At 36.9% G+C, this 123,496-nt stretch overlaps 5 protein-coding genes and 5 non-coding genes across 10 annotated transcripts; 3 read left to right on the top strand and 7 right to left on the bottom strand.

Moving 5' to 3' along the window:
- Positions 1–5,960: 5,960 nt before the first annotated feature.
- On the bottom strand, positions 5,961–25,328 carry rinl (Ras and Rab interactor-like). Its single transcript, XM_059331794.1, has 10 exons — positions 24,737–25,328; positions 18,813–18,924; positions 18,178–18,250; positions 15,230–15,318; positions 15,037–15,119; positions 12,254–12,485; positions 10,827–11,534; positions 8,729–9,049; positions 8,008–8,139; positions 5,961–6,590 (listed from the first exon to the last, which is right to left on the bottom strand). Exons 1-10 carry the CDS (start codon positions 24,971–24,973, stop codon positions 6,148–6,150), a joined length of 2,430 nt encoding a protein of 809 aa, XP_059187777.1. The 5' UTR covers positions 24,974–25,328; the 3' UTR covers positions 5,961–6,147.
- Positions 25,329–35,410: 10,082 nt separating this feature from the next.
- On the bottom strand, positions 35,411–56,170 carry sirt2 (sirtuin 2 (silent mating type information regulation 2, homolog) 2 (S. cerevisiae)). Its single transcript, XM_059331782.1, has 16 exons — positions 56,015–56,170; positions 55,800–55,849; positions 54,727–54,775; positions 52,706–52,816; positions 52,533–52,574; positions 52,303–52,409; positions 49,870–49,926; positions 48,544–48,612; positions 47,655–47,784; positions 45,761–45,820; positions 45,551–45,606; positions 45,394–45,470; positions 42,517–42,568; positions 42,364–42,431; positions 38,903–38,969; positions 35,411–36,640 (listed from the first exon to the last, which is right to left on the bottom strand). Exons 1-16 carry the CDS (start codon positions 56,028–56,030, stop codon positions 36,500–36,502), a joined length of 1,152 nt encoding a protein of 383 aa, XP_059187765.1. The 5' UTR covers positions 56,031–56,170; the 3' UTR covers positions 35,411–36,499.
- Positions 56,171–59,315: 3,145 nt separating this feature from the next.
- On the bottom strand, positions 59,316–68,094 carry dmac2 (distal membrane arm assembly component 2). The gene is made up of 6 exons (XM_059331793.1): positions 67,990–68,094; positions 66,532–66,725; positions 64,643–64,723; positions 61,212–61,351; positions 59,747–59,909; positions 59,316–59,662 (listed from the first exon to the last, which is right to left on the bottom strand). Exons 1-6 carry the CDS (start codon positions 68,005–68,007, stop codon positions 59,485–59,487), a joined length of 774 nt encoding a protein of 257 aa, XP_059187776.1. The 5' UTR covers positions 68,008–68,094; the 3' UTR covers positions 59,316–59,484.
- A 2,827-nt stretch (positions 68,095–70,921) lies between these two features.
- LOC131970395 (uncharacterized) lies at positions 70,922–77,063 on the bottom strand. Its single transcript, XM_059331780.1, has 4 exons — positions 77,033–77,063; positions 76,776–76,831; positions 75,583–75,631; positions 70,922–73,737 (listed from the first exon to the last, which is right to left on the bottom strand). The coding sequence occupies exons 3-4, from the start codon at positions 75,588–75,590 to the stop codon at positions 72,114–72,116; spliced, it is 1,632 nt and encodes a 543-aa protein (XP_059187763.1). The 5' UTR covers positions 75,591–75,631; positions 76,776–76,831; positions 77,033–77,063; the 3' UTR covers positions 70,922–72,113.
- A 4,117-nt stretch (positions 77,064–81,180) lies between these two features.
- On the bottom strand, positions 81,181–121,620 carry zgc:85932 (uncharacterized protein LOC405875 homolog). The gene is made up of 20 exons (XM_059331779.1): positions 121,096–121,620; positions 116,043–116,112; positions 114,039–114,157; positions 113,244–113,377; positions 111,123–111,294; positions 110,854–110,925; positions 109,986–110,077; positions 108,820–108,894; positions 106,295–106,446; positions 102,447–102,595; positions 101,990–102,195; positions 99,911–99,953; positions 96,326–96,400; positions 95,204–95,264; positions 91,464–91,528; positions 87,954–88,022; positions 87,033–87,111; positions 85,494–85,610; positions 83,817–83,875; positions 81,181–81,919 (listed from the first exon to the last, which is right to left on the bottom strand). The coding sequence occupies exons 1-20, from the start codon at positions 121,339–121,341 to the stop codon at positions 81,893–81,895; spliced, it is 2,082 nt and encodes a 693-aa protein (XP_059187762.1). The 5' UTR covers positions 121,342–121,620; the 3' UTR covers positions 81,181–81,892.
- trnak-uuu (transfer RNA lysine (anticodon UUU)) lies at positions 83,661–83,733 on the bottom strand. The gene has a single exon. It is a non-coding gene; the product is annotated as a tRNA-Lys (tRNA).
- Positions 89,067–89,139, top strand: trnak-uuu (transfer RNA lysine (anticodon UUU)). Its single transcript has one exon. It is a non-coding gene; the product is annotated as a tRNA-Lys (tRNA).
- On the top strand, positions 90,584–90,656 carry trnak-uuu (transfer RNA lysine (anticodon UUU)). The gene has a single exon. It is a non-coding gene; the product is annotated as a tRNA-Lys (tRNA).
- Positions 97,036–97,108, top strand: trnak-uuu (transfer RNA lysine (anticodon UUU)). Its single transcript has one exon. It is a non-coding gene; the product is annotated as a tRNA-Lys (tRNA).
- Positions 98,903–98,975, bottom strand: trnak-uuu (transfer RNA lysine (anticodon UUU)). The gene has a single exon. It is a non-coding gene; the product is annotated as a tRNA-Lys (tRNA).
- Positions 121,621–123,496: the final 1,876 nt, after the last annotated feature.

A 123,496-nucleotide genomic window follows, 5' to 3' on the forward strand; every position in this document is an offset into this window, starting at 1 on the left:
CCCCCCCTCCCACAGACACATTTATGTTAAAATGGAATCGTACATATTTATGCACACACATATTCATGCGCTGACACGTGTGCATTTTCACATCACACATGTGTATTCATTTTGTTTCAGCAGCCCAAATGGTCAAATTCAAACCAGTCTTGAGATGATGGAGGCATTATACGGAGAAAAGCAATACACTGAGTGCAATATGTCTGATCCAGCTGCTGCAATGGAGCTCATTTTAAACAGCACAAATGTTTCAACTTGAAATCCAAAAATCGTCTGGTTCATGAAGTTGTAAGACCATATTCTCTTCTTACCACAAACACTGAAACATAATTTCTCATTGACTTTAAGCTTCGTTTTGTTTTGGGTTTTTTTACCAGAAACATTTCATAACCTAGGATCCATTCAAGGACTGTCGGAAAGTGTTATGAATATTGGAAAACAAAATTATGTCTCTACATGCTATACATATTGAACTATTTGCATTTTTAGAACCTCACCCTCTCCTCTCTGCTCTGTGTAAACAGCCTCTCCTGTCCTCTCCTCTATCCTCACAATTTTAACTGTTTACAAAACAGTTAATGAATGCCCATAAGGAGTGAAGCAATACACTGAGTGCAATATGTCTGATCCAGCTGCTGCAATGGAGCTCATTTTAAACAGCACAAATGTTTCAACTTATGTGAATTTTATGAAATACAAACTTCAATCATTTTCTCAAAATTCAGCCCAAACGTTCAGCCTCTGATTTGTGAAGTTGTAAGGCCACATTATTCTCTTCTTATTACCACAAACACTGAAAAAAAACATTTCCTCATTGACTTCTATACAGCTGGACTTCTTTTTGCAATCAGTTTCTCCTTGCTGGCCATTAGAAAATATCCTTTCATACAGTTCCAGCATTATTTCCTTATTGACACATTTTTGCTTCACACATGTGCATTCATTTTTGGTGCAACAGCCCAAATGGTCAAATTCAAACCAGTCTTGAAACGATGGAGATATTATACGGAGTGATTGCGATATTTATGATCCGACATGGTCTCACAGAAATCCGTGAAATAGCCACGGATTCACTCAAATTTCCGTGAAACTGACACAGATTTCGCTACAATGCAAGTTAATATTTTTTCCTATTGGTTTGCTCCAAGTCACGTGACTTTTAAGGTTCTGGAGGTCAGAACAAAAAACATGGCGGACAGTTCTCTCATTTTTAGTGAAAAAATCACTGACTTGACACTTGAAACTGACACATGACTTAGTTTCTGCATAAAAATGGATTTTGATCACATTTCTAGCGAGAAATATATGTTTTATTTTCTAAATATTCACTCAGTGAATGTACATAAACACTTTGTATGTTGGAATAGCCACGGGATATGACTGTCATTAATTTGCATTGTAGCGAAATCCGTGTCAGTTTCACAGAAATTTGAGTGATTCCGTGGCTATTCCACGGATTTTGAGTTAAGCAAATCTGTGGCTATTTCACGGATTCCTGTGAGACCAGGTATTTATCATCCTGCACAGGGCCAGCTGCTGCAATTTATCTTATTTTAAACGACACAAAATGTTTCAACTTAAGTGACTTTTATGAAATGCAAAAATTCACTTTTCTCAAAATTCAGCCCAAACGTTCAGCCTCTTTGTGATTTGTGAAGTTGTACGTCCACATTATTCTCTTCTTACCACAAACACTAAAACACAACACACATAAATACATTCGAGCACGTTCTCCGCCTCTGTTCTCTCCTCTCTGCTCCTCATTTGTCAATATAAAGGCAGATTTTATGCATTGTAATTCCCACTGCCTAATGGAGTCTGTGCTGGTGAGAGGAAAGGCTGGCAATCCATCTAAACCAATAATAAGCCGAGGCTCTGACTGTGAATGATACTGTGAGAGAGAGGGCTCTACACTGATGTATGAATAAAGTATGTGTTGTTGATTCTTCTGCTGAGATCCCTGCCGGGGTTGTGTCACTGCAGGATTATACTTTATCATTGTTTTTTCCAAATCACCAAAGAGAAAAACCCTCTGATACCTCGAGCCGTTTCAGGGCATTTTTTGCTCTTTTTTTTACATTTTACTCACCGTGGCCTTGTATTTCACTGCAATATATAATATATATATATATATCCTGCAGCTCCATGGAATCAGCACAACAATGGCTAGAAGGGTGAACAACTCAAATGTGTGTTTTATGCAGTGACATGCATGACGTACATCACAATAAATTAAAAATGCAAGTTAAATTTCTCTGATAATTATTCTTTTTATTTGGACTAAATAAAAAATAAATAAATAAATGGAATTCATATATGTGTTTCCACCACGTTTCCAAGTGTCTCTCCTGTCCTCTCCTCTCTGCTCTGTGTAAACAGATTTTCAGTGAATATTTGTCACGTGACCATTCGTCTCAGCAGAATCAATCATGGCTTCACAGTGTCACAAAGAGTAGAATTTAATGTTTCTAACAGGATCTAGTAATTCCAAACCGTTCACTTTCAGCAAAGTTTTAAATGAGACATGTGGAATAAAGTGATTAAAATGTTCTTTTTTCTAATGGATGTTTTCGTTACCAATGATCCATTCAATGACTGTCGGGAAGTTCAAATTCTGGTGAGTTGTCATTTGTTTGGACTTGGAAAAGTGTTGTTTTTATCTATAAATTTCATTTTTATTCTATTTATAATACAAAATAATAAATCAGAGAAATCCAATTTGCTTTTTTCCCCCGTTTTTTGACAACATTTTAAATGAGACATGTAGAATAAAGGGATTTTGGCGTAATGTCACAATTTAAACTTTGTTTTGGTTACTTTTTTTTAAATTTCACCAATAATGCCTGTTTTTACAGTTTATTTCTACCATTAACTGTGTATTTCTGGCTTAATTAAATCCTACATTTCAATCCCAGTGGGGCTCAGAGGGTCATCCTTAAATTAGGATGAGATGTTTCAAATCCTCTCAACTGCTTGTTTGACTCCTGTCGGTGTTCAACTGTTGTCCATCAATTTCAACTCCAGCCTTTTCAGCTTTTACAGAGCTACATCTTCAACTGCTACTGCAGCTATTATTATACTTCGTTTGTGGGTGCATCATTCATTGCACCTTATTTGTTTCATAGCACCAACATTTTTATACTGTATATTCATATTTATTCTGCACTGGAATTCTATTCTACTCCTTAATACATACTCCTTCTTTAGACACTTTATTTTTTATTGTATTTTTATTGTATTTTTGTATTTTATTGCCTGAAGTATGCCTAGGTTGTTCTTTTTATTTTTATTTAATTGTGTTGTCATTGTCTCTGTGTGTAATGCTGCTGCTACACTGTAATTTTTAAATAAAGTCTATCTATCTATCTATCTATCTATCTATCTATCTATCTATCTATCTATCTATCTATCTATCTATCTATCTATGTGTAAGAAGGGAATCTCACTTATTTTTCAATGTTTTTGAAAACTGCATGAATGAATCCAGATTTTATTTCATTTTTCTGCTTAAAGATCAAACCTGCAAATATTCTGTAAACTGTAAGTAAAAAAATACAAAGAAATGAAGAGCGGTTCAGCTCACAGGAGGTGTAATGCTGCCCTCTAATGGTCCAAAGGAGACAGACAAAGACACAAATTCATGTTTGGAAGTTTCCTGAGAGGCACAAAGAGGCAGTGGTGGAAAGTAACTAAGTACATTTACTCAAGTACTGTACTTAAGTAAAATTTTAAGGTCCTTGTACTTTACTTGAGTATTTCCATTTTATGTAACTTTATATTTCTACTCCACTACATTTTAAGGCAAATATTATACTTTTTAATCCACTACATTTAGCTGACAGCTTTAGTTACTTTTCAGGTCGAAAATGAACATTAAAAAAACATGATAAATTTAAAGTGATTAGACTGTTTATTTATATTAAATCTCATACCAGTGTATTAAGTTGTTAAAATGAGCCCTACCTTGAAAAAATTAAAATGCTGTTTACATAAATGCATCAATACAAATAATCGAATAATATCTTTCATATACACTCCCGGTCAAAAGTTTTAGAACACCCCATTTTTTCCAGTTTTTTATTGAAATTCAAGCAGTTCAAGTCAAATGAACAGCCTGAAAGGGTCCAAAGGTAAGTGGTGAACTGCCAGAGGTAAATAAAAAAAGGTAAGCTTAACCAAAACTGAAAAATAATGTACATTTCAGAATTATACAAGTAGGCCTTTTTCAGGGAACAAGAAATGGGTTAACAACTTAACTCTATGGAGTCTTGGGCTATTTTGTCCATTTTTGAATTCTTTTCATGTCTTTGTAAGTCATTTTGTGTCTTTTTTTAGTCATTTTGTGTCTTTTTTGGTCATTTTGTGTCTTTTTTAAGTCATTTTGTGTATTTTTTTGGTCATTTTGTATCTTTTTTTAGTCCTTTAGTCCAACATAAAATGTGATTTTGAATCTTTTTTTACTCCCAAGACACTATCATGCTCAATAAAGAATTTTAAATGTTGCAAATGTGCATTAATTTCAGAGTACACTGAGACATTAAACTGCATCATTTTCAATTCAATTCTGGAAAAGTTGGTGTGTTCTAAAACTTTTGATCAGTAGTGTATATAAAACACTGTGTGGGTCCATTCTGCATAACAACTACTTTTTCTTTTGATACTTTAAGTACATTTGATGACATTTTGATGTGGATACTTTTGTACTTTTACTTCAGTAAGTTTTGAATGCAGGACTTTTACTTGTAGTGGAGTAATTTCACAGTGTGGTATTAGTACTTTTACTTTAGTAAGAGATCTGAATACTTCTTCCACCACTGCTGAGAGACTTAGTCTTCCTGAAAAACTAAATCATTACAGTGAATAAATAAAAGGCAAAATCTCAGTTTAACGGCAATATATTTAAGAAAGAGCTGCACCAAGTTAGCAAACAGTAACAGAAAGGCTTCTTAACCTAAAGAAAAGGTATTGATATTTAAAGCTTAAGGCACATAATTAATTAATTTCAGGCTCACAGCTACCGACTTACACATCCAGCAGACACGAAGCATCATGAGAATCGTTTGGAGTTTCTGACCATCTGATTAATGTCATTGCAGTGTTTTGGTTTCCATCAACTCCTGAGTAGAATATCTGCTTCTTGAGTTGCTTAACGTTAACCAGCTTGATGTTCACTTTTCCTGTTTGCCCCTTATAGTCTAGACGGAATTGTCCAAAAAGTGAAAGTGAGGAGCATTTATGGGTACAAGTCAGGAACCGGCCTACTTTACTTATTTCAAGGGTGCTGAATCCAAAAAAAAATGGTTCCCAAGCGAAATTTTGAGTTTTTGACCTTCTCATTTGCATATCAATATGGCGGCCAAATTGCCCATCTTGCTCAGTCGTTGGACCATTTCCCCTTAGTTTTTTTGTAAGTAGACAATCAAAGATGAGGAAATTAAGTTTCTAGATCTATAGTCTAGGGTCAGAGCAAGAATATAGTGGAGGCTCAGTGTCTTTTTTATGTATATTTATATATATGCAAAATACCAACTTTTAAGGGGAAATTAAGCATTATTTGTGTGTTTTTTTTAAGGCCGACATAAATATTCAATCAATATCACTTTTAAATGTTCCAGTTGGTATTTTGCATACACATATATACATAAAAAAGGCACTGAGCCTCCACTATATCCTTGCTCTGACCCTAGACTATAGATCCAGAAACTTAATTTCCTCATCTTTGATTGCCTACTTACAAAAAAACCAAGGGGGAAAATGGTCCAATCACTGTGCAAGATGGGCAATTGGCCATTTGATATACAAATTAGAAGGTCAAAAACTCAAAATTTTGCTTGGGAACCATTTTTTTTGGACTCAGCACCCTTGAGATATGTAAGGTAGGCCGGTTCCTGACTTGTACCCATAAATGCTCCTCACTTCTCATAGGAGGCCTTTTTTCTGAAATCGTCTAGACTATGAGGGGTAAAACATATAAGAGTGTGAAAAGTTTGAAAAAGTCAAACTATCTATGTGTATGTTTAGTGTAGGAGTCCTGCTTTCTTTGGCTTCTATAAATAAGGGAACAGGACAACATGCTGCTGGTTTATGTTGCAGCTTTTGGGACGGGTTGACCCGACTTAATCTTCTCAAAATGGTTAAAGAATTTTGTCATTCTTGCATCTCAGGTTTATTCCTCTTCTCTCCATGACTCCATTGGTCCTCTTCTTCAGAGTGTCCATCTTCCTGTTGGCTGCCTATGGCTTCTTCCTCATTACACTCAGTGGATATCTGTGATTGTCCGATGCTCGTCTCTGTCTCTGGAATTTCTCTTAGCTGCTGTGACTCTTTCTCATCATTAACAGAATCACATTCTTTCCCACTCTCCTCTTTTGTCTCAGTGTCTCTCTCAGAGTTTTTCACACCTTTGACCTGCCTGCGAATGGTCCGGCGGTTCTTGCTGCGCCGTGATTGGTTGCAGTGCAGGGTGCGCCTGCGATGCCATTGGTTCAGAGAGTGTTGGGCTTCAACACTCAGCTGCCGGGCGGCCAGCCGCGGCCTGAAGCTGCTGATGTAGTAAAGAGAGGCGTATAGAGTCGTAAGGTAGTAACCACCTGTTGTTATGAGGGATGCAGAAAGGGAGAAAGTCACTTATAACTGTAATTAAGAACCTGGTCTCACAGAAATCCGTGGAAAAGCCACGGATTCGCTCAAATTTCCGTGAAACTGACACAGATTTCGCTACAATGCAAGTTAATGACAGTCATATCCCGTGGCTATTCCATGGATATTTTTTGTTATTGGTTTGTTCCAAGTCATGTGACTTTCAAGGTCCCGGCGGTCAGAACAAAAAACATGGCGGACAGTTCTCTCATTTTTTGTGAAAAAATCAATATTTTGACTTAGTTTCTGCATAAAAATGGATTTTGATCACATTTCTAGCGAGAAATATATGTTTTATTTTCTAAATATTCACTCAGTGAATGTACATAATCACTTTGTGGTGAAGATCGCCAGAAAAATATGACTGTCATTAACTTGCATTGTAGCGAAATCCGTGTCAGTTTCACAGAAATTTGAGTGATTCCGTGGCTATTCCACGGATTTTGAGTTAAGCGAAATCCGTGGCTATTTCATGGATTTCTGTGAGACCATGTTGGTAATTAAACAATATATAAAACTCTATAATCGCAGTTGGGAGTCAAATCCACATCTGCATTTGGAGACAAGAATTATAACTTGACCATACATTGTCCAATCTGCCTCAAACTTGTCATGCATGATGATGGTTCATCATTTACCAGTTCTACATGACAATGTTTAATAAATTCCCGCCCTTTTCGGTTAGCCACGCCCCCTTTCATAACTACTGAACTGTTTGTCCTAGAAACTTGTATAAGGTGTCAGATTACTCGGCATAGAGTCCCTGTTTTACTGGTGATTGATTACCCCGCCCCTTTTTATTAGCCACGCCCCCTTTTACTAACTAATGAACCGTTTGTCCTAGAAACTTGTATAAGGTGTCAGATTACAGAGAACCATCAATGAGTTTAGTCCTAAATTCTACATACAGTAATGGAAAAAAATCATTAAACCACCCTTTTCTTCAGTTTCTTGTTCAATTTAATGCCTGGTACAACTAAAGGTGCATTTGTTTGGACAAATATAATGATAACAACAAAAATAGCTCATTAGGGTTTAATTTAAGAGCTGATATCTAGACATTTTCCATGGTTTTCTTCATAATGATTTTGATTGTTATCAAGAAAACCATGGAAAATGTCCGTTTTTTAGTAACATACTTGAAATCCTGCTTTTACAACTGAAGAATACTAATTGCGTTGGGCCTACATCAATGACAAATGAACATTAAAATGTAAAGAAATAACTGTTTCATTTCTTTTCATTTTGTTTTCACATGCACAGGGAGCCACTGCAGATGGCCTGATAGCCTCAGGCTGCCTCCCCTGATCTAGGAAACAATGTTTGTGAGGTGCAACATGTTTCATGGAGAAATGTGTGTGTGCTTACCCTCTCCCTGTAGCTGTGTGGGGTCCAGCAGCTCCATCATGTAGTCTGTGTCCAGGTGTAAGGTGACCACGTCACTCCGGAGCAGCACCCACGTCAGACAGGGCAGGAAGTCATCTGCCCCAAACACTGTGCCTGCAGAAGAGCAGAATGTTAATCTAAAGGGCAATTAACCAACATGGTCTCACAGAAATCCGTGGAATAGCCACGGATTTCGCTAAACTCAAAATCCGTGGAATAGCCTCGGAATCGCTCAAATTTCCGTGAAACTGACACGGATTTCGCTACAATGCAAGTTAATGCCAGTCATATCCCGTGGCTATTCCAACATACACAGTGATTATGTACATTCACTGAGTGAAGATTTAGAAAATAAAACATATATTTCTCGCTAGAAATTTGATCAAAATCCATTTTTATGCAGAAACTAAGTCAAAATATTGATTTTTCACTAAAAATGAGAGAACTGGCCGCCATGTTTTTTGTTCTGACCGCCGGGACCTTGAAAGTCACGTGACTTGGAACAAACCAATAGGAACAAATATCAATGGGATGGCCACGGGATAGCGAAATCCGTGTCAGTTTCACAGAAATTTGAGCGATTCCGTGGCTATTCCACGGATTTTGAGTTAAGCGAAATCCATGGCTATTTCACGGATTTCTGTGAGACCAGGTTCCAATTAACAGACAAACAGGGTGCCAAGAAAGAAATCAAACATCTGGCTACCTGAGCTGGCGTTAGCACTCATGCTGTGATAGATGCTCTTGCAGACTTTGAGGAGGATCTGGACCTTCTTGTTTGGGGAGTAGGCCTCGTGCATGCTAGTCCACCTCTGCTGGATCCGTTCCATGGCGACAGAGTCAGGAACTCCGACTCCAGAAGACCCCCCCAGCTCCTCCACCTCGTTCTTCTCCAGCACACGCAGGTTGCTCTGCAGACGCTCGAAGGTGCCGTCGTTGGTCCGGGCGACTTGAATGCAGGAGTAGAGGTGACAGGAGACGGGCTTCAGCGCCACCTTGTGGAGGGAAAGCTCTACCAGGGAGTCTGCAGGAGAAATTAAAGCAACATCAACAACTAAATAACTTCTAAAGAAATTTTGAGTGTGCTTGACTCTGGCCCGTGACTCTCACCTAGTCATTATTGACACTACCGAGTGGTTTACAGCAGCTATTCTCAACCTTGGGGTCCCGACCCCAATTGGGGTCTCGAGATGATTTCTGGGGGTCGCCAAATCATTTTGGAAGTCAGCGTGTGTTAAAGTGTTCATGTGTTTTAGTCTTTTTGGTCACTTAATGTCTTATTTTTGGTCATTTTGTGTCTTTTTTTGATCATTTTGTGTCTTTTTTTGATCATTTTGTGGTCAATTTGTGTCTTCTTTGGTCATTTTGTGTCTTTTTTTAGTCATTTTGTTTCTTTTTTGGGTCATTTTGTGTCTTTTTTGGTCATTTTGTGTCTTTTTTTGATCATTTTGTGGTCAATTTGTGTCTTCTTTGGTCATTTTGTGTCTTTTTTTAGTCTTTTTGTTTCTTTTTTGGGTAATTTTGTGTCTTTTTTGGTCAATTTGTGTCTTTTTTGGTCATTTTGTTTACTTTTTTTGGTCATTTTGTTTCTTTTTTGGGTGATCTGAACTGTGCGTGTGAGATTGTGTTCAGTGAGCGGGGGTCACGGACAACATGCATGTTAAATTGGGGGTCGCGACTCAAAAAGGTTGAGAACTACTGGTTTACAGAATATTATCTCTACTGTTGCTGACGTATGTGACAGATCAAACTTTCAACATGTCTGTCTGTCTTCCCTCTCTGTGTGTGTGTCTGTTCAATCTGTGTGTGTGTGTGTGTGTGTGTGTGTGTGTGTGTGTGTGTGTGTGTGTGTGTGTGTCAGAAGAAACTGGTACCTCTGCTTTCCTCCAGAAATGTTCCCGCCTTTTTAACATGGCGGTCTATGAGGCTGTGGGTGCGTGTTGGTGGCGCATCTGTGCGTCCTACGCCCAAACTATAACTCTGACAGCTTCAGCAGACGAATGTGAGAGAGAAGATGAATTTTCCTACGTTTCTATGTATAAGTTATTTATGTAGAGTGGCATCTGCGGCCTAAAGCGCTGTTTCCATATTTATTTTTTGACAAATTTTTCTCTCCCTGTGCACTCTAACGATGATGTCATCCACTGTAGTCTCTCCATAAGGTAACTTTGGGGGGATTTTTTGCCGTGTTTTTGCGGAATATTTTGAAAACCGTTTGCTGAAACCCTTAGTTACGTTAGTTATGGCCGAGCCGGTCGATTTGATTCCTTTTTAGTGTACAGTACAGGCCAAAAGTTTGGACACACCTTCTCATTCAATGCGTTTCCTTTATTTTCATGACTATGACATTGTAAATTCATCAAAACTATTAATGAACACATGTGGAATTATGTACTTAACAAAAAAGTGTGAAATAACTGAAAACATGTCTTATATTCTAGTAAGCAAAGGGTGGTTACTTTGAGGAATCTAAAATACAAGACATGTTTTCAGTTATTTCACACTTTTTTTGTTAAGTACATAATTCCATATGTGTTCGTTCATAGTTTTGATGCCTTCAGTGAGAATCTACAATGTAAATAGTCATGAAAATAAAGAAAAACACATTGAATGAGAAGGTGTGTCCAAACTTTTGGCCTGTACTGTATGTGCGACCAAAACCGACCAAAAAAGAAAAGAAACGGAAGTATAAAATCTAAGAATAAACCGGGTGAATAGTATAAAGTGTGCTCTTTCAAGCACACTCAATGATGAGATGAGATGCAAGATAAAATATGTAAACACTTTGTCAGCTCACTCACCGATCTCCGAGTCATTTAAATCAGTGATGCTGTCCAACAAAGCCTGGATTTCTGGATAGTCCAACAGTGTCTCCCTCAGTGATGTCAGTGATGACCTCACTTCCTGTAGGAACTCCGACCCTGTGACCCAGCTGGGATCGGACCCTTTCTTCAGCGTCATCTCCACAAATCCTTTCACAGCCTCTGCGAACGCCGCCCCTTTCCGTTCGCTCAGCTCCTGCACGCGGTTGGTCAATCTCTTCTTCTGACTCACCAGCCCGCCGAGAGCCTGGCCCACCGCCGACAGACGATGGATGACCTTGTCGGCCAATCGTTGAGCGGGCTGGCAGTGCGAGGAGAGGTTAAACATCTGGGACTCCTGCTCCTCCTCTATGCTGCTGATTGACAGCGAGTCCAGCTCCAGCGACGGGAGGTTGAGCAGAGAAGAAGGCCTGGGCGGCGGCAGCCAGACGCCGTCTTCGATCCACGACACCCGGTGAGGAGACGAGGGCACCGGGCTGCCGTGGGGCTGCAGCTCGAACGAGGATCTATTCGAACCTCCAGAGGTGGAGGAAGAGGAGTGAGGAAGGCTGTCCATGCTGTCTCTCTGAGGGGCGGGGGAGACATAATCTCTGCTGGGCCTCCGGAGAACGACTCCTGCTGGAGCAGCTGGGGTCGACGGGGTCGGGGGGCAATGTGATAAATCAGCTGACTGGGCTCGGATTAGACCTGTACGAGGAAAAAATGGATTATGAACAACAAGTTTGATACTGCCTCTTCACCCTCCTGCCCTCAGGAAGACGATACAGGACACTGCACACATGCACGCACTACAAGACTGCAAAACAGTTTCTACCATAGAGATGTGACATTATTAAACTCCACTCCCACTCTACTGCCACACTGATACTCCCCATCTCATCTCATACACACATGATTGCACTATTGCACTTAAGGACTTGGACTTTTTAAAACATTGTCACTTAGATATATATTTTATTTATACATATATTGCTGACAGCATTGATAATGTTGATAATGTTGTGTTTTTGTTTTAAGTATTTTTCTATATTGATATTTTGTACTGTGCAACTGGAGGAGGACTGCTCCAAACAAAATTTCGTTGTCTTGTAAAATGACAATAAAGTCGTTTGGAAGAAACCTGCCAACTCGATTATCTCGAACGTTAATGATCAATTAATCGCTGCATGCATACATGGGCAAAATAAAAGATATATATATATATATACAGTACTATGCAAAAGCCTGTTATGTGACGGATGCTTTTATTTTGAAAGGATGAAAAGAGACTTGATCCTGTTGATCGTAAAACTAACTCAGGTGAGATTATACTGTAAAGATAACGTCAAGGAGTTCACTGCACTTGGATATCTCAAAACCTAGAAAAGTTCAATCAAAACTTGCATGGTAACTGACAAAGTCCTCACCAGGGCTCTCCGTACTGGCATCAGAGGGTTCCTGGTCCAATGAGATGGCTCGTTTGCTTTGTAGCCCCGCCCCCGCCCACGTCCTGGTGGTGCTGAGGCGTCGATCTCGCCTGTAATTTGACGGCACCGTGGCGCCCTGCACAGCAGTCGGCCTGTGGGTCAACCATTCGTCGCCATGGTCACGCAGGTAGAGAGGGTTGATGATGCAGAGGGCGCCGTTGGTGGACGTCAGCTGCAGGAACACACAGTAAAGAAATAAGACATAAAACAACTCTTTCTACATTTGTATGTATTTCACTGCAAGTCCTGCAGCTCTATAGAATCAGCACAATTATGGCTAGAAGTGGTTTTGTGATTGCAAAAAAGCTTGCACCGTCTCCATTCATTGCGCTGTTTGGTGTAACCCAGATAGACTCTCATCTGGGGATGTGGGAAAAAATAATGGTGGCTTTCTGCTCTATCCTAGCTAGGAGACTGATATTATTGAAATGGAAAGACCCAACACCTCCAACATACAGTCATTGGATTAGGGAAATCATGTACCATATCAAGTTGGAGAAGATCAGATACACAATTAGGGGGTCTACTAGAAAATGTTAAAACATTTGGCAGCCTTTCTTAATATTTGTTGAAGATATGGAGGCAGACAATATAATACTGTAAACCTCTGCTGTTGGCCTCAGTCATCATTATAATTAAATTTATGTATTTGTTGTTATGTTTTTGTTTCTTTGTTTTCTTTTTTTCCTTTCTGATTTTTGCTAATCTGGCTATGTGAATTCTGTATTTTGAACTATGTATTTCACACTGTGAACTCTTAAGTCTGGTACTTGGGGGGGGGGGGGTTACTGAGGTTTTTTTTTTCCTTTCTCCCTGTGTGTTCTGTTGGACCTATGTTAAATTGTAAACTATAATCTATAAAACAAAATAAAAACACCTTGATCAAAAAAAAGAAGTGGTTTTGTGCAAAAAGAAGAAAAAAAATGCTCTGACATGTGTCATGAATACTGGGGGGGGGGGGCTCTCCTCTCTTGTCCTCTCCCCTCTGCTCTGTGTAAACAGCCTGCAGTTCTGTTTGATTTTCAGTGAATATTTGTCACAAGTGAATCAATCATGGCTTCACAGTGTCACTGATGAGCAGAAGTAAAGTTTTTAACAGGATCCACTTATTACAAATGGTTTATTTTTGTTGAAGTTTTAAATGAGACATGTAGAATAAAGTGATTTAAAAGAAATTTGACAGAGCTTCGTTTTTGGTCATTTTTTCTAATGGAAAATTTCATAACCTCTGTTAAAGGACTGTCGGACAGTTCAAATCTCAACAATAATGCCTGTTTTACATTTTTTTTCTATGATAAATGGTAATTTTTAGCGACATTTTTTTAAAGAAAACATACATTCAGTCCCACCTATTTTAAAGCAGAATTAATTTATATTTTTGGCCACTTGGGGGCAGCGGAACGAGCTGTCATCACAACAGTTATATGTTCTGACCTTTGAAAGTTAATACCGCTTGTCTATTTATGTATCCAATAGACATTAACATCAAGTCGTGTTTCCGACCACTTAGTGAAATTAAGTTCAGTTCTCCTTTTAGCTCTGCTTTCAACAGAAACAGCAAGTTGCCAGTTAGCTAGAATCTCTGTGGGTTTGTCAGTACGTGCAAACACAAGAAAATTAGGAAGCTGTCACTATGAGGGGCCGTATGGGCCATAATTCATTTTTCCCTCTCACATTCACAATTTCACCTCTCAAATTCACAATTATACCTCTCACATTCACAATTTTACCTCTCAAATTCACAATTTTACCTCTCACATTCACAATTTTACCTCTCACATTCACAATTTTACCTCTCACATTGACAATTTTACCTCTCAAATTCACATTTTTCCCTCTCACATTCACAATTAAACCTCTCACATTCACAATTTTACCTCTCACATTCACAATTTTACCTCTCACATTCACAATTTTACCTCTCAAATTCACAATTTCACCTCTCACATTCACAATTTCACCTCTCAAATTCACAATTTTACCTCTCAAATTCACAATTTTACCTTTCACATTAACAGTTTTACCTCTCACATTCACCATTTTACCTCTCAAATTCACAATTTTACCTCTCACATTCACAATTTTACCTCTCAAATTCACAATCTCAGCTCTCACATTCACAATTTACCTCTCACATTCACAATTTTACCTCTCACATTCACAATTTTACCTCTGAAATTCACAATTTTACCTCTCAAATTCACAATTTCACCTCTCAAATTCACAATTTTACCTCTCACATTCACAATTTCACCTCTCAAATTCACAATTTTACCTCTGAAATTCACAATTTTACCTCTCAAATTCACAATTTCACCTCTCAAATTCACAATTTTACCTCTCACATTCACAATTTCACCTCTCAAATTCACAATTTCACCTCTCACATTCACAATTTTACCTCTCACATTCACAATTTTACCTCGCACATTCACAATTTCACCTCTCAAATTCACAATTTTACCTCTGAAATTCACAATTTCACCTCTCAAATTCACAATTTTACCTCTCAAATTCACAATTTTACCTCTCACATTCACAATTTTATCTCGCACATTCACAATTTTACCTCTCACATTCACAATTTTACCTCTCACATTCACAATTTTACTTCTCACATTCACAATTTTACCTCTCACATTCACAATTATACCTCTCACATTCACAATTTTACCTCTCACATTCACAGTTTTCCTTCTCACATTCACCAAAAATATGAATACCTGTATGGAGCACATCACGTTGCTGGGCTCTGTCTGGGTCATCTCAGCAGTCTGTTGATCCGTCGGTGTGGAGAGCCAAGTTTCTGCATTAGAGAAGTGTTTTAGTACATCAGACAGTTCTTTAAAACATATTTCTGGTTCTGTATTTCTGACGTAGCTTCTGGGAGAGGATATGAGACAGAAAATAACTCACCAGGTTCAAGTTGAGAAAGACGATCTTTGGTCTTCTCAGTTACACTGTAGATCCAGCAAGGAATGGACAGACAGACAGCCAAGACATCCCTGCAACACAGAAAGGTATGACAGAAATTAAAAACATTTGTTAAACAAATGGAGCCAAGAGGACCACAGCTCTTTCAGTGTCCTAGCATCTGTTTTTAAGGTGTATCAACTGAATTTAAAGGGGACCTAAAAAAAATAAATTACTTAAAAAAGACACAAAATGACCAATAAAAGACACAAAATGACTAAAAAAAGACACAAAATGGCCAAAAAAGACTCAAAATGACTGAAAAAAACACAAATGGACCAAAAAATACACAGAATTACTTAAAAAAGAGACAAAATGACCAATAAAAGACACAAAATGACCAATAAAAGACACAAAATGACCAATAAAAGACACAAAATGACCAAAAAAATACACAGAATTACTAGAAATTTACACAGAATTACCAAATAAGACACAAAATGACACAAAAAAGACACAAAATTATTTTAAAAAAAAGGCAAATTACCAAAAAAGTAATTAAAGGGACCTTCCACACACAACACGGTAAAGTGCCATTCATACAAAACTCACATTAAACTTTCATATCAAGGTGAGGGCCACAAAATATCATCACGAGGGCCACAATTGGCCCGCGGGCCGCGAGTTTGACACCCATGCTTTAGATGATGTACACCACTTCTATGTGTCATCTACTGTTGACCTGCTATCTCCCCCTAAAAATCTGATACATCCAATTCTCAATAAAATCCCCATCATTGCAGCCTGGGAATGACAGCAATAACGGCACTGTAGCTGTGATTTCTACCAATAAATAAAGTGACAATGTGACATCACAACCTTACAGACTTCCTGACGGCTCACTTAAAGGCACAGTGTCCTCTGTCATGTGCTTGCTCATTAGAATAAACTGCCCGCAACAGAGCCATCCACCCACCAACAGCTGAGAACTATTTCTGCAAAGGTGCGTCACTTTTTTCTTGCAAACCTGTCAGAACAGACTGGGCTTTTTCGTGAGGGGGGCTTGAAGAGAAAGTCGCTAAAACAGTGTGTTTCAGTTAGCTGAACAGTGTCCTTCTCCCACTTAGAGCTAGTTTCTTCACTTTTCAGTTAGCTGCGTGCATATTGTAAATAGTAGGCGTGTTTCCACTGAGTACTTTTTGAGTAATTGTTGTAAAGCGGCTGAGTGTTTTGGCTCCGCCCACTAGTTAGTTCCCCTCGGCCTCTGTTCCCATACAGGTACTTTTGTAGCAGCTAACCAACGAGTTCCAATGTGACCACAGACCGACGCGGGAAGCATAGTTGGCAACTTAGCGACTTTATATTTAGAGAGTATTCAGACCCCTCTAGCGACTTTTTTTCTCATAAATTTGCAACTTTTTTCTCCTAGATTTGCCACTTTTCTCAAAATACTACCCCCTTTGTATTTTTTTTTTTTCATACTTGGCACTAATACGCCGTCGTACCTTTGTGCAGAAAGCTAAAAATCTAGCGACTTTTTCTGGTGTTATTTGAGACTTTTGGAGATTCGTTCCTACTCTTCTTAACGAGTAGCAGGCGCCGTCCCAAAGCACTCACAAGCGGCCCAGTCCTCCTGCAGCAGTCTCTCCCAGCTGCAGTCAGAGCAGGAGATGTTAACCCCTCAGCGTCCAGTCTGGTTAGTCACTCTTTCTGAGCCACTAACCGGTGAAGTACCTAATGGAAACGCGCCTAATATTCGTAGTGTTAGATCGTTTTGTCTCACTGTCAGCTAGCAAGGAGTGAAAGCTTACAGAGGAAAAATAAAAACAAACCGATGAAAAGCTAGCTGACTGGCTAACTTCAGTAATTTAAGACACTGTAGGTGACTGTAAAAATCATCAAAAATGCTAAAAACACATTATATTAAACTAACGGTAAATACCATTTTTATAAAGCTAACTGTCTGCAAGTGGTCTATTTAGCTACTGTATCAGAAAAATTATGTGTTCATTGAGCATAAAAGCATGTAAAGATATTCTAGTAGAAACCCAAAATTCAAATATGTAACTGAAAGTGAACGTAATATATCCCCTTTAAAATATGAAAATCTAAAAGTAAGGATGTTTACATGGTTAACACTATTAAACACATACAGATAAAATTGCTAACACATGGTTAGCTCTGTGGTGATGATGTTTGTAGCAGTTTGTTTATAGCCTATAATGTTAGATGTTTATACTTCTGGCTATTGCATTTATGCTCCAAAAAAATCATGCCGTGTTGACAAAGCGTGTATGCATCATAAACCTTTGTTGGCTGAAGAGCTGTGTCCTTGAATTTCTCTGCAACATATAAAATCTATATACATCTATAAATCCTGCAGCTCTATGGAGTCAGCACAATCATTAATCTTGTTAATCTGCAACTTTTTTCTCGTAGATTTGCCACCTTAATCTAAAAAATGTGCAACTTTTTTTGTCCAAATGAAAGATGTCTGGCTCCTCCACGGCTGAAGTAGCCTGGGTTTACCCATACTGCCTCCAATCACAACAATGTTGGAGCCATATGTATAAATCAAATCAAATCAAATCAAATAGTCTTTATTGTCATTATATAGTTCACTATACAACGAAATTGAAAGTGCCACTGCATAAGGTGCATAGTTATGACAATCATAACACAAAACAACATGAGTAAAAACATTTAAAAAATACCGAGCTAAACAAGGACAAAAAACAAGAACAAGGACATGTGATGTAATAAATAAGTATAAAAATAAATAAATGGCTACTTAAAATGCTATAATTTATACATGAGGTAAATTGAGTGTTTTGCACATATCAATTGTATTGCACATGTCCGTAAGTAACTGATAATAAAAACTATTTGAGAAGTTCAACCCATATTCAATCACACACACCACAAATAAAAAGGACCAGGTGGGTTCTTACCTGGTCAGCGAGTAGAAGAGCACGAGCTGAGCTAGATCATTGAAAGACAGACGAGACTCTGACAGCTGGAAGACTGATGAGAGAAACAGAGAGTAGAGTTAACGTCAAGTTCTGTGAGAAAAAAAATACATTCCTGGAAACACACAGAAGCTAGAACCAGGAAGAATACGAGGGGACTTCTAGAGAAATGACCGTGGGAGGGCTTAATTATTGTCACAATAGCCGACCGGTTAGACACTTTGTGGTTTCAGCCTTCAGCCTGTATTTAGGTACATTTCATGCATCTGCAGAGTAGTAAACAAAGCACTAATTAGAGTTGATCTCTCTTGATTTTAAAAGGAGTTCACTGTTTAGGGAACCAGTTTGACAAGGTGTTTATCTGATTACCTGCTCTCACCTGTTACAGCTTTGTCAGGTTTGTACTGTTTGCACAGTAAAACTCAACAGCAGAAAAAGAAGTACACAACACATGACTTTCTGTTTATCAGTCTGATCCGCCAGTTTGCATCAGTCGTAATGACTCATTCAAATAACCACTAAAAGTGACACGCAGGGAACTAAATGACAGACAGACAACCACAGAGAGAGAGACAGAGAGGAAAAAGTCCAGGTGTGTGCATGCAGGTGGTTCATACCTGTGCCTGTGCTTTTGATAATATGATCAACAACTGTTTCATTCTCTGCTCCAGTGGACACACACAGCAGGCCGGGCTGAGACGTAGCAGAGTCCCGCACAACCAGGAAACTCTGGGGAGACACACACACACACACACACACACACACACACACACACACACACACACACACACAGACATAGAGAGTGACTCATTTCAGTATGTGAGGTATTACAGGAGCTTGTCGAGCAGGAAGACAGTTTCTTTTAAATGCTCAAGCTACGTGGCGGGGCGCTATGGCAACCAATAGCATGAAGAGAAACAATGAGTGATGACAGGCAGCTGGATCGAAAGAAAGTGTCCAACTTCTCAGCACTGAGTCAGTGTTTCTGTGACAGGACAGAATAGATTTGAATAGATTTGATCTTGAAACTAAGTCATGATGACAGATTGTAACCAAACTAACAGTCACATAAACAGCAAGTTTCCGAGGGTTAATAAGGGCTGATAAGAGCTGTTTGCCCACTCGTGAAGCTGATATGAATCAATGACGGATGGTAATACGATGAGTGTGGACCCACATGGACACAGGACTCGTGTTTTTTTGTAGTTGTCAAATATATTTAAGTTAGCATTTTTGCACTTTAATTACTTTTAAAAAAAAATTTTCAACTTTTTTCTCATAGATTTGCCACTTTTAATCTCATAAATCGGCGATTTTTGTGTTTTTGTGCAGAATAACACATGTATTTTTTTATATAAAGAACACTTTCCAAGCGCCCACAAGTGTCATGAATATTGGAAAAAATGTTTCTCCACATATTGAACTATTTGCATTTTTACAACCTCTCCTCAATCATCACAGTGAGTATTTTATTTGGTGCTCAGGGTTATAGGATTTAGATTGTGTCCATTATTGCACCTGGGTCCAATGGGAAAGGAAAGTTTAACCAACTGCTTGTAGCCATTTTGAAAAAATGGCTGCCACGGCAACCAGGGTCTGAGTTTGTGATGGCCCAATATCCAGTTTTGTTCCCAATATATTTATCAACACATCTGCCAAATTTGGTGCTTTTATCACAAAATTAACAATTGTTATGATATATTGAGCAATGTCTGAAGCTCTCTTGTGTCTAAAAAGAAAGTTGCTAACGCATGGTTAGCTCTGTGGTGATGATGTTTGTAGTAGTTTGTTTATACCCTATAATGTTAGATGTTTATACTTCTGGCTATTGCATTTATGCTCCAAAAATCATGCCGTGTTGACAACGCGTGTATGCATCATAAACCTTATGAGCTTATGGGAAGCAGGGCAATGCTAACTTCCAGGTTGGCAAACAAAAATACATCATCTCTGCAACACTCTGAATGCCAAACAGGCCGTCTTTTGCTCTTTTTACATTTTACTCACTGTGTCCTTGAATTTCTCTGCAACATATAAAATCTATATACATCTATAAATCCTGCAGCTCTATGGAGTCAGCACAATCATTAATCTCGTTAATCTGCAACTTCTTTCTCGTAGATTTGCCACCTTAATCTAAAAAATGTGCAACTTTTTTTGTCCAAATGAAAGATGTCTGGCTCCTCCACCGCTGAAGTAGCCTGGGTATACCCATACTGCCTTGCGCGCTCGAATTTAATTTCAAACCTCCAGGCAGTCTGGCAACCAGGGCCGTTTCTTAGCCCTGTTTTAGGATCCAATCACAGAACGGGGAGGGACGGTGAGATGATGATGCGTAATACTCGGCAGACGGAAGCTTGTAGTTTTGTAGTTTTCTTACGGATCCAACATGGCTGCAGCAGACTCCTGTTTCACCACGAAAGAGGATGTTTTAGCCTTGCTTTCGACAGGATTTGGGAAAAGTCTAATCTACTAATCTACCAACTAGCCCCGCTACTAGCCCCGCTACTAGCGCCGCTACCGTAACGCTGGTTATCTCAGTACGAGCCGGGGGACAGCGGAGCCGCCGAGAGACCTGCAGCAGCTTGTTTATTGCCCATAAAATCAGTGGATGTGTGGCTGAATGTGAACATGCTGCAGAAAAACGTTGCAAAAGCAGAATTGAGCATATTAGCCTCAAAGTAGAGATGGGCTAGTCTGGCTATGTAAACATCAATTTCTGTCGCTCTACATACATCATCTGGTATAACTGATCTGATTGGCTAAGAGCTACCTACAGACGCTTTTGATAGACATTCGTAGCGCCCAATAAACGGCTCTGGAGGATCGTTAACCACGCCTCCTCTACGGAGAAATGAACGGCTGGTTGTTAGCCAGGCTACCGCTGAAGGTCTCTGCATCTCAAACCAGACTCTTCTCCTCTGTAGAGCCCGGGTTTGTACGTCACTTTGGATAAAAGCGTCTGCTTTAATAACATTGTAGGATTGTAAATGGTTCAGTTTTGGTGACAATTAAATAACGTTAAATAACGTTTTTTTTAATAATGTAAAATAAAGTAATTTTGATAGAAATATCACAATCTTAAGCTTCAAGGACTGTCAGAAAGTTTGACAGTAATGCCTGTTTTTATTGTCTGACCTAACCACACCAAAACAGTCTGGATGAAGCAGCATATTTGAGTTATTTAACACTTAATAAGAGTTTTTGTTGCTGAAGAAAAAGTGAACTTATTGATTTAAATATCATTTTCTGTTGTGCTTAAGACATTAAACTTTGCTAAGTCATTCTGTTTAGACATGATAAGCTTATATTCACATTGCCTTTTTTTTTAGAAACAATGACTAAGACAGAATACGCAGATGGTTGAGACATAATTAACTTGGGTAAAATTAAACAAGTGCAATATCAAACATAGAACACCAACATCTCAGGGCTGTATTTACATCACCACAGCTGAACTGTGAGGTGTCTCAGCTCTCTCACACACAGGAAGTGGCTGTCATTCTCAGTGTGCATAGAAAAATTAGACAAGTTCACTGCAAGTCACCACACTTTGAGCACATACACACATACTGGCAGCAGGGCAGTAGAGATGTGATATGAGCAATTGATTCAGAACGGCAACATTGAGTCATTCATGCATCCGATTTACAGGAACACAAACTGGAAACCATTCAAGCAGAAGAGAAGAAGTGAGTGTTTTTTTTGTTCGGCTTTGAAAAAATCAGCCGGCTAAAAAAAACACGAGTTACATTGTTTCCTAAGAATATGAATATTCATAAAACTCTTAGCTTTCTGTGAGTTTCTGTAGTAAAAACGCCTTTTCTTTCCCCATGCCCACATACTCACATGTCAATGACTTCCAGTTAGAGTTTTTTTGCACTTCTGCGTAACTGTTTGCATGTTAAATATACATTTTCAGCCCACCGATTCACACTCTGACTATGCTGCAGATGTATCCATTTTGTAATGCTATTTCCCCGACAGGCACACGCTTCTATGCAACACAACTTCTGCAAAAAAAAAAAAAAAAAAAAGGGGGCTAAAAAGAAGTGTTGGTTGTGTTATCTGATTTCAAATAGAAAAGGGAACTACTTTCGTGTCATGATGTGCATGTCAGTGTTCAGACACACATCCCTACAATTTGTTTGCTTTCTTTGTTTGAGAACCAGTTTGGTGCTACGCAGTTCCATAAATGTTTCAGACATAAATTGTAACAGGGTCACAGTCTGGTTGAAGGGCATTGTGGGAAATGTGAGGTCGAAATATGAGGTGAGGTCAGTGAAAGCACCAGTGGTGGAAGAAGTATTCAGATCTCTTACTGCAGTAAAAGTACGAATACCACACTTTGAATTTAATCCACTACAAGTAAAAGTCCTGCATTCAAAACTTACTGAAGTAAAAGTACAAAAGACTTTTGAGAAGATATACACTTTATCTTACAATAGTAAATCACATTGTTAATATTTAATGGAAAGAGGTAAAAAGTATTTTAATCCAACTTTATGGGCGACCATGTATATTCAAAATATATTATTGGATTTTTATTATTATTATTATTATTATTATTAGTGCATTTATATAAACATAATTTAAATTTTCTTAAGGTAGGCCTCATTTTTTTCACAATGAAAAGTAACTAAAGCTGTCAGCTAAAGGTAGTGAAGTAAAAAGTACAAGATTTGCCTCAAAATGTAGAGAAGTAGAAGTATAAAGTTACATAAAATGGAAAGTACAAGTACCTTAAAATTGAATTTAAGTACAGTACTTCAGAAAATGTACTTGGTTATGTTCCACCACTGGAAAGCACCAATAAATAGTCAACCATATAATATTGAAGCTGGCATTAAGGTGAACGTTATTCAGATTTTTGATAGATAAATATAGATTGGGGATGGTTGCCAATATAATACTGTGTGCTTCTGGCAAAATTTTAAATCTGGGACTTGTATTGTGATAACCTATGATCTGTTAAAGGACTGTCGGAAAGTTCAAATCTTGACGATAATGCCTGTTTGACAGTTTTTTTCTATGATAAAGGGTGTACTTTTGGGCATAATTCATTCTTACATTTCACATTCACAATTTTACCTGTGATTTTGACAGAAATCTCACAATTTTAAGCTACATTTTGGTTACTTTTTCTTACAGCTTTTGTCACCTACACTGTAAAAAATGTCTGTAGATTTTACGGTGAAAAACTATTAAACCATGACAGTAAAAGGCCGTAAAATGATAAATGGGTTAATTCAGTTTTAGTAACAATTAAATACTGTAAATGTATATATCAGCCATTACAGTATTTTTACAGGTTTTAAATAAAAAAAACAACAACATTACTCTATTACTGTAAAATACATTGGCACCGTGTTTGTGACAAAAAGCATCACTGTAATTTTTGCATTTATTTTTTGTAAAAATACTTTTTCTCACTGTTAGATGCACTAAACACCATATCTCTAACAGAAATATACTGTAATATTTAATGGTAAAATCTTTAATTTATGCGGCATTTATGAAGTATTTTCTTGTCAATTATATGTCAAATATTTTGATGGAAAAACCTTTTATTTATACGGTAAAAAATGCAATCTTAAACGTGAAATCAACAGTGTCAATATCTTTTTACCGCAATATTAGAAAAAATGTGCACTGTATTTATTACGGTAAAGTTCTGGCAACCACAGCTGCCAGTTTTTTACCGTAAAAACAACGGGTTTTTTTTTTTACAGTGTATGATCCATTCAGGGACTGTCGGAAAGTTAAAATTTCACCTGTTTTTACAGTGTCTTTCCAAGATAAACAATGTGTATTTTTGGTGATCTTCACTGCAAAAAAGCCAACCTGTATTTTTTGGCCTAAAACAGTGATTTAAGTTGTTAAAACTTGGAAATATAAATTACTGACATTTAGGGCAATAATGTAAGTTAGCACAACAAAGGAAGCCAGTTGTCTGCTCAAAAACAAGTTGGTGAGTTGTTGTTACTTATATCTTTAAGTTGGGGTTCACAACAAGGGACAATAGTTCTGATAACTCTTATTTCTTTGTTGGGAAATGCGGGAAAGCGGTGAAATTCGGTCATTAGCGAAAGCTAGCAGCTAACTGATGCTAGTGGCTAACTGATGCTAGCAGCGCTGCTTGTTACAGCTACAAGAGTAGCCATTAGCGTATCAATGCTAACTCAAAATTGTGGTCGCAACATTAGCTGACATTTCATAGCGGTGTTACAATCGTGCAAATTCAGCACATTGCAGAAGTTAGCAGAAGTAAGGATTAAAAGTTATTACAATGTAAAATTATAAGTTAGTACAACTTACAGTTGAGTTGACAAAAATCTGAATTCAGAGTTGAGCAGACTCAAAAACAAAACTTAAAATATTTAGTTTAATTGTCCAACTTCAAATTTTATCGAAGTTTGTTGCCTTGAAATTTTGAGTTCACCCAACTTTTCTTTTTTTGCAGTGTTGGTGGGGTTCAGAAGGTCAATAAAGCTAAGACTAATTAATCGAGTGTATTGTAGTGAGGAGGAGGACAGCTCACCCCAGCAGGTGTTCCACAGAGAGCAGCATGGGCCCCCTCTCTATCCCAGGGGGCCCCGGGGCACCAGGCCTCCTGGCAGCCTCTCAGCTGCTCCAGCAGGGACAGCCTCCTCCTGCTGCTCCTCCATGGGATGGCTGTGGTCCCGTTCACTGGGCTGTGAGCCGCCCTGGACGCAAACATACAGACACGTTTATGTGCATGTACAACCGTCTGCACCCATGCACATAAACAACACATCAGTGTGAAAATCAGTCAAAAAATAGAAGACAGCTCAAAGATTTACCTTCTCATGGACAGTGGCGGTTCTACACAGGGGCCTACAAATTAATCTACTAGCCCTGTGTCAAATTAATATTTAAATGATCAATTTATATCGATGAAAGACGGAACAAATCTTACCTATTTTTTGTTCAAACAATATCTCATTGTGCACAAAAGGAACCAAGAATGTGTCCACTGTATAATAGTTTAATTGTGCAATAAAAGCTTGTATATATATAAAAAAAGATCATTCTCACTATACTGCACTTTCAAAATAAAAAAAAGTAGTTGTGCACAAAAATGAGAAATGTCATTGTCGTGCAAGAATAATTATTGTTGGTAAGTCTCATTGTTTCAGTCAGTGTATTTGAATCTTCCAAATATAATTAAATGAGTTTTTAAATGAGCTAAAATAAAGGTTTTGAATGCTTAAATATAATCTTTGCTGTTTTTTAATGGGCCCCTCTGATTAAACACTTGCCCCTGCTTGGCCCCCACAGTAAAACTGGTCTAGAACCGCCACTGCTCATGGAGGTTTAATTTTAGCAGTATACTACATACACTGATATTATATGAAACTAAAATATATAAGGAATCTATAAACCCCAAGCATGTTAGGAGTTGTCAAAAAAACGCTGCAAAGTCGGGCTATTTTGGTGATTTTCAAAGTGTTTCTGTGTTCCCACAAGTCTCCTCTTCACATACATGGCTACTTTATGCTGATAATATGCAGTTAAAACACATACAAAAAACACAGTTATTCTCATGTTGTACAAATTTGCCATTTCCACCTACTGTATTTGAATATTTTTGCATACTGAGTTCCCTAAACAGGCTTTGAATTACATAAACTGGGTATCAATGGAAAGCTGAGGCTCTTGTGGAATCAATGAGCCCACTTCTCTTCATGTAGGATGATGTTAGTCATCAGTAATATGATGTTAGTCTTCAGTAGTAGCTAGGTTATTGCAGTGAGGGCATTTCTTGAGTCTGGACCTCACAGTATAAAATGAGCAGCTGTGATCTCTAGGATAATAACATCCTCATGAAACTTTACACGCTTTCCTACGTATATTGACAGGGTCAATTGAGATTATTATTATTATTATTGAGAGGGTTTCTCAGCAGTTTGAAGAACAGATCAAATGATGACCAAAGTTTTTGAAGCATGAATTTTTTTATGTTGTTCCAAATGTCTTCTTATATTGACGTAATATTATTGAGGGTTGCAACAACTAATGAGACATAGTTGAACATGGAAATGGACTTCAGAAAGCCAGCACCACACCCTAATAGGTTTCAATACATAATTAATTTTTTTATGAAATATTTTTGACCAGAACAACTTGAGACACAGTGCTGAGCTGCAAATTAATCTTCAGGTTCACAGCTTTCACATGATGTCCACCACTTCTATGTGACCTGCTATCTCCCCCTAAACATCCACTGCCCACAACCAGCAATTCTCAAAAAACATGAATTCTTAATAATCAGATACACGAATAAGCTCAGTGTGGTATTATAATGGCTGATACTTACATGTGTAGGGCTGGAGGCTCGGTTATTGCATGCGTCCTCTCTCCTCTACGCGATTAACAAATTTCTCTGCATGTTGCAACCTTTTCTCAGTTGAACCCTTCCTTTCTGCAAGATGTTGCTTAAGAGCTCAAAATACTAACCGGGCTAGAATAGGAAGCGCACATCCTCCTGTTAAAGTTATGAGAAAAACTATTAACTGGTAACTGTCGTAGGGCTGCCACGTTTTTTGTCTCCTGAACACGCTGCTATTTAATGCACTTTCAATTTTCATGTGAAGCTATTCAAGTCATCACAGCTCCTTCTTCACCCTCCCCTCTCTCATGTGGTTAACCCAGCTCTATTCACAGTGTGAGAGGTGAAAAGGCACTGCATGTACTCTGAACAGCTACACAGGCCTGTTTTCACTGTGTGGAGTCTGCCAGTGACGACCGGTAGAGAACAGACTGGTTCTGCAAGTGCCTCACCTCAACACCAGATAATCTGTGTTTCTTTAAGTGTTACAGATTTTTATCTTGCAGCAGTGGAAGAAATGTTCACACAGATGCTTACACTCGGCTTTGAATCCCTCAGTTTTGGTTTTAAATATACAGAAAATATACACTGCAAAAAAGCCAACTTGTATTTTTTGGCCTAAAACAGTGATTTAAGTTGGTAAAACTTGGAAATATAAATTATTGACATTTAGGGCAATAATGTAAGTTAGCACAACAAAGGAAGCCAGTTGTCTGCTCAAAAACAAGTTGGTGAGTTGTTGTTACTTATATCTTTAAGTTGGGGTTCACAACAAGGGACAATAGTTCTGATAACTCTTATTTCTTTGTTGGGAAATAAGGTCATTAGCGAAAGCTAGCGGCTAACTGATGCTAGCGGCTAACTGGTGCTAACGCCGCTGCTTGTTACGGCTACAAGAGTAGCCATTAGCATGTCAATGCTAACTCAAAATTGTGGTCACAACATTATCTGACATTCATAGCGGCGTTACAATCGTGCCAGAGAAATTCAGAGTTGAGCAAACTCAAAAACAAAACTTAAAATATTTAGTTTAATTGTCCAACTTAAAATTTTATCGAAGTTTGTTGCCTTGAAATTTTGAGTTCACCCAACTTTTCTTTTTTTGCAGTGTACACTGCAAAAAAGCCAACTTGTATTTTTTGGCCTAAAACAGTGATTAAAGTTGGTAAAACTTGGAAATATAAATTATTGACATTTAGGGCAATAATGTAAGTTAGCACAACAAAGGAAGCCAGTTGTCTGCTCAAAAACAAGTTGGTGAGTTGTTGTTACTTATATCTTTAAGTTGGGGTTCACAACAAGGGACAATAGTTCTGATAACTCTTATTTCTTTGTTGTGAAATTTGGTCATTAGCGAAAGCTAGCGGCTAACTGATGCTAGCGGCTAACTGATGCTAGTGGCGCTGCTTGTTACAGCTACAAGAGTAGCCATTAGCGTATCAATGCTAACTCAAAATTGTGGCCACAACATTAGCTGACATTCATAGCTGCATTACAATCGTGCCAGAGAAATTCAGAGTTGAGCAAACTCAAAAACAAAACTTAAAATAATTAGTTTAATTGTCCAACTTAAAATTTTATCGACGTTGGTTGCCTTGAAATTTTGAGTTCACCCAACTTTTCTTTTTTTGCAGTGTAGTTGAGAGAGAGAGAAAGAGAAAGGAGGCTACAGGGGGTTTTATGTCTATTTTGCTTTACATGCAGGTTGCTTTGCTGACTGATAGAAACCGCACACAGAAGTGTTGTCGATCTGACATTTTTACAAGAAGACCACCCAAGTCTTTTTATAACATGCACCCATTTCACACCTTGTGTTTAAACCATTTCCTGCCAACACCATGATGTGAGCTATGGCATTGACCAACACAGCCAGCTGCAAAGAAACCGAAAGAGAGTCAGTGGTGTTCACCAGGTATCATCAGGTTTGTTAAAATGAATATAAAATGACATAAGCAGTCCTTGATCTGAGCTTTTTAACCCTCCTGTTACACTCATGGAGCTGATATCTAGCCATTTCCCACGGTTTTCTTGACAATAACCAAAATCATTATCAAGAAAACCATGGAAAATGTCTAGATATCAGCTCTTAAATTAAACTCTTATGAACTATTTTTGTTGTTATCATTATATTTGTCCAAACAAGTGTACATTTAGTTGTACCAGGCATTACATGAGCAAGAATGTAGAGAAAACAAAGGTGGTCTTATCATTTTTTCCATGACTGTATGTTGCGGGTCAACCGTGATACATTTCAAAGTTTAAAAATCTTAAAATAGTTAAAAGGTATTTTTTCATAAAAAGAAAAAAAATGTAAAATGTAAAATAAAAATTTAAAAAATCAATGTCATCTAAGCTTTTGTATTTTATACAAAAGTCTTTTCAATTTACACTAAAAAAAAGTTTTAATGTTTATTTTTTATGAAAAACGAGTGAATTATCCTGATTGAACCATGATCTGTCAGAGGTAAAGAACACCATTGCACTAATATTGATTAAAAAGGTTAGTCATGGAGTTATTTATTAAATATAAACAGTGTTTATTGGGGATTTTTTAGTTTCTGGATAATTAAACATGCCCCGAGTTATTGCTATTCCTGAAAAAAGAAAAATAACAGGAGGGTTAAATCTTTAATCCTAAATTTGGAAGACCATTTTTAAGTGTGGGATTGAAGACCATCACACTTCTAAAACTGTAGCTTTGAGCAATGCTAGCGGCAAATTTTGGCATTTTAATCCAAGTCCAACAAAAGGCTGAAAAAATACCAGAGTTGAATAATTTCCATCCCGACAGACAAAGGTGAACATTATCAGCTTTACGAATTTATTACAGGATTTTTTAATGGTTTCCATTATTTTGTACAGTTGGTAATGTAACTGTGTCCACCTCCTGTTTTTCTTTCTTTCACGATGGAACAATTTATGCTTTTTCAGATAACTCAAACAGTCTTGTACTGAATTACATCTCATTTTTAGCAGTTCTTGGCTTTTTATCATTCTTGTGTTTCTGAAAACCATCCATAAGGATAAATCAACTGAGGAGCAACCACAGACTGTAGAAAAGAAGTGGACGTAGTCTCCAAGCCTGAAAAGTAAAGTCAAACCTGCATTCTTTCTAACTGCCAGCAGGGGGCGACTCCACTAGTTGCAAAAAGAAGTCTGACTGTATAGAAGGATTTGCAAACCATTGCATTCTGTTATTTTTTTCAAACCACCCCAACTTTTTTGGAACCAGGGTTGCAGAACTTTGACCCTTTCACATCGTTTGTTTCAGTTCATGACAGTAAACTGAATCACTAACAATGTCTTCCGCATTCAGTCGTGATAAGACACTCTAAGGGCGCTTTCACAACCCAAAGTTTAGTCCATTTCAATCGAACTATGGTGCTAAATCCCTATTACGGATTGTTTCTTTGCTTGTGAGCACTCCAATTGAACTCTGGTGTGGACCAAACAACCGGTCCCAGACCACTTGCACAGACGGTCTCTTACTCAGGCAGCTTAGCCAAATAAAGGGGACACGTCGGACAAAAGCACCACATTTTTTCCACATGCTCTCTGTCACCATAGGTTTAAATTTTTGGTAGGAGCCACTTCATCAAGATTTCGGATCGGTGATGGCAGCCATATAAAATCTATGAGAACCAATATATCTTCCAAGCCACTTAGAAGGTCAATCTTGGTGTCAAAATATATATTTTCTGGGACAAGGAATCATTTAAAGCTATTGAGAATATCACTAGATGATTATTTGATCAAATAGATATGTTCATTTTCACCCAGACTGGTAAGCAACTCGCTTCAAGTGCTGCAGCGGGGAATCCTAACTTGAAAATGTTTGGAATCTATGTTCATGGGAGAGTGCGGATTTGCTGCCATGTACACTGCTAAATAAAATCAAGGTAATGCTTTCATCTCATGTCAGGTCTTGTATATACATTTTTTCCAACAGAATTTTTTTTGACACCAAGATTGACCTTCCAAGTGGCTTGGAAGATATATTGGTTCTCATAGACTTTACATGGCTGCCATCTCCGATCCGCAATCTTGATGAAGTGGCTCCTACCAAAAATTTAAACCTATGGTGATAGAGAGCATGTGGAAAAAATGTGGGACTTTTGTCCGGCGTGTCCCCTTTATTCTTAAATCTGGTGCTAAGCCGCCTGACTATCTAGTATGGTCCCAAACAGACCCTAGTGCTGTTTGAACATAATCTGACCAGAATCCGACGTAATTAAAGGAAATAAACCAAAACGCAGTGGATTGTGGCCGACCTGCACAGTGAGATGTACACAGATAATAGCATATAGAAGAAATGTGTGTCTTTCAGTTTCACTCTGTAGGCTACCACTGAGCTAAAGCTAATATGTCATTGTAGAATTATTAACATATTGTTCAAAATAGCAGATGGTGGTAGGACCATCAAGGCTCTCATCTGATTCTACAGCTGTCTGATGGCAGCACGTTGGAAATAATGGATCAACACATTATTGATGGCCGGGAGCCTCAACAGGAGCTCCTTCTGACCAGGCGGCAATCTCCATGTCTGAGCATGGAAGCCACCAGGAAGTGCATAAAACCTGCAATTCACCGAAAATTCCAGTAGGGGGTGCTAAGTTTGGCTGCATAAGAAATCTGCCCATTCATTTCAGTGCTAAATTTGAAAACTTCTGACTTGATTTATTACCTCAGAAAAATTTTTCAGGGACAACATTATGGTCTCAATCGCTAGTAAAAAATCTTCTTCAAGACAATTTGATGTCAATAGTTCTAATAATGGCCCCATTTAGAAGAAAATAGAAGATAAAGAATCATATGATTTGGGGCGTTTCTAGCTTTGATTGACAGGTCACTGACAGAACAAGCCGTTACCAGGAGAGAAGCAGAGCAATGCGTATCCATGGAAACGTGTCAATAAAGTTATATATAACGTTATATAGATAGAAAAGAGGACGTTTAGCGGTTTGGTCTCATAACTTTGACCCTTTTACTGTATTTTCACTTAATGACAGTTTATTTGAACGTTTTGTTCAGTAAATGTCTTGTTCAGTGTTTGGTTGGACTAACAGACACTCCAAGGAGTCGCTGCTCAGTTTTCTGAGGTAAGAAAGATACATTTTGTTTTTGTTTTTTTGCTAGCCAAAACTAACATCCCAGTTAATGCTCCAGCTAATGCTAACATGAATTAGCAGCAGCTTCTCTCAGTCAGGTTGAGGTGTAGAGAGGCTGTAGCCAGTGATCAGATCCCTCTCCTCCTCCACAGTCCAGATATGGTCTGCTCCGCGTATCGGAAACAAGATGGCGACGAGTATAACGCTGAACTTGAGGCTTCCAACGATTATTTTTATACAGTCTATGGTTCTGACCGTTTCTCTCCACAACAGTTTAGTGAACACCAGAGCAGATTGCGGCCGCTAGAATCAAATATACTCAGTTTGCGTTGGTTCCATGTTGCTTTGTTTGCATATTTCACCGCCAACTTTCCAACCAATAAGAAATAATAGTGTGAGTAGATTTCCAACCCTCCACCTTCGTACCAAGGTTATAATCTCACATAGAATCCTCCTCAACCGCCTAAACTCCATTGGTCTTACTCTCACCACTCTCTCCTGGTTCACCTCCTACCTCTCCGGTCGCACACAGATGGTACAGCTCAGGAATCACAAATCCCAACCCTCCCCAGTCACTTGTGGTGTACCACAGGGCTCTGTCCTTGGCCCCCTTCTTTTCATCATCTATCTACTCCCTCTCGGCAATATCTTCAGACATCACGGACTCAATTTTCATTGTTATGCAGACGACACCCAGCTATATCTCTCCTGCAATCCTGGCTCCACACTTCCTCCACCCCCCCTCCTTGACTGTCTGCAAGAAGTTAACACCTGGTTCTCCCACAACTTTCTTAAACTCAACGGAAATAAAACAGAACTCCTTTTGGTTGGCAGTAAATCCACATTATCCAAAACCAACAGTTTCTCACTGCATATTGATGATAGCACCCCGATCCATCCCTCCCCTCAGGTCAAAAGTCTGGGCGTCATCCTGGATAGCACCCTCTCCTTCACTGCCCATATCAATAACATCACCCGGTCTGCATACATTCATCTTCGCAACATCAATCGCCTTCGCCCATCTCTCTCCCATAATAGCACCTCCATACTGGTCAACGCCCTTGTCACATCCCGACTCGATTATTGTAATGCTCTTCTTCATGGTCTGCCACAAAAATCCCTCCATAAACTGCAATTAGTCCAAAACTCGGCCGCACGCATAATCTCCAGAAGTTCATCCACGCAGCACATCACTCCCGTCCTCAAACACCTTCATTGGCTCCCGATCCACCTCCCTATTGACTTCAAGATCCTGCTCCTCACATTCAAAGCCCTCCACAACCTTGCACCATCATACCTCACTGAGCTCCTCCAAACCTACACACCCTGCCGTACACTCAGGACCTCCTCTGCTTCACTCCTCTCCACCCCTTCCGCCCATTTAGCCACAATGGGACTACGATCTTTTAGCTGCTCCGCCCCCCGACTCTGGAACAAACTCCCTCAGTACATCCGCTCTCTAACAACACTGTCAACTTTCAAATCACATCTCAAAACACACCTGTTCAGACTAGCCTATCCCTAAAATATTCATCATTTTTAAATTACAATTTTTCTCTGTATTGTTTCAGTGTTGTTTATTGTTTATTATTACTGTCATTGTTGTCTTTATTGTTCTAATTTGTAATTGTTTCATTGTTGTTTATTATTACTGCCATTGCTGTTTTATTATTATTGTTTTGTTTTTAATTGTTTATTGTAAGGTGACCTTGAGAGTCCTGAAAGGCGCCTATAAATAAAATGCATTAATTAATTAATAATAGTTTTGGATTTTTCATTAGTTTTAGTTTTAATTTCGTTGTGAATTTTTGTTTTCAAATTCAGTTAGTTTTAGTTTTTAGTTTTAGTTTTTAGAGTGAGTTTTCTAGTTTTAGTTTAGTTTTTAGTTTTTGAAAATGCTTAGTTTTAGTTTAGTTTTTATTAGTTTTAGTGTTAGTGTTAGTTTTTTTTGTAATGGGCTATGTGTTGGGTGCGAGATTCAAAGAGGTCATAATAAATGTTTCCTTTATTTCCTTTGGTTTATCATCTCAGCCCCAATAAGGTTATTAACTCTTACAGTTCTGGGTGTTTTGTATTTTGGTTCTAGTGTAAACATCCCAGTCTCAGTAAACATATTCACCATGTGTTGCATGTTCAAATAAATACACTGAATTATGAATGAAAAAAGTTGACAAAAACGAAAACTAAGGACATTTTCACTATAATTTTAGTTAGTTTTAGTTCGTTTTGTAACCACAAAATACAGTTTTAGTTAGTTATCGTTTTTTTTAAAACTTATTTCAGTTAACGAAAATGTTTTTTCAATTCTAGTTTTCGTTAGTTTTCGTTAACTATAATAACCTTGCTTCGTACACGCTGCTCTTCAAATCTTTTTTTTTATTTGGTCGGCTTGCATTTTTGCACTGTGAAAGAAACCAGACTAAATACAAAACAAACCAAATGTATCAGTTTCACTCTGATTTGGACAAACCAAATAGACTTGGGTTGTGAAAGCGCCCTCAGGGGTCGGATGTTCTTTTTGTTTGGTAAGTTAAAGATTATTATTTACCAATTCAAAATAATATCACACTTAACATGATTTGTTTTGTGTCTCCAGTCACTTCTGGCTCCAAAACAACAAGACGGCGACAGCCAAAAGGCCAAACTTAAGGCCTTTAAAACATTTGGCCACAAACCAAATGGTGACATCATCATAGCCACATCCACTTCCTTTATACAGTCTATGAGACAAACCAGCCAGCTGACTGTAGCGAGAGAAAAGTCACTGTTGTATTGTATCATGTTTGATGCTCCGTAAGACTAAGAAAACACAACGTTTCTCATAAAATATCAGAGAATTGTATTAAAAGAAATTAAAGAAATCAAACCAAACAGAAGGTTAACACAAAAAATAATGTTAATTTAACCCTCAGGGCCGGTTCACTTTTTATGCACACTTGTCCTACTTAGCACATAAAATGTGCTCTTTAAAAGCAAGCTATAAAAAATATTACATTCTACTTTTATTATACTGATTTTTTTCACCTACATCTGACCTAATTATTGATATCAAACACTAATTGATATTTAAATATTTTAACCCTTTAAATGCCATTTTTTTGTCAAATTACCACCATGTATTTAGATGGGGGGAAAAAAACAGAAAATATGAATTATTTTCAATATACTACATGCAAAGTAAAAATAAATGTTGAATTATTGCAGCCTGGAACTTTTGTTGCATTATTATTTTTTTGTGCAGTGTCAAATACTCACTTTTCCTGCTTAGCACACAAAATGTGCCCTTTAAAAGCAAGCTATAAAAAAACATACATTATTATGTTCTACTTTCATTGTACTGATTTTTACTATCAAACACAAATTGAACATTTTGTTTTGAACATTTTAACCCTTTATATGCCAGGTTTCTGTCATGATGTCACCATTTTTATAGACCTGACTGCATCTATGATGTGATTCAAGATGACCCATGTTTTATTTATTTGAAGCAGTTCATGCTTGTGTGTATAAATCATGTTTGTCTCTATATGCTGAATATGGTTAAAATGAGGCAATCTGGTGGAAAGTAGTAAAATGATCAATTCCAAGGCCAAAGCCCAGATTGACACCAAGATTGAATAAAATGCATGTATTATGCTTTAACATAAGTGAGATCAAAAATTGCATTGTGAATGGGTTTCAATGGCTCAACCTTAAGAGTGTAACTATTGTTTGTACACAGTGTATTTTAGCCTTAACCCTTTGATGCACAACCTAATTTTATATTTTCATTTCTTACTTTTTGAATAAAAACCCTTTTTGTATCACTACGCTTCTATTGTACAACATGGGTCAAAAAATTCATTATGAGGTATTGTGTGTATAATTTTAAGGAAAAACAAATTTAATCAATTTTGGAATCAGGCTGAAACATAAAAAATGTGGAAAAAGTGAAGCGCTGTGAAAACCTACCAGATACACTGTTTGTGTGACAAAATGATACATAAACATGTTAAATATATTAAATATATGAGTGTGGAAAGTAACTATTTGAAACAAATTACTATTATTATAGTATTAGGTCATATCATTTTAAATCAAATTTGGATGAATGAGTCATTTTTGACCGTATGTTGTGCATCAAAGGGTTAATACAGGAGCTGAGCTGGAAATAACAAGATCAAATAAAAATACACAATGCATGTCGAAAATTACTGCCAAATGCATGACCACAGCCAAAACTATTAACAAATGAAGAATAAAAAGTGCGTAAAATGCGCTCAACCTGCCCTGAGGGTTAAAACATTTTAAAAGTCGCTCTTAATTAATGATCCTATTGTTATATTTACAATTATCTGAGCTCTTGCGATCTCAAACTGACATCAGATAATCAAAGTAAAGAGAGTTGTCGAGGATTTCCCAAAATCACTCCATCAGATGTGTTCACAGCTCGTTCTATAATGCAGTAAAGTCATGATCACACAGTCGAGGTTGAGGCGATATTAACCACCTTTTCTTGAATAAATCCACCATCTACTGCAGTAAAATCTGCCCATGCAGAGAGTTGACTGCCTCAGAAAGAAATATACAGAAGAGGCCGATGAGAGCTAATGCTAAAGAAAAATAGGAAATTAGATTAATGTCAGTAAAGTGCAAATGACTGATAAACAGAAGCATCAAACTCAGCGATGTCACACGTCCTGTGAGACAGAATTAAATGTCCGCAGATGGAAAATGAGACTCAAAGCTTCACTTCCAAACAAAAACCCTGATATCATCATCATCATCTCCCTCTGAGGGCCAACTCCCAGCTGTGACATCACTACAGTAGCTTTTCTTAGAATCAGAGCCCTTTTTTAACGTGTTACTCCTCCTTTTTGGGCTCCGGCGCCACTGAAGCGGAGCTGGTCTTGGCTGCAGCTCCTTTGCTCTCGCTGGCCTTCTCTTTCTGGTCCTGACTGTCGATCCTGGCGTGCTCCTTCTTCACCAAGTCTTCCAGCTCCGCCTGGAGAGAAGCGAAGGCACAGACGAGAGGATTGAACATGATGAATAATGCATGAAGGTGCAGAGCACAGTGTACAGAACAGAGACTGGAAGAAAACAATCGGAGAAAAACAGCACATGCTTTGCTGTTGGAGAAGTCCAAAGTGACCACAGCATCACACAGGAACATCAGAAAAGGTTTCAAAAGCTACTATCACCTTTTTTTGCTTTTGCTTCTACTGCATAAATATTCATAAGGTTCACTGGAGAGAAATGTCTAGATGACTGCATATTATCATTGGTGTTTAATGAACCTTAAAGATGTTATATGAAACAAGAGCCAGTTGTCTGCTCAAAAACAAGTTTGTGAGTTGTTGTTATTTATATCTTTAAGTTGGGGTTCACAACAAGGGACAATAGTTCTGATAACTCTTATTTCTTTGTTGTGAAATTAGGTCATTAGCGAAAGCTAGCGGCTAACTGATGCTAGCGGCTAACTGGTGCTAGCGGCGCTGCTTGTTACAGCTAAAAGAGTAGCCATTAGCATATCAATTCTAACTCAAAATTGTGGTCACAACATTAGCTGACATTCATAGCGGCGTTACAATCATGCCAGAGAAATTCAGAGTTGAGCAAACTCAAAAACAAAACTTAAAATATTTAGTTTAATTGTCCAACTTAAAGTTTTATCGAAGTTTGTTGCCTTGAAATTTTGAGTTCACCCAACTTTTCTTTTTTTGCAGAGCACAGTGTACAGAACAGAGACTGTGAGAAAACAATTGGAGAAAAACAGCACATGCTTTGCTGTTCGAGAAGTCCGAAGTGACCACAGCATCACACAGGAAAAGGTTTCAAAAGCTACTATCACCTTTTTTTGCTTTTGCTTCTACTGCATAAATATTCATAAGGTTCACTGGAGGGAAGTGTCTAGATGACTGCTACTGATATGGCTAATAACTAGATATCAAATACCCCAAAATCAGACAATGTAAATGCATATTATCATTGGTGTTTAATGAACCTTAAAGATGTTATATGAAACAAGAGCCAACAGGTTTTAAGCTTAGAATAAAATCCTACCAACACTGCTTATATAAGTTATTTGATTATCTTGTTTGTTAAAACAACATTTTGCGGTTCCGTGGTGCAGCACTTCAGCTGGTTACCTGGCAACCTCAAAGAAAAAGTCAGAAGAAGTGAGAGTAGGCCACGGTACTGCCCCTTTGGTGGTTTTATCTTCCTATTTTTGAACAGATTAATGCACGCCATTTTTTTCTCTTTTTACAGTTTCCTCACTGTGGCATTGTATTTCACAAAATATAAAATCTATAAGTCCTGCAGCTCTATGGAATCAGCACAATCATGGCTAGAAGTGGAAACAACTTTAAATGTCTTTTGTGCAGAATATATATATATATTGTATATACTGTAAATGTTATTACTATTATTATTATTATTATATTATATATAAAAATATATTTATACATTTTTAATATTTTATTTTATTTATATATATATATATATATATATATATATAGCTGTAAATGTTATTACTATTATTATTATTATATTATATATAAATATATTTATACATTTTTAATATTTTATTTTATTTATATATATATATATATAAATAAAATTAAAAAAATATATAAAAAAGACAAATATATTTATATAATAGTCCTCTCCTTTCTGCTCTGTGTAATATATATATAAATGTTATTACTATTATTATTATTATTATTATTATATTATATATAAATATATTTATACATTTTTTATATATTTTTTAATTTTATTTATATATATATATATATATATATATATATATATATATATATATATATATATATATTACGGTGGTTACGGTGACACACATAAAGTGTGTCACCGTAACCACTTCCTTCAGCCTACATTCATAAATGTACAAATCAAAAATGACATTCAGTCTGTGCTGAAGGATACAGTGAGAGCTTCAAGTAACAAATTAAATTAGAAGAAAACAATTAAATGAGATCGAGGAAAAAGGACACATAAAACCTAAAACAACAGACGGATAGCATTAAAATTGAAATGATTAAACTTTAATGAGGCACATTGTGTTTGAAGTGCAGCAGTGGTTACATTGGCCTAATTACATCCTGACTGAACAACAGTATTAATTGCACTACAGTCCAAAGCCATTCATCCTCAGAATCGTATGTGCTTGTTCTGTGCTAAATGGATTGTACTTAAACAATGAGTGCAGCCTCAAATGAACCAATGAGAGTATAGTGTCACATACCTTCCATCCCAACAGCTCAGCTAGAGCCAAGCAGCCGTCATCACAGGTGCTGATGTGAGCTACATCCCTGAGAGAAAGACAAGGTCACTGCATTAGAACCTGGAGTCACTGTCCCTAGTACAGATGCACATACCAAGGTTATAATAGTTTGGGATTTTTCATTAGTTTTAGTTTTAATTTCGTTGTGAATTTTTGTTTTCAAATTCAGTTAGTTTTAGTTAGTTTTTAGAGTGAGTTTTCTAGTTTTAGTTTAGTTTTTAGTTTTTGAAAATGCTTAGTTTTAGTTTAGTTTTTATTAGTTTTAGTGTTAGTTTTAGTTTTTTTGTAATGGGCTATGTGTTGGGTGCGAGATTCAAAGAGGTAATAATAAATTTTGCCTTTATTTCCTTTGGTTTATCATCTCAGCCCCAATAAGGTTATTAACTCTTACGGTGCGTTCAGACCGGACGCGTAGCGAATATTTCGCGCGACAAGATTACATACAAAGTCAATGCAAACACGCGAATAGACGCAAAGTTTTGCCGGCGGCGCGAATCGCGGGTTTCGCGCGACGCGAATGCCGCGATTGACGCGAATGTCGCGGCGCGAATGAAACAACGCGAATTCGCGTGAGTTCAATAAATTCAACTTTGGCGAAATATTCGCGTGACGCTGTGTCGGGACAGCCTATCAGCGTTGACATTCTGGACGACAGTGTCCGAGATACATACATGAGAGAGGAGAAAAGAGGCAGGAAGGAGGAGTGGGTCGGCAGGAGGGAAAAAGGTGGAAGTACTCTGCGGTCCTCTCTCCGTGCTGAGTGCGCCTCCGGATGATGTCACTCACCCAGACACGACGGCGTGTTTTCCGACGTATCTCGGACTTCCAGAGCAGGTACAGGGACGCTATGCTTGTCATGGTTGATGACAGAATGAAATGGAGGGAATTATTTGGCGCTTAATAGTCTCTTGGGCGAAAATTCGCTACGCGTCCGGTCTGAACACACGGTTACAGTTCTGGGTGTTTTGTATTTTGGTTCTAGTGTAAACATCCCAGTCTCAGTAAACATATTCACCATGTGTTGCATGTTCAAATAGAAACACTGAATTATGAATGAAAAAAGTTGACAAAAGTTACAAAAGTTTCCACAACGAAAACACGTGACAAATATTCACTGAAAATCTGTTTACACAGAGCAGAGAGGAGAGGACAGGAGAGGCTGTTTACACAGAGCAGAGAGGAGAGGACAGGAGAGGCTGTTTACACAGAGCAGAGAGGAGAGGACAGGAGAGGCTGTTTACACAGAGCAGAGAGGAGAGGACAGGAGAGGCTGTTTACACAGAGCAGAGAGGAGAGGACAGGAGAGGCTGTTTACACAGAGCAGAGAGGAGAGGACAGGAGAGGCTGTTTACACAGAGCAGAGAGGAGAGGACAGGAGAGGCTGTTTACACAGAGCAGAGAGGAGAGGACAGGAGAGGCTGTTTACACAGAGCTGAGAGGAGAGGACAGGAGAGGAGAGGCTGTTTACACAGAGCTGAGAGGAGAGGTTACAAAAATGTCAATAGTTCAATATGTAAAATATGTGGAGATTTTTTTCCCCCCAATATTTATGACACTTGTGGTCAGTTGGAAAAGTGTTGCATATATAAATTCCATTTCATTACAATATTTTAAAAATAATTTATCAGAGAAATGTGTGTGAACTGTGCTAAAAAGACATTGTGATCATTTTATAAAAGGTGCAGCTTCAGAGGTTTACTTTAAGTTACTTTTTTAATTATTTATGAAAGAAATGTATTTTCAGCCATGATTGTGCTGATTCCATGGAGCTGCAGGACTTCTATTACATTATATTACTATATTGCAGTGAAATACAAGGCCACAGTTAGTTAAATGTTCCGAAACTGAAGCTAGTTGGTGTTCAGAGGGTTAAAGAGATTTTGCTCACTTGCGCTGTCAGAGATGACTGGACAGTTTTCTACTGGTAACAGGAAAGGAAAGATCATCACGGATAATGCTTTGTCGCACTCTGGTGGTGCATATGTTAACTGCATGATATAGTTTATATATCATCAATCAAATAAAAATGAATGATTCAAAAATAACTTTAATTAGACACTGATTTAATCAATTGTCCTTTCAGTCGATAGACCTGTTCATACATGGTCCAGGACATTTAAAGAGTCAAAAGGTTTCGTTATATTTCAATGTTCATGATTTGTCATTGCCATACACACATACAGGAGCATCTCAATACATTATGATGGAAAAGTCCATTTCCAGTCGTTCAAGTCAAACAGCCCCAACCAAGTATTGAGTCATATAGATGGACATACTTTTCAGAGGCCAACATTTCCATATTAAACATACTTTTTAAAATTGGTCTTTTGTAATATTCAAATTTTTTGAGACACTGAATTTTAGGTCTTCATTCAATGTAAGCCATAATCATTATAATTAGAATAAATTCAATAAATGAAGACATGAAATGTTTCATTCTGTGTGTAATGGATCTATATAATGTGTTATTTCCACTTTTTGAATTGAATTACTGACATAAATAAACTTTTCCTCCCTTGAAACTGAAATGAAAACAGACCTTTTTTCTATGTATATTTGCACAGATTTATTGCATCAATACGAAGATGCAAAGGTACTCAGAAGACTGCTGTCTTACACATTAAACACTGGAGAAGAATATTTAAAATGATTCTACATTATATCAACCTATTCTAGAAACTGAGAAAATAAAGAGTAAATAAAAATAAAACAAATTGCTAAAAACAAAACAAAAAAACACCAGTATTGAATGTTCAATATCAGTCAATTGCTGATCATTTAAAGAAAAAAAATAATTAAATAAAATAAAAATTGGCCTTTTGTCATTTTGAGACACTGAATTTTAGGTCTTCATTCAATGTAAGCCATAATCATTATAATTAGAATAAATTAAATAAATGAAGACATGAAATGTTTCATTCTGGTTGTAATGGATCTATATAATGTGTTATTTAAACTTTTTGAATTGAATTACTGACATAAATAAACTTTTCTGTGATATTCTAATTTATTGAGTTGCACCTGTACACACCTAACAACAGTGCTACTTATTTTGAATTTGGGACACGGGGGTCTATGCAAGGATTCTTCTCCTTTGAAATCCTTAAGTTAGGACGGTTCTGTAATAGCTGAATTTTTTCTGAAATGCATAGTTTTCATCCTCAATGATTTCAGGGTTAGGCATTGTCCTTATTGGGGCCCCAGATTTTTTGGGGGGCGGCACAGTTGATCAAATCCTGAAACTTTAAATAATCATAGAAAATATCTTTTCTGCATTATTTGACTTAGACATTTGATACAATTCAGCTCACATTTGAGTTTGTGATATCAGATCTGTTTTTAGATTATACGTTGTAGCAAGAAGACAAAGGAAACATGGTTCAAACAGCAGTAGAGAAGAAGTAGCAGCATCTTTGTATCACCTGTATGCTTTGTCTGAGTCAAAGTCCATCCCTCCTCCGAAACCCAGCAACCCCAGCAGAGGATCAGCCTGCAGAGAAACATGGAAATAATGTTGTACAGATGCAATAAATCGGTTAAGACAGAAAAATATAGATCGCGGGGCGAAGGCTTACCTGCCCTGCCTTCTCCATGTTAATCAGCAGTCTGGGGCAACTTTTAGAAACTCTAAATTACAAAGAAACACAGGAGAGAAAATCAGAGCAGAGCAATCAACCGAGAGAGAGAGAGAGAGAGAGAGAGAGAGAGAGAGAGAGAGAGAGAGAGAGAAAAACAGCTGAAAGTGTCCCTTGAACAGAAAGCATTTTTGGCCAAACCGTAGTCCCTATCAGTGAACCAACTTCACTTTGAGCATCCTGAGTTCTTCCTGAACATCTACATACCATATTTTCCGCACTATAAGGCGCACCGGAGTATAAGCCGCAGCAGCTAAATTGAATGATGTGTACATATATAAGCCGCACTGGACTATAAGCCGCCGGTGTTTTAATGTTTAGTTACCATATGTAAGGGTTGGTGCACAGAGGGGATTGTGGGGAAAGAGATGGCTGCTTGAGGAAGCTTCGTTTACAGCCAGATTGACTGTCTTTAACTTAAAAGCTGCATCAAATGCATTTCTACGTTTGTTTTCCATAATGAGGGTTTGTGCATGAAAACTTCCTTTGCACAAACTATCTCGCTCTCGTAATGTCGGTCTGTCTCTCGTTCTGTCTCTCGGTTTCACTTTTACTTTTGCGCGCTACCTGTTTCACTCTTTTCCGGCGCCCTGCCAGATTGGCTCGGGGTCCTTCGTCTGCCGCTGATTACGTCACACAAAACGCTACGGCACGGCGACTCCGACAAACTAAGTAGCTTTCGACAGAAATACGCACAGACAAGTGAAAAATAGTTTAAAGTATCTGAAGGACCCCGAGCCGATCTGGTACGTACACCTGCCTCCAGCTTTTCCTGCTGGAGCCCGCCGCTCCTGGCGGACCGGTCATAGAGCCCATAGAGTTAAAGTTGGTGGACTGTAACCTGTAAAATCCATAGATTTAGGAGGTAACCTAGTGGCCGTTAGCTGTAAAAATCCATAGATTAGCCGCACCGTTATATAAGCCGAAGAATCGAAAAATGGGGAAAAAGGCGCGGCTTATAGTCCAAAAATTACGGTATGTGTTTTATGAAGAAAAAAATTTAAATTGTTTTTTTTAGAGCAATCAGAAGAAACTGGTACCTCTGCTTTCCTCCAGAAATGTTCCCTCCTTTTTAACATGGCGGTTTGAGGCTGTTGGTGCGTGTTGGTGGCGCATCTGTGCGTCCTGCGCCCAAACTATAACTCTGACAGCTTCAGCAGACGAATGTGAGCGAGAAGAAGAATTTTCCTACGTTTCTATGGATACATTATTTCTGTAGAGTGGCATCTGCGGCCTCGGGTGCAGTTTCCAAATTAATTTTTTGACAATTTTTTCTCTCCCTCTCCTCTCTAGCGGTGATGTCATCCAAAAAGTCATAGCACACTTGTCATGGCCGAGCCGGTTGATTTGATACCTTTTGAGTGAATGTGCAACCAAAACTCCAGGAGGAACAATCGACCGAAAATAACGGAAGAAACAGAAGAATAAGAAGAACCCCGGTGGATAGTATATAGTGTGCTCTTACAAGCACACTCAGTAACTCCCAAATTGTTGGTGAGTGGGCCCTTAGCTTCATGTTTCAGATTATTGCTGAGTCTTTCATAATGGTAATGGTAAATGGACCTGCACTTACAGTACAGGCCAAAAGTTTGGACACACCTTCTCATTCAATGCGTTTCCTTTATTTTCATGACTATTGACATTGCAAATTTAACAAAACTATTAATGAATACATGCGGAATTATGTACTTAACAAAAAAGTGTGAAATAACTGAAAACATGTCTTGTATTCTAGTAAGCAAAGGGTGGTTACTTTGAGGAATCTAAAATACAAGACATGTTTTCAGTTATTTTACATTTTTTTTGTCAAGTACATAATTCCATATGTGTTCATTCATAGTTTTGATGCCTTCAGTGAGAATCTACAATGTAAATAGTCATGAAAATAAAGAAAAACGTTTGAATGAGAAGGTGTGTGTCCAAACTTTTGGCCTGTACTGTATATAGCACTTCTCTAGTCGTTTTGTGACAACTTAAATCGATTTAAACTACAGAGTGCGCTCATTCACCCATTCACAAACACATTCATACTGGTGGCAGAGGCTACCCTAAACGGTGCCACCTGCCACCATTGGGAATTCATTCACACAATAATGAAAAATTTCGATTTTTGATTCCATATTCCTCAACATATCAATTACGACACTCATCTCAGTACTTCTTTTTCATTCCTACAGTGAATAAAACAATTGGTAAAAAAGCATTTAAGTTCAAAGCGCCATCGGAGGAATAATCTTCCTTTAAACATACGATCATTGACGTCTTTTCATAGTTTTAAATATGCCCTGTCTTCTTATTTTGAGTTAAACTGCACATGTTTCAGATAATATTATGTCATATTTATTTTTATTTTATTTTTTTTTTAAAATGCAATTTCAATTTACAATAATATTATGTTACTTCTTTCAGTTTTACTAGGCTAATGTTATGGCCAACTTGTGGCCATTGAGAGGTTGTGATTATTCTTGTGTTCATTCTTGTGTTCATTTTTTTGTTTGTTATGTTTGTGTTGATGCCTGTTGTCTTTGTTGTTGTATGTCTGTAAATTGTTGAGTGTTTTGTTTTGTAATGTACTTTAGGACCCCCTCGAAAACCAGAGGATTCCTCTCAAGGGGTTTATCCTACTCAATAACATTTCTGATGATGAATTTGGGGTTCAGTATCTTGCTCAAGGTTACTTCAACATGTATGCTGCTATGGTCCGGGATCGAACCCTCTACCAACTGAGCCACAGCAGGACATTCTCTGTGGCTGCTAGACTTCCTGACTCTTACTGCAGCAGCGTCCAGATTTTAGTAATGGGAAACTCTTCAGTACCTGCCGACCAGACCTGCAAACGGTTGGACCTGCAGAGACGTTCCCATGACGATGAGAAGATCACACCGAGGAAAGTCCTGACAGGCGGATAAAGACAAAGATGTTACATTACATTCTGTTGAAACATGCGTGCTTGCAAACACCAGCATGTGCTCACCGACTTCATAGAAGTGAAGAACCGGACGGGCAGATTCTCTCCAAAGAAGACGATATCTGGGTGAACATAAGCAAGGGAAGCAATGTTGTGAAGTAAGGAAGAGATAAAATGATGTGCAAAAAGGTCCGTAGGGCTTTTATGAAGAGGTTTGAAATAAAAATGACACCTAAATGACAACAAAAATGATCATTGAAAGAGAGATGCGCTGACCTGGCTTCACCAAACTGTTGCACTTGTCACATCGCGGAATGTCATCAGAAAAGATTTTAACTGCAAAGTGTTAGAGATGAATAAAATTAAGCAATTATTTGTATTATGACCATTAGTAAATGGTGCTTGACATGTATTTAACAGAGCATAAAACACAGATGGAATATAACAGAGCACACACACAGTTACCACTTTCTGCACATTTTTTTTTCTGCCACAGTGTTTACCCTTTGTCCGACAGTGTTTACTTGCTGTTTTGATCATTTTGCAAAGCTTGCAAACATTGTAATTATTTATCTATCTACCACATGATACCAGGAGATAATATTCTGAAGCTTCAATGTGTTTTTAAGATAGATAAATGTGAGTTTTACACATTTATTTTAATTAATGAATAGGTTGTAATCTTACTGTCAATACCCAAAACTTGTGAAATTGTGTTACAGGCCTTCTCGTTCGCTGTATTGTCCTTGTAAAAAGGATTGGTGATGTCACATAAGACATTCTACTTTTCCATTTCCGTAATGAATCTCTCGTCCTCCATCTCTCCTTGTGACCTTCTGGCCTGGTGCCACAGGTAGTGATGTAATGTTGATCAAGCGACGTGAAATACGACCCGAAGTCTGCTCATGGCGTTTCATTTTTAAAAATGATGGGATTCGCTTGGCAATTTCTGTCTGACTTTCTGTCAGAACGACCTGCTCTCTGTCCAGCTCGGGCCGCGTTTGAAACGCAGCACTATGAAGCCGGCGGAGGTTGATACATTGACTATAATGGCCACATACTACCACACCGTGCTGCGGACAGGCCCGGTGGATTTTGGGGGTTAAGCCTGATTTCCACCGGGCGCGTTACTGCAGCGTCACGTCAGCGTCGCGTACGCCGTTGCAAATAGGTAACACTCTAATCAATGAGAGCATTTCCACCGGGCGCGCTGCGTAACGTTACAGCAGCGTCTCTCCGCGAGCATTAGGTAGGACTTCTATTTCTCCGCGAGACGCTGCCAAACCGCGTGAATCTCAACAGAGCAGATCGCACCAGACAGGAAGTCCGACTCAGAATCAGCGTAAAACACTTCCACCCCTTTCAAAATAAAACACAATACGCAGTTCATGCAGCCTAAAACTACTTCACATCAACATTATGTTATGACCGGGGCACCAGATCAGCAATCAATCAATCAATCAATCAATCAATCAATCAATCAATCTAAGGGTCTCAGAGGATCGGAGACATGGACGACAAGAGACTGATTGTTGAAGTGGAACATCATACAATCATTTATGACATAACATATTGTTTTTATAAGGATAGATGGTCAGATCAACATATCTTTCACGTCAGAGAAGCAAAGTAAGTTGTTTTTTATTGTTGTTGTTTACTTTATACACACAGTTTATCCATAGACTGTATAAATAGAGTTTAGAGTTTATCACGGGATCTTGCGGTCTCCCGTATGGTCAGGATTATCGCGTGATCTCGTTATCTCGCGTGTATACGACCGGCTCGCTAAACTGACGTGCTGCTGCTGTAACGCGTCCGGTGGATTTTGGGGGTTAAGCCTGTGTCATCAAGGGTGGGCCGAGTTTGAACCAGGGTGCTGACCCAACAGTTTTGACCAATTAGATAATTGTACATTCACATTATAAATCTTTGACAGTAAGATAGTCATCCTTTCTCTGACGGTGGTTCTTACAGACAGATATTTCTGATCAGATTCAGGTCCATGTACATGCGAACTCTTTCATTACTGGCTTAATAAATAGTTAAAAGGATATTACTCTCCTCTCGCCTGTTCTGCAAAAAAAAAAAACTCTAACAAAAGCACAGGGAGGAGGTTAAAGTCCCACATGGCTGAACTCACAACTCAACAACCCCAGACCCTCTAAAGCACCTTTCATCCAGTCCAGGTTGTACTCCTTGCGGCAGCAGAAGCTGACACAGTGGGAGGTGTAGAACGTTCCGTGAGCTTCGATGAGATCGTCTCCCTCCAGCCCGGCCACGCGCTCCAGGGTGTCGATGTTCTGAATCAACACAATTGTTTAATAAAACAGTATTTATCAAAATAAGAAAACGTGGTATATTTATATGTATGTAGTATATTTCTATAGATATATATGTGTTATTATAATGTATACGCTTTAGAACGAATGTGTATATACAACATATGCATTATGTGTTAGTAGATTTTGTAATGATGTATACATATATGTAGAAATGTGTGTAATATGGATTAATATGTGAATAATTTTTGTTTTGTTTTATTTTTTATTTTTATTATGTTTTGTGTTTTTAACTGTATATTTGATACTGTTGGACCCCAGGAAGAATAGCTGTGGCTTTGCTGCAGCTAATGGGGATCTTAATAATGTAATACCACCTCACCATTTTTTCTCCATATTTCTTTTGTTGACTGCTGTTCGTCTGTCTGTCTGTCTGTCTGTGTTATTGTTGTAATTTCATATATATGTGTGTGTGTGTATATATATATATATATATTTTGTTATCTGTTATTGTTGTTACTGTTGTTGTTGCGTTTTTACGATCCTTACTGTGTTTTACTCCCTAGCCCACCTCCCCTTCCCTCAAGTGGCCCTTGTCGCTTGTCAGGCCGCCATTGTAAATAAGAATTTGTTCTTAATGACCTGCCTGGTTAAATAAAGGTGAATGAATGAATGAATGAATAATAATAAACTAAACAAACATAATTCATGTCGATAGAGAAATGGAAAAATTCAACGTACAGAGCAAGACGGGGAGACTTCAGTGGGTTTTTCCCCTACCTGTGAGTAGCAACGTCTCAGGAGCCCCTTATCCTTCAGCAGCTTGATGAAGTAGTGACAGATTGTCGGCTAAACACCAATAAAAATCAACCACAAGAGAACAAACAACTGTGAAGAAGCTGACTGTTATCTGAAGTTACAGTTTACGTTCAAATGTTTCCATGTAGGCTAACAAGTAGGGCTGGGCGATATGGCCCCAAAAGAATATCACGATATTGTAGGCATTTTTTGCGATAACGATATTCTTGACGATATTAGGAAATACTTAAAAAGATAGAAAATATGATTTTTTTTGTAGTCTGTATAAATAATTAAAAATCTTAAATGTAGTTTGAAGTGCAAATCTCAACAGTTGCCAAATACAAAAAAAAATTACTCTTGACTCTTGAGTATGAGCAAATAATAAAAATAACCATTTAGGGGTTCCGGGGGCATATTTTAATGAAATTTTGTAAAGGAGAATAAAGGTTATTATATGTTTTACTTAAGGCTTCTTATTTTGACAGTCTTCTTGTAAATTCTGTGGTGGATTCTGTTAACACACTGTGCTCTTATTTTGAAAGGTGCATGTGTTTAGCGACAGGGAGGAAGTAGCTTTATGTGATTAAAACAACTTTAACCACTACATCAAGAAGTAGGAACGTTGCCAATATCATGATATGCATTTTTTTTTAACCAATTTTAATTGGAATTTTAAAAGTTGGTTCCATGGGAATTAACAGGAATCTATTGGAATTAACAGGTATAAACCGGGGATTTAAAAAAAAAAATGAAGGTTGGCCCTTAACAGGGAACTTAAATGTAGTTTTTTAGCATAATCAGGGTCTCTGCAGGTTCAACAAGTCAAATTTAAGACTTTTAAAGACCATAATGAATACAATTTAAGACCTATTTCACATCCATACCGGCAAAAAAACCACAAAAGGCATGATGGAAAATCGGAGGCCTGGAATTACTTGCGAAGGATATAAATGTATTCAAAGCTCAAATGAGTGACTTAGACCCTTAGTTATTAGGGACTGAGTTCTGTTCTGTAGTTTTGTTATAGCGTCCTCAAAAATCTAAAAAGAGGCTGAAGTTTAAGCATATATTTTAAATAAAAGTAACATTAATACATTTTAAGACCTAACGCAACATTCATGTTTTTGTTGTTCAATGGCAGAATTGATTGTTTAATAAATTAATTAAAACTGTAATGTTTTTTTGGATTTTGAATATTTCCGAAATCCCCCATCTTAATTTCCCGTTGGAAGTTTCTGGAAATGTATCGGAAACTTTCCACCCCTTTGCAACCCTACTTACAAGGCAACAGCAAGTGTTTTATACCTTAAACTGTCCTGGGTAAAGCTCCTTGGCCAGGGCGAAGAAAGGCTCTGGATGTTTCTAAGACGGGAAAGAGAGTAGAATGTTCACTTATTATTTATAGTAGTCATAGTAAATCATAGAAATCATAAACAGGTTGTGTCCAAATGACTGTTCAAGGGTATACTCCGCAATTAGCCACAGTATAGCTTCTCTGATGAAAGCATGGCGGTAAGAGGTTTAGTGTGCTGTGTATTTGTTCCTGACTTTAGGTTAAAGGGAAACTTTTTCAAACTGGTTCATAATTCCCCATGTTTTCTTATGTCTATGGCTCCGTTTAAACGAGGACGGTCTGAACAGAAGACGCAAAAGTGGCGTCGCGTCTTCACTTTTTATTCCTCGTTTAGACGAGCGTTTTCGGGAGGAAATCTGCTGCATACGGTGACGCAAAAGTGTGTGAAATTGGATTGTATGCAGCCAGGCGGCATCACTTAAAGCCATAAGAGCATCTTTGGGCATGCAGAAGTTTTCACGCCACACATTTTCATCAGCTACTCCTTCCACAAAGTTCTCCACCATCACTAGATCTCCCAGGTCTCGTTCACAGCCGTCTGGCTCCTCCCACCAATCGCTGCATCCAGAATGTGATGGAGGTAATTCCAGATCCTTCTCTGTTCACTAATACTATCTGTACATATCCTGGACATTTGGTGGAAAGACTCCTGTAAGTTTATTAGAGCTGCCAGAGCAGCTTGAAGGTCCCACCATGGAAATAATCCCACGTTTCTTTATTTCCTGTCCTGGAGCATGTATGTGACGTAAACACATACGTGACGTGAGCAGATCAGATCAGAGTTTTGTGTCTTGTCAGTGTAGACGACACGCTACGGAGGAGAGGATTACACTTTTACACTTTGGAGGGTGGTTTCAGATTTTTGCGTCTTTAAGCCCCAAAAACGCCGTCACCGTCTAAACGAAAGGCACTTCACATAAAATATTTTGTCGTTTTTACCCGCGAGCGTCCTCGTGTAAACGGGGCCTAAGTGACTAAGGGGGCAGCAAGTTTTTCAATTGGTCCAATATAGATTGAGAGCTACGTAATCAGCAGCTGCATGTCATCAAGGGAAAATTAGGTTATGTAACATAACTCTGATGGAGTAAAGTTCCCTTTAAGGTCCCAACTCAGGAAGGGAATAATAAATCGTTAAACGATTAATGATGGTTAAGAATTTGGTCGAACTGAAACACGCCGAGCGTTCAGTTCTGCGGCCGTACGTCAATCAGCCAATGAGCTGAGAATGAAGTTGGATAAAGCTTCAGTTAGCAAGCTGAAAGTTGCAATAACAATTATAAAACACACAGAAATACAAGAGTATTACTTTGAGCAAAACTAGCTTTCTGTATCAAATCTTCTTAACATGAATTACTGAGTTTAATTTTATCCAAAACTTATTTAAACACATTTAAATATGAAGATTTCTGTGAAAACTAACCTCATGTCTCTTCGGGAGCTAAAACATGAAACATTGAACTCCTTGATGTTTTCTTTACAGTTTAATCTCACTTGAGTTAGTTTTATGATCGACAGGATCAAGTTTCTTTTCGTCCTTTTAAATTAAAAGTTATCAAAACAGGCTTTTGCACTGTATATCTATATTTTATTTTTGCGCATGTATGCATGCTGCGATTAATCGATTAATTGATCGTTAACGTTACAGATAATCGAGTTGGCAGGTTTCTTCCAAACATCCATCCCTAGTCCCAACACTCTAATCTGACTGCTCACTTAAAGGGACCGTCTATAATTGACATATTCTTGCAATTTAGCATTTACACAACATTGAAACAACAATCCAAGAGACTTGGCTTCTTAGTTGAATATTCAGAATCAGTATATCCAGGGTTCGTACACTTTTTTAGCAATGGTTTTCCATAACCTTTCAATGAATTTTCAAGACCAAAAAATTAATGTATTTCAGTCGGACCACTGTAGTCGGTGCCTCTAAATCAAACCACCAACACATTTTGATACACCCTGCTATGTTTTAATTGCAACTTGAATTCTTCTAAACACATATTTACATGGATTGAAGTAAAAAAAAAATCTTCTGACTGAAATTTTATTTGCGCTCCAGCCAAGTGTTTGAAACATGCTCCAGGTTAGGTTACTTGACACCTGCTTAAGAAATACTATTGCATAAGAATTCGGCAGGCCTATTTTACACATTCTAAATATTATCCAGCAATATTTCAATGACTTTTCCAAAACCTTACGGAGGATTTTATTTTTCAATAACTTTTCAAGGACCTAGAAATTGCATTTTCAATTTCCATAACTTTTCTAGGTTTTTCATGACCGTACGAACCCTGTATATCATTAAGGTTCCAATATTTTGTCTAATAATTTGCTAAAACTCTCATGGATTCCCATGAAAGCTGTTTCGATCTTTCACACACCTTGAAGTAATCTATCTGGAAGATGGCCTCTGGGTACGGAAGGTTATATTTTTGCAAGTTTGCATACAGGCCAGTTCCTGGTGAGCGGAAATCAGGGATCCCAGCAGCTGAGGGTGGAGATGATGTTGAGAGTTACAGAGGAACAAATGATACAAACAAATCAATGATTACTGAAAGAAGTTTGATATTTTTAAATATGTGTTCTGTGGTATTAAAACCGAGAAACTCACATGTGGATATTCCTGCCCCAACCATGCAGATGATGTTTTTACCTGTGTGGATGCAGAGAAATGTCTGACTTGAATAAATAATGAATGGTTTATGAACGGGCTTGTTAAAAGTAAATCAATCCCCTATGGTCAGCCATAATGGATGAGCTGACTGGAAGCAGGCAAAGACTCACATTTCCCGCTCTTTATGTATTGTGCAACTGCGTCCAGAGTCAGCTCATCCAACACTTTGTCTGCAGAGCCGAGGCCCAGAGTGCTGGAGAAGAGGTTACGCAGGAAGTCCACTGAGGAGGAGAGGAGAAACAGATGACAAATGAATTTCAGCATAAACACAATACTATGCATGCAGAAAAAATCTTTCTTCTTTCTGTAGAAACTGCAGTGGGAATGCTGGATAGCTTAAAAGTTAATAGTCTTCAGTTTGTGAAATTGGAGAAGGTTATGTGCTCCATACATGGCTCTCTTGCAAAGTTTGATAAAACTTGGGGTCCGTTTTTTGCACATGTTGAGGGATTGATTTTTACGGCTTTTTATTCCTGAGTAGCCACCCTGATTGTCTACTAGTTGTGAGTTTTTCTTGTGTGATTTTGTAGCATGCTGGGAATGTTTTTTATTTATCTCTGCTTAAGTGAACATATTATTAGACTTTTATTTAGCAGTGGGTGACCTGTTTGTGTTTTTGTTTTGTTCTGTGTATTTGTTGTTCGCTTCCATTTTTATTTATTTAATTATTTATTTATTTTATTTTATATTCATTTTATGTATTATTTTTATTATTATTATTATTATTATTATTTTACTTGTTACACTTGACACTGTTTTGACTCTTGTAATGTCATCTCTTGATTTTGTTATGTCACTGAAAAATCAATAAACAAATGTTTAAAAAAAAAAAAAAAAAAAGTTAATAGTTAAAAGTGGGATTTGGTGGAATTAATATGAAGTTCAATAATACCAATAATTAGAGGTGTGAATCCCCAGAGGCCCCACCATACGATTTTATCCCCATACTTGAGTCACGATACAATATTATTGCTATTTGAAGTATTTTGGAATATGGTGAGTATTGTAATACAATATATTGTGATTTCACTGTTTAACTGCATTTTGTGTCCACAAAAGTAAATTCAATCAAGAATTGTTCTGTCAAATAAGAGAAAATTCTCCATATAAGGAATCTATAGGCACCATGTGCATCAGGATATTGTGTTGAAATAACGCTGCAAAATTAGGCTTTTTTTTAATGTGCATTGAAGCTTAAAGTTCTTGAAAGTTTGATAAAATGCTGCAGTTGTTGTCGTCCGTACATGTTTGATATCAGTTCAGTTTGACTGAATGCTTTGTTGGTCAGTCTGTGGGACTGATTCTTGTTGTGGAGAAATAAAAAGACTGAAGTGACTGAGACAGACTGAGAATATTGTCTTATTTGACAAAACACTGCTCGATTGAATCCTGCTCCACAAATCCACAAATCCTGCTTTTGATTATTTTATACAGTCTATGATCGTGACTCAAGTATCGGGACAAAATCGTATCGTGGGGCCGGTGTTGTGTCCTTACTGGTTTCCGAACTAACTGGTGCCCGTACTGTTGTGTGCAGCTGTTTTCTTCCCCATTTAGCAGATTCGTCACACATTTAATAAACACAGTCGTGAAAAAAGTTATTAGACCGCCCTTGTTTTCTCCTTGCTTTCTTGTTCATTTTAGTGCCTGGTACAACTAATGGCACATTTGTTTGGACAAATAAAACAATAATAAAAATAGCTGATAAGAGTTTCATTTAAGAGCTGATATCTAGACATTTAACATGGTTTTATTGATAACGATTTTGGTTATAATCAATAAAAACATGGAACATGTCCGGATATCAGCTCTTCAGTTTTACTTTTAAGAGCTATTTCTGTTGTTGTTATTATTATATTTGTCCAAACAAATGTACCTTTGGTTGTACCAGGCACTAAAATGAACAAGAAATGGAAGAAAACAAGGGGGTCTAATAATTTTTTCCATGACTGTGGAGGTGATGCTTCACGAACAATTAAATGTTGTAGTGACATGAATGTAAGCAGTACATCTGCAGTACAACAGCAACAACAATGCACCAAATGTGGCATTAACTTTGCAACCACAGCTGTTTGGGTATAATTTCATATCCAGTGTTTTTTCTCCACTTCCACATATTTTCCCCACATACTCTCAGTGTCTCCTGCAGCCTCTTCCCCGCTGCTGTCGCTGGATGCCTCCTACAAAAAACACAAAACGCATTAACACATTATCACCAGCGACTCTGCGAGCTGTAAATCAGCTGTCAATGGAAGCTTTCTTCCCCCAGAGATCTGCGTTAGTCAGACTTTAGTCCCAGCTTTGTCTTATCATAACAAAGCTTACAGTCAGCTGAGCCAGTAGTTCTCAACCTTTTTGAGTGGCGACCCCCAATTTAACATGCATGTTGTCCGCGACCCCCGCTCACTGAACACAATCTCACAAGCACAGTTCAGATCATACAAAAAAGAAACAAAATGACCAAAAAAGACACAAAATGACCAAAAAAAAGACACAAAATGACAAAAAAAGACACAAATAACCAAAAAAGACACAAAATGACAAAAAAATGAAACAAAATGACCAAAAAAAAGAAACAAAATGACCAAAAAAGACACAAAATGACCAAACAAAAGACACAAAATGACCAAAAAAAAGACACAAAATGACCAGAAAAAGACACAAAATGACAAAAAAAAGACATAAATGACCAAAAAAGACACAAAATGACAAAAAAAAGACACAAAATGACAAAAAAAGACACAAATAACCAAAAAAGACACAAAATGACAAAAAAATGAAACAAAATGACCAAAAAAGACACAAAATGACAAAAAAAAGACACAATATGACCAAAAAAAAGACACAAAATGACAAAAAAAATGAAACAAAATGACAAAAAAGACACAAAATGACAAAAAAAAAAGACACAAAATGACCAAAAAAAAGACACAAAATGACCAAAAAAAAGACACAAAATGACAAAAAAAAGACATAAATGACCAAAAAAGACACAAAATGACCAGAAAAAGACACAAAATGACCAAAAAGACTAAAACACATTAACACATGAACACTTTAACACAGTGGAGACAGAGCTGACTTCCAAAATTATTTGGCGACCCCCAGAAATCATCTCGCGACCCCAATTGGGGTCCCGACCCCAAGGTTGAGAACAGCTGAGCTGAGCGACAATAACCCGCTAACATGCAGATAAATCCTCACCTCTGGTTCAGGCGTGACCTCCTCCTCTTCTTCTTCTTTATTAGGAAGTTCTACAAACACATAATTAAATAACACGTCAGAGTCTGTCTCGAGGAATGTGTCTCCGTGTAGCTGTTAGCTATGTAGCTAGCCGAACAAGCTAGCGCGGTTGGGTGTAACACCGTCTCCCGTTTTTAAAGTTAAAACTAATTTTAAACATCAGAAAGTCTTCCTACCCGATGCTTCAGACATCTATCCGTCTACTGAGACCCTTCCAACACAAGGGTCACAATGACAATTAATTTAAATCCAAATATTTCACAAAGTTACGACAGGTTTTCTCGTCTAAAGGGCTAGCAGCACTCGGATGAACCGTCTTGTTGTTGTCCGTCAGAAACAGTGTCCGTGTCTCGTTGTGACCCAGTTTCCATGACATAATTGGTTCCTACAGCATATTTAGCAACTAAATGTTTTATTAAATATCACATAAAACTCAATATATTTACCAAACTCGCTGTTATAAACACGAGAGATATAGAGAGCTATACTGTAAAAAATAGACTGTATAAAACAAAAAATATAAACATAAAATATAATATAAAAATGAATCAAATATAATAAATATATTTATTTTAAAGAAATTTGCTGTATTATTTTTTACAGGGTTTTTATTGAAATAATTTGAAATACATTTGTTATAAATGTTATCCATAAAAATAAAGTTCAGATCTGTATATTAATATGGGAGATTATAGATTTTTTTACAGCATTATTTTATTGCTCAGTGGTTGTGAATGTTAAATTCCAATTACTTATATGTAAAAATACAAAAAAAATTCACATATTGCTGAATGTAAAATTAAGGCTGAATTAAGTCTGGCAGAAAAAGTTGCCATACACTTAATGTCATATCAAAGTAAAAACAACCGACATATTTTTATTTATCTAAATATAATTTATTTTTAAATACTGATATTAACTGTACACGTCTTACATATTTGAAAATGAGTTATCTGTAAAATAACTAAATATAATATAAAAATAAATCAAATATAATAAATATATAAAATATATTTATTTTAAAGAAATTTGCTGTATTATTTTTTACAGGGTTTTTATTGAAATAATTTGAAATACATTTGTTATAAATATTATCCATAAAAAGAAAGCTCAGATCTGTATATTAATATGGGAGATTATAGATTTGTTTACAGCATTATTTTATTGCTCAGTGGTTGTGAATGTTAAATTCCAATGACTTATATGTAAAAATACAAAAAATTCACATATTGCTGAATGTAAATTTAAGGCTGAATTAAGTCTGGCAGAAAAAGTTGCCATACACTTAATGTCATATCAAAGTAAAAACAACCTTTAGTTATTATACAGACATATTTTTATTCATCAAAATATAATTTATTATTAAATACTGATATTTACTATATATCTTACATATCTGAAAATGAATTATCTGTAAAATAACTTTTGCTGCTAGATTTTTTTACTGTTTTCCTTTGTTTTTGTTTTTTTTACAGTACAATTTATATAACAAGTTGTTCACATAAAACTAGCTACCAAATCATTGTAGATGGTGTCCTTACATACAAAAGTAGCAGTGATTTCTTCATCCCCGTCCAGTCTCGTCTCCCAGTCTTACCAGTGTCTTCCTCCGCCCCCTGTAGGCTCTGACACGTCTGAAGTGCATCAAACTGGATTATCGGATTTTGTTTCCTCACATAAGCTTCCACAGTGGAGATTAGGAATACATACTGACACACTAACATGTGGTTTTCATTTACAAACACAATTTATGAATTTCAAGGTAGAGGTAATACATTTACAATAATTCTGATATTAAATAATACAACCTTTATTCAGTTATTATACATATGCAGACAAGGTGTAATTGTCTTGAGACAGAATTGATTTTGATTACATTTACATCCTAAATGTGCAGACAGATGGCAAATAATCCAAACAAATTGAGGGTAGCACATTGTGGTTCCACTATTTTATATTTTTTCATTTTCACACGTTCTAATATCATCTAATAAGATGTTTCCAGTGGTTCATATGGGTGAAGTGGGTCAAGACTTTTCCATATGTCAAAATTACTATGCATACAGGTGCATCTCTGTCTGTGTTTCACACAGTATGAAACATTTAATGTCTAATTTATTTAATTCCTTCTAATTATAATGATTATGGCTTACATTTAATTAAGACCTAAAATTCAGTGTCTCAAAAAATGTGAATATAACACAAAAACAATTTTTTAAAAAGTATGTTTAATATGGAAATGTTGGCCTCTGAAAAGTATGTCCATCTATGTGACTCAATACTTGGTTGGGGCTATTTGACTTGAACCAAGGTTATAATAGTTTTGGATTTTTCATTAGTTTTAGTTTTAATTTTGTTGTGAATTTTTGTTTTCAAATTCAGTTAGTTTTAGTTAGTTTTTAGAGTGAGTTTTCTAGTTTTAGTTTTTGAAAATGCTTAGTTTTAGTTTAGTTTTTATTAGTTTTAGTGTTAGTTTTAGTTTTTTGTAATGGGCTATGTGTTGGGTGCCAGATTCAAAGAGGTCGTAATAAATGTTTCCTTTATTTCCTTTGGTTTATCATCTCAGCCCCAATAAGGTTATTAACTCTTACAGTTCTGGGTGTTTTGTATTTTGGTTCTAGTGTAAACATCCCAGTCTCAGTAAACATATTCACCATGTGTTGCATGTTCAAATAGAAACACTGAATTATGAATGAAAAAAGTTGACAAAAACGAAAACTAAGGACATTTTCCACTATAATTTTGTTAGTTTTAGTTCGTTTTGTAACCACAAAATACAGTATCAGTTAGTTATCGTTTTTTTAAAAACTCTAGTTTTTATTATTATTTCAGTTAACAAAAATGTTTTTTCAATTCTAGTTTTCGTTATTTCGTTCGTTTTCGTTAACTATAATAACCTTGACTTGAACAACTGGAAATGGACTTTTCCATCATATGTATGGAGATCAAGGTTATTATAGTTAATGAAAACTAACGAAATAACGAAAACTAGAATTGAAAAAACATTTTCGTTAACTGAAATAAAAATAAAAACTAGAGTTTTTAAAAAAACGATTACAAACTGAAACTGTATTTTGAAAACACAAAACTAACTAAAACTAACTAAAATTATAGTGAAAATGTCCTTAGTTTTCGTTTTTGTCAACTTTTTTCATTCATAATTCAGTGTTTCTGTTTGAACATGCAACACATGGTGAATATGTTTACTGAGACTGGGATGTTTACACTAGAACCAAAATTCAAAACAGTTAATAACCTTATTGGGGCTGAGATGAATAAACCAAAGGAAATAAAGGCAAAATTTATTATGACCTCTTTCAATCTGGCATCCAAAACATAGACCATTACAAAACAACTGAAACTAATAAAAACTAAACTAAAACTAAGCATTTTCAAAAAATAAAAACTAAACTAAAACTAGAAAACTCACTCTAAAAACTAACTAAAACTAACTGAATTTGAAAACAAAAATTAAAAATGAAATTAAAACTAAAACTAATGAAAAATCCAAAACTATTATAACCTTGATGGAGATGCACCTGTTTATGCATGTAGTGTATTGCTGCAAAAATCAGAGGAATCATCTCTCCACTTCTTCGGTTTCCTCCTACGTGACTTTAGTCCATCAGACGACAGCAGAGCTCTCTCAGAGGACTCTTTGCGCCTCCTTCTCCTCCTTCTCCTCCTCCCCCTCCTGTGTCAGGCTGTGGTCGTAGCCTTCAGCAGTGATGTGACACTGTGGTAACATCTCCTCCAGCAGGATAACCACCAACCCAGGACTCGAAACCCGAGGAAGGGACGACACATCCAGACGCCGCAGCCCCCTATAACACACAGCACAAAAAGGGGAGGAGTCAGTTACAAAAGTCGTTTTTTGGCAATAAGAACTCAAATCTTTGGATACTGACTTGAGGTTTCTGAGTGCAGCCAGGCCGCCTACGGTGATTTTTGGACAGTGAGAGATGTCCAGTTCCTCCAGCGAGTCCTGGAACTCATGGAGTTTGGACAGAAACCAGTCGTCCACTTCAGGACATCCTCGTACGGACAATGTCCTCAAAGCTTTCTGGCCCACTGAGGGAGGACAGAGCAGAGTGGAAACAATGAACCTACATGCTCAAAATGATCCCCTCGTAAAAAAGTCATACATGCATGTCGATTTTTGTCAAAAATGGTCAAATTCTATAACACTTAACATGGGTCAATTATAGTCTGTTGATACATATTAAAGCATAATATGGTCAGAGGAATACAATGGAATTCATATATATATATATATATATATATATATGTACACTACTGGTCAAAAGTTTTAGAACACCCCAATTTTTCCGGTTTTTATTGAAATTCAAGCAGTTCAAGTCAAATGAACAGCTTGAAAGGGTCCAAAGGTAAGTGGTGAACTGCCAGAGGTAAATAAAAAAAGGTAAAATATAATGTACATTTCAGAATTATACAAGTAGGCCTTTTTCAGGGAACAAGAAATGGGTTAACAACTTAACTCTATGGAGTCTTGGGCTATTTTGTCCATTTTTGAATTCTTTTCATGTCTTTGAAAGTCATTTTGTGTCTTTTTTAAGTCATTTTGTGTCTTTTGGTGTCTATTTTTGTCATTTTGTGTCTTTTTTTAGTCATTTTGTGTCTTTTTTTAGTCCTTTAGTCCAACATAAAATGTGATTTTGAATCTTTTTTTTACTTTCAAAACACTATCATGCTCAATCAAGAATTTTAAATGTTGCAAATGTGCATTAATTTCAGAGTACACTGAGACATTAAACTGCATCATTTTCAATTAAATTCTGGAAAAGTTGGTGTGTTCTAAAACTTTTGACCAGTAGTGTATATATATATATATATATATATATCCACATCTCCACATGCTATATATATAGAATTATTAACCCTCTCCTCTCCTGTCCTCTCCTCTCAGCTCTGTGTAAACAGATTCTCAGTGAATATTTGTTACGTGACCGTTCGTCTCAGCAGAATCAATCATGTCTTTGCAAGACTCTTTGCATTTCTTGTTCCCCGCTGGTGGAGCCACTACCAGTTCCAACCAGAGCAGAGAGTCCCTCTCTACCTTTAAAAACCTCCTGAAGACCTTCAGAGAGCATCTTCTCTCCTAGACCACACGATGAGAATTGTCACTAGCACTTATTGATGCACTAATAGCTTTTTTTGGCACTATACCTTCATTGTTTGCTTTTATTCTTATAGGTCTGCCCAAACGCTCAGCTCCAAACGATAAATTGATCGTTAATGTTATAGATAATCGAGTTGGCAGGTTTCTTCCAAACGCCCATCCCTTGTTTGTTTGTTGTTGTTGTTGTTGTGGGGTTCAGAGGATTAAAACAAGGCTGAGTTGGAGCTCCTTACCCATGTTCATGATTCCTACGTGGTTGATGATTGAATAGCTCACGTCGACCTCCTCTAACAGCGAGCCACTGTGTTGCATGAAGGCCCAGTTGAACTTGCGCCCGGTTTCTGCCTGGAACCACTCCGACTGGCCAACAAACCTGAGCACACAACACACAACAATCACATGAAAACTGGATCAAAGTGGCACACTCAAGATACTTTAACACACTTTCCAATGTTTTACCTGTCAGGGCGATCCCTCTGTGTCTCTAACTGTAGGAAATATCTTGGGCACATCATCACTGACAAGATGGAAGATGATGCTGACATGTACAGGCAGAGACGAACGTTGTATGTCCAAGCAAACATGTTAGTCAGGAAATTCCACTACTGTTCTGATGATGTGAAAGTAAACTTGTTTCGTGCTTACTGCACCCCTATGTATGCAGCCCCATTATGGGTCAGCTACAAAAAGGAGAACCTGTGCAAACTTCAGGTAGCATACAATGACTGTCTGAGGATACTACTGAAAAAGCCCACACTGCAAAAAAAGCCAACTTGTATTTTTTGGCCTAAAACAGTGATTTAAGTTGGTAAAACTTGGAAATATAAATTATTGACATTTAGGGCAATAATGTAAGTTAGCACAACAAAGGAAGCCAGTTGTCTGCTCAAAAACAAGTTGGTGAGTTGTTGTTACTTATATCTTTAAGTTGGGGTTCACAACAAGGGACAATAGTTCTGATAACTCTTATTTCTTTGTTGGGAAATTAGGTCATTAGCGAAAGCTAGCGGCTAACTGATGCTAGTGGCTAACTGATGCTAGTGGCTAACTGATGCTAGTGGCTAACTGATGCTAGTGGCTAACTGATGCTAGTGGCTAACTGATGCTAGCGGCTAACTGATGCTAGTGGCTAACTGATGCTAGCGGCTAACTGATGCTAGCGGCTAGCTGAATCTATCGGCTAACTGATGCTAGCGGCGCTGCTTGTTACAGCTACAAGAGTAGCCATTAGCGTATCAATGCTAACTCAAAATTGTGGTCGCAACATTAGCTGACATTTCAAAGCGGCATTCCAATCGTGCCAGAGAAATTCAGAGTTGAGCAAACTCAAAAACAAAACTTAAAATATTTAGTTTAATTGTCCAACTAAAAAATTTTATCGAAGTTTGTTGCCTTGAAATTTTGAGTTCACCCAACATTTCTTTTTTTGCAGTGCAGGAGTAGCAGTGCTAGTAAGCTCTTTTGTGACTCAGGGCTCAGCACTCTACAGGCTCTCTTGAGGAACCTGATGTTTAAATTTATGTCTCGACTTGATGAGTCACAAAACTGTATTATAATGATGCTCACAAACCCCAGGTGCAGCTCGGTCAGATATCAATCATATCTGTGGAAACATTGGTATGGATGCCTTTTAAAACTCTCATGAATAAGAGTATGTTTGAATGTGTTTATGTATCTGTTGGTTTTTGTATGTTGTATGTCTTGCTATTGGGTCTAGAGCAGGGGTCTCAGACTCGCGGCCCTCGTGATGATATTTTGTGGCCCCCACCTTGATATGAAAGTTTAATGTGAGTTTTATATGAATGGCACTTTACCGTGTTGTGTGTGGAAGGTCCCTTTAATTACTTTTTTTGGTAATTTTCTGTCTTTTATTGGTAATTTTGTCTTTTTTTAATAATAATTTTGTGTCTTTTTTTAATAATTGTGTCGTTATTGGTAATTTTGTGTCTTTTTTTGTAATTCTTGTCTTTTTGGTAATTTTCTGTCTTTTTCTATTAATTTTGTGTCTTTTTTTGGTCATTTTGTGTCTTTTTAAAGTAATTTAGTGTCTTTGTTTGGTCATTTTGTGTCTTTTTTTGATAATTTTGTGTCTTTTTTTGTAATTTTGTGTACTTTTGGGGTCTTTTTGTGTCTTTTTTAAGTAATTTAGTGTCTTTGTTTGGTAATTTAGTGTCTTTGTTTGGTAATTTGTGTCTTTTTTAAAGTAATTTAGGTTTTTTTTTTGGTAATTTTGATACTGCCCCCAGGTAATTTGGGTTTGAGACCCCTGGTCTAGAGCCTGTAATGAAGTTTATATATATATTAAAACTCACGTATGCTGCATTATGATATAATAGATTATATGCAAACATAATACATCGCACTAATGCTGCATGCAAAACACTTAATATGTCCATAACCACCAGAAATGCAAGGGACCCAAAAATCATTTTTCAAATAGTTTTCAATGCATTTGAACTACAGCCCGACCAACAGGGTATTTTCAGGTGCAAAACTGATTTTAAGGGGAGGGGGGGGTATTCACCCATTACTGATATGGTGGCCAATATATCGCAGTCAACTTACAGGTACTTACAGTTGCAAGAAAAACTAAGTGAACCCTCTGAAATTAGCTAGTTTTCTGCAATAATTTGTCATAAAATGTAATCTGATCTGCATCTAAGCCCCGAGTATAGACAAACACAATGTGCTTAACCTCATACCAGATAAACATTTATAATATTTCATGTTTTTATTGAATACATCCATTAAACCTTCAAAGTGATGTTTATCTATCTATATATACACTACTGGTCAAAAGTTTTAGAACACACCAACTTTTCCAGAATTTAATCGAAAATTATGCAGTTTAATGTCTCAGTGTACTCTGAAATGAATGCACATTTGCAACATTCAAAATTCTTTATTGAGCATGATAGTGTTTTGAAAGTAAAAAAAAGATTCAAAATCACATTTTATGTTGGACTAAAGGACTAAAAAAAGACACAAAATGACCAAAAAAAAGACACAAAATGACCAAAAAAAGACACAAAATGACAAAAAAAAGACACAAAAAGACACAAAATGACTTACAAAGACATGAAAAGAATTCAAAAATGGACAAAATAGCCCAAGACTCCATAGAGTTAAGTTGTTAACCCATTTCTTGTTCCCTGAAAAAGGCCTACTTGTATAATTCTGAAATGTACATTATTTTCCAGTTTTGGTTAAGCTTACCTTTTTTTATTTACCTCTGGCAGTTCACCACTTACCTTTGGACCCTTTCAAGCTGTTCATTTGACTTGAACTGCTTGAATTTCAATAAAAAACTGGAAAAATTGGGGTGTTCTAAAACTTTTGACCGGTAGTGTATATATATATATATATATATATATATATATATATATATGCATTTATATATTAATCTGTACAGTTTCTAAAGTGTTTTTTTTTGGAAGTGGACATTTTCAGCCTTAATGGCCTTAAAGGGTGGTAAATGTGTACACTGTGTAATATAGAGCCATGAGAAAAAATGGGATCTGAAATCCAAAATACATATTTTTTTAAAAACCCATTCCAAAAATCCTGCCATATCCAGTAACACAGCCAAAATTATGTCCAAAAACAAAAGTGAAAATGTAATAAATGTGTGATGACTTAACTCCATATTACCAAGTACACTTACCTAAATCGTCCTTTCATCTTCAAGATAAAATATGGTGCTAGCATGTCATATCCATGCTCACGCTTAAAGTCGTCATATTGGCTGTGAATAAGACAGAAAAGACAGTGATGGTCAAAACATCTACAAGGACTTGAAAAACTGCATCTGAAACTGACTTAAAGCACCAAGTCACATTAGCATTAAATGGCCAGAAATGACAGGAAAAAACATCATATTATGGGATGTCAAAAATTTGACAGAAAAAAATAGTCATACTATATATAGCACTTAGTCATAACAATTTGATATGCCCCCATACTCTCAAAATGGTCTTATTATATTCTGTTGATACATGTAGTAGGGTGTAGGGCTGGGCGATATGGCCCTAAAAGAATATCACGATATTTCAGGCTATTTTTGCGATAACGATATTCTTGACAATATTAGGAAATACTTAAAAAGATATAGAAAATATGATTTTTTTGTCTGTTTAAATAATTAAAAATCTAAAATGTAGTTTGAAATGAAGTGCAAATCTCAACAGTTGCCAAACAAATTTTTTTACTCTTGACTCTTGAGTATGAGCAAATAATAAAAATAACCATTTAGGGGTTCTGGGCATATTTTAATGACATTTTGTAAAGGAGAATAAAGGTTCTTGTACGTTTTATTTAAGGCATCTTATTTTGACAGTCTTCTTGTAAATTCTGTGGTGGATTCTCTTAACACACTGTGCTCTTATTTTGAAAGCTGCATGTGTTTAGCTACAGGGAGTAAGTTGCTTTTTGTGATTAAAACAACTTTAACCACTACATCAAGAAGTAGGAACGTTGCCAATATCATGATATGCATTTTTTTTAACCATAACAAAAAATATACCGATATTATTGTGAACGATACGATATGGCACACCCCTAGTAGGGTGGCTTTTCCAGAAATAACAATTTTTTTGTCAAAATGGTCGAATTTTAAAATGCCTGAAAATGCTCAAAGTAGCCCAATCATAGTCTGTTGGTACATATTAGAGCATAAGATTAATTACAGAAAAACATAATTTTTATAGGAAGTTCAAAAATTTGACAGAAAAAAGTCATACTATAGCATGGTGATTTTTGCCAAAAAATGGTCAAATGTAAAAAAAAATGTATACATACACATGGAGTATGTATAAAAACATAGTGATTAATCGATTAATTGATTGTAAATGTTATAGATCAGGGGTGTCAAACTCTGGCAATACCAAATTATTATATTATTATTGTACTATAAAAGCTGACCTGTCGGTATTATACGGCGCATTTACCGCTAATACTAGATTTATTATTGTTATTTTATTTTTAAATGTATTAACCTGTTGAAAAACTTTATTTTGATATTTAAATCAGAAGGATGCAAATAGAAAAGAGGCATACGATTTTTATTTAATTATGTATTTTTTTCTGAGAATCTACTGCACCTACTGGTACCTTGTTTGAAAAAAAAAAAAATATATATATATATATATATAAAAATATATATATATATATAAATATACTAAAAACCTGGATTAATCTGGTTAGTCACATTGGACTGCTATTATTTTGAACACTACTGTAGTTATTGCCTATATATAAGATATGATTAGATAAGATAAACATACATACATAAGTAATTTATTTAATAAATTAATGACATTGATGTGTTTTTTATTTGAAATTTGATTTTGCATGTCTGCACTATTTAGTTATATATTGTATGTTTATAAGCGTTGTTGGTTCCATATTTAATGTTAAAGCAAAACATGTTTGGTATATATTAAAGGTTTATTTGTTCAATGTTGGCCTGCGATTTTATTCAAGTTTTACAGTTTTATAAGTTTTATTTGAGTTTGACACCCCTGTTATAGATAGCTGAGTTGGCAGGTTTCTTACCCATTCTTCATGTGGATTATCTTCGCCGTCACCACAGACTTCAAGCTCAAGAACATCTCCACATCGTAGAAACGTTGGGAGAGGTAGGAGAGGATCCTGTGGTGCAGAGGAAGGGAGGACGCTGAGCTGGAGCTCCACGAGGCTCGCCTCGAAATAAGGAGGCGAGCCGTCTGCTGGCAGCATCTGTGTAGAGACTGAACACAGAGACAGAGAAGACTGAGGCTGAAGCCTCCATGGGGCTCTAAGCAGAATTCGATTTTGGGTCCCTCTATTTCTGCCAATAATATTGGTTGTTGATCATTCACACACCTACTATAAACTCATTGCGGCTCTAGCAGTGTTGTTTACATTATCATTTGTCAGCCTGATATGTCTTCACACATTTATGGGGGTGGCCCAGTTAACCCATTGAAGCCTGGAAAGCGGATACGTCGTTTTGTAGTATTTGTATAAGCTCTCAAATACCTTTTTGAATTTCATTTCTATCTGCTACAGAGGCTGAAAAATCTATTATTTAGTAGAAGAGTTGACACATTGTTCCAAATGGTAAAACATTATTAAAAAAAAAACCTACATTATATGTATTTAAGTAAAAGTGTCATCTGGTTTATTATTTTTGGCTTCAAAAAAACTGCAACAGCAATGTGCATGAATAAATTGTAGTGCAAGAACAACAATAAAGAGCAACAACAAATAAAATCATCTACTCTAGAGTCAAAGGTCGAGAATTAGTGTTGGTTTAGGAGAAGTCAGTAAAAAAAACAAAACCAAAGATGTTTTCAAAAATGGACAAAATAGCCCAAGACTCCATAGAGTTAAGTTGTTAACCCATTTCTTGTTCCCTGAAAAAGGCCTACTTGTATAATTCTGAAATGTACATTATTTTCCAGTTTTGGTTAAGCTTACCTTTTTTTATTTACCTCTGGCAGTTCACCACTTACCTTTGTACCCTTTCAAGCTGTTCATTTGACTTGAACTGCTTGAATTTCAATAAAAAAAATGGAAAAATTGGGGTGTTCTAAAACTTTTGACCGGTAGTGTATAAAAATAAGGGGTTCCTCAGCAGTAAATAATAATAAAAAATCACTGTAAAGAAAACCATGGAAAATGGCTAGATATGAGCGCTTAAATTAAACTCTTATGAGCTATTTTTGTTGTTATCATTATATGTATCCAAACAAATGTACCTTTAGTTGTACCAGGCATTAAATGAACCTTTCCATGCCTTTATAATAAAGAGGCTAATGATGATAAGCGGCTAATAATATTAGCTTCAGCATGTTGTATCAGGAACGACCAGGAAGCGTTAAAGCAAAAAGAAAACAGTAATTTCCCACCCATTCAGCCTATAAACTGAGTGCAAATACACATATACTCAACCATTTACAAACTCACAACAAAATGTTCTTAAATGTTCTCAATAAGTGTTGTTTCTTTAAAATCTGAAGGGTAACTTACCAGCAGCGGGGCAGACATGACAGCGACGTTCAACCACAAGTCGCAAGGGACAAAAGTGGCAATTCCGCGTTTGGTCAGTTGTAGTTCACCTCTTCGGCCACAGAGTGTCGCTGTAGGCACGCCTCCATGTGTCCAGCAGTGGTGGAAGAAGTATTCAGATCTCTGAGTTCAGTAAAAGTACTAATACCACCAAGTCCTGCATTCAAAACTTACTGAAGTAAAAATACATAAGTATCAGCATCAAAATGTACTTAAAGTATTTAAAGTAAAAGTACTTGTTATACAGAATGGATCCACTCAGATTATTATCTACACGGTTGAAAAAGATATCGATATATTTTTAAATGTGACATGGAATTAGACCATATTGCATATATCGATATAGTTCAAATTTGCACTGTGATCCTTGCTCCAGGCAAGCTGCGGCTTTTATTTAAGATATTTTTTTTAATTTAAATGTGCACTTTATGGAGCTCTGTTCTTTAAAAAAGGCACTCCTGTTGTTATACAGTATTTATGTTCACTTAAATAAACAGTTTCAATAAAACTACATGTGACGTCATATAGATAGATAGATAGATAGATAGATAGATAGATAGATAGATAGATAGATAGATAGATAGATAGATAGACTTTATTTATTATTTATCTTTATTTATATTGCTTACTTTACAATAAAAATATTGGGATAAATATCGTATATCGATGTTCAGCCTAAATATATCGGGATATGACTTTTGGTTCATATCGCTCAGCCCTATTTGAATGTCTGCTTTTTTCATAAGTAAGTAATTTAGCAAGAAAAAGGTTGGGAATCACTGCTTTAGTCAACGGCTACAGGTCACAGTGGCTCATGATCATGATAATGACCATCATGGGTTAATTCAGCTTTTGTATCAGCCTGCTTTGTTTTTGTGAGCTGTTATTATTTGCAAGCCCTTATTATAACCATCTGATTTAACTGACAGTGTACCTGTTGTTTACCTGTTGTTCAATGTGTCTGTTGTTGTGATGATGAGGTCATCATTTAGTGTTGAGCTGTTTAAAACCGATGTTTGGTGTTCAGTTGGACTCAACATGGTGTCAGTATTACTGAGTCATGTTACATTTAGCTTTCAGCATTTTTTGAGCATGCAGTACCTTTGAAGTTATTCTGGACAGTGTTTGTATTTCTTTTGGATTGTTGCAATAATAAACATGTATTTGCATGAAGCAGCATGTGTGTCCACTCCCGTGTTGATAAGAGTATTAAAAACCTGAAAAATATCCCATTAAAACAGGTAAAAATATGTGCGAGTTAACTATGGATGTGATTAATTAGTTGGAGAGGAGGGAATAACATTGTGCTAGTTGTAAATACTAGAAATGGTTTTCAGGAAGGCCGCTAATATATATGTTTTTATACTTATTTCAGTGGTATTTCTCAGACTCCTCATCAGTAATGTATTATGAGCAGACTTGTTGTTTTTTTTGTTAAGGTTGCTTCAAAAATTGAATAATCTGTCACCAACAGAGAAAAGCTCACCATTTTTCTATGCAGATCGTTGATGGGGAATGATGAGCTGGAGACGTCCAAGTTCTCAGTTTAACATAGTTTTATTACAATACGTCAAAAAATTTGCATTTTACAGAGATTCTCCGGGTTCAAAACTCATGTCCCTGAATACAAACAGACGGGTTTCAGTTCGTGAAGTCTGAACCACGTCTCTCTCCCTGAACCCATTAAAATACTAACATTTGTTTACAAAACATGCTGGTCGATTTCCTCCAGGAAGTCCCGCCTTCTTGATCCACTGATTCGCCAGTTTTAATTAATACAACGGCACGTCATGCCAGCTGGGCATACGATCTTGCTGCCCCGGACAAGGCCATCCTGACCTGGCCTCTTCTCCAGAACATTCAACAAAAACCTCCTGCCTTGTTATGTCTTACAAAGATATTATGTCATACAGAGTCAAAGGATTTTCACTGTTTCACATAGATTCTAAAAGTAAAAAAAATATGAAACAGACAATGAAATATATGTAATCAAAGTAATCACAGTTTCTAAACCAATTTCTAAACCAACATTAACACACAAACATAATCATTGTATCAAAATCATATTGCCTGACTTAATATAAATGCATAGAGATATTTACCAAGGCTGACCTGATAGTCACGCACAGAGACAGACACAGAGTCAGAAAACAGAGACAGACACAGGGAGTCAAACAACAGAGAAGCAGAAATCAAGCATAAAATCATTTACCAATATAGAAAATAATCAATTATTTTAACACTAGGCTCACTGAAGCAAAACAACTGTTAGAAAGGAGAAGTAGAAAAGTACTGGCCAAGCAATGCTTCTTACCGTGTGTTCAGACCGGACGCGTAGCGAATTTTCGCGTCGCGAGTAGTTGAATTTACTCGCGTCACTCGTGCGAGTAAATAACTCGCGAATTTTCGCCCAAGAGACTATTTAGCGCCAAATAATTCCCTCCATTTCATTCTGTCATCAACCATGACAAGCATAGCGTCCCTGTACCTGCTCTGGAAGTCCGAGATACGTCGGAAAACACGCCGTCGTGTCTGGGTGAGTGACATCATCCGGAGGCGTGATAGGCTGTCCCGACACAGCGTCACGCTAATATTTCGCCAAAGTTGAATTTATTGAACTCACGCGAATTCGCGTTGTTTCATTCGCACCGCGACATTGGGATTCGCGTCGCGCGAAACCCGCGATTCGCGCCGCCGGCAAAAATTTGCGTCTATTCGCGTGTTTGCATTGACTTTGTATGTAATCTTGTCGCGCGAAATATTCGCTACGCGTCCGGTCTGAACACACCGTTACGCCGGGATTCCACTGGATGCGTAACGACTCCGACAGCTGCGTATCTCCGCAGTCCGTCAACACCCACCGGATCCGTCTGTGTCGGAGCTGTTGCGGACAGCCTAGTCCCGAGGACGCACGAGATCTCGCGAATTCACGCCTAATCAATTGATATAACTGGAAGATAATAAACATCTCCTCGTTAATGACTGGAGACAAATCCAGCGACTCCGTCTTAACGAACGCTAACGAGGTCGGCCGGCTTGTTAACAAGAGCCTCTTGTTAACAAGCCTTAGTGATCTCTGTTTGTTTACAACAAGCACCGGAGTGAGCGGTGTCAGTGGGGTGAAAAGACGAGTGAAAACCTCTAACCAGTTGATTTCAGGTCTTCAAGTTATGAAATACGATCCGCCGTGAACCCGAGGTATTTTATTTTGAAAATATACCGGATGTTTTATTTTGTGTCTGTGCACGACTTCCTGTCCCGAACGATCTGTTCTGTGCTGAATTTATGCGTCGTGCTCCGTCGTCCGACAAAAATAGAAGCTCTGCGCAAGTGTTGCGAGGGCTGTCGGATGGCCCTGCGTCGTCGGACTCATTACGCAGCGGATCTGCAGTCGGTGGAATCTCACACATTGATTATAATGGATGCGTAACGGCCCCGACGACGGATCTGCAGCCGTTATGCATCCAGTGGAATCCAGGGGTTATACGGTTAATGTTTTAAGCAATAATTCTTATTCTACTAAGTGCAAGCTCATAATTATTAACAGGGGTAGAGAGGCGTGTAGTCAGTGTCATCAGATCCCTCTCGCTCCTCCACAGTCCAAATATGGTCTGCTCGCTGTTTCCAGAAACAAGATGGCGACGAGTGAAACGCTGAACTCGATGCCTCAAAAAGGCCACAAACCAACGGGTGACATCACAGTGACTACGTCCATTATTTATACAGTCTATGATTTCAGCCCTCCACCAGGGGTAGTCCATGTGTTTTGGCCTCACTAGTTGGGAGCCGTCATTCCATCCAGCTTTATATACAGTCTGTGGTGTAGTCCAGGACTACGTGACATGCATTAATCCATTGAAGCCTGGAAAGTGGATATGTCGTTTTGTAGTATTTGTATAAGCTCTCAAGTACTTTTTGAATTTCATTTCTATCTGCTACAGAGGCTGAAAAATCTATTATTTAGTAGAAGCGTTGACACTTCTGTTGAATTTCCAGAAAAACTTCAGGTTTTAGGGGGTTATGTTAAAATCGCCCAGAGGTTTTAAAGGCGTTTTAGGCCTCAATGGGTTAATGTCAATAGTCTATTAGACCTCAGTGCCCGTCTTGTCAGTTTTCTTCCTTCTGAACATTTGAGGTATTGTACTACAATAGTACTGCAGTGCTGCCTGAAACCATTTGTCTTTTTTACTTGACATTTGTCTTAGTTTCTCGACCTTCACTCTGTCCCCCTTCTTCTCCCATTCCTCAATCAGGAAGTCCAGGTGGACATAAGTGGAGGGTGAAATCACTTTTAGTGCGATCTGCTCCAGGTTCACAGCATGCTGGTATGCCTCATTCAGCAGCTTTGTTTTGTTTGCTTCAAGATTCTCCATCTCTTTTTGAAGCATTTCCAATAGGCTCACCTTCTTCTTACTCTCTGCTTTATTGTTTTCATACTTCTTTTTCATATCTTCTTTGGTCAATTTAACTTTTCTTGTTTTGTTTACAAACATCCAGCCTTCTTTAACATGATCTGATGCAGGACACTTCCTGGTACACACAGTGCAGCGGCCATGTTTCATGACCTCACAGTGTGCTGGATAATGGGCCATTGTGCATCCAGGAAAGTGACAGTTCTCTTCACAGATTTTGCAGCAGACTGCTCCTTGAAAAAATACCCCCCACCATATCATACTTTCTATACGTTCTACATCTTTGTAGGACTCATCAACTTCTATTGTGAACTCTTTATTCTTCTTCATCTCTTCTTCATATTTCTTCAGACCTTCCTGAGTCTGTTGGATTTCTGTCTTTTTTAATCCAATCAACTCAATCCTCTCTTGCAGGTTGCTGATGCAAGCTGCCAGTCTGATGCGCTTGTTCATAACTTCTACAGTGTTTTCAAGCTTTTGAGGTGCAGTTTTTTCCACAAAGTCTGAGAACAGACGCATGCCTTTCATTGTTTCTTTATCTGCATGTTTAAGGCTTTCTGTGTTCTCTGACCTGTTTTGCTTCTGGCAGTTATTAAACAGGAAGTGGACGGGCTGATTCTTCTCATTTTTTGCAAGCTTAATGTTTGAAGCCTCAAGTACTTTCAGAGCATCTTTAGGTGTCATTCCACCTGAGTATGTGAAGAGGGCGACTATGTTCTTCTCCATGTCTTTTCCAAACAGAGAAACTACAGAGTTAAAGATGTATGACAGTCGGTCATTCCGTCGATTCTCACTGGCTTTCAGTACCAGACCCACCACATCGATCTCATGAACTCCTTCTTCTGAGCGGAACAAGTCAAATAATCGTTGACTGACGACGACATCTTCTTGGATCCCAGTTGTGTTTCCGTATCCGGGAGTATCGATGATGGTCAGAGAGTAGGGCAGAGTTTTGTCTTCAAAACCAAAGATCTCGTACACGATCACATCTGATGTTTGACTCTCTATTTGACTTTCCTCCTTGTCATCTACGATCTGAAACCAGACATCGTCCTCCCACTCCACTCCCATGGCGTAGTTGACCAGAGCATTGACCAGAGTAGATTTTCCTGTTCCTGTTTCACCCACAAGTAAGATTGTTTTGTTTGTCTTGTCTGGATTTCTTTCACCAAGAGTGATTTTTGTCAGAGTTCCAATGTTCTCTTTTCTTGGTGTCAGCTGGTAGAGTGTAGGAGATCCTGAATGGATCTGATCTTTGCAGGCAATGTGGTCGAATTTGGATGAGGAGTTAGTGTTCCTGTAGAAAAGTAAAATCATGAGCTCAAAAGCTACTTTCATAAATTAAATTGAATAAAATCACTGTACTTGGCTGGGGTCTTTATCAAATATATATATACCAAATAATATCAGAGCCAAAGCAAATAATTTGTCCCAGAGAATCTTAATTGGGTTGGTTTCACCAAATATAAGTCCAGCCAGACTCAGCTACATGCAGCTACTATTTTAAACTTATCCACTACAAGTGATAACTCCACAGCTCTTTAATGGCTTTCATCAGTTTGCACTGCTATCATTTCACATTTACTTTAATGTAGGGGAACTGAACTGTGTGTGAGAAGTCACTTTAGATATCTTAATCATTGACACCAAATTATGAACAACTCTTTGTTCTACCTCATTCAAATGAATACCCCTCAGTTTGTCAGTTTGCAGTCTAATCACTATAATACCACACATACGGACACATACATAAATAAAATCCAGGATGTGGTATACTGATTAATAGCTGGGTTTCAGTCACATGATTATGATGACGCGCAAAAGCGATTTCAAAGGGCAGGAAGTAAACATCGGTAGCCTAAATATGAAGGAAACCATAGTAGAGAGTCCGTACTGTACGTCTTTAGAGCCTGTTTCAAGACAGTACATAAAGGGACTACAACCGTTGGTATTCTAAAAAAATCGCTTTTTTCCTTTTCTCTGTTTGAACGATTGGAGCAGCCGTAAACTGCAAAAAACAGGCATTTTCTCAGACGTCAGATCAAGCAAATTCACTTCCTGCCCTCCACTCTTGTGATTCAGCAGTGTGACTTCATGTGAAAGCAACCTATTCACTTCCCCCCCTTTTCTTCCTCTCTTTACAACAGCCTAGGTTAAAAAGTAATCATAAGCTTGTTAAATGTGCATTTCACTCGACATAATTACATTATTGCAATGTTACATGGTAAAACCTAATGCAGCGTTGAATGTTGAATGTAATCCAATCTATTTTAGGTTTAAAGGAATCGGATATTGATTAACTACTTGTGCTGTTTTCTGTTTATGTAGCTGTACAATGTGTAAATCTGTTGAATATATATGTAACATAAAGAAATTAATGCATGAGTGCATGACCTGGCACAAGGTAGGATATCAGTTTTATGGGAAAACTCATTAGACAAGTCAGCTTAGCATGTCGTAAGCGGATGCTCTGGTTCATACGATAACATTAGAATAGGAACTCAACCTCCCAAGTGTGCTCTTATATCAAAAGTGGAACATAACAGGAAATTACAGGACATTGAACTTTAGTTACACAGAAATAGTGACGCACTAACCTGAAAACTAAAAAGAGAAACACAGGGTATTGTCTCCTCAGTGTTGTTCTGACTTTTGGATTTGTCTGTCACCATTGACATCTGTATCTGTTTTTGATACTTGCAAAATAAATCCCACACAAGGCTGTAATTCGAATCTACCTGGTCAATTCAAGTGCAAAATAAACATAAAACCTGGTTTACAGGAAATCCTATAATATGAACCTATCTGAACTTTTAAAGCTTTTCCAGTAGTCTGATGTTTAGCTTGGCTACTTCTTGCCTGGTAACATAAGCATCAGAAATTCATCAGGCACAAGGAATCTTCATATTTATAACGAAAAATGTTAGTCCATATATGAACTACCGATATTTTTAATGTTATAATATATTTCAGTTTTATGGAAAATAGCCATGGTATATATATGGTATAATACCTGACCATGTGTACACCACATGACCATCATTGAAGTGAGTTATTGTAAACCCTCCACACCATCATTACACTTTGTACACCTGGTCAGGCATCATGTCAACAGTGTGTCAGAAACATTACTGTTACTCACATTTCCATGGTAACAGACACTCTGGAAGATGGAGGGTGTTACGAGTTCTCTGGATGGAAGAAAAACAAGTCAGTAACCTGCTCCCACGGTCAGCTCTTTACTAACAAACAATCACTACGTTTACATGACACCTGAAAAAAAGTAATTATTACATTAATCCGACTATAACTGGACAACTGAAGTGCATGTAAACGTGTTGGAGTTCTCCAACTCTGACTAAGACTCCCGGATGAAAAGTTTGGAATAGGAATTTCCCCGGCATGTATGACAAGACGAGATATGTGCGTATGATGTGCATGCTCCACTGGCATATAACCCCAGAACAAAAACCTCCAAGAAAGCCGGTCGCAAAAGAAAAAAACAATCACAGGAGAAGAATCACCAGAACAGCAACATGGAAGCTCCGAGGAATGCTCGAAATGAACAGAGGTGTACAATTATCCATCTTGTTGTTCTTGTTGTTTGAGAATGCCAGAGTCCCGCCTTTCTCCACTTGTTATTACCTTATAGGTAAACAGGAAAGGGGGCCGTATCAACCCTCTGAAACAACACATATGACCACCTAGTGTTGAGGAGGAGGACACGTTCCCGTCAGACGCCAAATCGAATTTTTAGCATAGCTCGATTAAACTCTGCATGTAAACGCACTGAATGTATCCTAACTGACAGATTAAAGAGTCTGTTTCAACCTCCTACACAGATGTTTAAATCAACGACAGTCAGTTTGTGTAGTGTGAAATCTGATCTTTGTCATAAGGACGACTTCCTGTTGTCACTGTTTCAATATGGGTGTGGACATTTATCCAGCAAAAGAAGGAAGTTACAACAGCTTCCTGTGTATTGGCCAAAAATTGAAATTTGAAGCCTCGACATGTCAATGCCTTTCCACAAAAACCCAATAGCAAAATATCATTGTACAAGAAAATCCCTCCATACACACAAATCTATCTATGTGTGCTGGTAGATTAGTTCTCCTTTTTTTTGCCCGACATTCTTGCCCGGGCGCTACAGATTTCAGGCCTGGCCAAATAAGGTCTGCAGGCAACTCTGTTGAGTTTGTTGTCACGTGATTTCACAGAAACAGTTTCAAGTGAGGGAGGAGAGTTGTCTTATATAAGTTAGGGTGAGTCTTTAAACATTTCACATAAATTGCTGTTAATCAAACTAAACACTTTACTTAAAAGGGGACTTACCTGTTGTGCTGAACAGTATTTCATGGAAGAAGGACTGATCTAGCAGAGAAACCCAGCTGTAAGAACATACAGTACCTGTGATTCATACTGTACAGTTTTAAGTCCTTGTCCCACATAAAGTTGTCCAGTGATATTCATCTAAAGTTCCAAAAACTTTGTGACATAGATTTACATATAACAGAGTGAATTTTATTGTGTCTTAACCTTAGATTTTAACATTTAAGATATGTCACCATCCTGTTTTAAAGTTTTCTTACCTGTTTGTTGACTGTACGAAGCTCTCTGATGCTGTGGTGGCAGGAAATGCTGCCAGCCTGTTTTGATCAGCAGAGAGGGTGGATGCTCTGTTATCACATGATTTAACGGAAACTTTCTCAGCCTTTCATTATTTCTTATATGATTATTTATTCCTTTTCTCTTACTTGCTGATGCAGCACCTGAATCTCCCCTAGAAATAAATGTGTATTTTATCTCATCTTATCAAAAACATGTGGAACTCCTTCCCTCCTCTTCCTGTTTCACTGATTGTTTTGTTTTAAATCACACCCTTTATCTGAAATCATGCATCAGGAGCCAAGTATTGCCAAGCTTACTTGTGCAGCACCTTTCCCCTTTCCCCAGCCAAAGGCATGAGACAGAAAGACATTAAAAATATATCTTCATAGGGGACACTCGTGGTCAAAGGAAGCGGCAACCTCCTGGTCTGAGCAGTGAGGCAGAAGATAAAGAATCGTATGATTTGTGGTGTGGCTACCTTTGATTGACAGGTCACTAACAAGGTGTGCCGTTATTAGGAGCGTTTACCAGTTTGGTCTCACAACCTTGACCCTTTCACTGTATTTTCACTTAATGACAGTTTATTAGAACGTTTTGTTCATTAAAAATGTCTTGTTCAGTGTTTGGTTGGACTAACAGACACTCAAGGAGTCGCTGCTCATTTTTCTGAGGTCAGTAACATACATTTTATCAGTTAATGCTCCAGTTAATGCTAACATGAATAGCGACTTCTCTCAGTCAGGTTAGATAGATAGATAGATATACTTTATTTGTCCCAAGCTGGGAAATTACAGTTTGAGGTTGAGGTGTAGAGAGGCTGTAGTCAGTGATCAGATCCCTCTCGCTCCTCCACAGTCCAAAGATGGTCTGCTCCCCGTTTCCGGAAACAAGATGGCAACCCGTAAAACAAGATGGCGGCGAGAGTTACGCCTAACTCGATGCTTCAAACGGGCCGTCCACAAACTAGTGGGTGAGGTCACGGTGACTACATCCATTATTTATACAGTCTATGGGTCAAACAAAAAATAGAAAACAAGAACTGACAAATGGTAATGCTATCAATTTAGCTCCTAGTGGCTCAACGTGTACCATTGTTGGGTACACGAACAACACGCAAAGATTTTATGAATGTTTCCAACATAAACGCTGGACCTGTTGCCCACCACCCTACTCACTTCATTCAATGCCAAAGGACAAGATGAAAACAAGAGAATGGTTAGCAGCGCTAAAGCTAAAATGTCCAACAAAGAAAGTTTATATCTGTTCTTAGCTCAACTCCAATCCAGAGTTATTCCTTGATTATGAACGACCACCAGTTAAGAAAAGGCAAAACTCAGGTGTCAGGATAACTTGAAGGTACAAGCTAAGGAAGCCAAGTTTCCATACTGTGTAGTAGAAAATTGTTAAAGAAAAACAACTGATGACCAGGTCGATTTGAATAGCAGCCTTGTGCGGGATTATTTAGCAAGTATCAAAAAACCAGATTCAGATGCCAAAGGTGTCAGACGAATCCAAAAGTCAGAACAACACTGGGAGACAACACCCAGTTTCTCTCTTTTTACTTTGCAGGTTGGCGTGTCATTGTTTCTGTGTAACTAAGGTTCAACGTCCTGTAATTTCCTGTTATAAAAAACACTTGATATAAGAGCACACTTGGGATTTCCCAAATCCGAGCTGTTCATATCTCAATCAAGCAGAAGTTTCCTGTAAAGAGACTGTGACTGTTGGTCAGATTTCTGTGTGTTTAGTGACCCACAGATACTGCTCATGCCAATTTTTATGCTTGTATCACCAAATAAACCATTATATCATTCAATTGCTCCACTAAGGTGTCGGCCATCTTGAAAAATGGCCGCCATCTTGGAATTCCAAGTAACTGTGGGTGGGTTATTGTGAAGTGACCCACAGATACTGCTCATGCCAATTTTTATGCTTGTATCATCAAATAAACCATTATATAATTTAATTGCGCCACTAAGGTGTCGGCCATCTTGAAAAATGGCTGCCATCTTACAATTTCAAATGTCTCGGACAATTTTCTTGTTAAGTGACCCATGGAGACTGCTCATGCCAATTTTTATGCTTGTATCACCAAATAAACCATCATATCATTAAATTGCTCCACTAAGGTGTCATCTTGGAATTTCAAGTAACTGTGGGTGGGTTATTGTCAAGTGACCCATGGAGAGTGTTCATGCCAATTTTCACGCTTGTATCATAAACTGAAAGATTATATCACTTAGCCGCTCCACTACTAAGGCATTAATCAGTTTAATTCTGGTTTCCTTTGACATGTTGCTTTGTATCCATGCTGAAGAGATGGAGTCAGAGACAAACGGACCTGTTTCTACCACCTGCCTACATGATGAGTGTAAAGGGTTTTAAAAACATGGCAAATGGACAATCCAGGAAAAAGGTAATGGAACATTTAGCAGCATCACAATGAAGGAACTTGGACTGAGCAGAGGACATGGAGGGACGCCTGAAGGAACGGAAGAACACCACACAAACGGTTTTGTTTTTTGTTTTGTTTACAGGATACTACCGTATATTAACTTTAAATATATTGTAACACACAGTAATGTTCAGCAGTACACATTTTATACATCTAATATCCTCCATAGTCTGAAAGGTGAAAATCAATCTTTAGTAGCCTGTGAGAACCACCAAGAGATGATGATCCAAAGTGTTTGATACTGCTTGTACGTTATTTGAGTACTTCCATATATGTACATGTTTATACTTCTACTCCACTACATTTTGTGGCAAATATTGTACTTCTTACGGTGTGTTCAGACCGGACGCGTAGCGAATATTTCGCACGACAAGATTACATACAAAGTCAATGCAAACACGTGAATTTTTGCCGGCGCCGCGAATCGCGGGTTTCGTGCGACGCGATTGACGCGAATGTCGCGGCGCAAATGAAACAACGCGAATTCGCGTGAGTTCAATAAATTCAACTTTGGCGAAATATTCGCGTGACGCTGTGTCGGGACAGCCTATCAGCATTGAGATTCTGGACAACAGTGACGTCATGCATCCCGGGAACCCGCCTATTCCGGAAAAATGGAGGAGAAACGTATTGTTGCGGTCTGTGGGCTTCCCGAGCTTTTTGACACATCATCACCCTCCTACCGCAACCGGAACCATAAAGATCTTGCCTGGAGGAGGGTGAGTGAGGTCACCGGTCTGCCTGGTAAGTTGTGACAATGTGATTTCAGCTATCTGTTGTGTCATGGTTAATGACAGAATGAAATGGAGGGAAATATTTGGCGCTAAATAGTCTCTTGGGTGAAAATTCGCGAGTAAATTCAACTAACGCGACGCGAAAATTCGCTACGCGTCCGGTCTGAACACATGGTTACAGTGTGTTCAGACTGGACGCGTAGCAAATATTTCGCGCGACAAGATTACATACAAAGTCAATGCAAACACGCGAATAGACGCAAATTTTTGCCGGCGGCGCGAATCACGGGTTTCGCGCGATGCGATTGACGCGAATGTCGCGGCGCGAATGAAACAACGTGAGTTCAATAAATTCAACTTTGGCGAAATATTTGCGTGACGCTGTGTCGGGACAGCCTATCAGCGTTGAGATTCTGGACGACAGTGTCCAAGATACATACACGAGAGAGAGGAGAAAAGAGGCAGGAAGGAGGAGTGGGTCGGCAGGAGGGACAGGAAAAAGGTGGAAGTACTCTGCGGTCCTCTCTCCGTGCTGAGTGCGCCTCCGGATGATGTCACTCACCCAGACACGACGCCATGTTTTCCGACGTATCTCGGACTTCCAGAGCAGGTACAGGGACGCTATGCTTGTCATGGTTGATGGAAGAATGAAATGGAGGGAATTATTTGGCGCTAAATAGTCTCTTGGGCGAAAATTTGCGAGTTATTTACTAATTTTCGCGTCGCGTTACTCGGGCGAGTTGATCGCGCGAGTAGTTGAATTTACTCGCGTCACTCGCGCGATCAACTCGCGCGAGTAACGCGGCGCGAAAATTCGCTACGCGTCCGGTCTGAACACACCGTTACTCCGTTACATTTAGCTGCCAGCTTTAGTTACTTTTCAGGTCAAGATTTAACACGAAAAAATACCAGTCTCAGATGATTACACATTTTTATTCAGTTTATAAGCTTGTAGTAAAATGCTGCTTACATAAATGCATCATTCTTAATATTAAAAAACTATATTTTGAGTATACATGGTCACCCATAAAGTTGGAATAAAATATTATATACCTCTTTCTTCCATGAAATGATTATGACAATGTGATTTATTCTTCTTTATTCTATTCTAGACTAACATAAATTCTTTATTTACTCAGCATTATGTTGATACAGTGCACAAATGAAAGTGATGAGTTCAAAACTATTTTATATACATTTTTTTAAAAAATCATGTACACAACATTCCTCCAGTGAGACTAACTGGTCATTTAATATTAAGTTTTAAGTTTTATAAGTGATATATACTCCACCTTGCCAATAAAGAGACAAAATGCACAATACACAGAGTTAAATATAATGTTATTTTGGTCTCTATAGATTTGCGATATTACTGTTATTGTGAATTCTTTAGGCCATGATTACATTAATAGTAGTGAAAATCTAATATCTTAAAAGTTTCATTCACTAAATCATTGAGGTGACATAACAGTGAATCATAAACATTTACTGTTTGACTATTTTACGACAACATACAACACAAAATATAAATGGCACATGGATTGCATGGAAAAAAAGACACATTGAGATCATGCATGAAAAATTTTTTTTTTAAAAGAGCAGAAAAAGACCAAACATAGTAGATCCGGATGAATCCGTCTGAGTGGAGCAGGTCAGTTGTACATCGTCATGTGGAGCCACTGGAACCAAGCAGAGAACAGACACATTTAGTTAACATTCACCCAAAAATTTTGGCGAATGTGAGAGGTAAAATTGTGAATGTGAGAGGTAAAATTGTGAATGTGAGAGGTAAAATTGTGAAAATTGTGAATGTGAGAGGTAAAATTGTGAAAATTGTGAATGTGAGAGGTAATATTGTGAATGTGAGAGGTAAAATTGTGAATGTGAGAGGTAAAATTGTGAATGTGAGAGGTAAAATTGTGAAAATTGTGAATGTGAGAGGTAAAATTGTGAATGTGAGAGGTAAAATTGTGAAAATTGTGAATGTGAGAGGTAAAATTGTGAAAATTCTGAATGTGAGAGGTAAAATTGTGAATGTGAGAGGTAAAATTGTTAATGTGAGAGGTAAAATTGTGAAAATTGTGAATGTGAGAGGTAAAATTGTGAATGTGAGAGGTAAAATTGTGAAAATTGTGAATGTGAGAGGTAAAATTGTGAATGTGAGAGGTAACATTGTGAACATTGTGAATGTGAGAGGTAATATTGTGAATGTGAGAGGTAAAATTGTGAAAATTGTGAATGTGAGAGGTAATATTGTGAATGTGAGAGGTAAAATTGTGAATGTGAGAGGTGAAATTGTGAATGTGAGAGGTAAAATTGTGAATGTGAGAGGTAAAATTGTGAATGTGAGAGAAAATTGTGAAAATTGTGAATGTGAGAAGTAAAATTGTGAATGTGAGAGGTAAAATTGTGAATGTGAGAGGTAAAATTGTGAAAATTGTGAATGTGAGAGGTAAAATTGTGAATGTGAGAGGTAAAATTGTGAATGTGAGAGGTAAAATTGTGAAAATTGTGAATGTGAGAGGTAAAATTGTGAATGTGAGAGGTAAAATTGTGAATGTGAGGTGAAATTGTGAATGTGAGAGGTAAAATTGTGAATGTGAGAGAAAATTGTGAAAATTGTGAATGTGAGAAGTAAAATTGTGAATGTGAGAGGTAAAATTGTGAATGTGAGAGGTAAAATTGTGAAAATTGTGAATGTGAGAGGTAAAATTGTGAATGTGAGAGGTAAAATTGTGAAAATTGTGAATGTGAGAGGTAAAATTGTGAATGTGAGAGGTAAAATTGTGAATGTGAGAGGTAAAATTGTGAATGTCAGAGGTAAAATTGTGAAAATTGTGAATGTGAGAGGTGAAATTGTGAATGTGAGAGGTAAAATTGTGAAAATTGTGAATGTGAGAGGTAAAATTGTGAATGTGAGAGGTGAAATTGTGAATGTGAGGGGTAAAATTGTGAATGTGAGAGGTAAAATTGTGAATGTGAGAAGTAAAATTGTGAAAACTGTGAATGTGAGAGGTATTTTTTGTGTATGTGAGAGGGAAGATTGAATAATGGCTTATACGGCCCCTCATATATGAAGGGCTTGTTTTGTACACGGAAACAAAGCCGTGTACACAGGGTTCATATAAAATCTTGGTAGTTAGTCGAGATAACTTGCTAGGAGTTAGATAGAGTAGATAGATACTGCTTTCTGTAGTACTGTAAACCAGGATGCTTTTCTGGTTATTCTGAGCCACAACTATCTGAGCTGCGTATGACTTGTAAAACTAAAAAAATGTCTTATTACGAGACACTATGAAGTTTCTTTCTTACTGAGTGCAGAAATATATAACTATAACAAGTACCATTTAAACTCAAGCTTTACCTGCTGAATGATTTTTCTGATGATGTCGTCTGCTCCAAATGTTTTAAAAGCAGCCTCGCCTGAACAGGGACTTGAACCCTGGACCCTCAGATTAAAAGTCTGATGCTCTACCGACTGAGCTATCCAGGCTCTGAATACATTATCTTACAGTAAGAACAAAGAATCTCAGTGTACCATTGTTCCTTTATATTCTACAAATCATATATACATACCTGTGTGTAGCTCACAGTTATGCTTCCCATTCCCACCATGTCGTACGCTTGAAATTTATCTGCAAAAGAGGAGAAACAATTAACAGTTGGTAACATCTGAGCTGTGGTGTCTTTCCTGTAGGTTCGTAGAGTTTACTGTTCAGGACGTCCTGCATTCTTTTTAAAAGACTGGAATTGATTTCAAGAAGATTTTTAAAAGGAAATGTTAGTTTTGACACCTGATGTGTGATTTAACTTTATAGATCAATGCATTATAGCCAATTATTCAAATGTATGAGATTAAAAGTGGCAAATCTACAAGAAAAAAGTAGCAGATTTATGAGATTAAAAGTGCCAAATATATGAGGAAAAAAAGTCACAGATTTATGAGATTAAAAGTGGCAAATTATGAGAAAAAAGTTGCAGGTTTAAGAGATTTAAAGTGGAAAATCTATGAGAAAAAAGTAGCAGATTTATGAGATTAAACGTGGCAAATCTAGGAGAAAAAGTTGCCGATTTATGAGATTAAACGTGGCAAATCTAGGAGAAAAAGTTGCCGATTTATGAGATTAAAAGTGGCAAATATACGAGAAAAAAAGTCACAGATTTATGAGATTAAACGTGGCAAATTATGAGAAAGAATTTGCAGGTTTAAGAGATTTAAAGTGGAAAATCTATGAGAAAAAAAGATGCAAATGTATGAGATTAAAAGTGGCAAATCTACAAGAAAAAAGTAGCAGATTTATGAGATTAAACGTGGCAAATCTAGGAGAAAAAGTTGCCGATTTATGAGATTAAACATGGCAAATCTAGGAGAAAAAATTGCCGATTTATGAGATTAAAAGTGGCAAATATACGAGAAAAAAATCACAGATTTATGAGATTAAAAGTGGCAAATTATGAGAAAAAAGTTGCAGGTTTAAGAGATTTAAAGTGGAAAATCTATGAGAAAAAAGATGCAGATTTATGAGATTAAACGTGGCAAATCTAGGAGAAAAAGTTGCCGATTTATGAGATTAAACATGGCAAATCTAGGAGAAGAAGTTGCCGATTTATGAGATTAAAAGTGGCAAATATACGAGAAAAAAAGTCACAGATTTATGAGATTAAACGTGGCAAATTATGAGAAAGAATTTGCAGGTTTAAGAGATTTAAAGTGGAAAATCTATGAGAAAAAAAGATGCAAATGTATGAGATTAAAAGTGGCAAATCTACAAGAAAAAAGTAGCAGATTTATGAGATTAAACGTGGCAAATCTAGGAGAAAAAAATGCCGATTTATGAGATTAAAAGTGGCAAATATACGAGAGAAAAAAGCCACAGATTTATGAGATTAAAAGTGGCAAATTATGAGAAAAAAATTGCAGGTTTAAGAGATTTAAAGTGGAAAATCTATGAGAAAAAAGTAGCAGATTTATGAGATTAAACGTGGCAAATCTAGGAGAAAAAATTGCCGATTTATGATATTAAAAGTGGCAAATCTAGGAGAAAAAGTTGCAGATTTATGAGATTAAAAGTGGCAAATTATGAGAAAAAATTTGCAGGTTTAAGAGATTTAAAGTGAAAAATCTATGAGAAAAAAGATGCAAATGTATGAGATTAAAAGTTTGGGAACCGCTGCTCTCAGGCATCATGTACTGCTTCCACATATTTATTTTCCCGTTGATCAGCTTGTCTTATTGAATGTTATCTCCCTTACTGATCATGCTGCCCAGTTTCATCAACAGGTACAGGAAGCCGGGGTAGCTGACGGTCATGTCAGGCTCCGTGTATCTCAGTCCGACCAGCTGCATGATCAGATCATCCACCATGACGCCTGGAGCAGACACACACACACACACACACGTCAGGATGCAAAAGTATCATATACTATCGGATTGTTATTATTACTCATGTAACATAAATATTTATGTTGTAGCTTCAGAGCTAATTCTGTTTTTTAAGGGGTGAACATTTCTTTTAAATTAATTTATATATATACACTACTGGTCAAAAGTTTTAGAACACACCAACTTTTCCAGAATTTAATTGAAAATGATGCAGTTTAATGTCTCAGTGTACTCTGAAATTAATGCACATTTGCAACATTTAAAATTCTTTATTGAGCATGATAGTGTTTTGAAATTAAAAAAAAGATTCAAAATCACATTTTATGTTGGACTAAAGGACTAAAAAAAAGACACAAAATGACAAAAAAAGACACAAAATGACTAAAAAAAGACACAAAATGACCAAAAAAAGACACAAAATGACTTCCAAAGACATGAAAAGAATTAAAAAATGGACAAAATAGCCCAAGACTCCATAGAGTTAAGTTGTTAACCCATTTCTTGTTCCCTGAAAAAGGCCAACTTGTATAATTCTGAAATGTACATTATTTTTCAGTTCTGTTTAAGCTTACCTTTTTTTATTTACCTCTGGCAGTTCACCACTTACCTTTGTACCCTTTCAAGCTGTTCATTTGATTTGAACTGCTTGAATTTCAATAAAAAACTGGAAAAATTGGGGTGTTCTAAAACTTTTGACTGGTCGTGTATATTTTCTGTGCAGTGTTTCATATCCAACAGCTGACTCTGTCTACATTGTATATAATGTCCCTAATTTTTTATTTTATTTCTGTTGTTAATACTTTTTATATTTCTACTTGTTTAAATTGTAAATTGTTAATATTTTGTTATGTTTTTTACTTGTAAATTGTCTTATACCTTTCATATGTTTCTATATATGTTTCTTATTGTTTTTTGCTACTGTAACTCAGGAAATTTCCCCGTTGTGGGACCAATAAAGGAAATCTTAATCTTAATTCATCATATATTTTTGATCTTTCTATTTTTTTTTAACTGCACTGTGACAGAAAACACTCATTAGGTGTTAACTTCACTTAAAAAAATAACAATACCTACTGATAACATAGGTGTAAAAAGCTTACTATAATAATATTTTTTGTTTTACAATATATATTTTATGAAAATGTTGGCCAATTAAAGTTGTGTCCCAGATTTTTTGCCAACAGATTTTTGTCTTGACGACTAAAGCAACAAATTGTTGATTGTTGATGATATAATATAATGATATATGATTGGATTTGGTTGAAAAGCAAAGAAGAAGGAAACGAGGAGGTTTAGCTCTCCCTGCTGGTCAGATAAGATTCCCTGACAGGTGTGTAACCTGAACATTTGTTCCATTATGCAGCTGAGAAATGAATGAACTTTTTATTTATGTGTCTCTGTGTTTTTACCTGCTGCCTTCAGAGCGCGCTCCACCTCTCGGTACTCCAGACGCTTCGTCTTGTTCTTGTCAAACACCAGGAAGATATCCTGAGGAGAGATTAAAACACAATTTACTAAAAAAAAATGTCTAACTACATAACCACTTACACCGTAACCAGTGGCGGTTCTAGACCAGTTTTACTGTGGGGGCCAAGGAGGGGCCAGTGTTTAATCAGAGGGGCACATTAGCACATGAAAAAATGGCAAAGATGATATTTAAGCCTTCAAAATATTTGAATGTGTTGAAAAAGACACAAAATGACCAAAAAAGACACAAAATGAGAAGACAGAATAACCAAAAAAAAACCCCACAGAAGACATAAAAATGAAAAAAAGACACAAAATTACCAAAAAAAAAGACACAAAATGACTTACAAAGACACGTAAAGACATGGAAAGGATTCAAAAATGGACAAAACAGCCCTATAAGACTCCATAGAGTTAAACTATTATACAAGTTACACATTCTGGGTTCCTTTTGTGTACAATGAGATATTGTTTGAACAAAAAAAAAGGTTAGAATTGTTCCATTGTTCATTGTTATAAATTGATCATTTTATTATTAATTTAACCCAATACACAATGTTACCTCTCACATTCACAATTTTACTTCTCACAGAATTCTCTCAAAATTGTGTATGTGAGAGGCAAGAATGAATTATGGCCTAGTTTTTTGCAATATTTTGAGAGCATTTTTAATTCTATACTCATCAAAGGAATTAGATAATGCGCAGTAATTTATTTTGGTTTCTCTCTGATAATTTTGCAAATCTAAAAGATGAGCTCTCCAGCCCACTTATGTGTACACAGGCAGAGGCTGGCATGCAGTTTCTACTTTGACCATCATTTTGAATGCATTGTTCTGGTTTCTGCTGTGTTGATCATCCTACCGTCCACCTCCTGATCTTGTCCCACAGAGCCTGGAACTCCGGCCAGTTCAGCTGAGCGATGCCTTGGCTCTGAAACACGGAGTCAAGGAAACACCAACAGTCCTCTACAGCAGTAGTTCTAATCCTCTTTGAGTGGCGACCCCCAATTTAACATGCATGTTGTCCGCGACCCCCGCTCACTGAACACAATCTCACAAGCACAGTTCAGATCACCCAAAAAAGAAACAAAATGACCTAAAAATGGAAACAAAATGACCAAAAAAGACACAAAATGACAAAAAAAGACACAAAATTACCAAAAAAAAGACACAAATAACCAAAAAAAGACACAAAATGACCAGAAAAAGACACAAAATGACAAAAAAAAGACACAAATTACCAAAAAAGACACAAAATGACCAAAAAAAGACACAAAATGACCAGAAAAAGACACAAAATGACCAAAAATAGGCACAAATTGACCACAAAATGATTAAAAAAAAGACACAAATTGACCAAAAAAGACACAAAATGACCAAAAAGAGTAAAACACATGGACACTTTAACACAGTGGAGACAGAGCTGACGACTTCCAAAATGATTTGGCGACCCCCAGAAATCATCTTGCGACCCCAACTGGGGTCGGGACCCCAAGGTTGAGAAAAGCTGCTCTACAGAGACAATTCACTCAGGTACTGGTTTATTGGGAACACTGAGTTAAAACTAATGCAGTCTAATAATAAATAAATCATGAAGAAATCCTCCCTTCATGAGGGGCTGATTCAGCTTTATCTCTAGTGATATTGATTGTAACGCCGTACAGAGGGTTTTTTCTGCGGTGAAAAGTAACGAAGTACAGTAGTAAATACTGTATTTTATATGTTTCAAAAATAATGAATTCACAGAGGTCGAGGTTTGAAGAATGTGATGTGCTGTTCAGAGAGAGCTGAGCTCCTTAAAGTACTTTGATTTCTTGTGAATTAACTGCAAAGAGAGTATACTCTGAAAATACATTTTTCCCAGAGGTAAAGAGAATAATGGTTAACTGTGATTTGTTTTCCACACTGTCAACTACTGTAAAGGAACAATAGTGAACTGCAGCTGTTTTTCTTACTGTGAACATCTTTAATCAGAGCCTGGATAGCTCAGTCGGTAGAGCATCAGACTTTTAATCTGAGGGTCCAGGGTTCAAGTCCCTGTTCAGGCGATACAAGTTTTAGAATACTTGAAGCAGACAGCATCAGAAAAATCATTCAGCAGATAATACTTAAATGAAATCCCATGCAGTAGTAATTGATACACATCGTGATAGTGCTGCTTGTAGTAAACCCTTCCTGCAGTTTGTAACAAGAAAGCTTTGAATCCTCTGTCAAGCATTTTTTCTTTTTCAGAAGTTAAGACATTTTTTCGTCTTCTAAGTTTTTCCTACTATACTTTTGTTGTTTTTGAAATGGTAATTTGCAGTCACATTTGCTGTGCTTTGCATTATGTGTGTTAGAGCCATTTTGTACATTGTGGACAAGCTGATAAATAATTCAGATTTGTATTTCATAGTTCATGGTTCTTTATTAAGGTTGTAAGAATGCCTATTGGTTCATAGGAATTGCACTCTTCTTATTGGCTGAGATGTGTGTACAACAATAATTCCTTACTTTGTTTTAATTAGGATTATGGAGACGAGGAGAGCACACTAGTTTTTGACCGTGCTCATAATTATTATTATTTTTTGGATTGCTGCAGTTTATTATTTGTAATGCTCAAACGAAAGGTTTTCAATAAACCATAAGAAAGAAACTGTGGGATTTTTTCGGCTTAAGACACGCGTCAACTACATCCTCACGCTCCATAATTGAAGTGTGCGTTTCAAGTAAAACTAGACGGAGCCACACTAACAATGTGAAAACAGTGAGCTACTATTCCAGACTGATTTTGAGATTCTGATTGTGAAGTATTTAACTTGTGACAGAAGTAAAGTACACAGACCAGAGTTGTCTGGAGCTGACCTCTGTTCTGTCTTTTTTAGCTCCAAGGAAACTTAAAGGATTTCTCACCTGAACAGGGATTTGAACCCTCAGATTAAAAGTCTGATGCTCTACCGACTGAGCTATCCAGGCTCTGATGGCAGAAATCACAGTAAGAATAAACTCTCTGTCTTAAACTATTGTGTTTTTACAGAGGTAAAATCAATAGTACACCGACTTTCTTTCTGCTTACTGTACTGTTATCTTTTAATCTGAAGGTTCAGGGTTCAAGTTCCTGTTTGGGTGATAGTTTCTTTGAAGTAGGACAAATGTCTGCTGCTGCTGAAGTTCAGGAAACTCTAGTCATTAAGAAATAATCTATAGTACACTTCTAAGCCATCAGTCACCATGTCCAAATATTACATATAATATTATTACATTATTGTCCTATAATATAATGCACAAAGAAAATATTTAGGCTCAATACCATGCAGTAAACAGCACATGCTGAGCAAAGTATGTGAAATATGCTTAAAACACCAGCACTAAAGGTTAAACAATTTTCATGTCACACAATTGTTTTTTGTTATTGAAGACTTTAAAAGGAACAATAGTACAAACTCAATATGTTTTAAAACAATAGTTCACTGTGATTGTTTCGTTTTACTGTGAAGATTTCTGATCATCAGAGCCTGGATAGCTCAGTCGGTAGAGCATCAGACTTTTAATCTGAGGGTCCAGGGTTCAAGTCCCTGTTCAGGCGATGCAAATTTTAAAATACTTAATACTAGGTTTAATCACTAGGTATGCAATAAACACTGATAATAACAAGCAAGAGCTGCAAAAATAACATTACTGCAGAGAACTATGTCGCAGTTCCAGTTCAGGATTCTGCATATTATCCTACTACAATACTATTTAATAATCCCAATATACAGCAACGTATGTCACATATGCCAAAAATACCAGAATGTCCCACTGCATTCATCTGCACTATGCAGTATGTAAACCAGCCTGATGTTCTGGTTATTGTGACCTACAAACCTCTGAGCAGCATTTATTATGTTATTAAACTGAAGTACCTGAAGCAAGTTCAACATACCGAGGAGATCTGGTTGTCTCGCTTCACTAAGCCTAACAACCGCAGTCACAGATAAGTGGTATCACAAAGGTGGTTATCAACTTTCTCAGTTCACCGAGGCTTTCCTCTTCAGGCTCTGTGCTCTCTGCAATTGTATGACATGCAAAATGTTTACCATTAAGTGTTGTAGGAAGGTAACTCTAAGTATTAGGCGTGTTAGAAAAATAGCTTGAAGAAACCTTGAAAATTGAATTATCTGACACTGACCGAAAATCCCCACCTATTTCTCCTATTTCTTTTCCTGTTGCTGTCTGCTTCAGGAATTTTTACAGGGGTAGATCAACTGTTTTTAAGATTGAGATTAAGCTATTCCCTAAATCCCACAACAAGGAAGTGCATGCTTGTTCTGATAAAACATATATATATATATATATATTTACTGACTAATGTAATACAGATAATTAATATCATATCATTTTTTAAGGATACATCCATGAGGACCACGAGGCTCTTGCAGTGCTCTAGAGCCAAGTACTTCTCACTGCCAGCCAACACTGAGGAGCAAAACAAGTTATATTTTAACGTGAATACATTATACAATTATCATGTAAAAGAGTTAGAAAAGTTATTAAAGCATGAGTCTGTTTGATACTGTTTCATAGGTTAGTTGTAGATGGTAGGTCAAGGCTGTGGTGGGGTCAACAACAAGGAGATCATTGTGAATATTGATATTGTTATGTTAATGACACTCAAATAGCCTGAAAAAGGCTATTTGAGTGTCATTAACATAACAATATCAAGTATAGTAGAGGTGGGTGTGGATCCCCAGGACAAACAATCGTGAATACCACCAGTCTGCCTCATAGATATGCATTAGTATATCACAAACACACAAAAAAGGGGGGTAATATTTGGAGAAAAAAGTCGCTGATATATGAGATGAAAAAAGTGGCAAATCTAGGAGAAAAAAAGTTGCAGATATATGAGATTAAAAGTGGCAAATCTACAAGAAAAAGGCCTGGATTCATACTCGGACATATCTGTCTGCAAAAAGTTAGCTAGCTAGCTGAATTTCCTTTAGGGGGAAGAGTGGCCGCTGGGAAAGTCTCAGGCCACGCCCTCTCAAATGTCACTGTGATTGTTTGGTTTTACTGTGAAGATTTCTAATCATCAGAGCCTGGATAGCTCAGTCGGTAGAGCATCAGACTTTTAATCTGAGGGTCCAGGGTTCAAGTCCCTGTTGTTAAAATAATTGATTATTTTCTATATTGGTAAATGATTTTATGCTTTATTTCTCTGTTCTCTGTCTCTGTTCTCTGTTCTGACGCAGGTCACTATCAAAGGTCAAACCTTGACTGTAATAAATATCTCTATGCATTTATATTAAGTCAGACAATATGATTTGATACACTGATTGTGTTTGTGTGTTAATATTGATGTAGAAAACTATGATTACTTTAATTACATATATTCCATTTGCTTAAACTGATTAAGATTCTATAACTCACAAAGAATGACATCCAGATATATTGATGCAGAGTTTTTGCTGTGTGTGTATGTGTGTCTGGAGAGGAGGGCCACAGAAGGCCAAGTGAAAGTCCCGTGTGAAAATGTCTGTAAGTCATAACAAGGAAAAATGTTTGTGCTAACAAGTTTGTTAGCAGGCCAAAAGGCCTTGTCCTGGGTAGCAGGGATTGTTTTGCCCAGGTGGCCTGATGTGTGACGGTATGAAAGAAGACTGGCGAATCAGCGATCAAGAAGGCGGGACTTCCTGGAGGAAATCAACCAGCATGTTTTGTAAACAATTGTAAGGTTATTTTAATGGGTTCCAGGGAGGGACTCGTGGTTCAGACTTCACGAACTGAAAACACGTCTGTTTGTATTCAGGGACATGAGTTAATTTTGAACCCGGAGATCTCTGTAAAGTGCACATTTTTTGACGTATTGTAATAAAACTTTTGTTAAACTGAGAAACTTGGACGTCTCCAGCTCTTCATTTCCCCATCAAAGAATGCGCAGAAAAATGGTGAGGTTTTTTCTGTTGGTGACAGATTTTTTCTGTCGGTGACAGATTATCAATTTTCAAGGTTTCCTCATGCAATTTTTCTAACAAATGGTGACCCCGACGTGATGGGGAATGGAAGCTGGAGGACGTGAGTATTAAAATAAATTTTTTATATATGCTTGATCTGAAATTTAACCTGTAATTCTCTTTGGAAATAGATAACAGCCTGAATTATTGCTGATACCACTGACATCCAGACTTTGTTGACAACAGCAGGGTACCCTAAAAAAGGAAGGTGAGCACAAACCTTTTTAATAAAATCTGTGCAAATTGGCCTAATTGCAAAATTGAGTTGTTGTCAATAGAAAACAGATGTCATAGTTAGAAATACAATACGTCAAGAAGATTTATTGACTTATAAAAAATAACAAAAATAATAAAAAAATAAATAAAACAAATAAAACATTTTATTTTAATTAAAAATTAAAATAGAATAAAATAAAAATAGAAGAAAGAGGGGGCATACGACTGTCCAGCTCGAAGACAGGGGATAACGGTCCCGCTGTAAGGCCTTTTTGATGTAAAGGGGGACCGGGGTGTCTCGCCGAAAACAGGAATCCGCGGTTGGAGTTCGCTGTATAAATTGCAGAAAAGGTGGATTACGTGATTTTAATCCAGCCTGAAGACAGAGAATACGGTTCAGGCGATGCAAGTTTTAAAATACTTAATACTAGGTTTAATCACATGCGGTATGCAATAAACACTGATAATAACAAGCAAGAGCTGCAAAAATAACATTACTGCAGAGAACTAGAGAAAAAAGTCGCTGATATATGAGATTAAAAGTGGCAAATCTAGGAGAAAAAGGCCTGGATTCAAACTCGGACATATCTGTCTGCAAAAAGCTAGCTAGCTAGCTGAGTTTCCTTTAGGGGGAAGAGTGACCGCTGGAAAGTCTCAGACCACGCCCTCTCAAATGTCCGCTCACTCTCCATTACAAAAAGGGCCCAGAGGGATTTACATTATGGAGGTGACGTATGGTCTTCGATCGTAGCTTAATCGCTTAGTGACAGTTTCAACCGTGATCACTGATCACATACGCAATGGATTCAACACGGGGGACGCAACGGTTGCTGCCGTCACTAACTGTGCACAACGTCCACCACTGATCATAAACAAAGCAGCATGGCTAATTATGCACAGCGTCTCCGCTGATCTTAAACATCGTGATCGTGAATTAACCGGCATCGCTAACTGTGCAGAGTTTCCTGTGCTTGTTGTAAACAAACAGAGATCGCTAAATGAACACCTCCTGCAGCAGCAGCACACACACACTGTACTGCTACAGAGCTAACTGTTAGCCTGTTAGCACATACACACTGTACTGCTACAGAGCTAACTGTTAGCCTGTTAGCAATTTGCAGACTGGACGCTAAGGGCTTAACATCCCCTCCGGCTCTGTGACTGCAGCTGGGAGAGACTGCTGCAGGAGGAATGTGACGCTTCCACTTGTTCTTACTCCTCTTAATGAGCCGCCGGCCCCCGCAGGTCGTTAAGAAGAGCAAGAACGAGTCTCCAATAACACCAGAAAAAGTTGCTAGATTTGTCGCTAGTTGCATTTTTGAAAAATAGTTGCTAGGGGAGTCTGAAAAGTTGCTAAATATAGCGACAAAGTTGGCAACACTGCTTCGCAGGCTTTTACAAATGGTGCGTGTTGTTGTGGCGTCAAGTACTACGTCACATCCTGCTTAGCGTTCTATCCAATCAGCAACCAGGCTTTTTTCAGGGGAGAAAAACGGCCCTGCTCTTCAACAGGGACAAAAAAAGTCGAGTCAAAAGACCGCTCCGGACAGCTCACATTCAAATTAGGGGCGTTTTGGCGAGTGAGACCCCCCTCATTCCGGGTATTGGACAGTAATGGAAACACCCCTACTGTTTACAGCTTTGAAATCAAATCAAATCAAATCAATTTTATTTATATAGCCCAAAATCGCAAATCACAGATTTGCCTCAAAGGGCTTCACAGACTGTACATGGTACCACACCCTCTGTCCTTAGACCCTCACATCGGCCAGGGAAAAACTCCTTAAAAAACCCTTTGAAGTGTAACTTGTTTCCACAATCCTAAAAGGAATTCCTGTTGAAAGCAACAAGACTGAACAAGAGTATTCATGTAATCCACCCATTGCAGCAGACAGACAGACAAAGAGAGAGAGACACTGACCTCCTCCCTGTATGGCTTCAGTCAGCAGGCTGTGGAGGTGAGCTGGTTTACAAAGCCGTTTCTAATGGAAAAACAATTACACAACATTAAGGTCAGTGTAACACACACAGACACTCCTCTTCACATCTTTCTCATTACAGCTTGTGGTTTAACCCAGTTTAATTGATGTGTATGAACCTGCAGGGAGCAGCAGAAGGGTGGGGTGGACCACACCACAACACATCTGTGCCAGAAAATACATTTTCACATCATTATTGTGATTGTCTAAAATGCTCCTCTGTAGCTTCTACTATGCTGGTAATTTTCCATTTTACTGGTATAATGTCTTTCCCTCAGGCCTGTGGCCGCAGAAGCAAGAAGCTGAATTTTATCTGATGAAATTTTTATATGTTATCTATTATTACATATTATATTATATATATTATATACTGTACTATTATTATTATTATTATTATTATATACCGTCTAGTCACTATAGCATTGTTGCCTCATATCACCAGTTTAATTATTACCATCATCTGCCAACCATCCTACCAACTGATCTTCTTTTTTAACTTCTTAAGTGTCCTTGTTCTATTCTGGGTTTTTTTGTATTGTTGTTTTTATTTATGCTACCTCAGTATTTTATTCTATTGTATTTTATTGTACTTGAATACCGAACTGCTGTGACAACCGAATTTCCCTTCGGGGATGAATAAAGTAATCTATCTATCTATCTCTCTATCTCTCTATCTATCTATCTATCTATCTATCTATCTATCCATCTATCCATCTATCTATCTATCTATCTATCTTATCTATCTATCTATCTATCTATCTTATCTATCTATCTATCTATCTATCTATCTATCTATCTATCTATCTATCTATCTATCTATCTATCTAAATGTGTATTATCACAGAAATCGGGGCTCACTCTGACTAAAATCCTGCGAGAATGCTGTTAGTTTGAGTCCGGATCTGCTTCATTTTACATGTGACCTTAATAAAAGGCTTGCATTGACACCAGACTTTTTTCTCCGGTTGTGTTTACTCTTGGGGTTCCAATCAATGAACCTGAATCCTTCACATTATGTTAAGTTTAAACCTTGGTGTTCAGCAGCTGTGTGTGCGTGACCTCACCTTGTTGCTGTGCTTGAGGAACAGCTGTTTGATGGCTTTAGGTGAAGGGAGAGCAGCCTGGTGAGGGAATGAAATCTGCAGGAAGAAAGTCACAATTCAGAAACACGACTTAACTTTCCTTCACTACAACTTTCTAGACGTTTAATTAGCTTTGCTGGTTGCTGTAATAAACTGAATCAACCCTGTGGGTGTCAGTATCTTGCATATATCTGTTCCTTACTTGTTGTTTTTTTAACTGTGCACAGTACAGAGTTAATTTCTCCGGTTTCTCTCTGAATTGCTGGATCCATGCTTTCCTCATGCCTGAATTTGATTTCTTGAAACGCTGTTGATGTGACAAAGACTAAAAAGAGGTTTTTAATTGTTACGTCTTTTTTTTAAAAAATACTGAGATTTTACAGAGGTAGATATGCTCTCTAGAGTGTATGAGGACAGCAGTGTACCAGGTATATGTTTTCGTATTATCTGTTGTTGATATCTGCTTCAAATGTTCTAAAACTTACCTCTCCTGAACAGGGACTTGAACCCTGGACCCTCAGATTAAAAGTCTGATGCTATCCAGGCTCTGAATGTACTCATTTACAGTGAAGAACAAAAGTGTACTATAGTTTTTTTATAGTTTACAATACACATACCTCTATGAAAACTGTTTTAAAACAATAGTTCACCGTGATTGTTTCCTCTTACTGTGAAGATCTGCACTTATCAGAGCCTGGATAGCTCAGTCGGTAGAGCATCAGACTTTTAATCTGAGGGTCCAGGGTTCAAGTCCCTGTTCAGGCGATAGTTTCTTTAAACCAGGACAGATGTTTGCTGCTAAAGTTCAGATGACTCTGGACTCACTAACAAATGATCTACAGTACTGTTCTGATCCATCAATCACTATGTCCAAATATGACATTTAATAATATGTTAGTAGACACAGAAAATACTCAGGTTTAGTCCCATGCAGTGCACAGCAGCATATGTGGATAATAATAAAAACAACTTCATTCAAACTCTAATACTCTGGATTGTATAGGTTACTTTAGTTACAAGTAAACTGCATCACAGTTCCAGTCTCGGAGTCAGAGTCAAATGCAGTATACTAATAAATACCAGGATTATTAGTACACTGTCCCCCTACACTCAGTCAGTAGAGCATCAGACTTTTAATCTGAGGGTCCAGGGTTCAAGTCCCTGTTCAGGCGAGACATCCTTTAATCCTTGGAGCCAAAAAAGTCAGGAAAGATATGTGCTGCTGCTGGTGACTCTACTTTAAAATACTTGAAGCAGACAGCATCAGGAAAATCATTGGGCAGATAATACTTAACCTAAAACTTCCTGTAAAACCTCTGGGCGATTTTAAAATAACCTGACGTTTTTCTGGAAATTCATCAGAAGTGTCAACGCTTCTACTAAATAATAGATTTTTCAGCCTCTGTAGCAGATAGAAATGAAATTCATAAAGTATTTGAGAGCTTAAACAAATACTACAAAACGACGTAAACGCTAATTGATACACATCGTGATAGTGCTGCTCGTTGTAAACCCTTCCTGCAGTTTGTAACAAGAAAGCTTTGAATTCCCTCTCCAGTATTTTTTTCTTTTAAAAAAAGTTAATACATGTTTTTCCTCTGCACTATATTTTTGTTGTTTTTGCAACGGTAATTTACAGTCATATTTGCTGTGCTTTGCACTATCAAATCAAATCAAATCAATTTTATTTATATAGCCCAAAATCACAAATCACAGATTTGCCTCAAAGGGCTTTTTGTGAACTAAGATTCCAGACTGACTTTGAGATTCTGATTGTGAAGTATTTAAATTTTGACTAGGGCTGGGCGATATGGTCCTGAAAGAATATCACGATAGTACAGGCTATTTTTGCGATAACGATATTCTTGACGATATTAGGAAATACTTAACCCTTTATCAGGCAAAGAACTATATTTGGTAACTTCAGGTAATATTTCGAGAAAAAAGTTGCAAATTGACTAGATTAAAGTGGCAAATCTACGAGAAAAAAATTTGCAGATTTATGAGATTTAAAGTGGCAAATCTGTGCGAAAAAAGTCGCAGATTTACGAGAAAAAAAGTGGGGAAAAAAGCAACTTTTTTCTCCCAGATTCACCACTTTAACCCTTAATAGAGCACTCATTGAAATACTTGCAAATTCCAAATTTCAACCCTAGAGAATATTGGAGGATATTACATAAAGCCAGAATGTGTAAAAAGAAACATATGGAAAAAAAAGTGCAGATTTATGAGATTTAAAGTGGTGAATCTTGTAAATTCTGTGGTGGATTCTCTTGACACACTGTGCTCTTATTTTGAAAGCTGCATGAATTTAGCGACAGGGAGTAAGTAGCTTTTTGTGATTAAAACAACTTTAACCACTACATCAAGAAGTAGGAACATTGCCAATATCATGATATGCATTTTTTTTAACCATAAAAAAAATATACCGATATTATCGTGAACGACACGATATGGCACAGCCCTAATTGTGACAGAAGTAAACTACACAGATCAGAGTTGTCTGGAGCTGACCTCTGTTCTGTCTTTTTTAGCTCCAAGGAAACCTAAAGGATTTCTCGCCTGAACAGGGACTTGAACCCTGGACCCTCAGATTAAAAGTCTGATGCTCTACCGACTGAGCTATCCAGGCTCCAACCTCTAACTAACACGGTAATTAAAGATAACCATACGGCCCTTCAAAGTCTAACTGCAGTAACTACGCAAAGGGTAAAACTGAGAAAAACTGCTTTAAAGTTTTTTAAGGTTTTTTTTAACTGGCCAGCCAAATGGGTTATAGGTAGGTAAGTGATATGACACTTATTTCTACATGTATTGATGATGTAATTCTTATGCTCAAAAATCATGATGATTTATTTGATCGTTAACCCCAAAAATGTAGTTACTGCACTCTGGTTTTGCATATCTGTAAAAGGTTCTAATAGTAATGTACAAACAAACAACCTTTTATATTTTGTTTTCAGTGAATAAACATTTTCAAATTGATTTTGTTATAGGTGTATTATAAAATGTGTAACAGCTCTATTCAAAGATTTGTGTATTTTAGACTTAATATTATAAAGCAATGTTATATTTTAGTCTTAATATAATTTTATCTCACTTTTTTTTACTTAATCTCTATCTAGATAATTTCCCTATCAAATAAAATTATAAATTCTAATATGTGTCTGTCTTGTCTTCACTATTCAACACAATGAAGAAATTCAAGGCTACACTGTATCAGACCGTGGTAAGTGCAATCACTGCGGTCTGTTTGATTTTGTAATTACTGAATTTTTTATGTCATTATTTCTATGAAATAAAGCAAAAAATTGAAATTTAAAATTTTGACACAAGATAAAACAGACATCAAGTTCATTTTTAGTTATAACTCAATTTCGACCAAAAATTTAGTTACTGCAGTTAGACTTTGTAGGGCAGCAAAGTCCACCATTACTCTCCAAGACTCTATATGTTCTTTGTGCATTGCATTATAAATGTTATTATGGTAAAAACTTGTAATGTATGTAGCCTTGTCTACATCACATGGTGAATATTTATTGATTTAGTGACTGATTTGTCCCCTACCTCTGTTATTGAATGGATGTCTTGTGGTGGTTTGTGAGCTGGGCTGGAAAACAAAAAACACATGAAAACATATGAGAAAAATTTAAAGCATAAATCCTACCAACATGGATGGAAATGACCAGGAAGCAAAATGTTCTTCTTCGCCAAGTATCGATATTTAGGGCTCAGTTTTAGGAAAATACTGGAGATATGGTATCATATGACACTAGAAGATCTAAGGAATCTACAGGCACCATGTCAGGATATCGTGTTGGGAAGTTGTTGAAATAATGCTGCAAAGTTCGGCTTTTTTTATGTTTCATTCCAATAAAATTGAGAGCAGTGAAGCTTTTTGAAAGTTTGATAAAATGCTGCAGTTGTTGTCGTCCAACATGTTTGACATCAGTTCAGTTCAGTTTGTCTGAATACTTTGTTGGTCAGTCTGTGGGTTTGACTCTCATTGTGGAGAAAAAAAGACTGAAGTGAGATGAATGAAGTTAATATATACACTACCGGTCAAAAGTTTTAGAACACCCCAATTTTTCCATTTTTTTATTGAAATTCAAGCAGTTCAAGTCAAATGAACAGCTTGAAAGGGTCCAAAGGTAAGTGGTGAACTGCCAGAGGTAAATAAAAAAAGGTAAGCTTAACCAAAACTGAAAAATAATGTACATTTCAGAATTATACAAGTAGGCCTTTTTCAGGGAACAAGAAGTGGGTTAACAACTTAACTCTATGGAGTCTTGGGCTATTTTGTCCATTTTTGAATTCTTTTCATGTCTTTGTAAGTCTTTTTGTGTCTTCTTTGGTCATTTTGTGTCTTTTTTTAGTCATTTTGTGTCTTTTGGTGTCTTTTTTTGTCATTTTGTGTCTTTTTTTAGTCCTTTAGTCGAACATAAAATGTGATTTTGAATCTTTTTTTTACTTTCAAAACACTATCATGCCCAATAAAGAATTTTAAATGTTGCAAATGTGCATTAATTTCAGAGTACACTGAGACATTAAACTGCATAATTTTCAATTAAATTCTGAAAAAAGTTGGTGTGTTCTAAAACTTTTGACCAGTAGTGTATGTTGTATCGCAATACCCACCAAAGCGCAAAAATGATTAAAATCGCAATAATATTGTATTGTGACTCAAGTATCTGGATAAAATCGTATTGTGGGGTCAAAAGACCAACAAATATGGATTGGAGTATTTAAAAAACACATGTTGTGAATTTTGAGAATGATGATCTATATGTTTTCAATAAATGAAGACCTTTTTTTGGACACTCTGGAGTTAATAGAAATGTTTGGATCACACCAAGGTTATAATAGTTTTGGATTTTTCATTAGTTTTAGTTTTAATTTCATTGTCAATTTTTGTTTTCAAATTCAGTTAGTTTTAATTAGTTTTTAGAGTGAGTTTGCTAGTTATAATTAGTTTCTATTTTCTGGAAAATGCTTAGTTTTAGTTTAGTTTTTATTAGTTTTATTGTTAGTTTTAGTTTTTTGTAATGGGGTATTTGTTGGGTGCCAGATTCAATAAGGCCACAATAAATGTTTCCTTTATTTCCTTTGTCTGATCAATCTCAGTCCCAATAAGTGTATTAAATCATGAAACCAGATAGATGAAATAGATTTCATATCAACCAAAAAGGTTTACGTATGAAAAAAGTTGACAAAGACGAAAACTAAGGACATTTTCACTATAATTTTAGTTAGTTTTAGTTAGTTTTGTAACCACAAAATACAGTTTTAGTTAGTTCTCGTTTTTAAAAAAACTCTCGTTTTTATTTTTATTTCAGTTAACGAAAATGTCTTTTCAGTTCTAGTTTTCGTTATTTCGTTCTCATTAACTATAATAACCTTGGATCACACATTACATTTACATTAAGTGCATTCAACCTGATGGAACTAGACAACTCAGGAATCAAGGAAGTACATAACTTTAGGAGCTAACTGTCATCACTAAAGGAGTGCTATAGGTTAAAGAAGAAAAAGAAGAGAAAAGAGTAAGAATTTTTTTTTTATATATGTTAGGTGACCATGATTTAACCAAGATATTGAGTAAGAAACAATCCGATGCAGCTGCCACTGGACTGATTGATGACTCACATGGCGGTGCTGCACTGCTCCGTCAGCACCCGGAGGAGGAAGGATCCCTGCTGGTTGGGCTCTAAGGTGGAAGGAATGACGATGTAGGGACCCGGGGGGAGGGAGCTGCGCAGAACCACCTCTCGACGTGACGAGTATTTACAGTAGAGGACGGGGCGGACAGCGCTCAGGTCATCAGGAGACAGGTACGTGTTCTTAGGATGAGCCTGGAGAGACACACACACAAAGACATTATTGAGCCATAAAATGTAACTTCAATTCCCAAACGTCACTTTCTGTAACAAAATTTGCTTCTATATTGTTGCCGGACCTTCAGGTTAAAATTCTGTCTTTAACTGCTTTACATAGAGTAGAGTGAGCTAGTTAAGTTCAGTGGTTCCCAAAACCCAGGGTCAGGTCAGGTGTGTGTGTGTGTGTGTGTGTGTGTGTGTGTGTGTGTTAGTTAGTGTGTGTGTACCCTGTATACGTGCAGGGCTATAGCCAGGTCAACACCCCTACGTCTCTGGTGTTTCTGCATCAGAGCCAGAATGAAGAAGCAGTTCTTCTGAGAGCCGTTTTCAACCTCCGACAGGGTGAAGTAGAACTGAGGGTTCTGCCAGAAGAAACCTGGAAACACACAGAGACAAACAGATGCACCTTAGTATATAACTAGCGGGGCAGACTCTCCTTTCTGCTCTACTAAGGCTACGTTTACATGGTGACGGTCTGAACAGAAGACGCAAAAGTGGCGTTGCGTCTTCACTTTTTATTCCTCGTTTAGACGAGCGTTTTCAGGAGGAAATCTGCTGCATACGGTGACGCAAAAGTGTGTGAAATTGGATTGTATGCAGCCAGGCGGCATCACTTAAAGCCATAAGAGCATCTTTGGGCATGCAGAAGTTTTCACGCCACACATTTTCATCAGCTACTCCTTCCACAAAGTTCTCCACCATCACTAGATCTCCCAGGTCTCGTTCACAGCCGTCTGGCTCCTCCCACCAATCGCTGCATCCAGAATGTGATGGAGGTAATTCCAGATCCTTCTCTGTTCACTAATACTATCTGTACATATCCTGGACATTTGGTGGAAAGACTCCTGTAAGTTTATTAGAGCTGCCAGAGCAGCTTGAAGGTCCCACCATGGAAATAATCCCACGTTTCTTTATTTCCTGTCCTGGAGCATGTATGTGACGTAAACACATACGTGACGTGAGCAGATCAGATCAGAGTTTTGTGTCTTGTCAGTGTAGACGACACGCTACGGAGGAGAGGATTACACTTTTACACTTTGGAGGGTGGTTTCAGATTTTTGCGTCTTTAAGCCCCAAAAACGCCGTCACCGTCTAAACGAAAGGCACTTCCCATAAAATATTTTGTCGTTTTTACCCGCGAGCGTCCTCGTGTAAACGGGGCCTCTGACACACAATTACTCAGACACAACTAATTCAATATTCTGCTGCATGAGTGACTGGAGAACAAAATGAAAGCACACATTTAATGTTTTTACACTCATTAAATGTTAGATTTTGTACTTAAAATCCTTGTATAAGTTTATAAGGCTCTACATATAGCAGACTACCTCTCTGAGATGATTTTAGTTTATGGATGATTTGGCATATCATTGTACAGGGTCTCTGCAGGTTTAAATAAGTCAAATCTATGACTTTTTTAAGACCAGAATGAATATAATTTAAGACCCATTTCACATCCGTACTGGCAAACGAATACAAAAGACATGAAGGAAAATCAGAGGCTTGATGACCAAGGTTCTAAGTTTTCTTGCAGAAGTGATAAAAAATTAACGCTAATACATTTTAAGACCTTGAACAATTATTGGATTTTAGACATTTCAAGTCTTTTTAAGACCCCGCTGATACCCTGTTGTATGTCGGCTGCTGTTCACTTTAGTGGTTAGGTGTGCAAATGAATAATGCTGGGCTTACACCAAACGATTTCCCCAGTCCCAGACTAAAAACTGAAAGTCTTTAGTAAATCTAGGAGTTTTACTGGAGTCACGGTGCTCCCGTCATCCCGATCGTTAAGTGTAAGGTAGTAATCTGCGCTGTTTCATATCAGTCTTTTCCTAGTCTTTGGTTTGGATCATATCAAACCTGTTTGATATGATCGCAAGTCGCAGTGACGTAACACAATCAACAACCAATAGATGAGCGGTTCCAGACCGGCCAGTAAAACCACTTCAACAGGAAAAAGTTACATCACAATAATGTTAGTAAGCTCAATCCTAAATACAAATATAGAGATGTCATATATTTACGGCCACAAGCGGGATTTTGGGGGCGCTGTTTCTTAGTAAAGAGAACAGTTAGCAGACCCAGTTAAAATGTATAAATAAATGTAGGCCTATACATAAATAAGTAATAAATAATTGATGATGAATGTGTGATTAACTAAATGAAAGTTGATAGAGCTGATAAGTATAATTATTCAGTTAAACAAATTATAATTAAATAGGACATAATGTAAATCATGAATTATTTTCTACAGTTTCCTTTCCTTTATTCTTCCTTATATCTATTTTAACTGTAAAATAGTCAACTTTTCATCTCAGAAAAACAGAAACCCTTTTTCAGCTTTGTGAGGCATTTTGTGGCGTCTTCTCCTCTTCTTTTTGTTGTTGTTTTTTCCAACACAAACCACTGCACACACAAAAATTGCATGGTAGGTAAAAAATGCTAAAGGAAATCTAGTTGTAGTCTTTTAAATAGTGACCCTGCAAGATTCCCAGTCTTTGTAGAATCTCAGTGTGAGACTAGGCTGGGACTAAAAACTCTAAACACTTCTCTTTAGATGTGAGCAGGTGTGAGCTGATAGTCTTCCAGGAGTCTTTCCAAATCTTTTCAAAGTCTTCTGGAGTATAGGTAGCATAAGACACGATTTGTCCCAAATGAAGGTTAAACAAAAAAAAAGGCCTATGCTGAAAGTGCTACAGTGATGAAACACACTGTGCTGTGACAAGACAAGAACAAACAAACGTGTCTCAACTTGATGTGAACTAATCCTAATGCAGAGCGGAACGGTAACATTATACAAACAGACATCAGCAGGCAGGGCACAAAGAAAGGGACAGGCTTAGTTCTGACTCTGGGTACTTTCAGTGTAATCTACAATAAACACACTGGAAGGCACAAAAGACTTAACGGTTAGTAAAACCCAGACATGTGTTTGACCTAAATACAGGTACAACAATGTTACCTGAACTTAAAGTTTTGTATTTTTAAAAACCTGAGAACCTGCTTGATTTTGTCCGATTTTGTCCGAATAAAAAACCTGATGACACCATGGAAGGCAAATATGATTAACTATATAGAAATAGCCAAATTCTCCCTAATGGTCGTGTGTTTACACTACCGGTCAAAAGTTTTAGAACACCCCAATTTTTGCAGTTTTTTATTGAAATTCAAGCAGTTCAAGTCCAATGAACAGCTTGAAAGGGTACAAAGGTAAGTGGTGAACTGCCAGAGGTAAATAAAAAAAGGTAAGCTTAACCAAAACTGAAAAATAATGTACATTTCAGAATTATACAAGTAGGCCTTTTTCAGGGAACAAGAAATGGATTAACAACTTAACTCTATGGAGTCTTGGGCTATTTTGTCCATTTTTAAATTATTTTCACGTCTTTGTAAGTCATTTTGTGTCTTTTTTTGGTCTTTTTGTGTCTTTTTTTAGTCATTTTGTGTCTTTTGGTGTCTTTTTTGTCATTTTGTGTCTTTTTTTTGGTCTTTTTGTGTCTTTTTTTAGTCATTTTGTGTCTTTTTTTAGTCATTTTGTGTCTTTTTTTTGGTCATTTTGTGTCTTTTTTGTCATTTTGTGTCTTTTTTTGGTCATTTTGTGTCTTTTTTTGGTCATTTTGTGTCTTTTGGTGTCTTTTTTGTCATTTTGTGTCTTTTTTTGGTCATTTTGTGTCTTTTTTTAGTCCTTTAGTCCAACATAAAATGTGATTTTGAATCTTTTTTTTTACTTTCAAAACACTATCATGCTCAATAAAGAAGTTTAAATGTTGCAAATGTGCATTAATTTCAGAGTACACTGAGACATTAAACTGCATCATTTTCAATTAAATTCTGGAAAACTTGGTGTGTTCTAAAACTTTTGACCAGTAGTGTATATTGGTCTTAAAGAGGCATTAATGGAGGATGTTTAATAATGAGTTAAAAGTCCCTTGTAGTTGCTTTAAAAGAAGTCTCCAGTAAAGGTTCTTTCTTTTGTTTAGGTCAATAACGGTCGCAGTTTGTTTATAGTACAAACACACGTTGCCATACAGAGATTAATATTAATAACAGAGACATGTATCATCATGTGCCTTACGCCCTTTGGGAGCGCCTCCGGCTGAGATGCACGGCACCCAGCTCCCATGATGCATTATGCAGCTCCACGGCAGCACGCCGTCACTGAAAGCTTCCGTCAGGTGGCACACCTCCATCGTCCCAAAGTTAGCTTTAAAGTCTGACACGGACATCCTGGAGGAGAGAAAGAGTGGTGAGTGGCCAGTCTGCTGAACACGCTGCACATAGAGAAAACACAAGCAAATACAGTACAGGCCAAAAGTTTGGACACACCTTCTCATTCAATGTGTTTTTCTTTATTTTCATGACTATTTACATTGTAGATTCATCAAAACTATGAATGAACACATGTGGAATTATGTACTTAACAAAAAAGTGTGAAATAACTGAAAACATGTCTTATATTCTAGTAAGCAAAGGGTGGTTACTTTGAGGAATCTAAAATACAAGACATGTTTTCAGTTATTTCACACTTTTTTTGTTAAGTACATAATTCCATATGTGTTCATTCATAATTTTGATGCCTTCAGTGAGAATCTACAATGTAAATAGTCATGAAAATAAAGAAAACGCATTGAATGAGATGGGTGTGTCCAAACTTTTGGCCTGTACTGTATGACAGTGGAAACTGTTTCCTGAGCTGCTGTACGATTTTTTCATTTTTTTCTTTAACCTTTATTTAACCAGGGAATATCCCATTGAGATTAAGAACCTCTTTTTCTTTAAGGGAGCCCTGGCCAAGAGGCAGCAAACACAGAATACAGTTACATATTTACATAACATACAGACCTTAAACACATCATGAGAAACAAGTGCATGTTGTGGAATTGGCCTCAATAACTCTTAGTTTGGATTTAAAAGTGCTCAAAGAAACAAATTCAGTTAATTTCCATTCTTTCTGGCGCATATTCCAGCATAAGGTGCAGAGTAAACAAATGCCCTTTTACCCAACTCTGTAGAGCAGAAGGGACAGAAAGCAACAACTGATCTTGTGAACGAAGAGAATAAGATCCAGCATTTCTCACAGTAATTAAGATGCAAATGTACGAAGGCAGTAGTCCCAATATTGCCTATAAATGAAAGTATACCAATGACTAGCCCTTGGAGTGGCCAGAGGCCATCCTACCCCACAGTATAATTCACAATGGTGAGTGGACATCTTACAGTTAGTAATGAAGCTCAAAGAAGCTGATAAACACTATCAATCATTCTAAGACATTTAGCAGCAGCATTCATGTACAAAAGATCTCCGTAATCCAACGATCCAGAACTTGTGCAAACCTTATATTAGCATGCAAGTAATTATTATTTTCTTGATTAATTTATTAATCATTTGGTCCCAGTTTGGTCTTGTTTTGTCAGTCCAGAAACCAAAGATATTCAGTTTAAAATCTACATATTACTTACTTACTACATTAATCGATTATCATAATAGTCAGACAGATTTCTCTGTCGATCAACTTTGATTGAATAGTCTTCTAACTGTTGCAGCTTTAAATTAGACACTTGTTTCTTATCCACACAGCTCAGACAGAAATATTTTTAGATTTTAAAAAAAGTGTTCAATAATCGGTTTTCCCCTAAAACAAAATAAACTTGGTAAAAACAATGAGATATCTGACATCTAGCCCCAACATTTATCTTATAGTTTATCTTCAAAAAGTCCAAAAATGTATCCACACAGTCCTCCACACATCACACGGACATGTGTGTATTTCTAAGTACATTACAGGCATAAAAAAAAAATTGTTATTACTTTAAGTAGACCTGAAATAAACAAAATATCTTAAGAATAGAGATACAGTTGAAACCAGAAGTTTACATACACTATATAAAAAGACACATATCCTTTTTTTCTCACTGTCTGACATGAAATCAGACAATCGCTTTTCCTGTTTTAGGTCCGTTAGGATTACCAAAATTATTTCTCTTTGCTAAATGTCAAAATAATGAGAGAAGGATTTTTTAAGACAATTTTTTATTACTTTCTTCAAAGTCAGAAGTTTACATACACTAACATTATTATGCCTTGAAACAATTTGGGAAAGCCATTACTCCAAGAGAAACATAAAAAAGACAGATTACAGTTTTGTCAGACCAAAAATTAAGGTATTTGTCCCTGTGTGCATTTGCAAACTGTAATCTGTCGTTTTCATGTCAGACAGTGAGAAAAAAAGCATATGTGTCTTGTTATATAGTGTATTTAAACTTCTGGTTTCAACTGTACATATTACTAAATATCAAAATGTAAAGCTGTCTCAGCTACAGCAAGGAGACAGCGACTGTCTCCTCCAGCTGCAGTTGATCAACTCAGTCAACATGTTGACAGAGTCAGTAGAAAGCAGCGAGCAGCAGCTGTGTTTGTGCTGCTATCTGTCATAATGTCACACTTACCTTCTTTCTTTCTGTCAAAGAAAGAAGGTAAGCTTCTTTCTTTGACAAATGACAATAGACTCACTTTCTGTGTGTATCTTGTTGTGGTTGAGTGTTTTGTTTCGTGTTTGCACAAGGCGGACATTAAGAGTCTGCAGTGATGAATGAACTCACCAGAACTCCCCGTCCTCCCGGTCCACTCTGCCCAGTCTGTTCTGCTCCTCCTTGCTCACTCTTTTCCACTCTGGTCTGCACAGACACACAAACAGAGACAGAGACAGAGACAGAGACACAGACAAAATGAAGATACTTGAAATTGAATTTGAACAGGAGAGAGACTGAGACAGACAGACAGATGGAAATACACAAACAAACACTTTTCTAGATTCTAGATTCTAGAGTTCACAATTTTATTTATCTTATAGTTTGACTTCTTGGTAGCTGTGGCTCAGTCGGTAGAGCGTCCGTCCAGTGATTGGAAGGTTGGTGGTTCGATCCCCGACCATGGCAGCTACATGTAGAAGGGCAAGATACTGAACCCCAAATTGCTGCCGATGCTACGTTCATCAGTGTGTGAATGAATTCCCAATGGTGGCAGGTGGCACCAGTGTGCCCTGGTAGCCTCTAACACCAGTATGAATGTGTGTGTACATTTTATTTAAAGAAGCCATTAAAACCACTTAATATTCTTTTAGGTATTATTCCATCCGAAATTGAGAAGGAAGGAGATAAATATCTGTATACAGTGATACGTATAGCTGCATTAAAACAGATCACACGAAATTGGTTGGACGTTAATTCACCATGCATCAACAAATGGAAAATAACAGTGGATGAGATTAAGGAAATGGAAAGAATCACCTACAAGTTAAGAAACAGAGAAGATGAATTTAAAAGAAACTGGAGTAAATGGTAATGGAAAAAAATGGAGTGGAAAACTAGAACTGTGTGTGGAGTGTTATAAAAATGTTTTTCTTTTTCTCTTTCTTCTTCTCTTTCTTTTCCTTAATGAAACAATTCATTAAATAAGCAAACAATTAAAAATTAATATCTTATTTACTTATTTATTTATTCTTTTGGCATTGCCTCTTGTAAAAAATGCATAAATGTGGCAGGATGAATTGAATATGTGATGAAGCTGTTAATATTTGTCATTTCATAACCTGCAATAAAGTAATAAAAAAAAAAAATGGTTGTGTGAATGGGTGAATGAGCGTAGTCTGTAGTGTAAAGTGCTTTGGATAAAATCGCTATATAAGTGCACCCCATTTACCATTACCTCTTCACTATTCCATTTTCATGGCCGTTATATAATTAATTTGAAAGCTGTGAGTACCGACCCTTTCATGTCACTCCAGGGCCCCTCCCATTCCGTGTTGCCCCAGGGGTTGAGGATTCGCACCAAATCCTCGGTGCCTTGTGCCGTGTTCACCTGGCAAAGGAGGACAAGAAGGTGAGAGCAGTGTGAGGAACAACCACGATGACTCGCTACAAGGTTATTAAGCTAATTGAGATGGGGGCAAAGAAATACAGTACAGGCCAAAAGTTTGGACACACACCTTCTCATTCAATGCGTTTTCTTTATTTTCATGACTATTTACATTGTAGATTCTCACTGAAGGCATCAAAACTATGAATGAACACATGGAATTATGTACTTAACAAAAAAGTGTGAAATAACTGAAAACATGTCTTATATTTTAGATTCCTCAAAGTAACCACCCTTTGCTTACTAGAATATAAGACATGTTTTCAGTTATTTCACACTTTTTTGTTAAGTACATAATTCCACATGTGTTCATTAATAGTCTTGATGAATTTACAATGTAAATAGTCATGAAAATAAAGGAAACGCATTGAATGAGAAGGTGTGTCCAAACTTTTGGCCTGTCCTGTATATCTAGACATAAGAGGTGAGGGAAATAAAAAAAGTATATATAAATGACAAAAAAAGAAGCAAGAACAAGGATTTAAATAGTTATTATTCTAATTTATTGGATGGGTGCAGAAAATAATAATGTCTTAAGCTGTTGTTAAATGATCTCCTTTATGTCCTGCTATTACACAGGACTCAAATGTAGCTGTGACCTCAGACCCACATATGGAGAGCGCTCTGAAGAATGACATCATATGCTAAGCAGACATTATCATCAGCCGTTATTTTGTTTTAGGTCAAGAGACATACAAAATATGAACTTCTTTATTTACCTTGACTACTGCAGTCAGAGAGTAGGCATGATTGAACATGATTCCCATGCCATTACTTTCCCCAAAAGTTCCCTGGAGGAAGAAAAAAAAAAACATCCACCCACAGTCGGGATGGAGGGAAAAGCCATAATTACTACAGGTGACTCATCACACACAGGTAAACATTCAATGTGAACATGTTCTTCTTCAGTGTCTCCCAGCAGGTCCAGGGGTTTAAACAAGACCCAACAAGTCTGTTCCTCCACCTTTAACGTCTCAGATCACTGTACCTTGCAGTTGGCACAGTTGATGAGCGCTCCTTTGGCCAGCAGGTTACTGAGGAGGGGCGGCAGGTCTTTGGGGAGCAAACTGATGTCCAGGACCTCCGTCACCCCGCCGGTCATATCAACCATGGCCTCATGAGGAAAGCCCATATCCAGAGCTCTGTAGCCACCTTTAACCCTGGAACAAAAGGCATAGGGAGGACATAAACACTGGACTTCAGCCACAGACTCATTCAACCCCGCTGCTCCAAGGAACGATACAGAAAGTCCTTCCTTCCTTCTGCAATAAGACTCATTCAACAATTCATCTACCTCTGCCAGAACCAATATTACTGAAATGCACTAAATCTATGCACTAAATCCATGCACGACACTTTGCTATGTTATTAATATTATTACTATTATTATTATTATTATATATACTGTTGCTGCCATTACTATTATTACTATATACTGTAATATACTACTATTATTATTATACCGGCCTTATTTATTACTATTATTATTATTATTATTACTATTATTATTATTATTGTTATATATTATATTATTTTACTTGTAATTACTTTATTTATATTTTTCATTTTATTTTTATATTGTTTATTATCTATTATTACATATTATATTATATATATTATATACTGTACTATTATTATTATTATTATTATATACCGTCTAGTCACTATAGCATTGTTGCATCATATCACCAGTTTAATTATTACCATCATCTTGCCAACCATCCTACCAACTGATGTTCTTTTTTTAACTCTTAAGTGTCCTTGTTCTATTCTGTGTTTTTTCTATTGTTGTTTTTATTTATGCTACCTCAGTATTTTATTCTATTGTATTTTATTGTACTTGAATACCGGACTGCTGTGACAACCGAATTTCCCTTCGGGGATGAATAAAGTAATCTATCTATCTATCTATCTATCTATCTATCTATCTATCTATCTATCTATCTATCTATCTATCTATCTATCTATCTATCTATCTATCTATCTATCTATACATCAGTCTGTAAGGCAGGGGTGTCAAACTCAAATACACAGTGGGCCAAAATTTAAAACTTGGACAAAGTCGCGGGCCATCATTGATATTTATTGAAAAAATTGACCTAAACAAGTTCAAATGAAATGGAACAAGCAAAGCTTGATATAACTAAATATTACAAACATGCAAAATCGAATATCAAATAAAACAAAAAAACACATCAATGGCATTCATTTCTTAAATAAAACTTAAATAAAAATGTCCCTTTATTTTATATGCGGCCTTCTTTAAATGTAAATTTAACAGTAATCTTTTTCCACAGGCTAAAAATAAATGTAAGAATAAAATAACAATAATAAACCAAATGACTAATAATAATAATATCCTTGGACTAGCAAGAAAAAGTGTATAAAGACAACTTTAATTGTTGCTCAGTTTGCTCCACACTGATCTACTGTGTTCAAGCCAAAACACCAGCAGAGCATTCTGGGATTTGTAGTATTATTTGCGCTGTATAATACCAGCGGGCCAGCTCTGGTTGTCATTTGGTATTTCCTCGCGGGCCAAATATAATTATACTGCGGGCCAAATTTGGCCCACGGGCCAGAGTTTGACACCTCTGCTGTAAGGGGTCAGCTTCATAACTGGACAAACAAAGTCTTATTAACGGCAAAAACATGCAAAGTGCAAAGATAAACAACCTTTGAAAGTAGTTAAACTGGTCCGGTGTTGAGGATGTACTCTCCAGCAGGTTTTAAACAACTGCTTACTTTTAAATTTAGTTAATTGGAAATCCAGGAGACTAATTAAGGGGAAAATGCTGGCAACTTTTCGCCTGTAAAGTTTTGAGTCAAAAAGCGAAGCAGCACACTACAGCTGTGTGAGGAAAATCCATATCCAAAAGGCATATTCAAACACTGAGGCAGATCAGGACATACAGGGAGATATGAAAATGTTTGCAAATCATAAATAGACAGGTACAAAGACTGGCTCCACAGCACATCTGCTTTTTTTGTCCCATTTAATGTCCTTGACAACCACTGTAGTCTCATTTAGCCACTTGATAGCAATCACCTTTTTAAGGACACGAAAAAGCTCAGAAATTCACAGAGATAATGATTTCCAGCGACTCACTTGGCGTAGGCTTTCTCCAGCAGGGAACTCCAGAACTCTTGTTTTTCTGGGGAGCTGAGGTACAACAGTTGGTTGTTCCGAGTGGGCAGCAAGTCGTCAATCCTCACCTCCTCCCACTGACCGTACTGCCAGAACTGCAGGGACAGAGATGCTTTTATCACCTTTACAAAGTTCATCAAAAAGTCTTCATTTCACCTTTATTTATTCAGGGAGGGCCAATTGAGAGCAAGCTCTCATTTCTAATGGCGCCCTGATTACAGTACAAATACAATTTTAACACATTACACTACATATCCATAATAATATATAATCAACAGAAGCACAATAAATTCAATGAGTACATACACATTCAGAAATCATAAGATTAATAAGAATGTCTTTAAAATGATTAAAAGGAATCAGTGTATCCAACTGAAGCTGAGACAGTAAATTATTCCATTTAAAAGGAGCGAAATAAACAAAAGCAAATTTCCCAACCTCCGTTTTAATAGCAGGGATATTAAGAGCCAGTGGGTTATATGAACCAGTTGGAAAGTTAAAAGATCTGAAGCTCACTAGGCTCGATAAGTAGAATGGAAGTTTTTTTTAGTAGTGCCTTATAAATAAATCAAAAAGTCTTAAATCCTTCATCTCAATTTCATTCCATTTTCCCCAAATCTACTGTGCTGCAGACATTTTTTATCTAGATGAAAGCTACATTTTTGTCAACAAAGATCAGATTCCTTTTTGTCATTTTGTCAGAATCCGTCTGTGCTCAACAGATAACAACACGTTTGGCAGCGTTCAGGTATTTACCCTGAAGGTGAAACAGCCGTTGTAGCCGTTTTCAAAACTCTGTCCAGGAGGCATGACCTTCTTCAGCAGAGAACGATGCACGGAGAGAGATGCAATAGCAGAAAGCAGCCAGCAGTCATCTGTGGAGAGGAGGGTAGAGAAGTTATCCTTTAAAGTCAACACAGAACATCATGAACCGTTTATCATTTTCCCCTATAGATCGGTCTGAAAATCCTATATCAGTCGGGCTGTAATATCCAGCATCCTGTTATGTCATACAGTAGTTCTCAACCTTTTTGAGTCGCGACCCCCAATTTAACATGCATGTTGTCCGCGACCCCCGCTCACTGAACACAATCTCACACGCACAGTTCAGATCACCCAAAAAAGAAAGGAAACAAAATGACCAAAAAGACACAAAATGACCAAAAAAGAAACAAAATGACCAAAAAAAGACACAAAATGACCAAAAAAAGGAAACAAAATGACCAAAAAAAACACAAATTGACCACAAAATGATCAAAAAAAGACACAAAATGACCAAAAAAAGAGATTAAGTGACCAAAAAGACTAAAACACATGAACACTTTAACACAGTGGAGACAGAGCTGACTTCCAAAATGATTTGGCCACCCCCAGAAATCATCTCGCGACCCCAATTGGGGTCCCGACCCCAAGGTTGAGAATAGCTGCTGTAATACACCTATAGGTCGAGCAGTTCAGTATACTACTTCCTGCACCAGACTCTTTCCACCTTACAGTCTGTTCTCCTTTTTCAGGGTGAATGCCTGTGAGTAGCAGCTGTCACTGATCATCAGCTGCAGGTGTGTTAATGATACACCTTTGGATCATTATGCTGCTGACAGATGCTGGTCCGTGACACGCACCCTTATATAATCCTATTCATTAACATTGCAAAAACACTGTATGTGGTTATGAAACTTGAACGTTTCATAATTAGGGCCTCGGGGCGAGTTGCAGGACAAATCATATCAAAACGTGCGGTTTGATCAGGATCGGTGTGCTATTACTTTTCTCTACAGAATACGAATTTTTCGCGGCATAAGTCGCAAAAAACTGCCCAAAATTTTGCATTGAAATGAATGGGACGTAGAGGGAGAGGTAAAACTGTCAAAAAATAAATTTGAAAAATGCGCTCCAGGCCGCAAATTCCACTCTACAGAAATAATTTATACATAGAAATGTAGGAAAATTTGACTTCTCCCTCACAATCCTCTGGTAAAGCTGTCAGAGTTATAGTTTGGGCGTAGGACGCATAGATGCACCACCAACACCACCAACAGCCTCATTGGCTCCCATATTAAAAACGCAGGAAGATTTCGGAAGAAGTGAGATGTAACAGTTTTTTTAGAACGCTCTAACAAAGCTATTTTTTAATTTTTCTTTAAAAAAATCATATGTAGACGTTCAGGAAGAACTCGGGACGCTCAAAGTGAAGTCGGATCAATGATAGGTATTATGGTTTTGCCAAAAATGCTTTCTGTTCAAGGCCAGAAATTCCAGTCGGTCCACCTCTGCTGTCACTGAGCTGGAACAGGTGCCAGTTAATTCTGTTGATTGCTTTGATCTGATTGCCTTTGATCTTTGATGTGATTACAGTTACAGATACACACACATGCGCGTAAGCGCGCACACTCCTCACACATGCATACACATGCTTCAAACACACACACAGGTAACTTTATGCGATTTTCGCTACACACACACACACACACACACACACATTTTGAGGTTAAAGGGCATAGTTTGAAATCTCTGAAGAACCTCATCATAGTGTACACATACCGGCAGTAGCCCCCGTGGCCCTTTCAGAATTTCCCCAGAGGAAATTTTCTAGTTTATATTCAAATCAAGTTAACTCACCCTTTCAGTGGTTAATTCTAATGGACTTCAAAAACATATGTGCTTTTTAGCGCTCTTGTGGGGAAAGTGTACCTTGTGCTCTGTGGCTTGGTCATGTCTGATAATACTACATGGTGTGAAAGACGGCAGCTGTCTACTTACTGAGTTTTCCCTGGCGGACATCCAGACGTGTCGCTCCATTTACTACAAACTGAGGCGAAGCACACATATCCTGGAGACAGCAGGAAGTCCCATGATCGGTTGACCAAAAAGAGAAGGAGCAAGAGGGAAGAAGAGAGATGATATGAAAGACGGCATTAAGATAGAGACACTCAAATGATGAAACAAAACAAATAGGAATTGGCACATCTGAACCTGATCTGAACAGCTCCACTAAAGGGTGTGGCACTAATGATTAAAGATTAAAGATTAAAGATCATAACAGGACACTTGGCACAATATCTGTCAGATGGCTCAGCTCCTCAACCCCCCACCCCATCTCTAGTTATTCTTCTCTATTTTTGCACATATTTTAAATGTATTATAGATAGATAGATAGATAGATAGATAGATAGATAGATAGATAGATAGATAGATAGATAGATAGATAGATAGATAGATGGTGATATGATGGCAACAATGCTATATTGACTAGACGGTATATAATAATAATAATAGTACAGTATCTAATATAATATATATAATATATATAATATGTAATAATAGATAATAAACAATATAAAAATAAATAAAATGAAAAATATAAATAAAGTAATTTTAAGTAAAATAATATGATATATAATATATAATAATAATAATAATAATAATAGTAATAATAACAATAATAATAAATAAGGCCGGTAAGGCCGATATAATAATAATAGTAGTATATTACAGTATATAGTAATAATAGTAATGGCAGCAACAGTATATATAATAATAATAATAATAGTAATAATATTAATAACATAGCAAAGTGTTGTGCGTAGATTTAGTGCATAGATTTAGTGCATTTCAGTAATGTTATATAGTTTTATGATATAATTATGTGCTAGCTGAACTCAGCAGCAACTTCACTCCTAGAGCAATCCACTGTTTGCCAGCAGAGAACCGTGGCCTGGGATCTGAAGCTCCTGACTCTCACTCCTGCAGAGAGCAGAGACCTTCCTGGTGCTGAGATGGTGTCAGGGGAGCCCTGAGGGAGGCAAACGCCCATTGAAAACATGTTTGACTGCTGCAGGAAACCTTTTGACCTGAACTGCACTGTCATCACTAAGCCTTGGTAATGACAAAGGGGCCACAACAAGGACGGCCTGCATGCACAACGCATTGTTTACATTCTGTCTTTAAACCTGATTTTACAGTGTCAAAGCCACAGAAAAAAACAGAAAATGAGAGAAAAAAATTGACATTTTGATTTGTAAAATGGTAAAAATGTCTGCCTGTACCAAGGTTATAATAGTTTTAGATTTTTCATTAGTTTTTGTTTTAATTTCGTTGTCAATTTTTGTTTTCAAATTCAGTTAGTTTTAGTTAGTTTTTAGAGTGAGTTTGCTAGTTTTGATTAGTTTTATTTTAGTTAAGTTTTTATTAGTTTTAGTGTTAGTTTTAGTTTTTTGTAATGGGGTATTTTTTGGGTGCCAGATTCAATAAAATCACAATAAATGTTTCCTTTATTTTCTTTGTCTGATCCATCTCAGCCCCAATAAGTTTATTAAGTCATAAAAACAGATAGATGAAATAGATTTCATATCAACCAAAAAGGTTTCCGTATGAAAAAAGTTGTCAAAGACGAAAACTAAGGACATTTTCACTATAATTTCAGTTAGTTTTAGTTAGTTTTGCAACCTCACAATACAGTTTCAGTTAGTTATCGTTTTTTTAAAAACTCTAGTTTTTATTTTTATTTCAGTTAACGAAAATGTTTTTTCAATTCTAGTTTTCGTTATTTCGTTAGTTTTCGTTAACTATAATAACCTTGGTCTGTACTTGTCAGATAATTCAGTTGAAGTTATACAGCCTTAAGCTTTACTTGTTTACTGTTCTTGACACGCTTACTAATAATTTGTAGTATGCTTATTAGTGTTTAGTTAACCTTTTTACCTCCACCGAGCAATTTTCTGTGTGGTTTGTTTGTCTGTCTGTCAGCAGGACTGTAAAAAAACAATAATCATGAACCTTGATAGAAGGGTGTGGTATAATATGAGCCACGGGGCAGCTACACAAATCTGTTTTCACTTTCATGAATGTAAGCAAGACATGACATTTGTGCTGCATTCATGTGGTGCGGGAATAATCGGTAAAATGAGTTTCTGGATTGTATTTCATGGCTCACCTTACAATTAAAGTTTTTTTTGTTTTGTTTTGTTTTGTTTTGTTTTAGTCTCTTTTTTACCTTTGTCGATTCTGTATTTTATTGCACTTTTTCACTTTTATGTGAAGCACTTTGGTGCGGCTCAGCCGTCTGTAAATGCGCTATATAAATAAATTTGACTTGACTTGACTTGACCTGATCCATTGTCTTATACTGGAAACAGCTATCAACATTGTGTTTAAATGCTCTGAGCAATAAGAGAGGAGCTGCTGTGAGTCCATGTAGAGATGACCTTGTTTGATAAGTCACGTATTTACTTAACAAAAGTCACGTGCAGGTTTTTATATCACACCAACCACGTCAAGCCCTAATTCGCAGGAAGGGAAGGTCCTGTATATTCAGTAACTGACTGTCACTGATGCATTTACTCATGTACTGTACTTAAGTACACATTCAAAGTACTTCTGACCTACTTAAGCATTTCCATTTAATGTAACTTTATACCTGCACTACATCTCAGAGGTAAAACCTATTTATTCTCCTTGGCGTTCAGTCCCAGCTAGGCAAGAATCCTTGGCTTTCTTTTTTACTTTTTTACCCTTTTATTTGTCTTTTTTATCTCTAACTCTGTTTTGGATTGAGCTTTTATTACTATTTTATTCTATTTTATTGTTTTACTGTTTTTAGTATTTTATTGTTTTTATTTATACCTATTTGTGTATGATTTATTCTATTTTAATAACTGTACAGCACTTTGGTCAACTGAGGTTGTTTTTAAATGTGCTCTATAAATAAACTTTGACTTGACTTGACTAAATATTGTACTTTTTACTGTACCACAAAATACAGCGTACTGTTTGTTCCAGCAGGTAACTTTACTGGTTTATTTATTTGCACTCTGTAAATCTCTGTTTACATCCGACCACATTAGGCCTATATTAGACCTTCTTTTTCTATATTATATATGTATAAAATATACCCCTTATAATTTACTGTGTATATATCTGCATTTATTTAAATATATTTATTCATTGATGTTCATACTACTACATACAACAACCTATTCAACCCATTTAACATGCTAATATATATTTTCTCCAGTACTCAACCAAAAAAACATATATTATAATAATAATAAATGCCAAATAACAGAAATATATGTATATAATGTGTATTTGTTTGGACAAATATAATGATAACAACAAAAATAGCTCATAGGAGTTAAGTTTAAGAGCTGATATCTAGACTTTTCAATGGTTTTCTTGATAATGATTTTGGTTATTATTGTTTTAAATATTTTTTTCCATGACTGTATGTCTGTATGTTGAGCTGCTGTGATGACTAAATGTCCCCACTGTGGGATAAATAAAGTCATATCTTATCTTACTATATTTGTCTGACAGCTTTAATTACTTTTATGTCACAATAATAACAACATTATAACCAGCAATATTAGCTCGTTGCAGTAATTCTTCACTGGTGGTGGTGGGGGCGTAGCTAGCACTATTAGCTTATACTATTAGCAATATTAGCTTGAGTGATAGCTAGCTAAATCGAACTGTTACAATCAAAAATAACTTGTGTGTTATGTAAGATTTTTGTTGCGGTTAAAGTACGAACAAGGTCAAAATCAAGTTAGGTTTATTTAGTTTATATTAGTTTATACAGTTAAAAATGACTTGACTTGCATCAAAGCCAGAGCTGTTGATTAACGTTAATCAGGTCGCTGTCGTCCAGTAAAATAAACCTTATTAAATTAGTTTAAATTGCCATAACCGCCGTATTAAACACACCACACCAATGTTTCCCTCTGTTTAACAGTCCAACATAAAATGTGATTTTGAATCTTTTTATTACTTTCAAAACACTATCGTGCTCAATAAAGAATTTTAAATGCTGCAAATGTGAACAAATGTTGCAAATAGAACATATAAAGAGGGTTACATCCAGTTCTATCATTTTATTCAAAATATATTTGACCTTGTCTCCAGTTTGAGGTAAATTTACAGTCGGGCTCCACGCTGCTTTGTTTTCTAGTCTGAATGTGATGAAGAAGTCATGCTTTGAAAAAATAAAAAAAATAAAGAAGTCATGCTTTGGCGCGTTTGGTGACTCCAGAGGGTTAAAGGTCAGCTTTGATATTTAATTTTTTTCTATTTGTTGTGATTTAGTTGTTTTTGAAAAACAGCGGCTCTGATCAAAGCCATTGATTAACGTTGACAGTTAGCTGCCAGCAGTGGTGGAAGGAGTATCAGGATCCTTTACTTAAGTAAAAGTACTAATAAAACACTTTGAAATTACTCCACTACAAGTAAAAGTCCTGCATTCAAAACTTACTGAAGTAAAAGTACAAAAGTATCAGAATGAAAATGTACTTAAAGTATCAAAAGTAAAAGTACTCGTTATGCAGAATGGACCCACTCAGATTGTTTTATATGTTCTAAATATATTATAAGATTATTTATATTGATGCATTTATATAAGTAGCATTTTACTGTTGTCCAGAGAGAACTAATTTTAACTACTTAATACACTGTTATGTTTTATAAATGTGTAATCATATTACATAGGCCTATATGGTATTTTTTCATGCTGAATCTGAAAAGTAACTAAAGCTGTCAGCTAAATGTAGTGGAGTAAAAAGTACAATATTTGCCTCTAAATATAGTGGAGTAGAAGTATAAAGTTGCATAAAATGGAAATACTCAAGTAAAGTACAAGTACCTCAAAATTGTACTTAAGTACAGTACTTGAGTAAATGTACTTAGTTACTTCCCACCACTGGTTTCCAGTTGACAGATTTAAATATATTTACATTTTGTTAGTGATAATTTGCTGCTTTCCATTAAATGTATATACATTTGAATGCACCACAGTAGATGGTTTCATCTTTTTCTATACCTTTGGTCGCTTCCACTCTATCCCGGACAGCTCCAGCTCCCCCAGGGGGAAGTGCCGGTCCACGAAGAGTCCGTCCAGGCCGATGGTGTTCACCTCCCCGCTCTCCGCCGGCAGGTCCCCGGTCTGGAGCTCCGTGAGCCAGAGGCGGGACTGGGAGCCCAGCAGCTCGTCGGAGCACACCGACTCCACATCATCATCCAGCGGAGGGAGGGAGCCCTCCGAGGACACACTTAAAGACTTTATCATGACTAGAAACTAACCCAGAGAGTTGATCTGTGATCTGAGCTTCAGTTCTGCTGCCTTTCACTTATAGAAGACAACAAACAGAGGAAACCCCGCCCCGCCCTGCAGGAGGCGCTCAGGTAGATGCTCACCTGGGCGGAAGGTGTGGGCGGCTGGTGCAGGTGAGTTCACACTGCAGCCAGACACGCCCCCAGACTGTACAGGACGGTTACTCTGCTTCAGTTTAACCCTTTGATGCACATATAAACACCTTCTAATGCACAACATTAACCCTCTATGGTACGCATTATGATGGCAGTAAGGAAAAAAATGTTTGGAGTGTTTTTTTTGTCTTCAAATAGACTAAATAATCATAATTATTTAATATAATACTATAATATAATATTTAATATATTACTATTATTATTATATATTATTTTACTTGTAATTACTTTATTTATATTTTTCATTTTGTTTTTATATTGTTTATTATCTATTACTACATATTATATTATATATATTATATACTGTACTATTATTATTATTATTATATACCGTCTAGTCACTATAGCATTGTTGCCATCATATCACCAGTTTAATGTTTAATTATTACCATCATCTGCCAACCATCCTACCAACTGATGTTCTCTTTTTTAACTTCTTAAGTGTCCTTGTTCTATTCTGTGTTTTTTTCTATTGTTGTTTTTATTTATGCTACCTCAGTATTTTATTCTATTGTATTTTATTGTACTTGAATACCGGACTGCTGTGACAACCGAATTTCCCTTCGGGGATGAATAAAGTAATCTATCTATCTATCTATCTATCTATCTATCTATCTATCTATCTATCTATCTCTCTATCTATAATCTTATAACTTTTATAATTCTTTGTTTTGTGGAAGTTTTTTGGGTTTGTTGCCCATAGGCAACATTGTACCATAATGGTGCAAAAGTGAAAAAGAAAGTTTTCCAAATTCATTTTAACATTATTTATTTAATAAACGTGTGTAAAAGATTCAGTAGCTTCAACAGGGTACATAACGTTTTAAATTTAAAAACATTATAAAATGAACTTTTTTAACCAGTTTCATGAAGGTTTACTCACCTATCAGTAGGAATATATTTTTTTCCAGATGGAAAAGGGCCAGGAAATTACATTTTGAGTGATTTTTTTGTGGCGCAAAATGGCAAAACTGTTTCCTTTGGGAAAAGTCTGCAAAAAGGGTGACAAATTAAAGCATTGTTAGTTGTTCCCTATACTCTTCCCCTTTTTTTTAAAGTATCACATCACTCAAAAACATGCATTGTAGAAATGTGACAGGCCAACAATGGGTATGTTGCCTGAGGGCAGCACCGTACCATAGAGGGTTAATTCCCCATGTTATTTCATTCTGGCTGTGTGTTTGAATATCTTTTTTTTTATAACAACAGATCATTATATCAAATTTTCCTTTCATACTTTATGAAGAAAAATAGTTTTTGTATTATTACATCAAGTTTACACACATGGGTCAAAAATGACCTTGTGCATTAGAAGCGTTGCGATACAAAAAGGGGTTTTATTCAAAAAGTAAGACATGAAAACAAAAAAAGTAGGATGTATGATGATCAAAAACAAGTTGATTTAGGAAAACCTGGAATGCTGAATGGTGAAATTAATTATATAATTAATTTATTGCAAAGATATAGAATTCAAAAAAACTTAGTTGGGTCACTTTAGACCCATGTTGTGCATCAAAGGGTTAAAGATTCAATCAGTGGTGGAAGAAGAAGTCATTATAAAGTAAAGTAGCTATATTACAGTATAAAATGTTCTGTTAGAAGTAAAAGTTTTCATTCAGACTTTTACTAAAGTGAAACTACAGAAGTATTAGAATCAAAATAAACACAATCTTTTGATGCTACATAATATTTTGTATTACAAATATAAATCTGAAAATAAAACACATATTTTTAATCCACTACATTTAGCTGACAGCTTTAGTTACCTTTGACAGAACATCATTATCCATTTTAAGTGATAAGATTTTTTTTTTGTTTAACCTCATAACAGTATATTAAGTAAAATAACTCCATCTTGAAGATATTAAAATTCTGCTTAAATAAATGCATTAAAACAAATAATCTAATAACATATTTGGAATATATAAAACAGTCTCAGTGGGTCCATTCTGCAT

This window comes from Centropristis striata, chromosome 4 (genome assembly GCF_030273125.1).
Source record: "Centropristis striata isolate RG_2023a ecotype Rhode Island chromosome 4, C.striata_1.0, whole genome shotgun sequence".
In the NCBI taxonomy this organism is placed as follows: domain Eukaryota; kingdom Metazoa; phylum Chordata; class Actinopteri; order Perciformes; family Serranidae; genus Centropristis; species Centropristis striata.

Excerpts from the sequence above, each read along its gene's own strand:
- rinl (XM_059331794.1), bottom strand. The coding sequence starts at position 24,973 with ATGTGTTGTTTATGTGCATGGGTGCAGACGGTTGTACATGCACATAAA. Across the intron at positions 15,120-15,229 it reads TCTTTCTCAACTTGAACCTG|AAACTTGGCTCTCCACACCG; the intron begins GTGAGTTATTTT and ends TCTCTAATGCAG. Across the intron at positions 12,486-15,036 it reads ACGTGATGTGCTCCATACAG|CTGACGTCCACCAACGGCGC; the intron begins GTATTCATATTT and ends GTGTTCCTGCAG.
- sirt2 (XM_059331782.1), bottom strand. Across the intron at positions 52,575-52,705 it reads ATACATAAAGAGCGGGAAAT|GTAAAAACATCATCTGCATG; the intron begins GTGAGTCTTTGC and ends GCATCCACACAG. Across the intron at positions 42,569-45,393 it reads TTTGCAGGTCTGGTCGGCAG|AGTTTCTAAAAGTTGCCCCA; the intron begins GTACTGAAGAGT and ends TTTGTAATTTAG.
- dmac2 (XM_059331793.1), bottom strand. Across the intron at positions 64,724-66,531 it reads ATAATCCACATGAAGAATGG|CCAATATGACGACTTTAAGC; the intron begins GTAAGAAACCTG and ends TCTTATTCACAG. Across the intron at positions 61,352-64,642 it reads AAGATGAAAGGACGATTTAG|GTTTGTTGGCCAGTCGGAGT; the intron begins GTAAGTGTACTT and ends TTGTGTGCTCAG.
- zgc:85932 (XM_059331779.1), bottom strand. The coding sequence starts at position 121,341 with ATGATAAAGTCTTTAAGTGTGTCCTCGGAGGGCTCCCTCCCTCCGCTG. Across the intron at positions 113,378-114,038 it reads ACGGCTGTTTCACCTTCAGG|TTCTGGCAGTACGGTCAGTG; the intron begins GTAAATACCTGA and ends CTGTCCCTGCAG. Across the intron at positions 102,596-106,294 it reads CGGAGGCGCTCCCAAAGGGC|GTTTCTTCTGGCAGAACCCT; the intron begins GTAAGGCACATG and ends GTGTGTTTCCAG.